Source organism: Hypanus sabinus, chromosome 8 (assembly GCF_030144855.1).
Source record: "Hypanus sabinus isolate sHypSab1 chromosome 8, sHypSab1.hap1, whole genome shotgun sequence".
Classification (NCBI taxonomy): Eukaryota; Metazoa; Chordata; class Chondrichthyes; order Myliobatiformes; family Dasyatidae; genus Hypanus; species Hypanus sabinus.
This window is the reverse complement of record NC_082713.1, coordinates 167,027,546-167,149,441: the sequence shown is the minus strand read 5'-3', so window position 1 is coordinate 167,149,441 and position 121,896 is coordinate 167,027,546. Positions and strand designations below refer to the sequence as shown.

The following is a 121,896-nucleotide window of genomic DNA, read 5'->3' as shown; positions in this document are numbered from 1 at the left end:
AAACAGAGTGGACAAAGGAGAGGCAGTGGATGTCACTTACTTGGAATTTCAGAAGGCATTTGATAAGGTGCCACACATGAGGCTGCTTAACAAGATAAAATCCTATGGCATTACTGGAAAAGTACTGGTATGGACAGAGGAATTTCTGACAGGCAGGTGGCAGTTAGTGGGAATAAAAGAGGCTGCCAGTGACTAGTGGCGTTCCTCAGGGGTCAGTACTCAGGGATCACAGGGGTCAGGGGTCAACTGCTACCTTTCACGTTGCTTGTCAATGATTTGGACTGATGGCTTTGTGGCAAAGTTTGTGGATGATACAAAGATAGGTGGAGGGGTAGGTAGTGCTGAGGAAGCGGGACTTTGACAAATTGGAAGAATGGACAAAGAAGTGGCAGATGGAATACAGTGTTGGGAAATGTATGATAATGCATTTTGGTAAAAGGAACAATAGCGTGAACTATTATCTAAATGGGGAGAAAGTCGAAACATCAAGTCAAGTCAAGGCAAGTCACTTTTATTGTCATTTCGACCATAACTGCTGGTACAGTACATAGTAAAAATGAGACAACGTTTTTCAGGACCATGGAGTTACGTGACACAGTACAAAAACTAGACTGAACCACATTAAAAAAAACACAGAGAAAGCTACACTAGACTACAGACCTACACTGGACTGCGTAAAGTGCACAAAACAGTGCAGGCATTACAATAAATAATAAACAGGACAGTAGGGCAAGGTGTCAGTCCAGGCTCTAGGTATTGAGGAATCTGATAGCTTGGGGGAAGAAACTATTACATAGTCTGGTCGTGAGAGCTCGAATGCTTTGGAGCCTCTTCCCAGACAGCAGGAGGGAGAAGAGATTGTATGAGTAGTGCATGGGGTCCTTCGTAATGCTGTTTCCTTTGCGGATGCAGTGTGTGGTGTAAATGTCCGTGATGGTGGGAAGAGAGACCCAGATGATCTTCTCAGCTGACCTCACTATCCGCTGCAGGGTCTTGCGATCCGAAATGGTGCAATTTCCAAACCAGGCAGCTGCTCAGGACGCTCTCAATACAACCTCTGTAGAATGTGATGAGGATGGGGGGATGGGAGATGGACTTTCCTCAGCCTTCGCAGAAAGTAGGAGACGCTGCTGGGCTTTCTTTGCTATGGAGCTGGTGTTGAGGGACCAGGTGAGATTCTCCACCAGGTGAACACCAAGAAATTTGGTGCAGAGGTGCAGAGGGACTTAGAAATGTAATGTTGGCATTTACTTCAAGGGGAATAGAACATAAAAGAAAAGAGATAATGCTGAGCCTTCATAAGACAGTAGTCAGGCTGCACTTGGAATATTGTCGGTAATTTTGGGCCCCAAATCTCAGAAAGGATTTATTGTCATTGAAGACAGTCCAGAGGAGGTTCACGGGGATGATTCCAGGAATGAAGAGGTTCACATATGAGGAGCATTTAGCAGTTTTGGGCCTGTACTCACTGGAATTTAGAAGAATGCTTGAGATCTCATTGAAACCTACTGAATATTGAAAGGACTAGATAGGGTGGATGTGGAGAGGATGTTTCCTATGATGAGGGTATCCAGAACTAAAGGACATAGCCTCAAAATAGAGGGGTGACCTTTTAGAACAGAGGTAAGGAGGAATTTTTTAGTCAGAGCATGCTGAATCTGTGGAATGGTCTGTCAACGACTGTGCTGAAGGCCAAGTCTGTGGGTATATTTAAGGCAGAAGTTAATCATTTCCTGATTGGTTAAGACATCAAAGGATATGGGGTTGAGTGGGATCCAGGATCAGCCATGATAGAATGGCAGAGCTGACTTGATGGGCTGAATGGCCTAATTCTGCTCCTATGTTTTATGGTCTTATGGATGTACAGTTTAGGGTTGGCAGTTATGGACATGCTATGTTGGTGCCAGAATCACAGCAACTCTTGCAGGCTACCTCCAGCACAATTCTAGATATAAAACCACATATTTCACTGCACGTTTTGATGCACCTGTGACAAATAAAGCTAATCTTTTAATAAAAACATGCAAATCATAGAAATTTCAGAAGGGAAGTGAAAAAGGAAATAAGAGGGGCAAAGAGAAGTCATAACAGAAGATCAATAACAAATAGAAGAATTCAAACATTGTCTATAAATATGTAAACAGAAGATGGAAAATTATAGAAGAGGTGGAGCCAATTATAAAGAGACCAGCTCATAAAGAGTATAGTCAAAATACTAGATAAGCAATTAACATTACTTATCAAGGAGTTCAGCAGCAAAGGAATTAGTAAATAATGCAGAAACAAACAGTAAGAGTATGCAGTTAAAATGCAAGACAATAGCAAGGGCAAACACAAGGAAATCTGCAGATGCTGGAAATTCAAGCAACACACACAAAATGCTGGTGGAACACAGCGGGCCAGGCAGCATCTATAGGAAGAAGCACTGTCGACGTTTCGGGCCAAGACCCTTCGTCAGGACTAACTGAAAGAAAAGATAGGAAGCGATTTGAAAGTGGGGGGGGGGGGGGGAATGCAAAATGATAGAAGACCGGAGGGGGCAGGCTGAAGCTAAGAGCTGGAAAGGTGATTGGCAAAAGGGATACAGGGCTAGAGAAGGGAAAGGATCATGGGACGGGAGGCCTCAGGAGAAAGAAAGGGGGAGGGGAGCATCAGAGGGAGATGGAGAACAGGCAGAGTGAAGGGCAGAGAGAGAACAAAGGGGGGGGAATAAATACCTTTGTAAATCAGGGATGGGGTAAGAAGGGGAGGAGGGGCATTAACAGAAGTTAGAGAAGTCAATGTTCATGCCATCAAGTTGGAGGCTACGCAGACAGTACATAATGTGTTGTTCCTCCAACTTGAGTGTGGCTTCATCTTGACAGTAGAGGAGGCCATGGATAGACATATCAGAATGGGAATGGGACGTGGAGTTAAAATGTGTGGTCACTGGGAGATCCTGCTTTCTCTGGCGGACAGAGCGTAGGTGTTCAGCGTAGGTGTGAAGCTAAGAGCTGGAAAGATGATTGGCAAAAGGGATACAGAGCTGGAGAAGGGAAAGGATCATGGGACGGGAGGCCTAGGGAGAAAGAAAGGGGGAGAGGAGCACCAGATGGAGATGGAGAATAGGCAGAGTGAAGGGCAGAGAGAACAAAAGGGAGAGGGGGGAAAATAAATAAATCAGGGATGGGGGTAAGAAGGGGAGGAGGAGCATTAATGGAAGTTAGAGAAGTCAACGTTCATTCTCTGGCGGACAGAGCGTAGGTGTTCAACGAAATGGTCTCCCAGTCTGCATTGGGTCTCACCAATGTATAAAAGGCTGCACCGGGAGCACCAGATGCAGTATATCACACCAGCTGACTCACAGCCGACTCCCTTGTCCATTCGTCCCCCCATCCCTTCCCACCGATCTCCCTCCTGGAACTTATTCTTGTAAGAGAAACAAGTGCTACACCTGCCCTTACACTTCCTCCCTCACCACCATTCCCAGACAGTCCTTCCAAGTGAGGCGACACTTCAACTGTGAGTCGGCTGATGTGGTCTACTGCGTCCGGTGCTCCCGATGTGGCCTTCTATATATTGGTGAGACCCAATGCAGTCTGGGAGACCATTTCGCTGAACACCTACGCTCTGTCCGCCAGAGAATGAACGTTGACTTCTCTAACTTCCGTTAATGCTCCTCCTCCCCTAATTTATTGTCTTGTGGAATAAGGCAGGATTCTATTTTAACCAACATGGCATTTAACTTTATAAGAATATATTACAACCAAAATTCCATTTGCAAACAAACATAGTTGGTCTTCTATTTATGTTAGTCTGAATGATAAATTGCTATAAGGGCAAATGTTAGCCTTTTCATCGGGGTTAGTGGAATTTGTATGAGAATGAGCAAAGTAATATGGCAGCTGAGATTAAATTATCACTTCTTTCTTTCCATTTCCTTCTTTGACTGTTTCTGTTTTGTATCTGCCCTTTTCCCTTCTTTCCAGGACATAGGAATGGGCTATATAATTCTGAGGAATGTTGAATATAGAAACCAAACGCAGAGTCTGCATTTTTTTTCCTTCCATTCCTATCACATATCTTCATACCGCTATTCCTTTCCCTCACTACTTGCCATTGCAATATATTTCATCTCTCCCTGAAACAATTCATATGAAAAAAATGCCAACCTTGATGCAACAATAGCTCTGAGTTGCCAGAAGGTCATGGGTTCAAGACCCTGCTCCAGGGAATGGACACATCCTGACATTGCATCATTTACAAAAGAATCAGAATCAGAATTAGGTTTAATATCTCCAGCAAGTGTAGTGAAATAAGTTGTCTTTGCAGCAGTAATACAATTCAATACATAATAAAAGAAAAAAGTGAATATATATATAGTAAGTAAAAACGCGTGTGTGTATATATATATATATATATATATATAGTTATTAAATTAAATAAATAGCGCAAATATAGAAATAAAAAAGCAGTGAAGTAGTGTTCATGAGATCAATGTCCATTCAGAAATTGGATGCCAGAAGGGACGAAGCTGTTCCTCAATCGTTGAGTTTGTGCCTTAAGGCTTCTGTACCTCCTTCCTGATGGTAGCAATGAGAACAAGGCATGACTTAGGTGACGGGGGTTCTTAATGAGGCATCACTTCTTGAAGATGTCTTGGGTACTAGAGGCTAGTGCCCATGAAGGAACTGACTACTTTTACAATACAACTCTCTGAAGCTCATTTTGAAGTGCTTTGCTGTCTAAACAATTGCTAAACTAAGAGTTTGTCTCTACAGTCAGCTGGTTGTTAAGGATCTCACATCACTTTTTAAAGGGGTTTAGGAAATGAAACTGATTTTCGGGTCAGTTGTCATACTACTCTGCAGTTTGCAGGACTTGGTTGCATGCATTTTGCTTCTGAATTGGTTTACATTTTCCTACACAATTTCAGTGTATCATTTGTTCATTATGTGCCATGTCGTATGACGTGGGTAATCATGGTCTTTCCGTGACCGTGATCATTCTTGGCAAATTTTTTGATAGAAATAGTTTGCCATTGCCTTCTTCTGGACAGTGTCTTTACACGACGGGTGCCCCCAGCCATTATCAATATTCTTCAGAGATTGTCTGCCTGGTGTCAGTGGTTGCATAGCCAGGACTTGTGATATGCACCAGCTGCAAATATGACTATCCATTACCTACTCCCATGGCTTCAGGTGACTCTGATTGGTGGGGGCTGAGCAGGTGCTACACCTTGCCCAAGGGTGACCTGCAGGCTAGTGGAGAGAAGGAGCACCTTAGAGAAGTATCTTCACCCACCACCTAATATTAGTGAATATACTTAAAAACACTTGAGAGTCCATTCAATCTGTAAGTCCTCCTCTTCTCCTCTATTCCATTGTTATTTAACTCAAATTCCATTCACTCATCACCTCACTCGCATCTGTTCCTCTCAGAAATCAGCTGTGGGAGGTAAAGTGCCTGAATCTATTTTGGTCATTGAAATCTGATCAGCATCCAATCTGTCAGAAGTTTGCGAGAAGGGGATTTTACCCAGGCCCACTACTGGAGTAGAGAAAGGCAGCAGTGGATTGTGGCAGCATAACTGAGCTCTGACCAGTGACCAATCCAGACATCAGGAGTTTGAGAGGAGTGCATTTCATTCAGTCCACCGCTTGAATAGAAAAAGGCAGCAGTGAATCGCAGTAATGTAATTGAGTTCTGTCCTGCGACCAATCCGCACATCAGAAGTTTGAGAGGACTGGATTTCACTCTGGTTCATTGCCCGAGCAGAAAAAGGCAGCAGCAGATCACGGCAGTGTAATTGAGGTCTGACCAGTGACCAGTCCATGATTGGGATTGATTAGCAAGAGCAAATTAAAGTAAGACAAGGGCAAGCACAGCAGTATCATTGCACTGCACAGAGTCAGAGCTGGTGATTGTCCAGCTTTAGTTCTTTAAGACTTCAGCACAGAGAGGCTTTGGTATGAGAAATCAAAGGAAAAAAAAGCACTAGGTAAAAATTTTTCCCTTCCCTTTGTGCAGGACACAGGAAACTGGGTGACAGTCAGGAAGGGGAAAGGGGTTAAGAACAACAACTTTGCATACTATTGCAGGGGGTGGGGGAGGTGCTGACCGAGCAAGGGAAATCAGGTTTCTGTGACTCAGAAGGGAAGTGGGGAGAAAAGGCATGCTGTGATGATAGGGGATTCATTAGTTAGGGGAACGGACAGGAGGTTCTATGGGCAAGGACGAAATTCCAGGTTAGTATGTTACTTCACATATGCCACGGTCTGGGACATCTCAGATTGAATCCTCAGCATTCTTAAGTGGGAGGGTGAACAGCCAGTGGTGATGGACCACGTAGTTACCAATAATCTGGACCGGACGAGTGATGATGTTTTGCATAGCAAGTTTTGAAGTGATGAGGTTTTGAAGGCAAAGCACTGGATATTGCCTGTGTGGATTTTAGTAAGGTATTTGATAAGGTCCCGCATGGGAAGCTGGTAAAGAAGGTTCAGCCCTAAGCATTCAGGATGAGGTAGTAAATTGGATTAAACATTGGCTTTGTGGGAGAAGACAGAGTGGTCATAGAGGGTTGCTTCTCTGACTGTAGGCCTGTAACTAGTGGTGTGCCGCAGAGATTGGTGCTGGATCCTTTGTTGCTTGTTATTTGTATCAAAGATATAGTTAATTGGATCACCATATTTGCGGATGACATCAAGATTGGTGGTGTAGCGGACAGTGAGGAAGGCAATCATGACTTGCAGAGGGATCAGCATCAACTGGAAAAATGGGCTGAAAATGGCAGATGGAATTTAATGCAGACAAGTGTGAGGTTTTGCACTTCACTAGGGCCATACAGGGTAAGTCTTACACAGTGAACAGTAGGGCACTGAGGTGTGCAGTAGAACAACAGGATCTGGGAACATAGGTCTATAATTCATTGAAAGTGACATCATAGGTAGATAAGGTCATAAAGAAAGCTTATGGCACATTGGCCCTCATAAGATAGTTGAGTGGACCACAGGCAAAAGGGAAGGAGGAGGGGACCCAGGGGAAGTGATGGGCAGGTAAGAAGTGAAAGGCCAGAGTGGGGTTTAAGAAGAGGGGAGGAGAGAAATCAATATTCATGCCATCAGGTTAGAGGAATATAAGGTGTTGCTCCTCCACCCTGAGGGTGACTGATTGTTCCAGTATAATTTGATAAGATGGATTCTTGACCTCACATTGCCTTACATCTTATTATCTATCAACCCTGGACTTTGTATCTGTAACACTTAATTCTACTTCCTGTTATGTCTTTCCCTTGTACTACTTTGATGTACTGATATGATGAAATGATCTGTATGGATGGCATATAAAACAAAGTTTGTCACTGTACTTCTGTACATGTGACAAAAATAAATCAATTAACAATTAATTATCCAATTCCAAATACATCAGCTCAAAACAGCAACTTGTCAAATTCTGATTCAAATTCACATGTAACAGTGCACTGTTGGATATGGTTTTGTTGACCTTTTGAACAGATTAAAGAATGGCCCAACGCTATTTCAAAAAATAGAGGGTGAATTCCATCATACATTGTGCCCAATATTTACAGTATCTTTCAATTAACTTCTCTGAAATACATTCTGATCATTATCACATGCTGCTTACAAGACCATGTTAGACAAGAATTGAATGACACACTTTCTGCATTACAGACACTGATAAGATCTTAAAAAAAAACCACATAATTGACTACAAAACATGTCAGGGCATTGTGAATATTTTTAAAGAACTATATCAGTAAGCACAAGTCTTCCTTTCATTTAGTATCCCCTTTTATTCTTGGAAAGCTAAGATCATTAGCGCCTCTCCATGGTAGCCACAGAAAATAATACTATCGGGTTAACTTTCTCTGTAACCCTGAAGTCTTTATGAATTTATAACTTTTGCAAAATGTACTGTAATAAAAAGGAACCTGTGTGATCCCAGAGTGCTTTGCTGGATTGCTGGTGTGAGAAGCTTGCAAGGATATGTGATTTATAGCAGAAAGAGTTTTCACATTACATGATTGATGTAATGTGAAAGCAGAGATTGAAAGCATAGAAGAACAGTTTACAGCTGTTGGGGGAAACACCTCAAAGACAAATGGGCTCATTAAAGACAAATGTGACTCATTCAAGACACATGCAAAATAAGACAGGAATGCAATTAAGGGATGGATTGGCCTCAAAAACATGGTTGATGAATTATTGGACTCTAAATGTCTAAAAATGATCTTAAAATTAACGTATGGAGGTAGACTTCCCTCATGAGTAATAGACACACTTATAATTTGATCCACTTTGACATAGAAAAATGCCAATTTGAGCCTTGGTTTTTTTCAAAAATGTAGTCTCTTGCTCTTTGGTAAAGGGAATATCTCTGAAGTAGTTTGTTCATTATGTGCTGTGTCATATGACATTGCGATCATGGTCTTTACATGACCATGATTGTTCTTGGCAAATTTTTCTACAGAAGTGGTTTGCCATTGCCTTCTCCTGGGCAGTGTCTTTACAAGACTGTCTCCAGAGATGGAGACCGAGAGATCAAGAAAGGGGAGAGAAGTGTCCGAGATGGACCAAGTGAATTTAAGGGCTGGGTGAAAGTTAGAGGCAAAGTTGATGAAGTTGACAAGTTCAGCATGGGTGCAGACGATCCGCTGACATCTTCTACAAACCCACTGACTCCCATCCTCCCGTCACCACAACAGGGACAGGGTTCTCCTTGTCCTCACCTACCACCCCACCAGCCTCCGGATTCAGCATATTATCCTTCACAACTTCCGCCACCTTCAACAGGACCCCACCACCAAGCACATCTTTCTCTCCCTTTCAGCTTTTCACAGGGATCGTTCCCTCCGCGACTACCTGGTCCACACGTCCCTCCCCACAGAACTCCCACCTGGCACTTGCTACACTAGTCCCCACACCTCCCCCCTTACCACCATTCCGGGCCCCAGACAGTCCTTTCAGGTGAGGCAACACATCACCTGTGAGTCTGCTGGAGTCGTCTATTGCATCCGGTGCTCCTGGTCCAGCCTCCTCTACATCGGCGAGATCTGACGCAGATTGGGGGACCACTTGGTCCTGGGTTGAACTCCATCCGCCATTTCTCAGCTCAGTTTTGCATCCTGTCGGTGTCCCACTGTAACCTCTGACAGCCCTCCACACTATCCACAACACCCCCAACCTTTGTGTCATCAGCAGATTTACTAACCCATCCCTCTCCTTCCTCATCCAGGTCATTTACGAAAATCACAAAGAGAAGAGGTCCCAGAACAGATCCCTGAGGCACTCCACTGGTCACCGACCTCCATGCAGAATATGACCCGTCTACAACCACTCTTTGCCTTCTGTGAGCAAGCAAGTTCAGGATCCGGAAAGTAAGGCCCCTTGGATCCCATGCCTCCTTATTTTTTCAATAAGCCTGGCATGGGGTACCTTATCAAATGCCTTGCAAAAATCCGTATACACTACATCTACTGCTCTGTCTTTATCAACGTTAGTCACATCCTCAAAAAATTCAATCAGGTTCATAAGGCATAACCTGCCTTTGACAAAGCCATGCTAAATATTGCTAATCATATTATGCCTCTCCAAATGTTCATAAATCCTGCCTCTCAGGATATTTACCATCAACTTACCAACCACTGAAGTAAGAATCGCTGGTCTATAATTTCCTGGGCTATCTCTACTCCCTTTCCTGAATAAGGGAACGACATCTGCAACCCTCCAATCCTCTGGAACCTCCCCCATCCTCATTGTAATGCAAAGATCATTATCAGAGGCTCAGCAATTCCTCCCTCGCCTCCCACAGTAGCCTGGGGTACATCTCCTCTGGTCCCAGTGACTTATCAAACTTGATGCTTTCCAAAAACTCCAGCACATCCTCTTTCTTAATATCTGCAGGCTCAAGCTTTTCAGTCCACTGTAAGTCATCCCTACAACCACCAAGATCCTTTTCCATAGTGAATACTGAAGCAAAGTATTCATTGAGTACCTTCCTACTAGCCTTATTATTTTCTAGATCTCTATCATTACCTAGTTTTTTGAACCTTTTGTAAGCTTTTCTTCTTTTCTTGACGAGATTTTCAACAGCCTTTCTACACCATGATTCCTGTACTCTACAATCCTTTCCCTCTCTCATTGGAATGTACCTGTACAGAATGCCATGCAAGTATCCCTTGGACACTTGTCACATTTCTTCTGTACATTTCCCTAAGAACATCTGTTCCCAATTCATGCATCCAAGTTTCTGCCCGATAGCCTCATATTTCCCCTTACTCCAATTAAATGCTTTTCTAACTTGCCTGTTCCTATCTCTCTCCAATGCTATGATAAAGGAGATAGAGTTGTAATCACTATCTGCAAAATGCTCTTCCACTAAGAGACCTGGTACCTGACCAGGATCAATACAAGATCAAGTACAGCCTCTCCTCTTGTTAGCTTATCTACATACTGTATCAGGAAACCTTCTTGAACACACCTAACAAACTCCAACCCATCTGAACCCCTTGTTCTAGGGAGATCCCAATTGATGTTTGGGTAATTAAAATCTCCCACAACAACCCTGTTATTATTACACCTTTCCAGAATCTGTCTCCCTATCCCAGGGGTCGGTAACCCGCGGCTCTTTCATCTCTGTGATGCGGCTCTCCGTGGTTTGTTAGTTTTTGAAATGTAATTCGAAATTTGAAGATTATGGTGATCTTGTACAATCTAAATAAAACGTTGTGGCGACACCATTTCCTGGCACATCCAAACCGGCTCACAATTAGCCACCGTTCCGGCTAAGGGAGATAGCCTACGGGGGTTTGTGAGTACGTGTCTTTTGGAGTATCTGCGCCCACGGGGGGGGGGGGGCGGGTTGAGGGAGGCTTTAAAGCAAGGCTGTTTAGTTCGAATAAAGTTATCTTTGACTGCAGTGTCGTTATCTTAGCGCTGCATGTAGCACACCGCCACAACGTGTTTTTTATCGCTATTAATATACATCACCACTGCCAATCCCTGACACCCGCCAGTGCGCGATTTCTTTTAATTTTTCGATCGAAGGTAGGCTAACTATGGAGTAACCTTCAACCCAACGTCTTTTTTTCGGAGTTCAAAATGTTTTTGTTGCATGCAGAAATGTAATTTTGTTTTCTCTGCAGGAGTTCATCAATTTCATAAATGTAACACATTATAGTTTGTTTATACATAGCATAAAGGCAAAAAAAAAACGTTGTATGCAGTGTTATTTCATTTTAAATGTCAAACGGGTTTTGTGGCTCCCAGTGTTTTCTTTTCTGTGGGAAATGGGTCCATATTGGCTCTTTCAGTGGTAATGGTTGCCGACCCCTGCCCTATCCGCTCCTCAATGTCCTTGTTACTATTGGAAGGTCTATAAAAACACCCAGTAGAGTTATTGACTCCTTCCTGTTTCTAACTTCCACCCACAAAGACTCTGTAGACAATTCCTTCATGACTTCCTCCTTTTCTGCAGCTGGCACGCTATCTCTGATCAGCAGTGCTATGCTCCCACTTCTTTTGCCCCCCTCCCTGTCCTTTCTGAAACACCTAAAGCCTGGCACTCTAAGTAACCATTCCTGCCCCTGAGCCATCCAAGTCTCTGTAACGCCACAACATCATAGCTCCAAGTACAGATCCATGCTCTAAGCTCATCCACTTTGTTCATGATGCTTCTTGCATTAAAATAGAAACATCTCAAACCATCAATCTGAGCGTATCCCTTCTCTAGAAGCTGCCTATCCTCCATCTCGCATTGTCTCCCAGCTTTCTCAATTTGTGAGCCAACCACCCCTTCCTCCATCTCTTCAGTTTGGTTCCCACACCCCAGCAATTCTTATTTAAACTCTCCCAAGTAGCCTTAATAAACCTCCCTGCCTGGATATTGGTCCCCCTGAGATCCAAGCGCAATCTGTCCTTTTTGTACAGGTCACACCTGCCCCAGAAAAGGTCCCAATGATCCAGAAATCTGAATCCCTGCCCCCTGCTCCAATCCTTCAGCCACACACTTATCCTCTACCTCCCTCTATTCCTATACTCACTGTCGCATGGCACAGGCGGTAATCCCGAGATTACTACCATTGAGGTCCTGCTTCTCAACTTCCTTCCTAACTCCCTGTAGTCTGTTTTCAGGACCTCCTCCCTTTTCCTACCTATGTCTTAAGTACCAATATATACCACGACCTCCGGCTGTTTACCTTCCTACTTGAGGATATCGTGAATCGTGAATGTGACCAGAAACATCCTGAACCCTGGCACCTGGGAGGCAAACTACCATCCGTGTTTCTTTCCTGCGTCCACAAAATTGCCTGTCTGACCTCCTAACTATAGAGTGCCCTATTACTGCTGCCATCCTCTTCCTTTCCCTACCCTTCTGAGGCACAGGGCCAGATTCTGTGCCAGAGGCGCAGCCACAGTTGCTTCCACCAGGTAGACTATTCCCCCTGAACAGTACTCAAACAGGGGTACTTATTGTCAAGAGGGGCAGCCACAGGGGTAATCTCTAGTATCTGACTCTTGCCCTTCCCTCTCCTAACTGTTACCCACTTATCTGTCTCCCGAGGCCTCGGTGTGACTACTTGCTTATAACTCCTATCTATCACCTCAATTTCTCTGACCAGACGAAGGTCATCGAGATGCATCTCCAGTGCCCTAACCCGGTCCCTAACGAGCTGCAGCTCGGCAAACCTGGTGCAGATATGGCTGTCCGGGAGGATGGGAGTCTCCCGGACTTCCTACATCTGACGCCCAGTGCAGAGCACCGGCCTCACAGACATACTTCCTGTTTCTATTCCTCACAGGTAACTTACCTTGCCTCAACCCATTATCGCTGAAGCCCGAATGAGCCAAAGCCCTACCACTGCCTCGGACCACTCCATCGATGACTGCTTCGCTAGGGCAGTGTCTTCCTTTTATGCCTGAACCTTCCTGCTATTTAACTCATGATTGGTGCTCTGGTTATAGCCACTGATAGGCCACGTACAATGGACTAACGTTCTCAAAGCTCCCTGCTTAAATAACCTCCGCCAACCTGCGAGAAATCCCTCTTGGTAAAGCTCTCTTGACGCCACTGACAGGCCACGTGCAAGTAGCTTGTCTTTTTTATACAGTTTTATCTATTTCCATGAAACTTCAGCTAATTGGGGTAGATGCTTAATAGGGCCATAATGTACTGGTCATGATGTGGCCCAATTAACCAGAATCCACTTACATCTTGAAGTCGGGCTAGTTTACAGGATATTCCTTTAAGAGGAGAAAAACAACATAAAAAGTATTTATATCAAGGATTGCTGGAGACATTTAAGAAATTATTAATTTAAAGAAAAGACTTTTAAAATTCCCAGAAAATGCAAAATTAGGAATGATTTAGAATTCAGTAAAAGGTAACTAATACATTGATAAAATAGATTCATTAAACTGTGAAAGAAAATTAACTAGGATCATAAAAACAGGCTGAAAATGCTTGGATATGCATGAAAAAAAAGGTTGGTGAAGAGGAGCGAAAGCCCCTTGGAGACAGAGATGGGAGAATCTATAACGGGAAATGGGACAAGAATTGAACAAATACATTCAAAATGCTGGAAGAACTCAGCAGTTAAGGCAGCATCTATGGAGGGAAACAGTTAATGCTTTGGGTCAAGACCCTCTGTATTCAAATCTGGAAGAGTATGCCATAATTGTTACTGACTTATTTAAAACCTGTGTAGATAAGTGTGTGTATACGAAAACTTGCTGTGCATTCCCAAACCAAAGGTCTTAGATGAACCAGGAGGTACGTGGTCTGCTGAGGGTTAGATCTATGGCACTTAAGTCTGGTGATCCAAGTCTGTACAAGAAAACCAGGTATGACTTGCGGAGGGCTATTTTAAGAGTGAAGAAACAATTCCTAGCAAGATTGGAGGTGATATCGAAGGCATGGCAACTATGGCAGGGTTTGCAGTACAGTTGAATTTTGGGCCAAAACTCTTTGGCAGGAGTAAGGGAAAAAAGCTGAGGAAAACACCAGGCGATAGGTGAAACTTGGAGGAGGAGGGATGAAGCAAAGAGCTAGGAAGTTGATTGGCGAAAGAGACAGAAGGCCATGGAAGAAAGTGGGGGAGAAGCACCAGGGGGAGGTGATGGGCAGGCAAGGAGATAACATGAGAGAATGACAAGGGGATGGGAAATGGTGAAGGCATTACTGGAAGTTTGAGAAATTGACGTTCATGCCTTCAGGTTGGACGGTACCGAAACGGAATATAAGGTGTTCTTCCAACCAAAGTATGGCCTTATCCTGATAGTGGAGGAGGCCATGGGTGGACATATTGGAATGGGGATGGGAAGTGGAATGAAAATGGGTGCACACTGGGAGATCCTGCCTGTTCTGGCAGATAGAGCGTAGATGCTCGGTGAAGCGGTCTCCCAATCTACATCGTGTCTCACCGATATACAGGAGGCCACACCGGGAGCACCAAGCACAGTATATGACCCCAACAGACTCATAGGTGAAGTGTTGCCTCACCTGGAAGGATGGTTTGGGGCACTGAATGGTAATGAGGGAGGAGGTGTAGAGGGGGTGAAGCACTTGTTCCGCTTGCAAGAAGTGCCAGGAGGGAATTCAGTGGGGAGGGAAGAATGGACAAGGGATTTCCATAGGGAGCGATCCCTGGAGAAAGTAGAAAGTATTTCCCCCACTGCCTTGCTATTTGCTTCATCCCTCCCCCTTCAAGTTTCACCTATCTCCCATCACCTGGTGTTTCTCTCTCCCCTCCCCCTACCTTTCAAATCTACTCCTCAGCGTTTTTTCTCCAGTCCTGCTGAAGGATTTTGGCCTGAAATGTCGACTGTACTTTTTTCCGTAGATGCTGCCTGGCCTGTTGAGTTCCTCCAGCATTTTGTGTTTGTTGCTTGGATTTCCAGCATCTGCAGATTTTCTTTTGTTTGTGTTCAACAGAGATCTGTTCTAGGATCCCTCCTCTTTGTGATTTTTATAATGACCTGGATGAGGAAGTAGAAAGGTGGGTTAGTAAGTCTGCTCATGACACAAAGGTTGGAGGTGTTGTGGATAGTCTGGAGGGTTGTCAGAGGTTACAGTGGGACATCGATAGGATGCAGAACTGGGCTGAGAAGTTGCAGATGGACTTCAACCCAGGTAAGTGTGAAGTGGTTCATTTTGGTAGGTCAAATTTGAAGACAGAATGTCGTATTAATGATAATATTTTTGGCAGTGTGGAGGATCAGCAAGATAGGATACTCAAAGCTGCTGCGCAGGTTGGCAGTGTTGTTAAGAAGGCATATGGTGTGTTGGCCTTCATCAACCATGGGATTGAGTTCAAGAGCCCTGAGGTAATGTTACAGCTATAGAAGACCTTAGTCAGATCCCACTTGGATTACTGTGATCAGTTCTGGTCACATCACTACAGGAAGGATGTGGATGCAATAGAGAGAGTGCAGAGGAGATTTATAAGGATGTTACCTGGATTGGAGACCATGCCTTATGAGAATAGGTTCAGTTAGCTATTCAGAGGATGAGAGGTGACCCGATAGAGGTGTATAAGATGGTGAGAGGCATTGATTGCGTGGATAGCCAGAGGCTTTTTCCCAGGACTGAAATGGCCAACACAAGGGGGCATAGTTTTAAGGTGCTTGGAAGTAGCTACAAGCAGTTTGTCAGAAGTAAGTTTTTCACACAGAGCGGTGGGTGTGTGGAATGCACTGCCAGCAACGATGGTGGAGGCAATAGGGTCTTTTACGAGACTCTTAGATAGATACATAGAAGTTAGAAAAATAGAGGGCGATGCATTAGGAAAATTCTAGGCAGCTTCTAGGGTAGGTTACATGGTCAGCATTTCATAGTGGGCTGAAGGGCCTGTAATGCGCTGTAGGTTTTCTATGTTCCTACTTCTCACTGCTATTGTCATAAGTTCCCACCTACTTCAAAGAGGCAACAATTATACCAGTGCCTAAGAAGAGAGGTGTGAACTACCTTAATGACTATCATCCAGTAGCACTCACATCTATGGTGATAAAATGCTTGGAGAGTTTGGTCATGGCTGGAATCAACTCCTGCTTCAGCAAGGACCTGGACCCACTGCAATTTGCCTATCGCCACAATAGGTCTATGGGAGATGCAATCTCAATGGTTCTTTATATGGTCTTAGATCACCTGGAAATACAAACACCTATATCAGGATGCTGTTCATTGACTATAGCTCAGCATTCAATCCATCTTTCCCACAGTCCTGATCAATAAGCGATAGAACCTAGGTCTCTGTCCCTCCCTCTGCAATTGGATCCTCGACTTCCTAATCCCCCAGAAGACCACAATCTGTGTGGATTGGTGATAATATCTCCTCCTTGCTGAAGATCAACACAGCCACAACCCATGACTGTGTCGCTAGACATAGCTCAAATGCCATCTATAAATTTCCTGATGATACAACCATTGTCAGTAGAATCTCAAATGGAGATGAGAGGGCATACAGGAGTGAGATATAACAGCTAGTTGAGTGGTGTCGCAGCAACTACCATGCATTCAATGTCAGTAAGACGAAAGAACTGATTGTGGACCAGGAAGGGCTAGACAAAGGAACATGAACTTATGTTCATAGAGGAATTAGAAGGGGAGAGAATGAGCATTTTCAAGTTCCTGGGTGTCAAGATCTCTGAGGACCTAACCAGGTCCCAACAGCTATACTTCATTCAGAGTTTGAAGAGAGTTGGTTTGTCACCTAAAGCTCTTGAAAACCTCTATAGATGTACCTCGGGGAGCATTCTGACAGACTGCATCACTGTCTGGTATGGGGGGGAAGGGGTGGAGCTACACACAAGACTGAAAGAAGCTACAGAAAGTTGTAAAATTAGTCAGCTCCATCTTAGGTACTGACGTCCTAAGTATCCAAGACATCTTTGAGGACCCCCATCAGCCAAGACATGCCCTTTTCTAATTGTTACTGTCAAGTACAAGGTACAGAAGCCTGAAGGCACTCTCTCAGCTTCTTCCCCTCTGCCATCAGATTCCCAAATGGACATTGAACTCATGAACACTACCTCACTTTTTTATATATGGATTCTTTCTGTTTTTGCACTATTTTTAATCTAATTATTTAATATATATGCATATACTCACTGTACTTGATTTACTTAATTATTTTTTCTTTCTTTATTGTCATGTATTGTATTGTACTGCTGCTGCTAAGTTAACCAATTTCACTACACATGCCAGTGATAATAAACCTGAATCTGATTCATCAGAACGGGAAAGGAAGGGGGCAGAAGCCAGAATAAGTAAAGGGGGGAGAAGGAGGAATATAAGTCAGCAAGTGATGGGTGAGACCAGGTGAGGGGAAGGTGGGTGGGTGGAGGAATGGGGAATGATGTGAGGAGCTGGAAGATGAAGTTGCTAAAGGTAAGAGGCTGAAGATGAAGGAATCTAATAGGAGAGAACAGTAGACCATGAGAGAAAGGGAGTCAGAAGGGAGGCAAAGGACATATTATGAAGGCGGGAAAGGTGAGAGACTAACCAGAGTGGGTAAAGGATAAAGAGAAGAGAGGGGACAGGGAGGGGGAGAAACAGAGGAAGTTAGAGAAGTCGATATTCATGGCATGAAGTTGGAAGCTACCCAGATAGAATATGAAGTGTGGTACCTCCACCCTGAGTATGGCCTCATCATGGCAGTAGAGGAGGTCATGGACAGACATGTCAGAAAGGAATGGGAAGTTAAACTGAACTGGGTGGCCACCCAGAGATACTGGCTGTTGTGGCGGACAGAGCAAAGGTACTCAATGAATTCCCCCACACCAATTTTCATCAGGTCTCACGGATGCTGAGGAGGCTGTACTGGGAGCACTGGATATATAGCAGATGATCCGACAGACTCAGAGGTGAAGCACCGCCTCACTTGGAAGGGCTGTTTAGGGCCCTGTATGGTGATGAGGGAGAAGGTGCACTTGCTTTGTGCTTACCTTCACAGAGAAAAAGATAAATTCCCTGAAATACAGAAGAACAAAGAGTCCATAACAAATTAAGAATACCAGTATGATTTATACTGCTAGGGAAGTTAATGAGTTGGAAAACCTATAAATTCTACAGAGCTAATGATCTGTATCTCAGAATTTTGATATGTCTTACCAATGAAGATGGTGGTTGCACTGGTTACCATCACCTAAAGTCATATAGGTTCAAGAACATTTACTGCAGAGTAGACAGCAGCAAATATGAGGCAAGAAAAATCATCTGCTGGAAGAATCAAGCAGCATATTTGGAACAGTCAAGTACGGGCCGAAATGTGATGGTGGGGTCCAGGCCCAGAGTGTATCACAGCAACAGGGTCTGGGCGAGGAATGACCCAATCTTTGAATGATTTAGACACTGGGACAGGTGGATTGAAAAGGCAGGGTGTCGAAACTAAAGGCGACAGTTCTGCCTGCTGTTCTGCGACTTTGACTTGACTCTGCACTGAACTGAATCTGAGGCTGTGGCCTGCTCCAGTAGCTCAGGGATTTGTGTCTGTGGACTCACATTCATTCTAAATGCTATTTGCTTACTTTTATTGTTTGCACAATTAGTTTTATTTTCCTCTGCACATTGAGTGTTTGACAGTCTATTTTTTATGAGTTCTTTTGGGTTTCTTTGTTTTGTGGCTGCCTGTAAGGAAATGAATCTCAAGGTTGTATAATGTATACATACTTTGATAATAAATATACTTTAAACTTTGAACACAGGTGGAGGTAAAGGGAAGATCTTGTGTCTCTAATGGCAGCAAATATGACTTCACTATATATGGAGGAAGAGAGAAAAACAGGGAGCAATCAGACTGAAGTGAGATAACAGACACAAAAGATTCTCCAGATGCTGGAAATCTTAAGTAACGCTCACAAAATGCTGAAGGAACTCAGCAGGTCAGGCAACAACAATGGGATGGAGGGAGCAAACATTCAACTTGTTAGTCTGATATCAGTAATTTCAAAATCAAATTTCAAAGTACATTTATTATCTAAGAACATAAACAGTATACAACCTCACCTTCTTGCAGGCCGCCACTAAAAAAAACACTATAGAATCCATTTAAGGAAAACCTCCTTACAGGACAAAAACAACAAATCCCGCAAACAGTAAAAAGCGAACAAATAACACACAAACACAATAAGTTGCAGATGCTGAAAATCCAGAAACAACAGACACATAATGCTGGAGGAACTCAGCAGGTCAAGCAGCATCTATGGAAATAAATGAACAGTTGATGTTTTGGGCTGAGACACTTCCTCCGGACTGAGAAGCAATGTTCCCTCTAATTTGTAATGACTACTGTATGCAAAAATCTTGTGCAGTGCAATTTTTTGCCCAGTGACAACAACATGTGCGCAACGAATAATTTCTTCAATAAAAACAATATAAATAAGCCAGTTCTAAAAGCTGCAGACAAATCATAGCTAACTCCACGTGGTCAACACTGTCCGCATCACAAACTGGAAAAGCAAATGTGATTGTGTACGATCATGAACTACACTTAACATGCCAATGAGGTAGAGGATGACAACCTTTTGTGCACAATTTAAATCCTTTGTGCACTAGCAGCAAAAGACGTGTGAATGCGTACAGGCGCACACCTCAGGGGGAACGTTGCTGTGAAGACAGGGGAAAACGCGAGAATAAAAAGGTGGGGGAGGGGAAGAGGGCTAGCTGGAAAGTGAAAGGTGAAGCTAGGTGGCTGGGAAAGGTCAGAGGCTAGCGAAGGAGGAATCTGATAGGAGAGGAGGGTAAACACACAAAACATTAAATATCACATCATAGAATCTCCAAAAGTGAGTTCACAGCCTCGAACAATATGAAAAAGTCAACTGAAGAACAATACCGCAGGATACAAGCTTTAGTCCAAGGAGTCCCTGTCAATGATGGTACCTATGTTTCTGTGTTCAGACATATCCATCTAAGCCACACCTCCTGCATGTGGCTATCCAAGTGCTTCTTCAATGACACCACTGTACCTGCCTCAACACTTTCTCTGGCCATTTGTTCCATATATGTATTCACTCCCCCCCCCCCCCCACCTCTGCTGTCACTCACCGCATGAAAAAGTCACCATTTGAAACCTATCTCCTCTCACTCTAAACACATGGCCCTTAGTTCTGGACTCCCCCTCTCTCGGGAAAAGACTGCTACCATCCACCTAGTCTATCATCATCATCATCATTATTATTATGTGCCATGTTGTATGACACGATCGACCATGGTCTACCTATGACCACGATTGTTCTTGGCAAATTTTTCTACAGAAGCGGTTTGCCATTGCCTTCTTCTGGCGAGTGCCTTTACAAAATGGGTGACCTCCAGCCATTATCAATATCTTTCAGAGATTGTCTGCCTGGCATCAGTGGTCGTATAACCAGGACTTGTCATCAGTGGTCGTATAACCAGGACTTGTGGTATGCTGCTCATATGGCCATCCACCACCTGCTCCATGGCTTCACGTGATCCTGATGGGGGAAGGGGGGGGGGGCTAAGCAGGTGCTACGCCTTGTCGAATGGTGACCTGCAGACTAGTGGAGGGAAAGAGTGCCTTATACCTCCTTTGGTACAGACATATCTCCACCCTGCCACCTATACCTTATCTATACCCCACATTAATTTATAAACCTCTATAAGGACATTCCTCACTCCCTTACATTCCAGGAATAACGACCTACCCTGGCTAACCTTCCCTACATATCAGACCCCCTGGTGCTGGCAATATCCTTGTATATATTTTCTGCCTCTTTCCAGTTTTACCACATCTTTCCCATAACAGGGGGATCAAAACTATACACAGTACTCTAAGAATAACTTCACCAATGACTGACACGAGTGTAACATAAACATGAGAAATTCTGCAAATGCTGGAAATCCAAGTGACACACAAATACTGGAAGAACTCAGCAGGTCAGGCCGCATCTATGGAAATGAATAAACTGCCAATGTTTTGGGCCGAGACTCTTCTTCAGGACTGATAAGGAAGGGAGAAGATGCCTGAATGGGGGGAGGGGAAGGAGGATAGCTGGAAGGTGATAGGTGAAGCCAGGTGGGTGGGAGAGGTCAAGGGCTGGAGAAGAAGGAATCTGATAGGAGAGGAGAGTGGACCACAGGAGAAAGGGAAGGAGGAGGTGACCCTGGAGGAAGTGATAGGCAGATGAGAAGAGGCCAGAGTGGAAAATAGAAGAAGGGGGGGGGGGAGGGATTTTTCTTACCTGAAGGAGAAATTGATGTTCATGCCATCAGGATGGAGGCTACCCAGAGGGAAAATAAGGTGTTGCTCCTCCACCCTGAGGGTAGCCTCATCTTGGCACAATAGGAGGCCAAGGAGAGACATGTCAGAACAGGAATGAGAATTGGAATTGCAATGTCCCTCTTTTGGCAAATGGAGCAGAGATACTTGACATAACTGTAACATAATGTCCCAACAGCTATATTCAATGCCCGGATTGAGGAAGGCCAGCATACGAAACATCTCCCTGTCTGCATGTTACTGCTTTAAACAAAATCTGCACTTGTACGACTAGGTCCTCAGTTCCATTACCCCTCCTAGTGTTCATCCATCCATAATACAAGTCCTACACTGCTTTGCCTTTCCACAATGGCACCTCACACTTATCCGTAATGAAATCCATTTGCCCCTCCTCAGTCCACTTTTGTAATACTCTTGAAATCTACAAAACCTCCTTCACTATCAACAACATCTCCTCATTTTGTCAGAACCTTTAATAAAGGATATAACATCAGACTATCAGGAACAGAGTAATAGGCTTGAGCAAAATCAGCATGTCAATAGGAAAGGGAAATCCTGTTTAACTAAACTATTTATTTGAGTATATGCTTGCACAATTTGTTGTCTTCTTTATATTGGCTATTTCTCTTTTGTTTGTGTGCAGTTCTTCATTAATCCTATTGTGTTTCTTTGTATTCATTATGAAAGCCCACAAGAAAATAAATAGCAGGGGAGGAAAATGGTGACATACTTGTTCTTTGTTAACAAATTTGACTTTGAACTTTGTAACTTTTACTTCATAACAGAAAAGAGCACAAGGTGCACAGAAAGACCATCACTTGAAGGTCCCCTGCCCTTCGTGTCATTGGGTCCAAATTCCAAATGAGGCGAGGAAGGATATTGGGAAGAACTTCACCAGAAGGACTGCAGTGGTTCAAGACAGACAACGACCATCACAATCTCAAGAGCCGTTATAGATGAACTTTAAATACTAACCTTGCCCAGATCTTGAGGATAAATTAAAAGAATGTCTCATGGGGAACAAGTGGGCACAGTGTATTTGAACTTTCAGAAGGCTTCCAACAAGGTCCAACAATAGAGATTTATGAACAAGGTTAGAGCACACAGAGTGCCTCACACAGTTTAGACTCAAAATATTGACAATTCTTCCCTCTTTCTTAACAGTGCTGCTAGGCAGAGAGATCTTGTTTTACAGGAGCACCATTGAGAGCGTCCTGACAAGTTGCATGTCCATCTGGCATGTGAGCAGCTGAGCATCAGACCAGAAGTCCCTACAAAGGACTGTGAGAACAACTGAGAGGATCATAGGGTCTCCCTACCATCCATCTGGGACATTTACCAGGAGCGCTGCATATGCAGGGCCCTTAGTATCATTAAGGATCCCACCCATCTATCCAGCGTCCTCTTTGACTTTCTACCATCAGGAGGGAGACTATGATGTAAGAATGGTCAGGATGAGAAACAGTTTCTTCCCCCACGCCATTAAGCTTCTGAACCACCCGGCCACATTGTATTTGAAGTGCCACTGGTTAATCTGTTCCATGTCTTCCAATATTTAAAATGAATGCCCTTTAATTTGTTACTTATGTATGATTCATCGGTAGATTTTATCTGTACCTTCATAAGTTATCGCTTGTTATGTGTACTACTGTGCTTTACACCCTGGTTCGAAGGAAAGTTATTTCATTTATTTAAATATTGTATGATTATATATGTTTTATATACGTATACAGTTAAGTAACAATAAACTTGACTTAGGGTCCATGTTCATAACTGGTTCACAACACTCCATTAAAGTGGTTACACAGGTCAATAGCGTAGTTAAGAAGGCTTATGGATTGTTTGCTTTTATTAGTCAAGGCATTAAAAAGTCAAGAAGTTATGTTGCACCTTTATAAAGCTCTGGTTAGGCCACATCTGGAAGTTCTGATCACCTCACTAGAGGAGGGATGTTAAGGCTTTGAAGAGGGTGCAGAAGAGGGTGCAGAAGAGTTTTGCCAGGACACTGCCTGGCTTAGAGGTCATGTGCTATCATGAGAGGCAAGACAAACTTGGGTTGTTTTCTTTGGAGCAGTAAAGTCTGAAGGGAGATCTGATACAGATTCATTGATAGAGAGGACAGAGAGTATCTGTTTCTCAGGCTTAAAATGTCTAAAACCAGAGGGCCCTCTTTGAAGCTGGGGTGGAGGGGGGGTAGGTTCAAAGGAGATGTGAGGGTGAAGTTCTTTTACTCAGTGAGTGGTGGATGGCTGGAATATGCTGCCTGGCATGATGGTAGAAGCAAATATATTTGAGGCTTTTAAGATATGTGTAAATAGGCACATTAACGTGAGGAGGATGGAGGCATCTGGACATTATTCAGGTAGGAGGGATTAATTTATAGGGGATTTTTGATTTACTTTTTAGCTGGCTCAACACAACATTGTGGGCTGACTGTTCTATGGTTCTACCTTGTCCTACAGATGCCACTCGACGCTCTGGGATTGCTGTCAGTCCTATTCAAGTTCTCGACCTGAAATGTCGACTGTCCGTTTCCCTCCAGACCTGACAGCTCAATCGTGTATTGCTCCAGCATCTTGTTTGATGCTTTATTTGGAGTAATATACCAACATAATTGACCAAGAAGCGAGACGCTGGAGTTGTTCCAGATCACAGTTTCTGCATTCTCCTGTGTCAACATAACTGAGAATTAATTAACAGACTTACTGCTGCTTTTTGTTGGAGGATGGTTGGGGGCCGGTGGCGCCAGCGGACGCTGCAGTTCCGACCATGACCGCGGGGAGGCTGGCGGCGCTGTTTCCGGAAGTGATGCAGCGACCCTTCAAACGGCCGCTCGAGCGCAGAGACGCGGTGAAATGGCCGACGGTGTGGATCACATCGACATCTACGCGGATGTCGGCGAGGAGTTTAATCAGGTAATGGTCGGCCCGCTGTTGTCGGGTTCTGAAGCAGCAGGAGATGTAGCATTCTTGAAGCCCTCTACTCTCAGACTGTCACTAGGTCGTGGGGGTTAAAATCGTCACTGGGTCGCCGAGATGGGCCTGGGTTGTCGGTGAAGAGCCGTCCCGACGTCGTGCACGCATACAGCGGCACTGCCACCGTCTTATGCCGCCCTTCGGTTAATGAATGAATCGTAGCCCCGATTTGGCCTGAGTGAATTCTCCACGGAGGATATCGTAGGCCGCTGGCTTCCCGCCCAGCAATATGGAGCCGGGGGGGGGGGGGGAGTGTGCTCGGAATTTCGGGGTAACTTGTCTTCGCAAGACGGCTGATTGAATGTTTTAATGACTGCGGCTTTTATTTTCTTGCACGGACTCGCTTGATGTGCGGGTCCCTCGTTCCCGACACGCATCTTTGAGAGAACAAAACATGAGAACATGGCGGCGGAGAGCGGGAGGCGGGCTGAGTGATTGCGTACCTTCAGCTAAACAGAATACTCGGTTAACACCTCTGCCTTAAGTGAGGGAAACATTCAAACCATGAAAAATTCGGTTTTTGTTTTGAAGCAGAATGAATAGAATAGCAAGATCAATTTCTTCTCTGTATAATGCGTTTTGATATTTTAGGCTAACTTGATGTCGTAAATCAGTTTAATTCAGGGTTACATTGCTCAGTCTGGGAAACTAGATAGAGGGGATTCAATATTTGTTTGACAAACATAACAATCTTGTATAACTCTGCTCGCCTTTGCAAATCGGTCCCTCCCTCCACTCCGCCGCCGCATGCTTTGGTAACGTGACCAGTAGCTGGACTCGTTTGTTTTCGTGTCCGCCTGGGGGGAGAAATGTCTCTCATTTTGTGAAGGCTATTTATTGCATAACTATTTTTGGGTGACCCTAGATCATACCGTTTTTTTTAGTGCATTGTCACAAGTAATGACTAATATTAATCCTTCAGTGTTCACTTTGTTGTAGAAATGTAGTTTTGCTTATAAAGTCTATATATTAAAAGGAAACTTGCAGAATTACCCTACCCCCCTTTTTTAGTTTAGGTTTTTGAAGGTTAATTTCTTATAAAAATTAAAAAATAGCAATCAAATTTGGTTATTTTGATTGTTTTGATTATACTAAAATTGGATATTGTTAAAAGGTGGTATGAATTAAAATAATAAGCATTTCAAATTCTAATTGAGAACAGGAAATTCCTGACATTCACACAATGCATTTTGTAAGCTTTCTGCTGCTTTTCAAGAGAGAAGTTCTACATTTGAAGTCATACTGTGTGCTATTTGTAAGTGCAATTTTTAAAACACTTTTTTCCAAATGTAAATAATCCTTTGTGGTGGTGAGCTTCAGGAAAATACATTAATTTAACAAATCATAAACGAGAAAGTCTGCAGATGCTGGAAATCTAAAGTAACAGAAAATGCTGGAGACACTCAGCAGGTCAGGCAGCATCTATGGAAAGGAATAAACAGTTGACATTTCAGGACAGGGGAAGACGCTGGCACTAGAATTTAAAAAAGCTTGGGGGGGGGGGGAGAAGGCTAACTCGAAGTTGAAACCAGGTTGGTGGGAAAGGTAAAGAATTGAAGGTATCTGGTAGGTTAGTGGACCATAGGAGGAGGTGAGAAGAGATAAAAGAATTACCTATCTAAACTTTGCCCTAATCTCCTGGCATTGAGACAAATTGATAAAAGACTTTATATTGCTTGGGATATTAACTTGTTTCAGGTGGGAATTTGTTAAAGCTTTCTGAATAAGTGTAATCACCTTTTGTAATTTACCAAGAACAAAGTTCAACAAAGTGTAGAGTTAAAATACAGCAGGAAAGTGAAGCTTGTTTAGAGTATACAAAATAGAGAGGGAAGGAAGAGGTCATGAAAAAGTTGTGGCAGGGAAAATTAAAGACAGTTGAAATATGTTTAAGGATATAACAAAACAAAGCCCTAAGAAAAGATTAAGGCATTAGATACTAGTATGGTAATATGTGTGGAGCAGGAGCGTCTGTGTGGTTCTTAATGTATATAATATGGCGACCTAAAAGGGGAGAGTGCAAAATACTAATGACTTAAAATTAGCAACAGATGAAGTATAAAAAGGTTTTGCCTCTTTGAAAGTGGATAAATAACTTGGTTCAGAGGGAAATTAATCTTATACTGACTGGGTGGTGGAATTAAGGTTTATTGTCACTGGCATGTAGTGAAATTTGTTAATTTAGCAGCAGTTCAATGCAATGCATAATATAGAAGAAGAAGAAGAAGAAGAAATAAAATAAGTAAATCAATTACAGTATACCTATGTTGAATAGATTAAGAATTGTGCAAAAAACAGATAATAAAAAAAGTGAGGTAGTGTCCACGGGTTCAATGTCCATTTAGGAATCGGAATGCAGAGGGGAAGAAGCTATCCCTGAATCGCTGAGTGTATACCTTCAGGCTTCTGTACCTCCTTTCTAATGGTAACAGTGAGAAAAGGGCATGCCCTTTTAAGGGCTGGAGGTCCTTAAAAATGGATGCAGACTTTGAGACACTGCTCCTTGAAGATGTCTTGGGTACTTTGTAAGTAGGTACCCAAGATGGAGCCAATTAAATTTACAACATTCTGCAGCTTCCTTCCGTCCTGTGCAGAAGCCTTTCTCCATACTAGACAGTGACAGCCTGTCAGAATGCTCTTCACGATACATCTATAGAAGTCTTTGTTTTTGTTGACATATCAAATCTCTTCAATCTCCTAATGAAGTATAGTTGCTGTTTTGCCTCTTTTATAATTGCATTGGTATGTTGGGGCCAGGTTAGGTCCTCAGAGATCTTGACACCTCGGAACTTGAAGGTGTTCACTCTGTCTTCTTCTGATCCCTGTAAGGATTGGTATGTGTTCTTTCATCTTGCCCTTCATAAAGTCCACAGTCAGCTCTTGCATCTTACTGGCAATGGGTGCAAGGTTGTGGCTGCAATACCACTCCACTAGTTGGCATATCTTGCTCCTGTATGCCCTCTCATCTCTTATCTGCGATTCTACCAACATGATTGTATCATCAGCAAATTTATAGATGGTGTTTGAGTTATGCCTAGCCACACAGTCATGGGTATAGAGAGAGTCGAGCAGTGGGCTAAGCACACACCCCTGAAGTGCGCCAGTTTGATCATTAGCAAGGAGGAGATATTATCCCCAATCCGCACAGATTATGGTCTTCTGGTTAGGAAGTTGAGAATCCAATTGCAGAGGGAGGTACAGAGGCCCAGGTTCCGTAACTTCTCAGTCAGGACTGTGAGAATGATGGTGTTTAAAATGCTGAGATATAGTTGATGAACAGCATCCGGACATGTTGTTGTATTGTCCAGATGGTCTAAGGCTGTGGGAAGAGCCACTGAGATTGCTTCTGCCGTTTACCAATTGTGGTGATAGGCAAATTGCAGTGGGTCCAGGTCCTTGCTGAGGGAAGAGTTTAGTCTAGACATGATCAACCTCTCAAAGCATTTTGTCACTAGATGTGAGTGCTATTCGACTGTGGGTGGTAGACAGTTGTGTAGTGTAACTGCGTACCCAACAGGCTGGCCACAGCCGACCACAGGCTGGTGGTGAACTGGGCACCTCTGTCGGAGGTAATGTGGGCCGGTACCTGGAAGCGTGCTACCCAGGTTGCAACCAATGCTTGGGCGCAGGAATCAGTAGATGTGTCGGTGAGCAGGACCGACTCTGGCCACCTCATGAACTGGTCTACCATAGGTAGGAGGTACCGTGCTTCTCGGGTCTCTAGTGGGGGCCCACGATATCCACATGAATGTGGTCGAACTTCCGGTGGGTTCGAATTGCTGCGGCGGGGCTTTAGTGTGCCGCTGCACCTTGGCTGTTTGGCACTGCGTGCACGTTCTGTCCTATTCACTGACCTGCTTGCCACGCCACGCCACGCGAACTTGCTGGAGACCAGCCGGATGGTTGTCCTGATAGATGGGTGCGCCATTACTGTGTATGGAGTCGAAAACTCGCCGCCTCCAGGCTGCCGGGACGATGGGGCGAGGTTGTCCAGTAGCCACGTTGCACAGGAGGGTCCTCTCACCTGGGCCTACGAGAAAGTCTTGCAGCTGCAAACCCAAGACTGAGGTCCTGTAGCTGGGCATCTCGTCGTCTGCCTGCTGCACAGTCCACCCCCAGGGACAGGGCCTGGAATGTGCATCCACCACGACGTTGTCTTTTACCGAGATATGCTGGATGACCATTGTGTACTTGGAGATGTAGAACAGATGTGGCTGCTGGCGAGCCGTCCAGGGATCGGACACCTTCGTGAACGCGAATGTCAATGGTTTGTGGTCTTTGAATGCGGTGAACGGCCTGCCTTCTGCGAAGTACCTGAAATGCCGGATTGCCAGATTCAGTGTCAACAGCTCCCGGTCGAAGGCACTGTACTTGAGTTCGGGTGGTCATAGGTGCTTGCTGAAGAACGCCAGTGGTTGCCAGCTCCCCTCGATGAGTTGCTCCAGCACCCCATCGACTGCTGTGTCGGATGCGTCCACTGTGAGGGCAGTCGGAACGTCCATTCTGGGGTGCACCAGCATCGCGGTATCTGCCAAGGCTTCCTTGGCTTTAACGAAAGTGGCCGCAGCCTCCTCCTCCCAAGAAATGTCCTTGCCTTTGCCCGACATCAGGGTGTACAAAGGGCGCATGATACGTGCTGCTGAGGGGAGGATACGGTGGTAGAAGTTCACCATACCAACGAACTCCTGCAGGCCTTTGACTGTGTTGGGCTGGGCAAAGTGGCAGATCGCATCTACCTTAGCAGGCAGAAGTGTTGCCCCGTCTTTGGTAATTCTGTGGCCCAGGAAGTCGATGGTATCGAGGCCGAACTGGCATTTGGCCAGGTTGATAGTGAGGCCGAAATCACTCAGGCGGGAGTAGAGCTGGCGGAGGTGGGACAGATGCTCCTGACAACTACTGCTGGCTATAAGGATGTTGTCCAAATAGATGAATGCAAAGTCCAGGTCGTGTCCCACCTCATCCATTAGCCGCTAGAACGTCTGTGCAGCATTCTCAGGCCGAATGGCATTCGGAGGAACTCAGAACAGGCCGAATAGGGTGATGAGTGCTGTTTTGGGGATGTCTTCAGGGCGCACCGGGATTTGATGGTATCCCCGGACCAAGTCTACTTTGGAAAAGATTCTTGCCCCGTGCAGGTTTGCTGCAAAGTCCTGTATTTGCGGCACAGGGTAGCGGTCTGGAGTTGTAGCCTCGTTCAGTCTGCGGTAGTCGCTGCAAGGTCTCCAATCCCCGGCTGCTTTGGGCACCATGTGCAGGGGGGAGGCCCATGGGCTGTCGGACCTCCGTACGATCCCCAATTCCTCCATCCTCTTGAACTCCTTCGCCAGGTGGAGCTTTTCCGGGGGGGGGGGGGGGGCCTTCGTGCGCAGGCTTGGAGGGGTGGTCCCTGGGTCAGGATGTGGTGCTGTATCCTGTGTCTGGGCATGGCTGCTGTGAACTGCGGTGCCAGAATCAATGGAAAGTTGGCCAGGATTCTGGTGAATTTGTTTTCCGACGGAGTGATGGAGTCCAGGTGTAGGGCCGGCAACTTGGCTTCACCCAGGGAGAACGTCTGGAAAGTCTCGGCATGTACCAGTCTTTTCCCTTGTAAGTCGACCAGCAGGCTGAGCTCGCAAGAAGTCTGCCCCCAGGAGTGGTTGGGCCAAGGTGGCCAGTGTGAAAGCCCACATGAACTGGCTGGCGCTGAACTGCAGCTGCACTGTGCGGGTGCCGTAGGTCCATATCGTGCTGCCATTTGCGGCCTTCGGTGGGTCCTGGCTTCCTGTTGTGGTTGTCGTACCCTATTGGGGGTAAGAAGCTGATTTCTGCTCCGGTGTCGACCAAGAAGCGGCGTCCCGACTGTTTGTCCCAGACCTACGAGAGACTGTCCTGGTGACCAGCCGCCATAGCCATTAGCGGCAGCTGGCCCTGGCCCTTGCAGGGTGGGCCACAACGGCAGGCTCCTCTGTCCCACCACTGTTCACTGTCCTCCTCACTCCTGCCTCTTTGTTGCCTGCCGGGCCTGTTCTGGTCTGCTGTTGGACGCGTGGCCTGGTAATCTGACCGACGGACGCCATGCTCTCCCTCTTGGCTTTCCACAGCACGTCTGCCGGGGCCGCCACCTTCCGGGGGTCGCTGAAATCTGTGTCGGCCAGCAGCAGATGTATGTCCTTGGGCAGTTGCTCTAGGAACGCTTGCTCGAACATGAGACAGAGCTTGTGTCCGTCAGCCAGGACCAGCATCTCGTTCATCAATGCTGACAGCAGCCTGTCTCCCAAACCATCCAGGTGAAGCAGGCGGGCACCCCGCTCACGCCGTGAGAGGCCAAAGGTCCCAATGAGCAGCGCTTTGAATGCTTCATATTTGCCTTATTCCAGGGGCGACTGTATGAAGTCCGCAACCTGGGCAGCCGTTTCCTGGCCAAGGGCGCTCACCACGTGGTAGTAATGCATGGAATCAGAGGATATCTGCTGAATCTGGAACTGGGCTTCTGCTTGGCTAAACCATACGCGTGGTCGCAGCGTCCAGAAAGTCGGCAGTTTTAGTGAAACTGCGTGAACAGATGAAAAGTCGGTCATCTTTGGTCCAAATCCCGTTTGAACCGTCGGGGTCACCAATGTAGCGATGTACTGCATTCAGAGCTAGAAATAATGACACGCAGTCAGTAAGTCGTTTCGAGACTGGTTTATTCAAACTTGGCAGCGCTGGCATTTAATCCCTAGCGCCCGCCCTCTCAGTGGAAATGAAGTCAGAGGTGCATTACCAAAGTCTCTCCCCGCGCGCTGGCTATTTGTGAGCCAGTTCGCCTGCGCAGAAAGTGGGTCGCCACAGAATGTTAATTTTGCATTCTACTGCTCACAAATTTAAAGATTTCCTTGTACAATATGCAACGTTGGATTGGGCAATAAATTTTGTCCTATCTCGTGCCTTTATACTAAAGTTTAAAAAGTGTGTGCAGTAACAAGAAAAAGTTTGTGATCCCTTTGCAATTACCTGGTTTTCTGCTCATAAAATGTGGTCTGATCTCATTCCAAGTCACAATAATAGACACGATCTGCCTATACTGATAACACACAAATAATTGTACTTTTCATGTCTGTTTTATTGAACACATTGCTCAATCGTTCACAGTCCAGGGTGGAAAAATTTATGTGAACCCTTGTATTTGATATCTGGTATAAACCTCTTTAGCAGCAATAGCCTCCACCAAATATTTCCTACTGCGAGTAGGAATTTAATACCATACCTCCATACAAAACTTTTTCAGTTCCTCAGTATTTCTGGCATAATTTGCATGAACAGCCATCTTCAGGTCGTTCTGTTATTCATTTAACTCTTGTGTTTTGGATTATTGTCTTGTTGCATGATACTACTTCTATTAAGCTTCGGGTGGCTGTGTGCATATCTGCCGAGAAGTTCAACTTTTGTTTCATCTGTCCACAGAACATTGTCCCAGAAACATTCTGGAAAGTCCAGGTGGTCTTTTGCAAACTTTTGAAACATGCAGCAGTTTTTTTTTGTTTTTGGAGAGCGGTGTTTTCCTCCATGGTGTCCTTCCAAATGAGCACCATTCTTGTTCACTGTTTTTCTTATAGTGGATCCATAAACAGAGACTTCTAACAAGTTTGAGAGATTTCTGCAGGTCTTTTGCTGTTGCCCTGAGTTCTTTTTCACCTCCTTCAGCATTCATTGATTGGAACACCTGATTCTAAATAGCTTTTGTGGAAGACATCCTAGAGGTTCATGTAATTTTTTTGAAACTAGTTTATGATTATTTAAATGGTGTACTCATTACTAACAGGAAGTATTAATTGTGCTGTTAGTTTGGACAAATTGTGTCAGTCTATGATTGTGACTTGGATGAAGATCAGACTGCATTTTATTAATTAATGCAGAAAACTAGGTAATTACAAAGGGTTTACAAACTTCCAACTGTAGCTTGTACAGTCCAGTCTATTGTTTTGATACCTTGCTTTTCACAATTATCAATGAGGGTGACTTTTATTTTCTTGGTGTGGTATTTTCAAAAACATAATAGGTGAGATGTTTTTCAAGAAGAACAAGTTATATGTATGCAGAACTTTTAATCAGGACTTGATGTCAAAGATTTTTGAATATTTGAAAATTTTAATTGTGTTCTTAGGAAACGGAATACCCTGGACATGAACAGATAGATTTATATGATGATGTCATTTCACCATCTGCCAATAATGGAGATGCACCAGAGGATCGTGATTACATGGATAGCATACCACAGTCTGTTTCAGAGGATGGTGGCAAAACTCCTAACTCATTGGGTCCAAATATTGTTTATACTTACACAGGCAAGAGAATAGCTTTGTACATTGGAAATCTGACTTGGGTAAGCATTGAGACTTGTTTATATTTTTACTGCTATTTTTATTTGTACAATGGGACCTGAGTTTGTCAACATCCTTTCTTTGGGAAGTTTGCATTTTCAGTTATTTTAAATGGACAAGTTTGTGTTTCAGTACAGTATCAGATGGGTAAATTAATCTGGGTTTAAAAAAACATCTTGCTTCTAATGCAAATAATTCCAGTTGCATTTGAAGTAAGTTTTTTTTTATCCAGACTAGTCAAAGAAGTTAATTCTATCTTTTAGCATTCCCACTGTTTTTCTGTGATGCAGATGCCTTAGGATTTTTTTTAATCAATAATAACTCTGTTATAAATGTATTTCAGCCCTGTCCTCCAATTAAATAGTTAAGATCAAGATAGGACATTTAGAAGATTAATATATTAATATTACAAGTATGTTGCCTGGCTCCAGCAGCAGTTTCTAAGCATATAGTACCTTTAACACAACTGAAACCTTGCAAGACTTCGTAGGATTTGGTTTCGAACCAATAATAATGAAAACATTTTCCATCCAGAGAGATAGGCAGCTGAACAAATACTTGGTAAATCAGTTGGTTCTAATGAGAATGCTGTGGGGAAAAATGAGGCAGAGTTTCAAGGTTCACTTGAGAGAGTGAAGGCACCAGAGAAGTGTTTTTTTTTAAAAATGAAGAAGAGGGCAGATAGCTCTGAAGGCAACAAGGTAGGAGAGGATGAGATGGGGCAGGGAAGATGTAAGCAGGGTGGGAATGTTGGAGACATTTTGTGCAGTTCTGTGTGGCTTCAAATTGATGTATCTAGTAAGAGATCAGCTAGGAGAGCAATGGAATAGTCTGGTTTACAATTGACACAGCAGTAATTCATTTGCTTGAAAAAAAAGGAAAATTGACTTGATTTTCAAGAAGGCGTGTTTATTATTTGCATGAATATGACTACCAAGTTCTTGTCAAAAATTAAGATTGCAAAGGCCATAGTTTGTGCATTTGTCAGGGCAAGAGGTAGAGCTGAAGGATAGGGAACATTTTTTATGCTGATTTATGATTTGACGGTAATTTTAGCTACTAGATAGCTGAAAACTGGCAATTTTAGTGATTTTTGGTCTGATGTTGAATTCCTGTAGATCAGAAATGTATGAAGATTTATTTAAAAGGTCATTCAAAAACAATATAATGAATTTGTAAAATTGCAGATTAGTTATGTTTTGGGTATATATTGAAAATCTTCATTCCATCTTCACAACTGAAAATGGTAATGTTTTCATTCCTCCATGTTTAGCTGCCAAGTATCATCTTCAGAAATAACTTAGTTTTTTTTTAAGGTTACTGAGCACAGTTAGAATGTGTGTGTTTTGAGGCATGTGACCTATTTGAAAATGTCTCAAGGTTTTTTCCCCTCTACATTGTCATACAGTGGACCACAGATGAGGATTTGACTGAAGCTCTGCATTCAATGGGCATTACTGATATTTTGGAGATAAAATTTTTTGAAAATCGAGCTAATGGACAGTCTAAAGGGTAAGAACATATAATGAATGTAAAGGGGGTTTCTTTTTTCTTTGTTACTGTTGGGAAAGGGTTTCTTTTTGTTAACTAGCAGGAATGCTAATTTACTGATAACAAGAATGGTATTCCTTTGTAAACCAAATGGGGATTAATGTTCTTCTGAGTCTGTAAGCTTTTGTTGATGGGCTTTTGGGCAGATCGGCACGAGGGGGTCGAGAGAGAGGACGCAATGCTCTAAGCTGGGCGAGGATCGGACCCCAAAGGGGGGTCCGAGGCCGGGAGATTCTCCGGGGGGGGGGGGGGGGATGAAGCTAGATGTGCTTGGTTGACCACTCGGAGGGTCCTGAGCTGTTTGGAGAGTCGAGGAGTTCGGAGGGGATCGAATGGTGGCCAGAAGACTTCAGTAATTGAGCTCCAACGGCTGTGCACGAAGTGGTTTGGACTTTGATAAGTTTGGCGCCTTTTCTTTAATTTTCTCTTCATATATATTGTATTGTTATTAATCACTTAGTTATAGTAACCTTTATAAATTGTGCTCATTTAATCGCGTATGGTGTACTGTCTGTTTGTGGGCGAGGCAGGGACATCACACAGCATCCACACCAGCTGATTACCCAGTTTGGCAGGGCCGAAGGCTGCTCCCCTAGACGAAACGAGCTGAGCCAGCCTGAGGCGACCCAGGGGGTTACATTGTGGGGTGCTCGTCCGGGGTTGATTTCTGTGGAAGCTGTGTGATCACCCTCTTTAAATTGTGTCTGCGGCGAAGAGCTGGTGTGCCTTTGTGGGTGTGCGATTGCTGGTTATCGCTCTGTGTGTGTTGGGTGGGGTGGCTGCTGTTGCTAGCCTGGAGGTCGTTGTTCGAGTTCCGACTAGTGCTGACGAAATGGTGGTGGGACCATGGGTTGTCCGTACTGTTTGGAGAGTGAGGAGTGACAGGTTGGGATGTTTCAGCAGTGGTGAGCTCCGCCCAGTTATTGGAATAATGTCCAGCCCTAAAGGGACGGAAGCGTGGGCGGAGCGGACCCCTCAGTTGTTGGGTGAGTGGCAGTACTTGGCTGAGGAAAAGCGACAGGGACGGGTTGAAAGTTTGAGTAGGCGGGCTGGTGACTTTGTTAGAACTGTCAGGCGCAATTACCCCGAAGTGACCGCTGCCAGTTCTGGGAAAGTGTGGGAAAATGCGTGTGGTTCGACTGGAAGTCAAATGCCGCAGCTGGGGGGCTTATCATACCCGTGGCAGGAGATTGGTGGTAAGTTTTTAGGGTATCCCTTTTTGCCTAGGGGGGCAGATAAATTGCTTGTGGTGCCAAGGGGATCTGTCAAGGGGATCAGTTGTTCCGTTGATTCGAGAGGTGTCGGGAAACTTAGAGGAGGCCCAGTGGGGGAACGGCTTGGGGTCTCTGGGGGCTCACGTTCCCAGCAATGTACCAAGGAACAGACCCTATTCCTGAAGGCTTAGAGGGGCCATGCGCACAGGTGTTGTTACGGATGGATGGAAGTCAAGTTAAAGCCATCCTCGGCACCGGGGCGCCGGTTAAGTTGCTGTACAGTTTGTTTCATAACCGTTATTGGAAGCATTTACCCTTGACGACATTGAGGACACTGGAGATTCGGGGTACCAGAGCCAGTGATTATCCAGACGACGGTTGTTGGTCAGTGAAAATGGAGTTCTTAGAGGCAAATGTGGAGGAGACTGAGGTTCATGAATCGTTAATGCTGATGTGTCCGGACCCTGTTGAGACGGGCAGCGTTTCTGTTCTAGAGAGAACCAATATCCTGCTGGTGCGCTTGGGGGCCTGCCCGGAGGAGGCGGGTGAGCGTTGTTTGGAGGCATTGTCGATGCACCCAGAGTTTGGAGCTGCTTGTGCAGACGTGTGTAGCAGCATTGGGCTGATACCGAATTCAAACGAGCCAGTGGTGGTACGGCCTGGGGGAAGTATCTGAGGGTGAGACCCTCTTAGTGGACGCTGCGAAATACCACGAGAGAGGGGAGTTGACTGCTGAAGACACCTCGGGGAGAGAGAGAGGTTGCGGCGACTGGCCCCTGAAGCCATGGAAGACGTAGGCAGCGTGTGTGTGGATTGTATTGCGTTGAAGAGGCGCACTGTCAGTGACCAGAATATGGCCCTGGGGGCTGGAGAGGCGATGGCCTGTCTGAATGGTGCGATGTGGTTTAAGGTGCTCGATCTGAGGAGTGGATGTTGCCAGATCCCGATGAGTGGGGCCGACAAGGATAAGACGGCCGTTATAAATTCCCTAGGAGTCTTCGGGTCCGAAGAGATGCCACAGGGCATATCTGGAGCCCTTGCAACCTTCCTGCGGGGCAGGTGGAAGACCATAGGGGATATGGAGGCGTTTGGAGTTTTGGTGTATGTGGATGATCTCTTGGTATTTGGTTTTGCCTCAGGAGAATATGAAGTGAGGTCGTTGCAGGAGCAACTGAGAACTACCAAGTTAAAGTGTTTTCTGGATACGTGCCAGGGCTGGCGAAGGTCGCAGCTCATGAGTGACTGTCTCTACGGAATCAAGTTTGAAATGAAGACGGAGAGACTGGAGAAAGCGATCTGGAACCAGTCGAAAGACTTACAAGTTGGAGAGAATGAAGAAAGTTGTCTGACTGAGGGTAATAGCAAACTGAGAACCCGGAGAGGGGAGTTTGCGGAGGTGAAGAAATTACAGACGAATCTCAGAAGAGAGAAGCGGAAGCTTGAAGGGAACCTGAAGATGACCATCGACAGTTCAAATGAAGTGCAAAACCTGAAAGTTGATCTGGAAGAAGTCATGAGGAAGAAAGATCTGGAGAGAAGTGCAGTGAATACTGAACAGGAGGCTGAAGAGACTGCGGGAGCAGTGCAGGCCACGTGTTTCTGTTTGGAGAAGATCAAACAGCAGCTACCGATCACAGGAATGAGGAAGAATACAGATTCGATGGATGATGTGCTGGATGTGTGGTACATGCTGCCTTTTGCTGACTTTCCCTCGATTGAGGAAGAGACCTTTGGCCCTTCTCCCATTGAGTCAGGTGTAGCGGGGAGGGTTAGCTGTGTGCAGTGTGGGGCATGAGTGAGAGGTTGAGAGAGGAGTTGGTAGTGGGCCCAAGGTATCCCCAGTTGTGTCCAAGCCTGAAGGGTTTAGGTGAGGGGGTACGGAGGCCTCAGAAGGGTTAGAGAACTCCCAGATAGTTGGCCTAAGTAGCGCCTGAGGAACAGGGCGTGAGGGTTACTGTGTGGGGAGGAGTTGTCATTGTTTGTGCTTGGGTTACGGTGTGTTGGCAGGAAAGGTGGCGAGTTATTTAGTAGTCATGAGGACATGACTTTTATTTGGTGGAGGGAGAGTGTAAAGGGGGTTTCTTCTTTTTTCTTTGTTACTGTTGGGAAAGGGTTTCTTTTTGTTAACTAGCAGGAATGCTAATTTACTGATAACGAGAATGGTATTTCTTTGTAAACCAAATGGGGATTAATGTTCTTTCTTCTGAGTCTGTAAGCTTTTGTTGACGGGCTTTTGGGGAGATCGGCGCGAGGGGGTCGAGAGAGAGGACGCAATGCTCTAAGCTGGGCGAGGATCGAACCCCAAAGGGGGGGTCCGAGGCCGGGAGATTCTCCGAGGGTGGGGGGGATGAAGCTAGATGTGCTAGGAGGGTCCTGAGCTGTTTGGAGAGTTGAGTTCGGAGGGTCCTAAGCTGCGAGTTGAGTTCGGAGGGTCCTGAGCTGCGAGTCGAGGAGTTCGGAGGGTCCTGAGCTGCGAGTCGAGGAGTTCGGAGGGTCCTGAGGGTCCTGAGCCGCGAGTCGAGGAGTTCGGAGGGTCCTGAGGGTCCTGAGCCGCGAGTCGAGGAGTTCGGAGGGTCCTGAGCCGCGAGTCGAGGAGTTCGGAGGGTCCTGAGCCGCGAGTCGAGGAGTTCGGAGGGTCCTGAGCCGCGAGTCGAGGAGTTCGGAGGGTCCTGAGCCGCGAGTCGAGGAGTTCGGAGGGTCCTGAGCCGCGAGTCGAGGAGTTCGGAGGGTCCTGAGCCGCGAGTCGAGGAGTTCGGAGGGTCCTGAGCTGCGAGTCGAGGACTTCGGAGGGTCCTGAGCTGCGAGTCGAGGAGTTCGGAGGGGATCGAATGGTGGCCAGAAGACTTCAGTAATTGAGCTCCAACGGCTGTGCACGAAGTGGTTTGGACTTTGATAAGTTTGGCGCCTTTTCTTTAATTTTCTCTTCATATATACTGTATCGTTATTAATCACTTAGTTATAGTAACCTTTATAAATTGTACTCATTTAATCGCATATGGTGTACTGTCTGTTTGTGGGCGAGGCGGGGACATCACACAGCATCCACACCAGCTGATTACCCAGTTTGGCAGGGCCGAAGGCTGCTCCCCTAGACGAAACGAGCTGAGCCAGCCTGAGGCGACCCAGGGGGTTACATGAATTTACACTGATTAGGTACTTACTGTGAAATTTCTGAATTTTATAATGGTAGTATATTTCAGTCCAAAAAAATTGGCAGTAGGTATTTAAGATGCAAGTAACTTGGAGTTTATACAGTAAATGTTCATCAGAAATCTGTGCTGTGGCGAATGGAATATCTTGCGTTAATAAACAGGAAATTTTAATTTGTAACATCTAACATTGGTTATCTCCATTGATTTGTCAAATATTCTGTGTCAAGGTTATTACCAAATGTTTGTAAAACACTAATAAATTGATTATACCAGCAAGAGCCTCAGAACTTGTTTAGTACTCCTCAACCATCAGACTCTTGAACAAAAGTGGATAACTACACTCACTTGCCCCAGCATTGAAATATTCCTGCAACCAATGATCTCACTTTAAGGACTCTTTATCTCATTATGTCATGATCTCGTTATTTATTGCTATCTATTTATATTTGTATTTGCACAGTTGTCTTCTCTCTGATCTTCATTGATCATTTTATAGTTATTATGCCCACAAAAAAATGAATCACAGGGTTGTATGTGGTGACATATATGTACTTTGATAATAAAATTGACTTTGAACTTTGATTAACATGTTTTCGTGCATTTTTTTGTGTTTAACCAGGTTTGCACTTATTTGTGTGGGATCTGAAAGTTCATCCAAAAAACTGATGGATATGCTTCCTAAACGAGATATGCACGGACAGAATCCTATTGTTACACCCTGTAATAAGCAGTCCCTGAGTCAATTTGAAATGCAGTCTCGGAAATGTAAGAATATATAAATATGTACAAAGAAATGCAATGATTATCTTGTTGCATTAGGATATTCGCTTCGTATTTTGGTTATGTTTTATACATGTTTTAAATATAACATTTTCTGTTTTGATTGTTTAATAACATGTCAAGTTGTTTGATTTTGAATTCTGGATTTAAGTACTTTTGTGGAATTACTCAGGAATCTCTTATAGGTGGACTTAATGTTTTAAAGATTAAAAATTAGCTTTATTTTTCGCATGTATATCAAAAGATAGTGAAATGTTGTTTTTGTTAATGACCAACGCAGTCCGAATATTTGCTGGGGGCACATCACAAATGCTGGCATGCTTCTAATGCAAATGGAGCAAGTCCACGGCTTGCCTTTATTAATTCATACCACCTAAGGAAAACTGAACACCCAGAGGAAAGCCATATGGTCACGGAGAGAGCATGTAAACTCCTTACAGACAGCTGCAGGAACTGAACCCCAATCTCTGGTACTGTAAAGCATTCGACTAGCCGCAACACCACCAGCATGAATTGAGATTCTCCTATGCAGTGTTCAAAAGCATGGAGTTTACCTGATGTATGGCAATAATTTTTATTTCAACCAGTTATACCATAGGTCTTTGATTCTGATGTTATCTAAGTGGGTTTATAAGATAACAGTAATGTCCAACAGAAGAATTGCTATCTCATGAACAGTTTATCTTCAAACTTAAATTACTTTAAGCTTCTAGAAAATTAGTTATATCATTTATATTAAATATGCAGTTTTATGTTTTGCCACCATGTGCCTACAAGATGCTCTCAGATTCCTAACTTTACAGAAGGTGCCTCGTGGGGTTGGCAGCTGGTACAAGGTTATTTGAGCTATATTGCTGCATATTGGGGAAAAATAACTACTGGGACTTGTTTTGAAAATTTATGTTTAAGTGTAAGTCATTGATGTTTGCTCTTGCAGCCACTCAGTCTGGTCAGATGTCTGGTGAAGGCAAGGCTGGGCCTCCAGGAGCCAACAGTCGATTAGCATTTTCCCAAAGTGGAAGGGGGCGGGGTCGCTTCCCACCATCTGGCCCCGGTGGGGACAGATTCCCAGGACCTTCTGGACCAGGAGGGCCACCTCCTTTTCCTGGTGAATATCAAAGTAAATATCAATTTTTTTGGCTTTGGGGTGGGGAGGGAAATATTTTTTTAAACTGATAAATATATTTAAAAATCAGAATCAGAAACTGCTCAGCAGGTCAGACATCTGTGGAAAGGAAAACTGGTATAACATTTCAGATCTGGAACATTTCATCTGATGAATGTTCCTAGTGTTTTGTGTTTGATTTCAGTATTGTTCATGTTGTTTAGATAGCCTCGTCATCTGCATTTCATATACAAAATAGAATATAAATATTGTGCAACACAAAATGCTGGACCAACTCAGCAGACCAGGCATCATCAATGCAGAGAAATGAACAGTCGATATTTTGGGTCAGAATCATTCATCAAGATTGGAAAGGAAGAGGGGAGAAGCCAGAATAAAAAGGGCGAGGAAGGAGCACAAGCTGGCAGGTGATAGCTAAATCCAGGTGGGTGGTGGGGTAGGGAAGGAAGTTATGGAAAGGTATAATGTGAGAAAACTAGGTGGTATGTGGAAGAGACAAAGGGCTGAAGGAGGAGGCATCTGCTAGGAGAGGACAGTAACCCATGGAATAAAGGGAAAGAGGTGGAAAATCTGAGTGAGGTGGGAGGAATAGAAAGGGTGAGGGGGGGGGCTACAGGAATGAGGGAAATTAAAGGAGTGGAGAAGGAAAATGCCTGGTTACCAGAAGTTACAGAAATTGATATTGATGTCATCTATATTGAAGCCTATCAATAGAACATGAGGTATTACTCCTAACCTGTGTCTGGCCTCATTGTGGCAGTGGAGAAGATTGCACAGATATGCTGGTGGAGAAATGGGAGGTGGTTCAAAATATGTGGCCACGGGGAAATCCTGGCTATTGTGACAGGCAGAACTAAGGTACCTGAAGAAGCAGTCCTCCAGTTTGTTGGGTTTACTGATGTAGAGAGGACTGCAGTAGGACCACCTACCTTTCATGTCCCTCTAGCCTATCACCTGCTAGCTGTGCTTCTCCCCTTACCCCTACTTTCTATTCTGGCTTCCACCCGCTTCCTTTGATTTCAAGTTCTGATGAAGGAACTTGGCCCAAGATGTTGACTGTTCATGTCTATTCATTGACACCAGACCTGAGTTTTTTTTAGCATTTTGTGTTTTGCACAAGGGTGTTGATAATGATTAGAGATTAAATTACTGGAAGCAAATTATTGAATGAATACGTGGAGATAGAAAGTTGGTTTCAGTGTGGATGGCAATTTTAAAAATATATGAAATATTTCTGAGAGATGTTATTTTCCAGGGAGTTAACAAATAATGATGAAATTGATGTTCTTTCATTCTGAGATTACATGCCATGAAGATTTTTTCCTTTGGAGAAGTGAAGATGTTCATATTTCTAATAATTTCAGTGTTAAATGTTGAATTTATTTTCTCAATTTAAACTGTCATTATAATATTGGTGTGCTGTCTTTCTTTGAATGTAACGCCGTCATTTCTTTTTCAGGACAAGGTCCACCACGGCCACCTCCAGGTCCTCCTGGTCCACCAGGCCCCCCAGGTCCGCCTCCACCTGGGCAAGGTCTTCCTCCTCCAATGGGTGGTCCACCAAATCGTGGTGATCGTCCTCCACCGCCGGTTCTGTTTCCAGGACAGCCATTTGGGCAACCACCAATGGGACCACTCCCACCTGGTCCTCCCCCACCTGTTCCAGGCTATGGTCCTCCTCCTGGTCCTCCCCCTCCTCAGCAAGGACCACCACCACCACCTGGCCCTTTTCCCCCACGTCCACCAGGTCCACTTGGCCCTCCTATTAATATTGGTCCACCCCCACACCTTCCTGGGCCCCCTCCAGGTGCACCACCTCCAGCCCCTCATGTAAATCCTGCTTTCTTTCCACCACCAGCAAATAATGTAATTCCTTCATCTGACAGTCGTGGACCTCCTCCATCAGATCCATATGGACGTCCGCCACCATATGACCGAGGAGACTATGGACCCGCTGGCAGGTAAATTTTGTGTGTCCTTCCATTTTGATACTGTAAAAGTTGAAAAACTGTATGTTAAATGTAACAAAGTTTAACTGAGATTAGCAAGGGGAAAGGATATCAGAATTTAAGTATTGAGTTTTGCTTGTTAAGCCTATTAGTTCAAATCAGGTATTTTGGGTCAATGTTGAAATGAATTCATAGTTTTGGTTCCATTTTTAGGTAAATTATTAAGATCCTTATTAATTTGTGACTATTTTGGAAGTCATCATCAGTTGCATTTTAGCAAATGTAGTTTGGGTTTTGGCCCAGCATGACCCTTTGTAATTTTTGGCTCTCACCTACGCCAATCTTGCAACGTTTAGAAATTAAAATATTTTAAATAGAAACAGAAGTACAGTTCTCTTACATAACTGAAGTTAAAGTTACTTGTCTTGAGAGTAAATGACCAGCTGGTGAAACCAATACACACTGTTTTGGTAGTGTATTGAATTTATAATCTGCGTTCTGTTGCTGGAAGTCAAAAGAAGCTTCGTACTTCATACATTTCCCTTTGGAGTTAACCCTTGTCTCCCTGAGTCCTCTTCAAGGAAATGACTCCTAGAGGCGGTTTTACACTAGATTCAGACTTGGTATAACCATGGTACAGCAGCAAGCATAACTTATGCAGAAAATGGTGGTGTTACACAAAAGGAGTTGATTTTCAGTAACTGGATAAATGAACGGCATAAATAGAAATACCATGTCTGACTTTTCTTAAAGAGATGAATCTTTAACAAGTTTACATTAATTTTCTCAAAACAGAGACATGGATTCTTCTAGGGCTCCACTCAGTGATGCAGAATTTGAGGAAATCATGAACAGAAACAGAGCAATTTCCAGCAGTGCAATATCAAGGGCCGTCTCAGATGCTAGTGCTGGTAAACAAATAGCATGATACTTCTCTCCCTCACCCCATGATCCTCAGGAAAAACAGTATCGATTATATAAGTTAGTATTCAATGTACTGATTTGGGTGAACATTCATTAGGGATCTATTGAAGCTTCTAGATGGCATGTGACAATGGAAATTAAATCTCCAACTGAAACATATCTTTAGATTGGAGATTGTTGCATATCAGCTTTGTAATTAGTGAGAACAGTTCAAGAAGCTTGATAATGAAATTGATATCCTTCTAATTAATGACTTTGTACATCTGGGTTCACTTACATTAATTGGGCCAATGACAAACCAGAAATTACTTGGTTGGGGTGGGGGGAGAAGGTATGGGTAAAGAATGGGCTGAGGTAGTAAGTAATTTCAGCTATGTGAGGATTATTAAGCTGACTACATTCATTGATCAGGTTTTCCATTAAGAGGTGAAGGGATGGCAATCGTCATTCATTTTGTAGAAATGTGGCCACAAAGCTTTGCTGAATTTTTGAGATGGTTTTACGATTCATGACTTCATTTATTGTTTACATCTTGCATATGTCTGTTGCACCTAGCAGTGGTAATGTTGCATAGAGCAACCAATCAAGATTGAATATTTCTGATTATAATTAAGAAAAGCAAACTAGCTTTTAATGCAATGACAGGTTACAGTACAGGTAATGCTTGCATATCACATACTGGACACAACACAGAATTAATCTTTTAGGGGTTCGATAAGCTAGCACTAGTGTTGGTATAATTTTAAGTTAATTGCTTTTTCATACTTTTATCAAAATAATCCAGTAAAATGTTGTATTTCACATTTACTTTTTTACATTATTTTCTGAGCCATTGTCTTTAACTCTTATTTGTTTTTCAAAAGATTGTATTTTGCTGCCTGTTTTTAATTTTAACGATACTGAATCTCATCAGTTACTGTTTTTCAAATTAATTCTGGATCTTTTAATACAGAAATCTAAACAATTACAATGGATTAATTTTTTTTGTTTCAATTATAGGTGACTATGGAAGTGCTATTGAAACTCTGGTTACTGCTATCTCTTTGATAAAGCAGTCTAAAGTATCTGCTGATGACAGATGCAAAGTTCTCATAAGTTCACTACAAGATTGTCTTCATGGAATAGAGTCAAAATCCTATGGCTCTGGGTCTAGGTAGGTTGTAATTTCCATTTTCATCTAAGTTCAGAGTAAGTTCAACTGACCCAACAGTATAGAAAATGCATGTTTATCTTGACATTAGTTAATAAGTGTAAACACTTTGTCACATAAGTGAAAGGTGATATTATTTGTCAAAGTCATTACTGTTTTGACTAAAGCTTGCCTAATACTGGATGGAATGGTTTGCCATTTTGTTTTCAAGAGTAAATTATCTGTATCCAATGAGGTTCAGTAAATAATTTCCAGTAATACAGCAGTTCCAGTCAAGAATAGTTTTGGTTTATGTGAGGAATTCATCTGAAGTTTCCATTGGAAATTTAATGTAACATATTCTCAATATTGTATAAATCAAGGTTATTATGGGTCAATTTCAGATTGCTTTTGTTGTGATTTATGTGATTGTGCATATATCACATAAAACAATCAGGACATTCAGAAATAGTGAAAATTGTTTCTCCTGCACTATTCTGATTTGTAAACTTATCGTTGTCATTCTAGTAATACTGGTAACATGTACTTATCTGCTTTTGAGAATCTGATTGAAAGCTCTTATGTAAATCGACTTTGTCCACTGAGGGTAATCTGAACAGAAGTGTCAAAAGGGCATTAAATTTCCCTTCTGGACTTCTGTTTGAAATTGTGGCAGAAATAAAATTTAATTTGAAATTGGTGTCAAGATAATTTATACAATGGGGTAGTTACTGGGAGTACTGTGTATACAGGGCCCTTAGCATTTCAGTGATCCCTCACCTTCCCCACCCTCAAAGCCATCAGGCAGGAGATGCTGTAGTTTTAGGACAAGGACTGTTAGCTTCTTTCCCCCAGACCGTGAGACTACTGAACTCCCTGCCACCACCCAGGTCTCACTGCATGAAGCACAAGTAGTGTTATGCTGTTTACTTTTTAACTTGCAGTATAAATATGCCTTATTGTTAATTTATTTGTGTTGTGTGAGAGATATATTACTATATTGTGCACCTTAGTCTGGAGGAATGTTGTTTCGTTTGGCTGTATACATCTATACAATTAAAATACCCCCAATTTGAAATTGAAGCTACTTCGAAACGGGCTGTTTTCTGCAGCAGGGGGCATATGGAACTGAGAGCTTGGTCACAGGATAAAAGGAAGGCTTGAGTACAAAGCAAGTACAAATTTCAGGATGTTGGGCAGAATTCTTTAGGAGGATATGGATGGATGTTCCTTGTATGCAAGGCAGTTATAGTTTTTTTTTGGAGTCTGGACATTAGGAGGTCTAGTGAAAGCAGACGTTCAATGGTTATGTTTTTGGCGGAGCAGATTGGTTATTTTCATTTAGCAATAACAATTTATCATCACTACTTAAAAATTGCAGTGGCTATCTGACATTCTTAAAGATCTGGAGAATCTGACACTCAGCATCAATAATTTTTGACATTTGTGCTGTAAATTTGACCAAGCAAATGGAATTTGGCAAGGTAAAGGCTTGAGGGGACTGAAATATTATCAATTTGATCTAGGAGACAGCAGGGGGATTTGTTTCATGGGAGTAGAATGAATGGAGTTGGTCTTTGGGTTAAGATGAATTGAGAAAACAGGTGATAGGAAAGAAATAAGGTAAAGGTGCTAATTTACTTGGGCAAATCTTTTAAAAAAAAACTGGTCTTGTGGCTAAAAGAGGGAAAGGAAGCAGAGATAGCTGGTTTTAATTTGTAATAGAGCAGCCTAGTGGTACAAATGCTAGTGATGGGTGCAGGAGTGAAAATGTTGCAGAAGAAACAGGTTATCTGTTACATTGTATTATGGGATAATCTGTTTAGTCAGATAAGCAGGGCACAGTGGAACTTTGTGGTTTATCTGGAGACAGCAGTGTCTCTTGTCAGATCCATTCAAGTGTGTGTTTATTATATTCTGTGAAGGATAACTGGCCAGCATTCAGTGAGAGATCATTGGTATCATTGGGAGTGAGGAAATCAAAGGTGGGGGCAGGTGAATTTATAAGGGATTCTGCCAGGAGCAAAAATTTGAAAGTTTGGGAATGGAAGTGTGACTAGAACAACAAGGGAACAATTTGGAGTGAGGTTACTCTGACTGAGGTACAATGAATGTGAAATGTATATGAAGGTAAAGATTGAGGATAAGGAAGTTGTTGCAAAGGCTGAAGGAAAAAAAACTGGAGCTAAAGAGCTGAGAACTTTCATGGAATAAAATTGTTGGTTAGAAGCCATGTTTTGACCACCAGCTATTTCCAAGATGAGGTTTTCTGCAGTGTCCACAAACCTTTACTTGTCTCAAACTTTTTAATAAGTTCATTGCTGATGACAAAACCATCTGATATGAGACAATGAAATAAATGGGCATAAATGTATATTTTGCCAAAGGTTTCATAAAGAGCCATTGTCATCTTTGTTCCCTGGATTAGCTTCCACCCTTGCAAATTGAAACACAGAAATTGGAGTTTAATTGAAGGCTGGATGCCAGTGCATCTCCAGTCTTAACAGGTTCACCAACTCAGCTTCACTCCAGCAATGGTTAACATATTTGGTAACATAACTGATAGAAAAATGCAATTGTTTCTTATTAAAATTGTCCGCTTTTTAAAAATCATGGCGACTTAAGGAATAAAAAAAGTTAAAGAACTGCTCAAAAATTTCTTTAATTATCTAATATTTTAAGGCAGTTTGAAGGGCTTTGACACAGCAGTATTTTGTCAAAAGCTCTCTGATATGGGCCTTTTATGCTTACTTTGACTGACAGAGCTTGGAGGCACCGTCACAAACCCCCACAGTCCCTGACCCTATGATCCCAATCTCTGGGCTCAACATGAGAGCATCTTTCAGGAGAGTGAATCCACAGAAGGCATCTGGCCCAGGTGGTGCACCTGGCCAAGTACTGAAAACCTGATTAATCAACAGATATCTTCAGTCTCTTGCTTTAACGGTCTGAGGTACTTAAATCATACCAGTGGTAACCCGCCTCAGTGACTATCATCCACCATGATAAAATCCTTTGAGAGGTTGGTAATGAAGTATATCAACTGAAGAGTGACCTGCATCTGTTCCAATTTACCCTATTGTCGTACCAGGTCAATAGCAGATGCCATTTCTTTGGCTCTTCACCCAGCTCTGGAATGCTTGGACATGAAGATGATACGTCAGGATGCTCTTCATTAACTACATCTAAACATTCAATGTAATCATCCCCTCACTTCATCCCTAAACTCCAAGACCTGGGCCTCAGTACCTCCCTGTGCAACTGGATCCTCTATTTCCACACTGGCAGACTCCAGTTAGTATGAATTGGCAACATCTCTACACTCATTATCAGCACAAGTGCACCAAAGGGCTGTGTGCTGAACCCTTGTTCTGCTCACTTGTGATTGTCTGGTGGCTAAGTACAGCACCAGTGTCAAGATTGTGTGCTGACAACATTGTTGGCTGAATCAGGGGGGAGAGTAAAAATTTGAGTGGGACCATTATAACAGTCTCTCCCTCAAATGTTAGCAAAACCAGATGGAAGAAGCCAGAGTTCCATGCCCCAGTTCTAATTAGGGGAATGGAGGTGGAGAGGATCATGATCAGTTGCTTTAAATTCATTGGTGTCAACATATCAGAGAATCTGTCATTGAACCAGCACATGAATGTCATTGCAAAGAAGGAACAACAGCATCTCTGCTTTCTTAGAAGTTTGTGCAGATTTGGAATGTCACCATAAATTGACAAACTTCCAGAGGTCACCTCACTACAGGAAGGATGTGGATACTATAGAGAGAATTCAGAGGAGCTTTACAAGGATGTTTCCTGGATTGGGGGGTATACCTTATGAGAATAGTTTGAGTGAACTTGGCCTTTTCCCATTGGAGCAATGGAAGATGAGAGGTGACTTGATGTGTATAAGATGTTGAGGGGCACTGGTTGTGTGGATAGTCAGAGGCTTTTTCCCAAGGTTGAAATGGCTAACGTGAGGGGGCATAGTTTTAAGATGCTTTGAAATAGGTACCGGGGGATGTCAGGGGTAAGTTTTTCAGAGTGTGGTGGGTGTGTGGAATGCACTACCAGCAGTGGTGGTGGAAACGGATACAATAGGGTCTTTTAAGATCCTCTTAGATGGGTACATGGAGCTTAGAAAAATAGAGGGCTATACAGTAGGGAAATCCTAGGCAGTTTCTAGAGTAGCTTACGTGGTTGGCACAACATTGTGGGCTGAAGAGCCTGTAATGTCCTGTAGATTTCTGTGTTCTATACACAGTGGTGCATGTATTTAACTGGTTGTATCATGGCCTGTTATGGAAACACCAATGTCAAGAACTAGAAAAAGCTACAGAGAAAGTAGTGGATACAGGCAAAGCCCTCCCCAGCATGAAGCACTGCCACATTTAAGCAGCATTCATCATCAAAGATCCCACCGTCCTTACCATGCTCTCTTCTTGCTACTACCAACAAGCAGGTGATACAGGAGCCTTGGGTCCCAATCTGGCAGTTCAGGATCATTTATTACCCTACAACTATCAGGCTCCTGAACCGGTGTAGATTGCTTTATTCACCAATATTCTGAACTGATTCTGACCTTACAGACTCACTTTCAGGGACTTCACAAATCATGTTGTCAGTGTTATTTTTGTTTTGCACAATTAGTGCTTTGCACATTAATGTTTCTCAAGTCTTTGTTTATGTATAGTTTATCATAAAGTTCATTTGTTTATTTTCCTATAAATGACTGCAAGAAAATTAATTCAAGGTAATATATGATAACATATATGCACTTTGATATTATTACTTTAACTTTCTGGAGCCTTGCCAGGATAGCTACAGCAGCAAAGCCTTTCAGGCCTTAAAGTACAAATACAATTGTGAACAAAGTACCAAGGATGAGTATAGATGCTGGAATTCAATTGAATGCTGTTTTCAGAGTTTGATTTTAAAAACTAGTTGAAAGTTTGATTGAAAAATTAGTTTCTAGCAAAAAGGTAATTGTCTTTTAGAAAACGTTCTCGAGAGAGGGATCACAGCAGATCAAGAGAGAAAAGCCGACGCCACAAAGAACGCTCACGGAGTCGTGATCGGCATGACGACTATTATCGTGAACGAAGTAGGGAACGAGAAAGGCATCGTGACCGTGAACGGGATAGAGACAGAGAGCGGGACAGAGATCGGGAGTATCGTCATCGTTAAAAAGGTGGGTTGGTTTGTTCATAACACAATTATGCAAAGTGATATCTACTTTTCTACTGTTCTGAAAACAGATTTGTGAATTCTGTGGTGTTCAAATAGAATGCTGTGTAATGTCATGCACAAGTGGTTTAGCACTATGAATTCCGGTAAGTATTTCTGAAGTCTTAATTTCTGATAATGAAATTACACCTTCACAGGTCAGCACGTTATTTCTTCAAAGATAAGTCTTTTATGCACTGATTCATACTTTCAATTCCTGCTGTTACTTAATTTAGTCTGAAGTTTGTTGTATATTGTAACCAGTTTTTTCAGAATATACAGAAAATTACATGGCTGATTGTAATGGTGGCATAATGCATTGATTCAAGTAATGTTTTGTATTTTTGCATATTTTATGCTTATCTATTTTGGCCCCAGTGCCATTTCCAACATGTAAAAAGGTGTTTTCTGCATAAACTGCTACAGATAGGGCTAATACTACCAGCATCAATGCAGCATAGCTTACTTTCACTGGCCCCAGTCCTAGTGAGCATCAATTGCAATCAGAAAATAGTATCTCCTCGGATTTCTATGTAAAAAGCTGTGCTAGATTGCTTCTCCACCAACTTCATAACTGGGGAATTAACCAATTGTTGTGGTCCTACCTTAATTGTGATATAGCTGATACAGCAATATCAGGCCTCTTCTGCTGTTAGACAGATCATATGATGCACTCCTGTTCTGAGGAGTCTGGCGTTCATATCAGTTGCAGAAAGATCTCTAATTTCCTTGTTGGCCACTGCCCACCTTCCATCCCGAAGACACTGCAGAACAAATCCATTAACTTTCTGGAGGGGTGGGTATTTGATCTTTAAATGATGCCTTTGTCCTGTCAAACTATTAATAGTTATATCTAAGAGCATTCTAGCAAATTCCATGTGGCACAAGGTCATGCATAAGAAAGGAGAAAATTTCTGATGGATTTTGGATTTTTTGAACTAAATTGTCTTGTGCTAAGAGTATTGGCTGGCTGATACACATAGCTTTAAAGTGTTTTGTGATCTTTCTGATTCACTGTTTACTGTTTAGTCAGCAGCATTCCAATTCTTATTCTCAAGTATCACGAATGGAAGGAGGTTGTAGAATGGGATAGAGTTTTATTCTACAGAAAATAAGTTGCATTTGGGAAATATGTTTTTGGGGCATAGAACTGTATTGGGAACTTAGCTTAATTATTTAAAATTTAAAGCTTAATTTTGCACCACTTAAAACTGTTTCCTAATCCCATCAGTAGAAAATATTGCATATAGTATCTTTTAAAGATGTTTTGCAAATCCAGCCAGAAGTGTTTCTTAATTAGTTTTTTAAATCTTGTTGGAACTGATAAAGAGATTATGCAATAAAATATTCTTGATATGGAGAATTCACTAAAGAAGAATTTGTCTTGCACTTTTTAACAGACAGCACTACATATAGAGGTGGTGTAACTTTATGAATGGTCTACAAGTTAGTGGGGTAGAGTTGATCAGTCTCTCCCCCACCCCCCTCCCCGTTTCAAATGCTGAGTGAGGTAGTATTAATCAAACCATAACCATTTTATATTCTGCTGTGATAACGTACCTGGCATAATCTTTAAGGTGGCATGGCACTTACTGGTGACAGATATTCCTTGTATGCATTGTTCATATGTGAATTATTGTTTACCCCCGTCCATATTTTGTAGGTGACTCGTGTTTATAGTTCTGAAGTTTCTTTATAGTATATTTAAAAATTTGTAAACCTTTTTCTCTTGTACTCTGTAGAGTGCAATTAATACTGTGAAACAAAAAAATAATTTGTTAGTTGCAATAAATAACGCAGGTAATTCATTTAAGTATTTCAGTTTACAAAATTTGTAGCATCTGGTTATTCACGTAAGTGCTGCGTGGAATATTAGCCACACTCAGTGGTACCATTTCATTTTGATGTAAGGTGTCTTTTAAAACAGTTTTGTTTAAGGGTTTTGTTGCAGGCTTTTTTGGGAGCTCGGTTCTGGATTTGATCGCTTCATCTTACTTGGCTTGGTTGCACGATATTTAAAGGTTCATTTTACGCCCACAGTGAAGGTTAAGTATAGATTATTGAATCAAAGGGAAATGAGAACAATGAAATCTGTATTTTTTTTCATACAGCCAAATTTGGCTGTAAACTTAATGCCCATTATCTCTCGATTCTGTATTCACCCTTTTCAGTCCTAACCCCTCAAGACATGTCTCCTTGACAGTAGACAAATCAGTTTATAGATAATTTTCAGATTTTCTGTAATATGCTTACAATTGTTTCAGTCAAATTGTGCACACTTGAAGCCTGGTTGACTGCCTGTTAGGGAACTATTTTCATGCGTGAACCTGCTACTCCTTCAAAGTTGCCACGCTTAAGAAAATGATACTGAACATAAATTATGCACCAAAGATGTTTTGCTGCTATAAAGTTAGAATTCCAGAAAACAAGCTTTTTACATAAGCAAGCTATCATTTCAGATTTTGTTTTTTTAATTATTGAAATCCGTGTTGTCATCTTAGCTGATCACTTGCATACTTTTCATTGTGGCATTTATCCTGTAAATTAACTGCAGAGCAAGTTGTAATGGGATTGTAGGACATGTTTAAGAATGGGATCAAAAAGTTGCTGTATTGCTTTTTGGAGATGATGAATTATGAAAGCAGCGTGAAGTATAAAATAAAATCAGTAGGAATGAAAAGCTGTATTTGCAAAAGTGGTTACATGAATACATAGGTTATTGTATGAAATTTAATATTAGTACATACAATACTGGTATTAAATCCTGTTTCAGTTTGACAAAAAAATTGCACCTTGCCAGAATTCTGGAGGACAGGATAGCTGTTGAAGTTAGAGGGTCTGTCATGTTATTTAGAAATACAAATGCTTTGAAAATCTAATTCAGAATGAATGAAATTATTCACTACTTTGCAATGTCTTTTAATATTCACTAAAGCAATTTATAGGTTTATAATGGTTGAATCTGTTGCTCTGTGCATTTTCCCCACAGTCTTCATAACTTTAATGTAAAATTTAGAAATATGGTTCCACCCTAACTTTTAACTGTTACTTGCTTCTAAGTTGAATCTTGCAAAGTTACCATTTTCTCTGTCTTACATTGCCTATCCTTCCTTTGTTTCCCTTTTTGGCCTTTCACTCAGTTACTGTTGTCCTATAATTGCTTACCCGTGTAGCTTGCAAGAATTAATTTCATCTTCATTGATCTAATTTTCAAATAAAATCTGGTTCCTTTGCTTTAGACAATCTGGTGCTTACATTCTTTTCAGCTATCTAGGGATTTAAATGTCTAAAGCTGTTTTAAGGAGACATCCTTATTTAATTTACTACTTTTTTTTTGCACCTTACACTATTCATGATGTGCTTGTATCAAATTCCATTTTTATTGAGGGAAATTTGTCTAGTTTGCTGGGAGGAGGGGTTATCAGTTTTGTAGTATGCCATTCTCACAAAGTTGCAGAAAATTTCTATTTCATCTTTAGTAACTATTTAGGGATCTCATGCTTTTAAAAAAAAATGTGATTAGATTATTAATGGTGGTTTTGAATGCAAAAAATCAAGCCAAGCACTGTGCATCAGAAACTATCCACACTGATTTGAAAACCGGAGATTTGTGCAAAATATTCCTATTGTTTAAAAAAGATGTGCATTCTGTAAACATTGTAAGATGCTGCTTTACTGTTACCTGTATAGTATCATTTAAAACTATCTTGTCAAATGGGTGTGGGGGGAAAAATTGCTTTGTAATATTTTGAATGTGGTCATTACAAGTTAAATTCATTAATTATCCCTCTTGTAATTTTAAAGTCTTAAAATTCAAATCCTTATGTTCTTGGCTTTCAGTTGGTTCCTAATTATATCTGTGAATTATGAATGTTTTGATAATCCTTGGAGTTTAGTTAATGGTTAAATTAGTTACCATTTCTGGTGGAATAGAAATTAATTGCATTGTTTTGTGATCATAGTTGGATTTTTGCTTCAAGCTTTTATTTTAATGACTTAATCAGTCGAGTTCTGTACTTGTCCCCAATCTTGTTTCACTAGAACATGGCCTAGAAAGAAGACAGTTGTTTGCCTATTGGTTGTATTATCTTCAACCAACAAATATATACTTGTTTCTTTAAAGAAAAGCTTCAAATGTTTTGCAAAAGCTTCAGAGATACTAATAGCCTAGAACACACAGTCTTAGTTGCTGACAATGATTGAATTAATGTACGTATTTGAAGATTTTTATAATTTTGGTGTGTCTTCAAAGGTGTGACATGGCAAAGAGATTGCATTGTAAAAGCTGGACAGCTGATTATTTCCATTGTTGATATCAAGAGTTTATTTTTGAGGGTTTTAAAAATTTTGATTAGCACTTATGCAATCATCATGAGTCCTTATTTCCAATTTTAAGATCCCAGGTTGTGGATTTGCCATATTTCCAAGTTTTGAATTTAATAAAAATTATTGGAAGTAGTTTGATATGTTAGCTTATTCATTTAATGGAAGTTTACTTTCAACACATTGCACCACAGCCATCTCCCACCGGTTGATTGTTCCAGCATGGATTAAAAAATGTGGTGAAAACAAATGAGAATTTATGACATTTAATGCTTGCCTTAGCACACACTAAAGCCCTTCTACCATTGCATAGAATTCCTTCAGATCTGTTGGCTATCATTAGCTATTTCTCAAGCCATTTGTGAATTAGCTGTTGATTTCATTCAAAGTTAGCATAAATAGACAAAAGTAAACCTAAAAGAGATAAGATGCTTTTAAGTATTGTACAAATTATCAGTGGATTGATTTATTTGTCTTTACCCATAAGTTTTCAGTGTTACAGTGTATGCCTACTCATTTGACTGGCTGCTTTAGGTTAGTCACTAGAGATGGGTTATACAGTTACCAGCTGGATTTTATGTATGCCTGAAACAAAGGAATGCGATTATTAGATAGCAAGAAGAAACTTGAATATTACAAAGATAGTTTTGAAAATCTAAGCCTTGTGCACCATCTCAAACATCAATCTTAAATCCCACTTTACAGTATTTGATGTCGTTGATGTTTTTAAAGCAGTTAACAACTGAAAATGCCAATTGAAACAGCAAGAGTTAAAACTTGGAGATTTAGTTGGGTGCTGCATACTAAGATTTTATAGCTTTAGAGAAAAATCTTTTTATCATGCCACTGGTATTCTGTATAACATTATCTCCAAGAAGTTGATTTTTCAAACCTTGTTGTTTTACTATTTGGTAGTCGAGGTAATTTCATAAACATCTATGGCAAAATTTGTTCCATTTCTGCTCTCATCAAATGCAGCCTTACAAAGGCAGACCAGTAGTTCTGGCACATCTTTACCAAAAATAAAATTTGCAGAAAGTCAGTTTCAAGCTAATTGTAGAAATGTTATCAAACACTTTCTATGGACTCTTGTCTTTAGTTAAAGTACAGTATAAAATCTGTGTTTCATAATCTTCAGCTTCTCCCCTCAAAAATAAGAGGTGTGGGCAGTTTATTAAATGTGACTTGAAACATTAAGCATTTGCAATCTGTGTAAATTATATTTTGCCCACTGTTATTGTAATTGTACACATTGGATGAGTTGCTTATAGAAAATGTTTCACTTAATTAAGCAAGCTGAGGATATTATTTCATGGCTGCAGAATTGATAGCTCCATTTTAAAACAGCATTTCATAATGGTCTAATCTAATGGATTTATAAACTTGCTCACTGCCAATACTTTCCTGAATCTACATTGCTTAAAAACATTGTTTTAGCCTTGGGCATCAAATCTTCAATCATTGCCTCCAGGCTATCTTTTTGTCCTTAAAATATCTCATTGTTGTCAAAGGCTTATGAGCTGCTTTAGATGTGTGATCAGAGGTACTTTAAAAGTCATGGATTTGAATGTTTTTTTTAGAAAAAAGATCAAGTACTGAAAATTCATACTAAAAAATGGAGGGGCAGAGTAAATTAAAAAGCACTAATTCAAAAGATTATAACCCAAACCCATATAGTAGTTAATGCTGATCTAAATTGATGTAAAACACATCTGTGAATCGACTAGCCAGATGCACTAGCATCTGAGTTGCTCGCTACAGTTTTGTAATGCATGAGCACAGAAGTAGGATGCAAGCTAACTTCTGTACTGTAATGAGACTATAGTTCTCTATTGGACCACTTACGAGACTAGATGTAGATACTGGAATCTGGAACAAAAACAATGCTGGAATAACTCGAGGATGAGCAGCATCTGTGGAGATAAAAGTTAAAAGCTGTTTTGAATGGTATTTGTGCATTAGGACTGCCATGAGGCAGGTTCTTTACCTGAAACAGTGACTTGTACGTTTTCTCTCTGCAGATGTTGTCCTCTTTTTTCAATAACTGAAGATTCTGTCCTATTGTTTTGGTAGAGTTTATTTACAAGTTACATGTGGTTGCATTTTTATTATGAATACATTTTCCATGTAAAGCATTCTTGTAGTTCATCTAAGTTGGGAAGCCAATCATATCAAAGTAACTTCCACAAGCCTAAATAACATAAATAAAAATGATGCTGGTTTCCCTGGCTTACTTCCATTAGATCATACACTTAAAGTTGTCATTTACATTCTTTTTAAACTTAATTTATTGCCTTGAATGTATATTTGTGAAATGTTTGCTGATATATGAACATACTGAAAATGCTGTGGATGAGCAGGCATTCAAACCTCCTAAAACCTGCTGTCAGTCAGATTTCCTAATCTACTTTATCCTCTTTTTCCCTGTCCCTTGTTTCCCCTGCTGATTTTTAAAAAATATTTCATATATATATATGTACGTACGTACACACACACACACACACACACACACTCTCACCACCCTCCACACACACACCCCCCCCCCCCCCCCCCCCCGCCTACTGCCTACCCCTAAATATTATTGAGGAATATTCCTGGGGCACGAAAAGCTCCAAGGCTTACAGAACCAAGATGTTCACCCTTTCATAAGTGTTCTTTCCCACAACAGGAAAATCCCTCTATTTAATGTTTTGGCTTAATATTACAGGATTATAATTGTCTTCGAGATTTGTATTTTATACCAGTTTTCTCTGAATGCACTGTAAGCTGGCTGGTGGCGTAGTGGCTTTCACGCTGGAGTTCAGGTCAAGAGGTCCCAAGTTCAAATCCAGCCGACTCGATACCTGTGCTCCGCAAGGTTTCAGATGCCCAAGACACATACTATATGATGAGCAATCACCAAAAAGATCAGTGTAAAAGGTTTGTCATGATGGTGCCCCGATAACTCCACCAGGAGTGAAGGACGGACACCCCACCCCCCCCCGGAAAGGCCTCAGTTTCCCATTGAAACCTAATTTGCATTGTGTTTTATCAGCTGGACATCAGTATTTCCAGTTGTAGATCAAAAATATTGAAAATCAAAAGTTATTTTTGCAATAAATATAGGAAGCTTTACCCTATATGGAATCAGTTATAGGTCAAGTTACTTGCTTTTTTTTGTCACTGGGGTTAAGAAAGTCATTGAGAGCAGGTTTATTTTTCACATGGTTGATGACATTTGAAACAAAATAAAATAGAAACCAGGATGATTAGAAAGTCCTGATGAACTTTCTCACCCAGAAATGATGACTGTTTATTTCCCTCCATTGATGCTGACTGACCTGCTGAGTTTTTGCAGCATTTTGTGTGTTGCTCTGGATTTCCAGCATCTTTATGGTTAGAGTAAAGCATACAGGAGTCTTTTTCAGGTGCTTAACAAAAAATGAATTTGTTTTGTGTTATTTAATATTTTCGGTACAAAATCAAGCAAATGAACTGACAATATTCTGTTTTGGGCAGGCCTGCTTCAATGCACCCTCAATTCAATGCATTGAGGGGACACTTTAAAAGCCCTTTCAATCCAAGTACTGACAACTTCATGTTTTAGTTTAGGATTAGCCATTTATGTTTATCTTGGATGAGATATTTATGCAGTTAATTAATATTTACACCATTCATGCTGCAATACCAAGTTTATACTCATTAATATTTTGAAGTAATTGCGATTTCATCAGTGCAAAATATTGTCAAATTCAAAGAATATAGCTTTACTTGGTTTCTCTTAAGCAGTGCTTTGATTTAAATTTACCATTATGTTAAAATTCTGCAGTATAACAATGTCTTTCAAAATTAATCCATGCTGGTGCAATTTAAACAAACATTGAGGGATGGTGGGACAGTAATTGAGGTTGAATGCAATGTGTGAGATGAAGGATTATAAAGCAGCCTAAGGGAAATAGTGTCTCATGGAGATTACCTAAGTGTTAAATTTTTATAGTGTGCCTCAAGTGAAGACTGAAAACCTACTGTTGGTGGATATGGCATTGCAGCGTTTCTTGATTCTTGCAAATCTGTTGGTTTTTTTTAAAGTAATCTTTGTATGGCCTTGAATGTTTAATATCCTGTATCAGTTTAATGTTTTAATGCTTATTTAAACTAAGACAGCTTGATATATATCATTTAAAAATGCTGCTTAAGGCTGGACAAGCTTTAAAAATAAAAAGACGTGCTCTGACATATTTGATGTAAAGTTTCTGGGCAATTTGAGTCAAAACATGGTGCATGATGAGCTATTTTTGCATAATGGGTGCTTTTAGCAGTTATTTTTCAAGTTTAGTTCTACTGTGTATCTTTATATATCCTATTGAATGAAATTCAAAGTGGAACAATTACTTTTTTTGACTAAGGATGCTGACAGTGGTTGTAAGTAGTTTTTGGGAAGACAGTGAATTATAGTCCATGGTGAAAAACGGTTGTCAAACAAATTATTTTTTAACTTTTAAGATAAATCATTTAAATGAAACTTAATTAAAATGTTAAGTTTTAGCTTGGAGTAATCAATGTCTGGCTATTATATGCAAATTTGATCCTTTATGAATTTAAGTACATTGACTTTGCCACAGACATTTATCAGTTTGTCCTGAAATTTTTCTGTTAGGAAGGTACTTTTTTTTGAAGTAAACAAGCCCACTTGTGACCTTTGACCTGAGGCAGAATTATCCTATGGTGTTTTCTCCTTGTGGCTGCTGTTGGATATCTTCTGATGTCCTTATCCACTAAGTGTCTCTTATTCTTGAAAACAAACAGTTTACCATTAAGAGAGAGGGTTATATAACCAGCAGAATATCTTAATGCATTATTTTAATCAAATCTATCTTTTGCAACAGGAAAATGTGGCTGTTGCCTCACTAACAATCTTGAAATAAATGCACTTAAAATTTGGGTAGATGCATTTGGTCTTAGTTGACAAGCAGATACTTATTTTATAGTTAATGGGTGAAAAGTCACACTCGGGCTCTGTTTTCATGTTTAAAATGTTTTTGAGTCTATAAAACTTTCTCATGTCATTTCTAATTGTGATTGAAAACTACCTCTGTTAAATTTTCTAATGTGTAATATAATATTGGTCTTGAAAATGCATATTGTCATCTTTTTGGGAACATGTGGGCAGAATCTGAAGAAGTTTCTAAGGATGCTGAAGAATTTCTTTAGTCTGCTGCATTCAAATTCTAATGAAATGAGCTGTTCGAGTTACCAATATTAATGCACATGTATGATTTACTGAGGTATATTTTGTATGATGTAAAATATGCACAGTCGTTGTCAGGGAAGAACAAAATCTACATCATGAATTTTGACACATTACAGCTGTCTGAAGAGAAACGTCTCCAGATTAAAGAAACAACAAAGCTCTTCACAGAAAAGACTGCCCTTTATCCATCTGTTGGAATTTCATGGTTGAACAGGAATTCTCAGGCTACGTGGTTAAATGGAGCAACAGTAACGAATAAAGCAAATCCACTGTAATGGTAACTGATTGCTCGATATTTTCTTTTATGTTGCTTGATTAACCATTTTATTTGGACACAACCTGTGTGACTTAAAAGTTACTAAAAGCTTTGGCAATTCTTCGTATTCTAAGCGTTAGACGTACATGACGTGTAAACAATTAAAAGTCGTTAGCTTTACTGTTTTTATAGTTCTTTCATCTTGTTTCCAAAATTGTTACAAAAATGTTAAGTGTTCAAATAATGACTGTAAGCAGCTCAGTTTCAGTTCATCAAAGTAGATGTACTATTAGTGTTGTAATAAACTGTTAAATGGAGCCTATGGTTGTGTAAATTATGCAAGTTCTCATTGTTTCTTGATGTTGAATCATTTTGGCTGTATGTTGTGATATATTGACTTGATAAATTCCAACATGTATAATTTTCCCATACATCTGGACCTTTAATTAATCTCCCATTATAGTTTTAATATAGAAACATCTTAATGTTCATAAAATCCAGATGTGGTTAATTTGGGATATTTTTAACAGGCGTTCACTTCATGTTGGACATAAAATTCTCAGCAATATAAATATGTGACAAACACTACTTTTTGAAGAAGAATTTTTTTTGTTTTGTATACCAAAACATAGTATTTTGAACTTGAAATTTTAATTTTAGTGAAAGGACTTGTCCTGTATTATGTTTTTATATGCCTCTGTTACCTCGTTTGAGGAGAGGAATGGTTGTATTTTAATGCAGACTTATTTATTTGGGACTACCAAATACTAAGATTTTTACCTAATTGAACACAGTAGTAGACAATCTGAATACAGTTAGTATATAGACCAGATTCTTTTTTTCTTGTAATTGAAATTGAAATCGCTGTACTTGTTTTCATTTTGTCTTAAGTTTGAATTTAAAAACCACCAAAATCTCTACACACTGCATTTTACATTTTTCTGTGAATGGGTTTCTCACTTTCAGTAGAAGATGCAGTAAATGTTTGGTATTTTTCTGTAGAACTAGTTTTCTGAAAATTAGCTGAAAAGGTATCCAAATGCATTTACTTGGTTTAAGGGCAGTATGTGTAGATTAACTTTTGATGGTTTTAATGTTCCTGTACATATTCAGAACAAAGTGAGGATAACAGCTTTGTCTGTATATTAGCACTATTTTTGCACTGAAAATTCATAAATGTCAAATGTGTGAAAGGCAAGTATTTGGCGAAATACAAAAATGTTTGAGCTGTTTTGAAGAAAGATTTGGGGCTGAGGTGTGATCAGTCAAAGTACTTGTCAGTTGAAAGATGGTACATCAAGAGTTTCGAAAGTGATGCAATAAAAACACAATTTAATGGGTGACAACTAGTTCCAACAGTTAATGGTATTAGACTTTCCACTTGAGGCCCCTTTTAAGTTATGGTATTCAATGAAATTTGGGACGGCTCAATTTTTTTGAGAATTTCTTCATTTCCCCGAGGGAATAATTCTTAGATTGTGTTCTTAGATTTCAGTTCAAAATGAAATATGAACTTGGATGTATTCTCTGCCTTCCTTGGGCCAATAATAGACAGTATTGATAACTTCTGTGGAAGAGCTTGTTCCCCTTGCTCAGCTCCAACAGATAAATTTACAAGGCAGAAGTAGGACCTTTAAATTTGTTTCTTCACTGTCTGACAGTGTTTGGAAGATATGTAGCTGAAGATTTATTCTCACTTTAACCCTAACTTTTCAGCATTCAATCTTTTAAAATTCTTCCCTGTAGTAAAGAGTTTTGTAAGTTAAGTACAGTTCCACAAATAAGGTTTCCTTTCCCAATGCAACACCCTAGGGTGTGTTCCTTTTCTGGTTAAGGTGACTTCATTTTGGGTAGGATGGGTGGTAAAGCATGGTATTTAATGGCGGTGCTGCAAGAGGTGTGATGAAATGGAAGTAGGAGTTGACATTCATTATTTAACAAGTGTTCATTGTCTTGTATAATTACACTGTGCAAATTTTTAATATAGAAGTCAGTGTCTACCATATTTTGTATTCAAAGAAAGATGGTAACTTTTGTTTAATTGCGATGCATTTGATCTGAACTAGAATTCAACAAAAGTATGTTAATAGTTGCAAAAGTAGATCATGTGCATCATGAAATAGCTTTATTAAGAAACGTGATATGTTTTTTTTGGTGGGATGTTGTAAAAAGTTTTTTTTGAGAGGAAGAAGTAAGGGAGCTATATGAATGTTAACCTTTCTAACACAACAAGCTGTTACCAGGAAACCAGGCTGCAAAAATAAGATTTTCAACTCTACAGGTATGACATTTACAATTAATATTTGTGATTTACCAAAAATTATCCTTAAAGCACGTGTCAAAAAGTAAGGCTCAGGTAAGTAAAATAATTTTCTAAAAAAAATTAAATATGGATATTTTACTTATCTGCTTCTAATCATTGACAAAGCACTTCTGTTAAATTTTTAATGCAGTTTTATAATAAAGGGCTTTTTATATAAAATTGTGTTTTTATTTAAATGGTGTTTGAATAATTTACAAATATGTTCAAATGTTGACATCTAATTTTAAATGAATATTTCTTTGCAATGTTTTGCACCATATAAACGCAATAGTTTTTATTTAGAGTTATCAGAAGTATATTTCTGGTGTCTAATCTAAATCTGAAATATTTCTCTTACATAATTGGGCTTTCACCAAGATAATACTCACTGGGAGTTTGGTTTTCTCAGTGTCATATCAGAGTAAATTACATGCATTTGAACTCGATGAACTGAGTGCATTAATAGTTCACCTTTCCTGAATATAGGCAAAACCTAAGTAGTTTAGCAGTGAAATTTTCTAGAGCTGTTCTTTTAATGATGGGGCTACAATAGTACAATTCTGAATAGGAAGCACTATGGCTAATGTAGGTATCATTAATTCCTCAGATATCCTTCTATTATGAACTTGTGAACTTTGAGTTTGTTGATTACCTGACCTTGAAGAATAGCAAAACAAAGGTTCTGCAGACTTCAGCTTGTCCTGGGGGCTTTTTTTTGAGTTGGATGTGTTGGTGGCTGCTACTTTTGGCAAATTAATGGATAACTCAAGTTTTACTAAAAGAAAAATACAATAAAGAAAAACTATCAAGTAGTACTTTGTTGCTTCAGTCAAACTATACCTTTTAACCATAATGAATTGTTAGGTTAAATATAATCAGTGTCAATGAGAAAAATAGCTGAATGAACCTCCTGTTATCTTTTGGGTATAGATTTTTGGTGATACATTGAAGAATTCTGCCTATTCTCATTCCAGAGAAGAGAAATCCACTATAATTTGTCATTTTAACAAGTTTTAGAATCTGGCATTTTCTGCTTTAATGCCCTTTTTTTGGGGTGGGGGAGTAACCCTATTTAAAATTCCTTGAATATAGGCAGTTTTAATTTCATACATCATTAAATCTTGCAACCCAATATTATGCAGTTGTCATACAAGGCATTTTGTATGTGTTTAACAGAGCTTAGCCTTGACCATTATTTTAATAGATCAGCTTTGAAGTTCAGCAAGGGCGTTTTTTTTTACTGTTTATTCATTTCAATAGAAATGCCTGCAGTGACAACACAAAATGCTGGAGAGACTTGGGTCAGGCAGCATTTATTGAAATGAATAAACAGTCAACCCTTCATCAGGTTTGGCAGTCATTTGCTTTTGGAGTAAAAATTGCTACTACAGATACATCTTCCAAATTCCAGATACATCTGAACTAATTATGAACACTTTAAAATGTGTTTATAATTGTAATACATCACTACAGCAACAAATCTAAAGGTAACTCAACCAATATTAATTCATGCCCAAATTCAGAAAATTATGTGGAATGTGTAACATTTATTTGGTAATTGCAAACTTGTCAGGATATTTGTTGAAGTGAGGCATGATGTAATTTTTCACAAATAGTGATGTCATGATTAGCCATCATGGCTAATTATTAATTAGTATATGGATGGCCGCAAATTTACTTAACTAGTAAGAGCTCTAGAAGATTATAAGGTGGCTAGGAAGGAGCTTAAGAATGGAAATAGGAGAGATGGGGTGCCATGAGAAGGCCTTGATGAGCAGGATTAAGGAAAACCCCCAAGGCACTTTACAAGTATGTGAAGAGCAAGAGGATGAACTGTGTGAAAATAGGACCAATCAGGTGTGATAGTGGAAACCTGTGCATGGAGTTGGAAGTGGTGGAGGTACTTAATGAATACTGAAGTATTCACCAGGGGAAAAGACCTTGGCAATTGTGGGGATGACCTGCAGTGGACTGAAACGCTTGGGTATAAAGACATTAAGAAAGAGGATATGCTGGAGCTTTTGAAAAGCAGTAAGTTAGATAATTCTCTAGGAACGAAACCCTGGGCTATTGTGGAAAGCGAGAGAGGAGATTGCTGAGCCTGTTGGGTTAGTAAGTTTGCTGATGACAAAGGTTGGGGTGTTGTGGATTGTCTGGAGGGTTGTTAGAGGTTATAGCAAGACATTGATAGGATGCAGAACTGGACTGAGATGTGGCAGATGGTCTTCAACCCAGATAAATGTGAAGTGGTTCATATTGGTAGCTCAAATTTGAAGACAATATAAAATGGATGGTAGGACTCTTGGCAGTGTGGAGGATTTGAGGGATCTTGTGGTCTGTGTCCATGGGACACTGCAGGTTGACCATGTTATTAAGAAGGCATATGGTGCGTTGGCATTCATCAACCATGGGATTGAGTTCAAGAGCTGCGAGGTAATGTTACAGCCATATAAGACCTTTGTCAGAGCCCACTTGGAGAACTGTGTTCAGTTCTGGTCACCCCACTACAAGAAGGGTGTGGATACTATAGAGAGAGTGCTGAAGAAATTTACAAGGATGTTACCTGGATTGGGGAGCATGCCTTATGAGAATAGGTTGAGTGAACTCAGCCCTTTCTCCTTGGAGCAACGGAGGATGAGGGTGACATGATAGAGGAACATTGATTGTGTGGATAGCCGGAGGCTTTTTCCCAGGGTTGAAATGGCTAACACAAGGGGGCATAGTTCTAAGGTGCTTGGAACTAGGTACAGAGATGTCAGGGGTAAGTGTTCTTTTTACACAGACAGTGGTGAGTGAATGGAATGGGCTGCCGGTGACAGTGGTGGATAATAGGGTCTTTTAAGAACTTCTTAGATAGGTACATGGAGCTTAGAAAAATAGAGGGCTATGCTGTAGGGAAATTCTAGGTGGTTTCCAGAACAGGTTATGTGGTCAGCATAACGTGCTGTAGACTTCTATGTTCTATGAGACACCTGTCAGAATTAAGATTGTGTATTTGCCTCTGCCTTGAATAACCTCTCCAGGATCTTTCAATCCATTTGATAAGTGTTTTTTCAATTGGTTGAAAGTGTACCACCTTGCGTAAAACCTTTAGAATTCATGGCCCAATGGATGTTTGTCAATGCACTTACCAGCATGAATCATGAGAAGGATATATTACGGAAAGTGTGTCTTAAGAAATCATTCTGAACCAATAACATTGGGTGCATCACTATCATAAAGTTGCAGACAATTCTGATTTTATCCATACTTGGTGAAAGTGCTCTCTACATTAGAATTATGCCAAATTTAACTTATAAACAATAGGTGCAGAAGTAGACCATTCGGCCCTTTGAGCCTGCACTGCCATTCTGAGATCATGGCTGATCATCTACTATCAATACCTGGTACCTGCCTTGTCCCCATATCCCTTGATTCCCCTATCCATAAGATACCTATCTAGCTCCTTCTTGAAAGCATCCAGAGAATTGGCCTCCACTGCTTTCCGAGGCAGTGCATTCCAGACCCCCACAACTCTCTGGGAGAAGAAGTTTTTCCTTAACTCTGTCCTAAATGACCTACCCCTTATTCTCAAACCATGTCCTCTGATACTGGACTCTCCCACTATCTGGAACATATTTCCTGCCTCTATCTTGTCCAATCCCTTAATAATCTTATATGTTGCAATCAGATCCCCTCTCAATCTCCATAATTCCGGCGTGTACAAGCCCAGTCTCTCTAACCTCTCTGCGTAAGACAGTCCGGACATCCCAGGAATTAGCCTTGTGAATCTACGCTGCACTTCCTCTACAGCCTGGATGTCCTTTCTTAACCCTGGAGACCAAAACTGTGCACAATACTTAAGGTGTGGTCTCACCAGGGCCCTGTACAAATGCAAAAGGATTTCTTTGCTCTTGTACTCAATTCCCTTTGTAATGAAGGCCAACATTCCATTAGCCTTCTTCACTACTTGCTGTACTTGCTCATTCACCTTCATTGACTGATGAAGAAGGACTCCTAGATCTCTTTGTATTTCTCCCTTACCTAACTCTACACCATTCAGATAATAATCTGCCTTCCTGTTCTTACTCCCAAAGAGGATAACCTCACACTTATTCACATTAAACGTTATCTGCCCACTCACCCAGCCTATCCAAGTCACCCTGAATTCTCCTAACATCCTCATCACATGTCACACTGCCACCCAGCTTAGTATCATCAGCAAACTTGCTGATGTTATTCTCAATGCCTTCATCTAAATCGTTGATGTTATTACATTAATACTTGAGTAATTTTGGCAACTGTTTAAGATCTATTGAAATTTTTTTTACTATCTTGCAAGAATAGTGATTATAGTAAAAATTAATTTGTACTAATAGTTTGTGAGGTTTCAATTATTTTAATCTTGTTTTGTAACTCAATTTATAGAATTCAACTATGGGTTCACTTTAAACACTGAAGAAAGTCAGTTTTTACACTAACTTTTGTGCAGTTGCAGGCAACTGGTACCATGCAGCTGTTTATGGAGAGTTACACACAATCTTCAAGAGTTGCTGCTGCTGCTGTAAGTATTGAAGTTTCAGTGGTTTTAATATAAGCTGCATTATTAAAAAGCAGAATGTGGAAAAATTAGTTTACATTTATTTAAGTTGAAGTGATACCCTGAATATAATGTTTGTCTCAACTCAATTAAAATAAAGCTTTCATGCAATGTCAAAGTTTTTTTGTATGTTTAAATTGGCACAATTCGCTATATGCACTGAAGAGTGCGCATGGAGTTGGTCATCCCAGTGAGTATAGAAGATGATAAAAATGCAATAGGAGCATGAAAATCAAAACTTCAGGTCACCCATTCACTGAGTTATGTCAACAACATTTAACGCACCAAACTATTTAAACATCAAATCACTTGGTATGCCCTTGTCCTTTGTCCCTGTGGCTGGTAATTCTTAGTCTGCAATGAACTTTGTCATTTTTTATCTGCTATTGAACCTGTTGCAGATACTTTTGTAATCATTTACTGTATGTTTTTGGTAAGAACTGGGCTAGTTCATTCTTCAAAATGTGCTTTCAAATTAATCCTTAGAGATGCTTTGCAACAATGTACACTAGTTTTTTTTAATTAAGTTTCTCTGTATCTAAAAGGAAAAAAAGCTATTTCTGAAAATCTGAAGTAAAATATTAAGTTGTTTCTCAAATCAGTGCCACTTCTCAACCCAGGTGATCCTCACTTTGAAGTTTGGATGTAAGAAAAGTACAAACAACTGCTTTCAGTTCTTATCCATAGGGGGATAAAACTTGCTTTGGGGGACTATTTATGAAAATGTTGCTGATGTAATCAGTTTTGTATACTGTAGTTACTAGATTGAATATGTTCTGTGAAAGATGCACTGAACTTTTGTGAAGACACTGTACTACAGATGTTTACTATTTGGAGTTTTGAACTTTAAAACATTCCACATTTTTAAAAGTTCAGTATTCTCGAGCAGCAGCATGGACTCCTAAATGCAGCAACTGTCAGCGTAATTATCAAGAGTAGTCAGCCTATTGGACAGAAACTCATTTAAACTTCACCTATCTGATGATAATTTTGCTCCCCAGTGCTTAACAGAATTATTAAAAATCAAGAATTATTGCTAGATGAGATTTTGTGAACTTTAAGTCTGTATATTCTATCCACATTTTCTTTTTCAGGTGCATTTACAGGAGTGTAGCTTTTTATAAAAATATATATATATAATTAAACAAAATAAACTCTTCCTTGTTGATGTTCAGTTTTTTTTTAAAGACATTTTCTATATGAAACCTCTTGGATTTAAATATTCAATAACATACGACAGGCCATTTTGTGCACCTTCACTCACGTACATTAACAATACAGTTGTAAGTGGAGCTAAAGATTATATATATTTTCTGAAATTAAAAATGGAAGGGCCTTCTCTTTCCATTTAACATGATTGTAATGAAAAAAACGAACTGTAGTGATTTTTTTTTTAGTATTTATCTGAGTATTTAGTATTTACCATTGTAGCCTAGCCTTATTTATCTCCACTTTACCTTCCCATTCCACTAAGAACAGGCTTGTTTCTGTATCTGCAGGATTTGTTAACTATCTGTGGTCTGATTTCTATCCAAACATGCACTTTATTAATTATATCTTGAGTGGAATAATGTTGAATCATGGAGGTGTTTTACATGGGTACACATGGAAGTCATATATAAAAAAAACACAAAAGGCACACCACCGCAACCTAAACAAGTTAATCAGGTTTGTATAAGGAGAAGCACTGTCAATGTTTCAGGCCGAGACGTCAGCAGTGCTTCTTATAGATGCTGTCTGGCCTGCTGTGTTCCACCAGCATTTTGTGTATTGTTTGAATTTCCAGCATCTGCAGATTTCCTCGTGTTTAATCAGGTTTGTCCTTATTTTACAGCAACTTATGGCTATGTGCCCCTGGCATTTTTTTTAAAGCTCTGGATATTTAGAAAATGTTTGGAATATTGCCTTGAAAGGCTCAAACAAAGAAGTTGTACTAAATTTTATTCACCACTTGGACTAGGTAGATGTGGTATTTTATAGTTCCAAAATTGTGTGATCTTAAGACTTTCAAACAGAAATTTTGGCCAGCTTGGTGCTAGCAATGAAATGCGAGTCTTGTTAAATGAGAAGACCTTAAATGGGGAATGTAGAGACTTAATTATGGATATTTACAGAAGGCTCAAATTAAATTTATACATAAGCTTGAAAGTATGTCACCATATACAACACGGATTCATTTTCTTTCGGGTATACTCAATAATAGAATCAATGAAAAACTGCACCCAATAGGACAGACAAACACCAAATATCCAAATATAGAAGTAATAATACTAACAGGATACATACATCGGCATGCTCTTTAGTGATTACACTCAGCATTTAATACCATCATCCTCTCAAGCAGTAGGCTCCAAGACTTGGGCCTCAATAAGCCTTTATGCAATTGGATCCTAGGTTTCCTAAATTGCAGACCCCAGTAAGTTTGGATTGGAAAAAATATATATCAATCTCTGCCATCCGGGAAATGGTACCACAGTATAAAAGCCAGGACCAGCAGGCTCTGGGACAGCTTCTTCCAATCAAACTGATTAATTCATGCTAATACAATTATATTTCTATGTTATACTGACCTGTTGTACATGCTAGTTACTACAAATTAAATTGCACATTTTGGTGGAGACGTAAAGATTTTTACTCATATGTGAAGTATGTGGGAAATAAAGTCAATTCAATTCAATCAACACGGGAATGATACTTAGCCTCCTACTGTAATCACTTTACATCTCCAACTATGGTTAAGTACAGCTCTGATTGCATATATGTTTCCTCATGACACCGCTGTTGTGAGCCATATCAAAGGGGGTGATGAGTCAGCATTGAGGAGGGAGATCAAAAATTTGGCTGCATTACAACAACAACCTCAATGTGCTTAAGACCAAGGATTTGATTGTAGACTTAAGCGGTGGGAAATCTGAGGTCCATGTGGAGAGGATCAATAACTTTAAATTCCTGGGTGTCCACTACCTTAGGACCGATCTTGGACCCATCACATAAGTAGAAATGCAAAGAAAGCACAAAAGCGCCTCTACTTCCTCAGGAATTAGATTCAGATGGTGATCAAAACTCTTGGCAAATTTCTGCAAGTCTGTGGTGGAAAGTGTATTGCAGCCTGGTATGAGAACACCAATGCCTTTAAGTAGAACATTTTTTTTATATAAAAAGTGGTGGATTTGACCCATGCATCGCTGATTAAACCCAGACACTAAGCACATCTACATGAAATGTTGCAGTATAAAAGCAGCATCAATCTTCAAAGATCACCACCACTCAAACCATGCTTTTTTCTCACTGCTGACAACAGGTAGAAAGTACAAGCGCCTCAGGCTCGTGCACCAAAGGGGATAATTGCGCTCATTCTATTTCTGGTGTCCCCACAACCAATGATCTCACTTTAAGGAGTCTCTATCTTGTTATGTATTGCTATTTATTTATTGCATTCGCACAGTTTGTTCATTGATCCTATTTACATTTACTGTTCTATGGATTTGCTAAATGTGCTTACAGGGAAAAGAACCTCAGTGTTGCATGTGGTGACATGTACATACTCTTGATAATAAATTTTACTTTTTAATAATAACTATCAAGAACATGAGATGAGTCCTTCAAAGCCAGTCCATAGGTTGTGGGAACAGTGATAAGGCTGAAAAATGGCAGATGGAATTTAATACACACAAATGAGTGGGTAACTCTTCTGTAGGACCAACTAGAGTAGGTCTTGAACAATGGGACTGAGGAAATGCTGTAGAACAATGGGATCTGAGAATGTAGATCCATAATTTATTGAAATTTGAATTGCAGGTGGACAAGAAAGCTATTGGCACATTCACCTTTATAAATCAAAGTATTAAGTACAGGAGATGAGATGTTATGTTAAAGTTAGATAAGATATTGTTGAGGCCTAATTTGGAATATTGGGTACAGATTCGGTCATCTCCTTACGACAGGTTGACAGAGTATGGAGAAAATTTATAAGGCTGTTGCAGGGCCTGAGAAGGAAGAATTGAATAGGTTAGGACTTTATTTCTTGGAACAGAAGATTGAGGGGAGATTTGATAAGAGATATACAAATTCGTGAGGTGTAGATAGAGTAAATGCAAGCAGGCTTTTTTCACCAAGGTTGGGTGGATTTACAATTAGAGGTGATAGGTGAAAAGTTTAAGGAGAACATGTGGGGGGGAACATCACTCAGTGCTGAGTGTGGAATGAGCTGCCTGTGGAAGTGGTGTATGCAAGTTCAATTTTAAGAGAAGTTTGGATAGATACAAGGATGTTAGGGGTCTGGAGGTCTATGGTCTTGGTGCAGGTCAATAGGAGTAGGCAGTTTAAATGGTTCAGCATAGCCTAGATGAGCTAAATGGCCTGTTTCTGTATGGTACTTTTCTATGACTCAAGTTATTTCACTGGTTCAAGAGCCTGATGGTTGAGGGGCAGTAACAGTTCCTGGTGGTGTGGGTTCTGAAGCTCCTTTACCATCTTCTTGAGGCCTCGTAGGTGGGGTTACTTTATGATGCATACTGGTTTCTTGCAAAAATCACTGTAGATGTGCTCCATAATGGGGAGGGTTTTACCCATGATAGATTTGGCTGTATCCACTATGAAGGATTTTCTGTTCAGGTGCATTAGTGTTAACATACCAGGCCATGGTGCAACCTGACAATATAATCACCACACACCTATAGTGTTCGTCGGCTTTAGATTTGCAAACTCCTAAGTAAAGGTGATGCTGTGCTTTCTTTGTAATTGCACTTGGGACAGGTCTGAAATGATAACACCTGAAGAATTTGAAGTTGCTGGCCCTCACCACCTGTGATCCCCTGATGAAGACTGGCTCATGGACTTCCAGTTTTCTCCTCCTGAAGTGAAAGATCAGTTTCTTAATCTTGCTGACATTGAAAACCTGCCAGAACAGCCTCTTATTCACTCTCCTTCCAACATGCTAACTTATCACCACCCTTGATTTGGCGCACCGACAGTAGTGCTGTCAGCAAACTTAAATAAAGGCATAGAAACTCTTGGCCTTAAATCATAATTATAAAGTGAGTAGAGCAAGGACCTAAGCACACAGTGTTGTGATGGACCTGTGCTAATGGAGAATGTGGAGGAAATGTTGCAAATCCAAACTGATGGGAGTCTGCTCATGAGGAGATTGAAGATCCAATTCCACGAGGAGATATTGAGCCCAATGTCTTGAAGCTTATTGATTAGTTTTGAGGGCATGGTGATATTGAATGCTGAGTTGTCAATAAAGGGTGTCCTGGTGAATGCATCTTTGCTTTCGAGATGCTCCAGGCTTGAGTGAAGAGCCAATGAAATGGCATCTGTATGGAACTGTTAACGCCAATAGTCAAATTGGAGTAGATCAAGTCGCTTCTCAGGCAGGAGCTGATGTTTCTTAGCAACCTTTCAAAGTGCTTCAATGAATGTAAGTGCTACTGGTCAATAGTCACTGAAGCAGTTGGTTATCCCGTACTGCTAAAGTGAGAGGTTAAAGATCTCAGTGAACGCTCCAGCCAGTTGAATAGCAGGGGTTTTAGTACTCAGCCAGGTATTCCATCTGGCCAGGATGTTTTCTGTGGGTTCACCTTCCTGAAGGATGCTCTCAGATTGGTCCCAGAGGCTGAAGACACAGTTATCGAGGGCTGTGAAGGTTCCTCCACATTTTAACACCAAAGCAAGCATAGATAGTAGGCCCCTGCACTGAAAAAGATCAGCTTGCCACTGTCCACTCTCTCCAGACTACATTTTTGAGGCTTCAGCCTTATCAGGAACAAGCTCACAACTTCTATAACATGTCCTTGTAATTATTCTCATTCAGTAAGATTTTATTGTAAATGAAGTATATTCCAAGTAGCCAGTTCAAGTCCCTCCCAGTCTCTTGTAAAGTGAGAACCAAATTGAACACAAGTTGCGTCAAGACCAGTCTTCATAGAAGTTCAGCACAGTTTCTCTAATGATACAATATTATGTCCCTGTTAATTAGAGTCCATAATTGTGTGTACATTGTTAACTAGTTTTCTTCCTTGTCCATTTGGAAGGGTGTACAGGAATGAAATGTGCCAACTAGTGGTGTGGTGTCGCAGCAACAACCTGGCACTTAATGTCAGTAAGACGAAAGAGCTGATTGTGAATATCCGGAAGGGTAAGACGAAGGAACATGTACCAATCCTCAAAGAGGGATCAGAAGTGGAGAGAGTGAGCAGTTTTCAAGTTCCTGGATGTCAAGATCTCTGAGGATCTAACCTGGTGTCAACATATTGATTCAGTTATAAAGAAGGCAAGACAGTGGCTATACTTCATTCGGAGTTTAAAGAGATTTGGTATGTCAAGAAATGCACTCAAAAACCTATAGATTTACCATGGAGAGCATTCTGACAGGCTGCATCACTCTGGTTTAGAAGGGGCTACTGCACAGAACCGAAAGAACCTACAGAATGTAAATTTAGTCTGCTTCATCTTGGGTATTAGCCTCCAAAGTACCCAGGACATCTTCAAGGAGCAGTGTCTTAGAAAGGCAGCATCCATTATTATGGACCTCCAGCACCCAGGGCATACACTTTTCTCACTGTTACCATCAGGTGGAAGGTACAGGAGGTACACGCATAGCAATTCAGAAACAGCTTCTTCCCCTCTGCCATCCAATTCCTAAATGGACTTCAAACCCTTGGGCACTACCTCAGTTCCTTAATAAATATTATGTTATTTCCACAATTTTTAATATATTCAATGTGCTTATACTGTATTTGATTTACTTTATTATTATTTTGTTTTTCTTCTATATTAGAAAAACATAGAAATTCTACAGTACAGTGCAGGTCCTTTGGCCCACAGTGCTGTGCCGAACATGTACTTACTTTAGAAATTACCCAGGGTTACCCATAGTGCTCTTATTTCTCTAAGCTACATGTACCAATCCAGAAGTCTCTTAAAAGACCCTATTGTATTTGCCCCCATCACCATTGCCAGCAGCCCGTTCCACTCACTCACCACTCTGTGTTTTTTAAAAAAAATAATTTACCCCTGACATCTCCTCTGTACCTACTTCCAAACTCTGAAAAACTGTGTCTTCTTGTGTTAGCTATTTCAGCCCTGGGGAAAAAGCCTCTGACTATCCACAGATGCCTCTCATCATGTTATACACCTCTATCAGGTCACCTCTCATCCTCCATCACTCCAAGGAAAATAGGCTGAGTTTGCGCAACCTATTCTCATAAGCAATGCTCCCCAATCCAGGCAACATCCTAGTAAATCTCCTCTGCACCCTTTGTATAGTTTCCACATCCTTCCTTTAGTGAGATGACCAGCACTGAGCACAATACTCCAAGTGGGGTCTGACCAGGGTCCTATATAGCTGTAACATTACCTCTTGACTCGAACTCAATCCCACAGTTGATGAAGGCCAATATACTTCATAACCACACAGTGAACCTACGCAGCAGTTTTGAGTACCCTGTGGACTTGGACCCCAAGATCCCTCTGATCCTCCACACTGCCAAGGGTTTTACCATTAATACTATATCCTGCCATCATATTTGACCTACTAAAGTAAACCACCTCACACTTAATCTGGGTTGAATTCTGTGGTAACTTCTACTTTACAAAAAGACCACTTGACAACTTGATGCCAAAAGAGCATCTTTATCTGGGACGGCAAATGATATTTACAATACAAAGGCTTCCAGGTACCTCATGCGGCATGGGTGGAGGAACTATATACAATGCATACTGGGAGTAGAAAGAGCGGAAGTAAAGACCCCGCCAACCCCGGATCGCGCCTCTTGCTACCATCAGCTTTCCAATTAGTATTAACTTACTTTTAATAATACCCACATTACAACAAATTCCATCTGCCACTTCTCAGCCAAGTTTCCTATTGATGTCCCACTGTATCCTCTGACAGCCCTCCACACTATCCACAATACCCCCACCATTTGTGTCATCAGCAAATTTACTAAACCATCCCTCCACTTCCTCATCCTGGTCATTTATAAAAATCACAAAGAGAAGGGAGACCAGAACAGATCCCTGAGGCATATCACTGGTCTCCAACTTCCATGCAGGATATCACCTGTCTACAACCACTCTTTGCCTTCTGGATCCACAAAGCAAGGTCTCCTTGGATCCCATGCCTCCTTACTTTCTCAGTAAGCCTTACATGGGATACCTTATCAAATGCCTTACTGAATTCTGTATACACTACATCTGCTGCTGTACCTTCATCAATGTGTTTAGTCACATCCTTAAAAAAACTTAATCAGGCTCGTCAGGCATGACCTGCCTTTGACAAAGCCATGCTGACTATTCCTAATCATATTACACCTCTCCAAATGTTCATAAATCCTGCCTCTCAGAATCTTTTCCTTCAACTTACCAAAGTAAGACTCACTGGTCTATAATTTCCTGAGCTATCTCTACTCCCTTTCTTGAATAAGAGAATAATATCTGCAACCCTCCAATCCTCCGGAACCTCTCTTGTCCCCATTGATGATGCAAAGATCATTGCCAGAGGCTTAACAATCTCCTCCCTCACCTCCCACAGTAGCCTGGGATATATCCCATCAGGTCCCGGTGACTTATCCAAGTTGATGCTTTCCAAAAGCTCCTGTACATCCTCTTTCTTAATGTCTGTATGTTCAAGCTTTTCAGTCCGATGTAAGTCATCAACACCAAGGTCCTTTTCAGTAGTGAATTCTGAAGCAAAGTATTCATTAAGTACCTCCGCTATCTCCTCCAGTTCCATACACACTTTTTCACTGTTACACTAGATTGGTCTTATTCTATCATGTATTATCCTCTTGCTCTTAACATACATGTAGAATGCCTTGGGGTTCTCCTTAATCCTGCTCGCCAAGGGCTTCTCATGGCCCCTTCTGGTTCCTAATTTCATTTTTAAGTGCCCTTCTGCTAGCCTTATAATTTTCTAGATCTCTATCATTACCTAGTTTTTTGAAGCTTTCATAAGCTTTTCTTCTCTTCTTGACTAGATTTTCAACAGCTTTTGTACACCACAGTTCCTGTACCTTACCATCCTTTCCCTGTCTCATTGGAACATACCCTTGCAGAACACCAAGCAAATATCCCCTGAATATTTGCCACATTTCTACTGTACATTTCCCTGAGAACATCCAAGTTCCTGCCTGATAACTTCATATTTCCCCTTACTCCAATTAAACACTTTCCTGACTTGCCTGTTCCTATCCCTCTCCAATGCTATGGTAAAGAAGATAGAATTGTAATTACCATCTACAAAATGCTCTTCCACTGAGAGACCTGGCACCTGACCAGGTTCGGTTCCCAATACCAGATCAAGTACAGCCAGATCTTGTAGGCTTATGGACATAATGTGTCAGGAAACCTTCCTGAACACACCTAACAAATCCCACCCCATCTAAACTCCTTGTTCTAGAGAGATGCCAATCAATATTGGGGAAATTAAAATCTCCCACCACAACAACCCTGTTATTATTGCACTGTTCCAGATTCTGTCTCTCTATCTGCTCCTTGATGTCCCTGTTACTATTGGATGGTTATAAAAAAAACACCCACTAGAGTTATTGACCCCTTCCTATTTCTAACTTCCACCCACAGAGACTCAGTAGTCAATTGCTCAATGACTTCCTCCTTTTCACAGCTGTGACACTATCTCTGATCAACAGTGCCATGCCCCCCACCTCTTTTTTCTCTCTCCCTGTCCTTTCTGGCACATCTAAAGCCTGGCACTGTAAGTAGCCATTCCTGCCCCTGAGCCATCCAAGTATCAGTAATGGCCACAACATCATAAGTTCAAGTACTGATCCATGCTTTAAGCTCATCCACTTTGTTCATGATACACCTTGCATTATAATAGAAACACCTCAAACCATCGGTCTGAGTACACCGCTCCTCTATCACATGCCTATCCTCCCTCTCGTACTGTCTACAAGGTTTCTCTATTTGTGAGCCAACCGCCCCTTCCTGCATCTCTTCGATTTGGTTCTCACCCACCCCCCCCCCCCACAATTCTAGTTTAAACTCTCCCCAATAGCCTTAACAAACCTCCCTGTCAGGATATTGGTCCCGCTCAAATTCAAGTGCAACCCGTCCTTTCTGTACAGGTCATGCCAGCCCCAAAAGAGGTCCCAATGATCCAGAAATCTGAATCCCTGCCCCTTGCTCCAATCCCTCAGTCACGCATTTATCCACTGCATCACTCTATTCCTATACTCACTGCTGCATGGCACAGCCGTAATCCCAAGATTACTACCTTTTGATGCCCTGCTTCTCAACTTCCTTCCTAACTCCCTGTAGTCTGTTTTCAGGACCTCTTCCCTTTGTCATTGGTACCAACATGTACCACGACCTCTGGCTGTTCACCTTCCCACTTGAGGATATCGTGGACACGATCAGAAACATCCCAGACCTTGGCACCTGGGAGGCAAATTAACATTTCTTTCCTGTGTCCACAGTATCGCCTGTCTGACCCCTTAACTATAGAGTCCCCTGTCACTGCTGCCATCCTCTTCGTTTCCCTACCCTTCTGAGCCACAGGGCCAGATCCTGTGCCAGAGGCACGGCCACTGTTGCTTCCCCCAGGTAGGCTGTCCCTCTCCCCCAACTACTCAAACAAGAGTAATTATTGTTAAAGGGACAGCCACAGGGGTACTCTCTAGTATCCGACTCTTGCCCTTCCTTCTCTTGACTGTCACCCACTTATGTCTCCCGAGGCCCCAGTGTGACTACTTGCTTATAGCTCCTCTCCCTATCACCTCACTTTCCATGACCAGACGAAGGTTATCGAGCTGCATCTCCAGTTCCCTAATGCGGTCCCTAAGGAGCTGCAGCTTGATGCACCTGGCGCAGATGTGGCTGTCCGCGAGGCTGGGAGTCTCCAGGATATTCCACATCCGATATCCAGTACAGAACACCAGTCTTGCAGACATACTTCCTATTCCTATTCTTCACAAGTAACACCTCGCCTCGACCACTTGCACCAAAGCCCTCCTACTCTGACTCCCTCTACTTGGGTGCCTGCTCCATAAAACTGTCTTTTTAAACTCTACACGCTGGTCTAAGTCACTGACATCCACTTGTCTGCTCAGTTGTGCCTCGATCGAACCGCTAAAGAAAAAATGCATTCCTTTTAAATTCTTCCCCCCAGTCTAACTCAGTGACGTCTGTGTGCCTGCGCAGTCATGCCTCTATCAAAATAATGTATTGGATTGAACTGCTGCTAAGTTAACAAATTTCATGACACATGCCGGTGATAATGAAGCTGATTCTGATTCTGAAATACTTTAAAAATAATGCTTCTTGTTCTAGAAATAGGTAATACATTTCCCCCTGTTAAATAACTAATCCAACTTTACCTAGACTAGAGTATTGTTTTGGATTCTGTTGGCCACATTATAGGAAATTACCATTTGACCAGCCTGTATCAGAATTCAGAATCAGGTTTAATATCACTGGCATATGTCTTGAAATATGTTAACTTTATGGCAGCATACAGTGAAATATGTGATAGATAAATATAGAGAAAAAACTGCATTACATTAAGTGTGTGTGTGTGGGGGGGGGGGAGAGAGAGAGAGACTGAGACTATATAGTGAGGTAGTGTTTGTGTTCAATGTCCATCTAGGAATCAGATGTTAGAGGGGAAGAAGCTGTTCCTGAATCATTCAGTGTGTGCCTTCTGTACCTCCTTCCCAATAGTAATGAGAAGAAGGCATATTCTGGGTGGCGGGAGTCCTTAATGATGGGTGCTGCCTTCTTAAGGCACTGCTCCTTGAAGATCTCTTTGATACTATGGAGGCTAGTACCCATGATGGAACTGGCTAATTTTACAAGTTTCTGCAGCTTTCTTCAATCTCCCCCCAAACCAGACAGTGATGCGCCGGTCAGAATACAATCCACTGTATATTTATGGAAGTTTTTGAGTGTTTTAGTTGACAAACCAAATCTCCTCAAACTCTGAATGAAATATAGCCACTGTTTGCTTTCTTAATAGCTGCATCAAAATATTATGTCCAAGTTAGGTCCTCAGAGATATTGACACCCAGGAACTTGAAATTGCTCACTCTCCACTTCTGATCCCTCTGAGGTTGGGTTTGTGTTCCCTCATCTTGAAGTCCACAATCAGCTCTTTGGTCTTGCTGACATTGAGTGCAAGTTTGTTGCTGTGATACCACTCAACTAGCTGGTGTATCTTGTTCTGTATGCCCCTTCATCATCATCTGAAATTCTGCCAACAATGCTTGTATCATCAGCAAATTTGTAGATAGCATTTGAATTGTAGCTAACCACACAGTCATGGGTGTAGACAGAGTACAGTAATGGGCTAAGCACACACCCCTGTGGTGCACCAGTGTTGATTGTCAGCAAGGTGGAGTTGTTATTTCCAATCCACATAGGTTGTGGTCTTCTGGTCAGGAAGTCAGGGATCCAGTTGCAGAGAGAAGTACAGAGGTTTAGGTTCTGTAGCTTTCTGATCAGGACTGTCCAAATAATGGTGTTAAATGCTGAACTATAGTCAACAAGCAGCATCTCAACATGGGTATTTGCATTGTCCAGATGATCCAAGGCCATGTGGAAAGCCATTGAGATTGCATCTGCGGTAGACCCATTGTGGTGGTAGGCCTTGTCTAAGATGGGTGTTGATTCTAACCATGACGAACTTCTCAATATGTTCATCACTTTAGATGTGAGAGCTACTGGACAATGATTATTAACCATATAACAATTACAGCATGGTAACAGGCCATCTCGGCCCTTCTAGTCCATGCTGAACGCTTACTCTCACCTAGTCCCACTGACCTGCACTCAGCCCATAACCCTCCATTCCTTTCCTGTCCATATACCTACCCAATTTTACTTTAAATGACAATATCGATAAATGACAATATCACCAGCCTCTACCACTTCTACTGGAAGCTCGTTCCAGACTGCTACCACTCTCTGAGTAAAGAAATTCCCCTTGTTTTACCCCTAAACACTTGCCCCCTAACTCTCAACTCAGGTCCTCTTGTTTAAATCTCCCCTACTCTCAATGGAAAAAGCCTATCCACGTCAACTCTATCTATCCCCCTCATAATTTTAAATACCTCTATCGTCCCCCTCAACCTTCTACGCTCCAAAGAGTAAAGACCCAAGGCAGCTCATACTGCTTTTCTTGGGCAATGGCATAAATGTTGCCCTTATGAAGCAGGTGGGAACTATTGACAGTGGCAATGAAAGATAGAAAATGTCTTTGAATACCCCCACCAGTTGGTTGGCACTCGTTTTCATAGCCTTACCAGGTACTCCATTGGAGCCTACCACTTCACCCTCTTGGGGTGAAAGCAGCCAGTGAGTGAGTGGGCCAGTAAAGGAGTGGAGATTTGAGGCTTTGACTCAAAAGACTTCGACGAGAAGAGGCAGAGGATGAGCGTCACTACAAGTGAGGTAAGGCCAGGTAAGTTCCTTTCAAAGGAGAAAGTTTCAAAAGTTGAGGCAGGTGTTGGGTAGGTCATGGCAGCTGAGATCGGCCCCGTGGTTTGTTCATCCTGCAGCATGTGGGAAACCAGGGATACTTCCAGTGTCCCTGATGACTATATGTGCGGGAAGTGTGTCCAACTGCAGCTTTTGGCAGACCGCATTGAGCATCTGGAGCTGCAATTGGATTCATACTGGAGCAACAACGATGCTGAGAAAGCTGTGAATAGCACGTTCAGTGAGTTGGCCACACCGCAGGTAAAGGCTACACAGGCAGAAAGGGAAGGGGTGGCCACTAGACAGCATAGCAGTAGGCAGGTAGTGCAGGAGTCCCCTGAGGTCATCTCCCTCCTAAACAGATATACTGTTTTGGATACTTTTGGGGGAGATGTCTCATCAGGGGAAGGCAGCAGCAGCCGAGTTCATTGCACCATGGATGGCTCTGCGGCACAGGAGGGAAGGAAAAGGAGTGGGAGAGCTATAGTGATAGGGGATTCGATTGTAAGGGGAATAGATAGGCATTTCTGTGGCTGTAAACAAGACTCCAGGATGGTATGTTGCCTCCCTGGTGCAAGACTCCAGGATGGTATGTTGCCTCCCTGGTGCAAGGATGTCTCTGAGCGGCTGCAGGACATTCTGGAATGGGAGGGTGAACAGCCAGTGGTCGTGGTGCACATAGTTACCAACAATAAAGGTAAAAAACAGGATGAGGTCATACAAGGTGAATTTAGGGAGTTAGGAGATAAACTAAAAAGTAGGACCACAAAGGTAATAATCTCTGGATTACCACCAGTGCCACATGCTAGTCAGAGTAGAAATAGGAGGATATTTCAGATGAATATGTGGCTTGATAAATGGTACAAGGGGGAGGGATTCAAATTTCTGGGGCATTGGAACCAGTTCTGGGGGAGGTGGGACCGGTATAAACAGGACGGTCTGCACCTGGGCTGGACTTGAGCCAATGTCCTAGGGGGAGCGTTTGCTACTGCTGTTCAGGAGGCTTTCAACTAATGTGGCAGGGGGATGGGAACAAGTGCAGTGAGACAGAGGGGTGTAAAATGAGGGTAGAAGCAAAAAGTAGTAAGGTGAAAGTAGTAAGTGGCAGGCAGGCAAATCCAGGGCAAAAAGCAAGAAGCACCACTTTTCAACATAATTGTATAAGGGCTAAGAGTGTTGTAAAAACAAGCCTGAAGGCTTTGTGTGTCAATGCGAGGAGCATTCGTAACAAAGTGGATGAATTGAATGTGCAGATAGTTATTAATGAATATGATATAGTTGGGATCACAGAGACATGGCTCCAGGGTGACCAAGGATGGGAGCTCAACATCCAGGGATATTCAATATTCAGGAGAGATAGTCAGGAAAGAAAAGGAGGTGGGGTAGCATTGCTGGTTAGAGAGGAGATTAACGCAATAGAAAGGAAGGACATTAGCCTGGAGGATGTGGAATCGCTATGGGAAGAGCTGCATAACACTAAGGGGCAGAAAACACTGGTGGGAGTTGTGTACAGGCCACCTAACAGTAGTAGTGAGGTTGGGGATGGCATTAAACAGGAAATTTGAAATGCGTGCAATAAAGGAACAGTAGTTATAATGGGCGACTTCAATCTACATATCAATTGGTTGAACCAAATTGGTAAGGGTGCTGAGGAAGAGGATTTCTTGGAATGTATGCGGGATTTTTGAACCAACGTCGAGGAACCAACTAGAGAGCAGGCCATTCTAGATTGGGTATTAAGCAATGAGGAAGGGTTAGTTAGCAATCTTGTCATGCGAGGCCCCTTGGGTAAGAGTGACCATAATATGGTGGAATTCTTCATTAAGATGGAGAGTGACATAGTTAATTCAGAAACAAAGGTTCTGAACTTAAAGAAGGGTAACTTTGAAGGTATGAGATGTGAATTAGCTAAGATAGACTGGCAAATGATACTTAAAGGGTTGACAGTGGATATGCAATGGCAAGCATTTAAAGATCGCATGGATGAACTACAACAATTGTTCATCCCAGTTTGGCAAAAGAATAAACCAGGGAAGGTAGTGCACCCGTGGCTGTCGAGGGAAATTAGGGGATAGTATCAAGTCCAAAGAAGAAACATAAATTAGCAAAAAAAAGTGGCACACCTGAGGACTGGGAGAAATTCAGAGACCAGCAGAGGAGGACAAAGGGCTTAGTTAGGAAAGGGAAAAAAGATAATGAGAGAAAGCTGGCAGGGAACATAAAAACTGACTGTAAAAGCTTTTATAGATATGTGAAAAGAAAAAGATTGGTCAAGACAAATGTAGGTCCTTTACAGTCAGAAACAGGTGAATTGATCATAGGGAACAAAGACATGGCAGACCAATTGAATAACTACTTTGGTTCTGTCTTCACTAAGGAGGACATAAATAATCTTCCAGAAATAGCAAGGGACCGATGGTCTAGTGAGATGGAGGAACTGAGGAAAATGTATGTTAGTAGGGATGTGGTGCTAGGTAAATTGAAGGGATTAAAGGCAGATAAATCCCCAGGGCCAGATGGTCTGCATCCCAGAGTGCTTAAGGAAGTAGCCCAAGAAATAGTGGATGCATTAGTGATAATTTTTCAAAACTCCTTAGATTCTGGATTAGTTCCTGAAGATTGGAGGGTGGCTAATGTAACCCCACTTTTTAAAAAAGGAGGGAGAGAGAAAGCGGGGAATTATAGACCGGTTAGTCTGACATCGGTGGTGGGGAAAATGCTAGAGTCGGTTATCAAAGATGTGATAACAGCACATTTGGAAGGAGGTGAAATCATCGAACAAAGCATGGATTTGTGAAAGGAAAATCATGTCTGACGAATCTTATAGAATTTTTTGAAGATGTAACTAGTAGAGCGGATAGGGGAGAGCCGGTGGATGTGGTATATTTAGATTTTCAAAAGGCTTTTCCCAAGGTCCCACACAGGAGATTAGTGTGCAAAATTAAAGCACATGGTATTGGGGGTATGGTATTGATGTGGATAGAGAATTGGTTGGCAGACAGGAAGCAAAGAGTGGGAGTAAAGAGTGGCAGTGACTAGTGGGGTACCACAAGGCTCAGTGCTGGGACCCCAGTTGTTTACAATATATATTAATGATTTAGACGAGGGAATTAAATGCAGCAGCTCTAAGTTCGCCACTCTGGGCGACGGTGTTAGCTGTGAGGAGGATGCTAAGAGGATGCAGGGTGACTTGGATAGGTTAGGTGAGTGGGCAAATTCATGGCAGATGCTATTTAATGTGAGGTTATCCACTTTGTTTGCAAGGACAGGAAAACAGATTATTATCTGAATGGTGGCCGATTAGGAAAAGGGGAGATGCAACGAGACCTGGGTGTCATTGTACACCAGTCATTGAAGGTGGGCATGCAGGTACAGCAGGCGGTGAAAAAGGAAAATGGTGTGTTGGCATTCATAGCAAAAGGGTTTGAGTACAGGAGCAGGGAGGTTCTACTGCAGTTGTACAAGGCCTTGGTGAGACTGTACCTAGAATATTGTGTGCAGTTTTGGTCCCCTAATCTGAGGAAAGACATTCTTTCCATAGAGGGAGTACAGAGAAGGTTCACCAGATTGATTCCTGGGATGGCAGGACTTTCATATGCAGAAGGACTGGATTGACTAGGCTTATACTCACTGGAATTTAGAAGATTGAGGGGGGATCTTATTGAAACGTATAAAATTCTAAAGGGATTGGACAGGCTAGATGCAGGAAGATTGTTTCCGATGTTGGGGAAGTCCAGAACGAGGGGTCACGGTTTAAGGATAAAGGGGAAGCCTTTTAGGACCAAGATGAGGAAAAACTTCTTCATGCAGAGAGTGGTGAATCTGTGGAATTCTCTGCCACAGGAAACATTTGAGGTCGGTTCATTGGCTATATTTAAGAGAAAGTTAGATATGGTCCTTGTGGCTAAAGGGATCGGGGGTATGGAGAGAAAGGAGGTACAGGGTTCTGAGTTGGATGATCAGCCATGATCATACTGAATGGTGGTGCAGGCTCGAAGGGCTGAATGGCCTACTCCTGCACCTATTTTCTATGTTTCTATGAAAGATGGCCCAACATCGGCCTCTGAGGCAGAGATCACAGGCTTGCTGGATGCTGCAGGAACCTTCATAGCTATGATTTTATTCTCCCTTTCAAAGTGAGCATAAAAGGTGTTGAGCTTGTCTAGTAGTGAGGTATTGCTGCCATTCATGACATTGGGTTTTGCTTTGTAAGGCGTATTGGCCTGCAAACCCTGCCAGAGTTAACATGTGTGCATACAGTGTACTCTCTACCTCTCAGAACTGTTTCTTGCCTCTTGAAATAGCCCTTATCAAGTTATACCTTGTTTTGTTATTCAGACATGGGTCACCAGACTTAAATGCCCCAGATCTAGCCCTCAGCAGACTATGAACCTCCTGTTTATCCACAGCTTTTGGTTTGTGAATGTACAGTGAGTTTTTGTAGGCACACACTCATCCACATTAGTTTTAATTAAGTTGGTGACAACTGTGTCATGCTCATCGAGACTCTAAGATGTCTCCCTGAATACAGCCCAGCCCACTGATTCAAAGCAGTAATGTAAGTGGTCCTGTGCCTCCTTGGTCCATTTATATATATATTGCAATATATCTCCAACCATAGTTGACCATGCTGATAAATTATGCAAACCTAGAAATTGCAGCCTGTGTTCCTAAATTTAAGTAATTAGTATAGATCAAAGAAAGCAGTGGCCCTCAACAGTCTTGGGACATGTCACGATTTGCCTTCCAGTATGAAGAGTAACAATCTACATACCAGGATCTCTTATTGACTGATCTGTAGCAACTTTGTAATCACACACAGCCTTTGCTGTATCTTTTTACCAAGTGCTTCACTGCTGGTAAGCCTGTTATATGGCACCCTATCAATAGGCTGTTAATCCTGTATCCCACATCAGCTATGTCAACCTCATCTAGAAACGTCATTTGTCGTTGATAAATTTGTGCTGACTTTCATAAGTAAACCTGAAGCAAATGAATTAACTAAATATTTCTGAAAATGTGTCTGAAAGCTTTCTACTTCAACATGTCCTTGTAACTAGTCTCATCTCAGGAAGCTTCTTTGTTGTGAGGTTATACTGAACTATTCTGAAGCAGGTGGATTATTCTCACTCTCTTTGAATAAAAGGGCATTATCGACTACTCTGCAGTCCTCTGGTACTGTACCTACATGAACGATTATTGTCATTGTTTCTGTGCTTTCCTGCCCTGCTCTCTTCAATCCCATCCAGTCCCAGTGGATAAGTTACCTAGAAAAGTTCAGCCAACTTTCCTAATGGCCTGTGTTATCAATGTTTAATATACCCATTTCTCAACAATTTTGTTCCCTACTAATATTTTGAGAGCAAACACTTTGTTTGGAAGATTGACATCTCAGTAGCGCAGCAGTTAACATGGCAATTTACAGTGCCAGTGACCCAGGTTCAATTCCCGTTGCTGTCCTGTGAGGAGTTTGTACATTCTGCTTGTGAATACGTGGGTTTCTACTGTGTTTTCTGGTTTTATTTGCAAATTTAGATGGAGACATAACGTAAAGATTTTACTCATGTATGTGAGGGATATAAGAAATAAAGTCAATTCAATTCAACTCAGTTCAATACATAAAGTTCTCATTTAGTACCTCAGCTGTGCCCTAGGCTTTCCTGTGTACCAATTCCCATTTTGTCCTGAACAACATCCATTCCTTCAAATACTGCCTTTTTACTATACTCTGTATCCAGAGAACTCTTTTGGATTCCCATTTATACTGAAAGCTAAACTTGTAATTTCACAATTTTCTAATTGGGCTTGTTCCTGCTAGCATACAAAATAAAAACATGTTGGAAGTACAAATTATTTCAGGCAGCATCCAAGAAAAGAAAAAAACAGTTTTCAATCTGGGATACTTATCAGGTGGATTTTAAAGCCCCTCCCACTGATGTTGCTTTCCTGATGAATGGTTACAGCAGCTGCAGTTCTGTTTTTTGTCATTGGTATTTGTCATAAGTGGCCTTTTCTGCAGCAACAGTCTACTGGATGAATTCAGCATCAGATGGGTGGGGTGGGGATACTGTCCAAGCCTGATTCAGGGTTTCAACCTGTAATGCCATTTACACTTTTTCCTCCCATACATACTGCTTGACCTTTGAAGTTCTTTTAGCATCCAGTTATTTTGCTCCTGATTTCAGTATTTTATGTCTCTTGTGCACCGGTGACATTAATTCATTTAGTCTCGACCAATCAGATTTGTTTCCTTTTTTTGCCCATTCACCTCCCCCCACCCACCTTCTCCGCTACTTGTTTTTCTTTCCCTACTGCCGATGGAGGATATTGGACTTGAAGTTATAACTTGAGAAAATATGCAGACTCTGGAAATCCAAGCAACATGTATAAAATGCTGGAAGAATTTGGCAGGCCAGGCAGCATTTATGGAAAAGAGTAAACTTTTGACATCTTGAGCCGAGACATTGCCTAGCCTTCTGAGTTCCTCCAACATTTTGTGTGTGTTGCCTGAACTTTTAACTGTTTTCCACAGATGCTACCTGGCCTGATTTTATTTCATGGTTTCATAAAACTTGAGGAAACTTTGTCATGTTGATGGTGGAAAAGACACAGAGGGTCTCTGACTGAAGCATTGACTATTTATTCCCCTCCATAGTTGCTAGTTGACATTATGACTTCTCCTTAATTATTTTTTTTATCCCTTCCATGACTGATAAAGTCTTTAAAGATTGGGATGAATTAGGTATTAAGTGTTTTTTGGGACCCGTTTATCTCAGGATCTCTTGCTTCATTTGACCAATTGTCAAATACATTTGCACTCCCAAAATCACATTTTTACAGATACCTTCAAATTAGAGATTTTCTACATTTCCAATTAGCTACTTTTCCTATAGGTCCTGATAAAAAATTTACTGGACGATCTTTTAAATTTAAAACCTTTTGTTAATGGTTCTATTACCGGTATCTATAACTTGTTGATTGACTCTAGACAAGACTTTTTAGATAAAATAAAAAAAGCTTGGGAGGATGACCTAAATTCTCAGATTTCTGATGATAGATGGAATAAAATTCTTATACGGGTTAATAAATCATGTTTCTGTGCTCGTCATTCTCTTCTACAATTTAAAGTGGTTCATAGAGCTTACATTTCTAAACAGAAGCTGTCCAGTTTTTATCTGAATGTTTCTCCACTTTGTAATAAATGCAACTCTGCTGATGCCTCTTTAATTCATATGTTTTGGTTTTGCCCTACAATTGAAAAGTTTTGGCGGGAAGTATTTCATACCTTCTCTCAACTTTTTAGGGTCCAATTTTGACCCAAATCCCCTTACTGCCTTGTTTGGTATTATTGCAAATGAAGATATAACTTTAAATACTCCTAACCTACAGGTTTTAATTTTTACTTCTCTTCTAGCAAGAAGAGCAATCTTGCTTAAATGGAAAGTGTCTACCCCTCCTACACATCTTCAATGGCTACGTGATATTATGTTGTATTTAAATTTAGAAAAGATCCACTGCTCAGTCTTAAATTTGAAACAATCTTTTTATGATATTTGGGGACCTCTCCTAAATTACTTTTCCAATTTATAAAGTTTAACAGTACACAGACTTTTATATATATTTTTATCTTCTCTTCTTAAGTGAATATGTTTTTTTTTCTAATTATTCATTGTCATCCATCAGCTTTTTTCTTTGGTAGTTGGTAGGGGGTTGACTTTTTTTATATATAAAAAATATCTTTTCTGATGTATGACTTATCTTTAAATTTTTGATTACAGAGTGGTATACCTTTATGTGTTATGATATAACATTTTGATCAATTTTATTACAATATATGAATGTGCACAAGTTATGTTGAGATGTATCTATGTGTTGCACTCTGTAAATCTTTTTTTTCTTCTGAATAAAAATATTGTAAAAAGAAAAGACATTATGACTGACCTATTTCAGAACTAGAATCAGAATCAGCTTTATTATCAATGGCATGTGACAGGAAATTTGTTAACTTAGCAGCAGCAGTTCATAATCTAGCAGAGAGAAAAAATAATAATAGAACATTGGTGGTATCCGTCTTTCTCAAAAGACCATGGATCTGCGCCTGGAGTTTCCAGGGCGCAGGCCTGTATGGGAGGCCGGCAGTTGCCCAAGCTGCAGGCCTTCCCCTCTCCATGCCACCAATGTTGTCCAAGGGAAGGGCACTAGGACCCATGCAGCTTGGCTGCCGGTGATGTCGCAGAGCAATGTGTTGTTAAATGCCTTGCACACAAACACGCTGCCTCAGCTAAGGCTCAAACCAGTGACCTTCAGGTTACTAGTCTGATGCCTTATCCACTAGGCCACGCGCCAACACTAATAGAACATAATATTTAAACAATTAAATCAATTACGTATATTGAATAGATTTTTTTAAATGTGCAAAAACAGAGACTGTTTTTTGAAGTAGTGTCCAAAGCTTCAATGTCCTTTTAGGAATCGGATGGCGGAGGGGTAGAAGCTGTTCCTGAATTGCTGAGTGTGTGCCTTCAGGCTTCTGTATCTCCTATCTGATGGTAACAGTCAGAAAAGGGCATGCCCTGGGTGCTGGAGGTCCTTAATAATGGACGTTGCCTCTCTGAGAAGCTGCTCCCTTAAGATATCCTGGGTACCTTGTAGGCCAAGATGAAGCTGACTAGATTTACAGTCTTCTGCAGCTTCTTTCAGTCCTTTGCAGTAGCCCCTCTATACCAGACGGTGATGCAGCCTGTCAGAATGCTCTCCACAGTACAACTGTAGAATTTTTTTGACTGTATTTGTTGACATACCAAATCTCTTCAAACTCCTAATGAAGTATAGCCACTGTCTAGCCTTCTTTATGACTACATCAATATGTTGGGACCAGGTTAGATCCTCAGAGATCTTGATACCCAGGAACTTGAAACTGCTCACTCTCTCCACTTCTGATCCCTCTATGAGCATTGCATATTTCAATATAAGTGTGATAAATGAATCTGAATATCATTTACTGAGCTCTGCCAGCATTTTGAGTGTGTTATACTAGGAGGAACACAGCAGGTCAGGCAGCATCTATGGAGGTAAACAGTCGATGTTTCGGCCCTGGACCCTTTATCAGGACCTTCATGAGTATCTGGTTTTGCTACTCCATTGTGATGTCTCTATGTGTGCATTTCCTTCCATAAATGCTATCTGATCCACTAAATTCCTCCAGATGTTGTGTATTAAATCCGCCATGTCTGCCAGTCACGTGGACTGAGGAGGTGACGGTATCCGCCATGTTGATGAGGGAGTAATGCGGAATGAGACGGCAACAGGTCCGCCATGTTGGTAGGGTGACCCCATCTTTGTGAAGGAGTGAAAATCCAGAAACCGATGAACAGCGGGCAATCGTTTTATTCCTTAGTCCTCTGTTTGCAGAGCTCGGATGGAAAAGTGAGACCCAACGGGGCACTGTACCCTGGAGCCTGCAGGGGGAACAGAAAAAGCTGTAGGAGGGCGGGTGGCCCGAGATTTAAGACTTGCGGCCTAGTGGCCCCGACACTCGTCCGTCCAGTCGGTGCCGGCGAGAAACGGCGGGCTCGGATTCGACTGCGGCAGCCGCGTCCCTCTCTTGCAATATGTTCAAGAGAATGGCGGAATTCGGGCCTGACTCAGGAGGGAGAGTGAAGGTAAAATATGTCTGTGGAGCTTCAGCTGGCAGCCCGGTGTTTAATTCAACCATTTAAACAGTAAAATTAAAGCGCAGTATTGTAAAGAATTTCCACTATTAAGCTAGAACTGGTTTTTCGGAATTTGTACCAGATATAGTATTGCGAAGTGGCTCCTCGTTAGAAATGATACAACCCTGCCACGTTTTGTAAGGGTCGTATGTGTTCAATGGGCTGAATTATATCCCTTTATTGGTCTTTTCACTTACCTAGTAACATAGGGTAAAGGAACAAAGTAGCCTGGAAAGAAGAAGACATTATCAAAAGAAAAACTATTGATTAGAGGGCTTTTGGAACGAAAACAGTGAGAACGGCTGAAGTTGTATTGAAATCACTCAGAAGCATTAGTGGGAGCAGAGTGATAATTTGATTTCAGGTTTGTGACCAATTAGAACAGCAAATAGATTTTAAACGAGAAGCAGAAACATAGTTGTGAGAAAGGTTGATGAGTTATAATGTAGAGAAGATTAAACAGCAGAAGGGGATAATGTAATCAGGCAAATAAATTAGAGTTCTTTAAAAATGGAAAGTTATTATTTGAATTTATTGAACAATGTTATTAAGTTGAAACGTTCCTCAAGCTTTTGTTGCGCTTCATTGGAAGTATAGAGGAAGCTAAGGTTAGAAAAGTAGACAAAGTTTCAGTTATGATGAAGGAAGAGTCGTTGACCTGAACTTTCAACTGTTCGTTATATACTTGTTGCCTGACTTTCAATATTTACTATATTTATTTCAGATCTAGGCATCTGTAATAATTACTTTTCATAAAACTTTGGAGTGTAAGTGAAATTCAAATTTAACAGGCGGAAATAAACGTGCTCATACTTGCAAAATGAATTGCAAGAGAAGTTATTTGGTGCTTTGTGACTCTAACTCATTGCCAAATTTGATTTGATAATTATATTGGTTATGCAAGATTGACAATAGAGGGAGAAAAACATTTTAGAAATTTGGGCATAAATCTTGATGGGGATTGTCATTGAAAAATAACATTTCATGTTTGTACCCTATATATAAATAAATAAGATGAGTGTCTGGCACTATTCCTTGTAAAATAGGTTGCCAATTTGTAGATGCCCATTCTTTTGAAACAAGGAATAAGGGTTTTTTTTAATTTGTAGTTTTTGATAGTAGGGTCACATTAAGTAAACTTGCAAGGGCAAAAATCTACTGGTTAAAACCTTGATACACATTTCAGATTAATTTGTGAACATTTTAATAAATATTCAGAAATGAGCTGCTTAGGTAGAATCTCCTGAGATAGAAACAGTTGCTGCTATGATGCATTGAGCAGTTGCAAAATTTTTAGTTTAAAATTTTCCTTTTGCTTTTACGGAACTTGCCTCGTGCTGAGTGAAGCTTCTTTGCCTGCACATTGAAGATTACTTCAGAAAGGACAGGGAGGGAGGCAAAAGAGGTAGGGGTGTGGAACTGTTGATCAGAGATAGTATCACAGCTGTAGAAAAGTTGGAAGACACGGAGGGATTGTCTTTGGAGTCTCTGTGGGTGGAAGTTAGAAACAGGAAGGGGTCAATGACTCTACTAGGTGTTTTTTATAGACCACCTAATAGTAACAGGGACATTGAGGAGCAGATAGGGAGACAGATTCTGGAAAAGTGTAATAATAGGGTTGTTGTGGTGGGAGATTTTACTTTCCCAAATATTGATTGGCATGTCCCTAGAGTGAGGACTTAGATGGGGTGGAGTTTGGTAGGTGTGTTCAGGAAGGTTTCTTGACACAATATGTAGATAAGCCTCCAAGAGGAGAGGCTGCACTTGATCTGGTATTGGGAAATGAACCTGGTCAGGTGTCAGATCTTTCAGTGGGAGAGTATTTTGGAGATAGTGATCACAACTCTATCTCCTTTATCATAGCTTTGGAGAGGAATAGGAACAGACAAGTTAGGGAAATGTTTAATTGGAGTAAGGGGATATATGAGGCTATCAGGTAGGAACCTGAAAGCATAAATTGGAAGCAGATGTTCTCAGGGAAATGTACAGAAGAAATGTGGCAAATGTTCAGTGTGTGGAGTTCTGCATAGGTACTGTCCAATGAGACAGGGAAAGGATAGTAGGGTACAGGAATCATGGTGCACAAAGGCTGTTGTAAATCTAGTCAAGAAGAAAAGAAGAGCCTACGAAAGGTTCAAAAAGCTAGGTAATGATAAAGAGCGAGAAGATTATAAGGCTGGTAGGAAAGAGCTCAAGAAAGAAATTAGGAGAACCAAAACGGGCCATGAGAAGGTCTTGGCGAACAGGATTAAGGAAAACCCCAAGCATTCTACAAGTATGTTAAGAGGATAAGACATGAGAGAATAGGACAGTGGAAGTGTGTATGGAACCAGAGGAGATAGCAGAGGTATTTAATGACTACTTTGCTTCAGTACTCACAACGGAAAAGGATCTTGGCGATTGTCGTGATGACTTATAACGGACTGAAAAGCTTGAGCATGTAAATATTAAGAAAGAGGATGTGCAGGAACTTTTGGAAAACATCATGTTGGATAAGTCACTGGGACTGGACGAGATGTACCCCAGGCTACTGTGGGAGTGAGGCAGGAGATTGCTGAGCCTCTGGCGATGATCTTTGCATCATCGGTGAGGATGGTAGAGTTTCTGGAGGATTGGAAGGTGGTAGATATTGTTCCTTATTCAAGAAAGGGAGTAGAGCTAGCCCAGGAAATTATAGACCAGTGAGTCTTACCTTAGTGGTATGTAAAATGATGGAGAAGATCCTGTGAGGCAGGATTTATGCACATTAAGAGAGGCATAATATGATTAGGAATAGTCAGCATGGCCTTGTGAAAGGCAGGTCATGTCTTAGGAGCCTGATTGAATTCTTTGAGGATGTAACTAAACACATTGATGATGGTAGAACAGTAGATATAGTGTATATGGATTTTAGCAAGGCATTTGATAAGGTACCCCATGCAAGCCTTCAAAAATGAGGAAATTCAAGCAACACACACAAAATGCTGTTGGAATGCAGCAGGCCAGGCAGCATCTATAGGAAGAAGTACGGTCGACGTTTTGGGCCAAGACCCTTCGTCAGGACTAACTGGAAGAAGAGGTAGTAAGAGATTTGAAAGTGGGGGCGGGTGGGGGAGATCTGAAATGATAGGAGAAGACAGGAGGGGGAGTGATGAAGTTAAGAGCTGGGAAGTTGATTGGCAAAAGGGATACAGGGCTGGAGAAGGGATCATGGGATGGGAGGCCTGGGGAGAAAGAAAGTGGGAGGGGAACACCAGAGGGAGATGGAGAGCAGGCAAGGAGTAATTGTGAGAGGGCAGAGAGAAAAGGGGGGGAAATAATTAATTAATTGACCAATAGATAAATAAATAAGGGATGGGGTAAGAAGGAGAGTGGGGTATTAACGGAAGTTAGAGAAATCAATGTCCATGCTATCAGGTTGGAGGCTACCTAGACAGAATATAAGGTCAAACATGAGGAAATCTGCAGATGCTGGAAATTCAAACAACACACACAAAATGCTGGTAGAACACAGCAGGCCAGGCAGCATCTATAGGGAGAAGCACTGTCGACGTTTCGGGCCGAGACCCTTCATCAGGACTAACCGAAAGGAAAGACGGTAAGAGATTTGAAAGTAGTGGGGGGAGGGGGAAATGCGAAATGATAGGAGAAGACCGGAGGGAGTGGGATGAAGCTAAGAGCTGGAAAGGTGATTGGCGAAAGTGATACAGAGCTGGAGAAGGGAAAGGATCATGGGACGGGAGGCCTCAGGAGAAAGAAAGGAGGGGGGGTAGCACCAGAGGGAGATTGAGAACAGGCAAACAACTAAATATGTCAGGGATGGGCTAAGAAGGGCAGGAGGGGCATTAACGAAAGTTAGAGAAGTCAATGTTCATGCCATCAGGTTGGAGGCTACCCAGCCAGTATATAAGGTGTAGTTCCTCCAACCTGAGTTTGGATTCATTTTGACAATAGAGGAGGCCATGGATAGACATATCAGAATGGGAATGGGATGTGGAATTAAAATGTGTGGCCACTGGGAGATCCTGCTTTTTCTGGCGGACTGAGCGTAGGTGTTCAGCGAAACGGTCTCCCAGTCTGCGTCGGGTCTCACCAATATATAAAAGGCCACACCGGGAGCACCAGACGCAGTATACCACACCAGCTGACTCACAGGTGAAGTGTCGCCTCACCAGGAAGGTCTGTCTGGGGCCCTGAATGGTGGTGAGGGAGGAAGTGTAAGGGCAGGTGTAGCACTTGTTCCGTTTACAAGGATAAGTGCCAGGAGGGAGATCGGTGGGAAGGGATGGGGGACGAGTGGACAAGGGAGTCGCGTAGGGAGCGATTCCTGCGAAAAGCAGAGAAGGAGGGGGGAGGGAAAAATGTGTTTGGTAGTGGGATCCCGTTGGAGGTGGTGGAAGTTACTGAGAATTATACGTTCGACCCGGAGGCTGGTGGCGTGGTAGGTAAGGGCAAGGGGAACCCTATCCCGAGTGGGGTGAGGGCAGATGTGCGGGAAATGGGAAAGATGCGTTTGAGAGCAGAGTTGATGGTGGACGAAGGGAAGCCCCTTTGTTTAAAAAAGGAAGACATCTCCTTCATCCTGGAATGAAAAGCCTCATCCTGAGAGCAGATGCGGCGGAGACGGAGGAGTTGTGTGACGGGGATAGCCTTTTTGCAAGAGACAGGGTGGGAAGAGGAATAGTCCAGGTAGCTGTGAGAGTCTGTAGGCTTATAGTAGATATCAGTAGATAGGCCATCTCCAGAGATGGAGACAGAAAGATCAAGAAAGGGGAGGGAGGTGTTGGAAATGGACCAGGTAAATTTGAGGGCAGGGTGAAAGTTGGAGGCAAAGTTAATGAAGTCGATGAGCTCAGCATACGTGCAAGAGGCAGCACCAATGCAGTCATCGATGTAGCGAAGGAAACGAGGGGTATGGATATCGGTATAGACTTGGAACATGGACTGTTCCACAAAGCCAACAAAAAGGCAGGCATAACTGGGACTGATATGGGTGCCCATGGCTACACCCTTGGTTTGGAGGAAGTGGGAGGAGCCAAAGGAGAAATTACTGGGAGTAAGAACTAATTCTGCTAGATGGAGGAGAGTGGTGGTAGAGGGGAATTGGTTAGGTGTGGAATCCAAAAAAAAGCGAAGAGCTTCGAGACCATCTCGGTGGGGGATGGAGGTATATCGGGATATAAGGTGTTGTTCCTCCAACCTGAGTGTGGCTTCATCTTGACAGTAGAGGAGGCCATGCAAGGCTTATTGAGAAAGTAAGGAGGCATGGGATCCATGGAGACCTTGCTTTGTGGATCCAGAAATGGCTTGCCCTCAGAAGGCTAAGGGTGGTTGTAGACAGGTCATATTCTGTATGGAGGTTGGTGACCAGATGCCTCAGAGATCTGTTCTGGGACTCCTGCTCTTTGTGATTTTTATAAATGAGCTGGATAAAGAAGTGGAGGGATGAGTTAGTAAATTTGCTGATGACACCAAAGGTTGCGGGTGTTGTGGATAGTGTGAGGGGCTGCCAAAGGTTACTGCGGGACATTGATAGGATGCAAAACTGGGCTGGGAAGAGTTGTACAAGATGATGAGAGGCATTGATCGTGTGGATAGTCAGAGGCTTTTTCCCAGGGCTGAAATGGCTAGCACGGGAGAGCATAGTTTTAAGGTGCTTGGAAGTAGGTACAGAGGAGATATCAGGGGTAAGTTTTTTACACAGAAAGTGGTGAGTGCATGGAATGTGCTGCCAGTGACAGTGGTGGAGGCAGATACAATAGGGTCTTTTAAGAGACTCCTGGACAGGTACATGGAGCTGAGAAAATTAGAGGGCTACAGGTAATTTTAGGCTATTTCTCAGTTAAGGACATTTTTGGCCCAGCTTCGTGGGCCGAAGGGCCTGTATTACGTTGTAGGTTTTCTATGTTCCTGTTACTAACTGCCCATTGTGCCTGGTGTATAGGACAGCAATGAAGGTCCTCTGCCTCTCCATGTCCTTGGTCACTCAGATATAGAATGATTTTTCATTGATTTTTCTGTAGCAGTTTTGTTTTATCTGACTTCAGCCAATATAGCTCCCCAGTTGTAGACCTTTTGGAACACAATGGAAATAGATGGTGTGCATTGCCAACACTGAGTCATATCATTGTTGCATCAAGTTCCATCAAGTTTAAGGTGGGAACTATCTAACTTTCTGTTGGGAATGTCCAACATGATCTCAATGAGTTGACTTTTACTGGGGCCAAGTCCCATAAGTACCTTTCGTGTGATTCTGTATGTCACTGCGATATAAGCTAACAGCATGTAATACGGCACAGAAACAGGCCCTTTAGTCCAATTTATCTCTATATGGTCACGCCTCTTCCTCTTGGACTCCAGGAGAAATAAAATGTCCCAGCTTATTCTTATAACTTGAGCTTTCCGGTCCCAGTAACCTTTTCTAGCTTAATGACCTCCTTACTATAACTGCACTCAGTACTCCAAGTGTCATCTATCTATTGGCATGTACAGTAGCAGCATGAAGACTCAGCAGCTGTACTCAGTGCCCTGACTATTGAAGACAAGCATACCAAGTGCCTTCACACCTTGTTTTCCTGTGTTGCCACTTTCAGGAAACTACATGTACCCCCTTGTAACACACACAAAATGCTGGAGGCACGCAGCAGGTGAGGCAGCATCTATGTATGTGTTACTCTGGTTTTCCAACATCTGTAAAATCTGTTGTATATATGTACCTTTCGGTGGTCTCTGTTGTATAACGCTGTCCAGGGCTCTACTGTTTTCTATGCTAGTCCTGGCCTGGTTTAACTGACTAAAATGTCACACCTAGCACTTGTGCCAATCAAAATGCTACATTTAAAATCTAAATATTTTCAGGAGGTTCATGAAGCATTCAGAAACATTTAAAAATTTTTCTTAACACTTCTACAGGGTGTGACAATAGTGAAGCCAATTGTCTTTGGAAATGTTGCTCGTTATTTTGGAAAGAAGCGAGAGGAGGATGGACATACTCATCAGTGGACAGTTTACGTCAAACCTTACCGAAATGAAGTGAGTACAGATTCGATTTAGTCACCTTGGAATTGTGCACCTTTGGAATCAGCATCAGGTTTCATATCACTGCTTATGTTGTGAAGTTTGTTGTTGTTTTGTGGCAGCAGTACATTGCAATTCAAAATTTTAAAAACGTAGATTACCATAAGTGTATAATTATGTGTGTGTGTGTGTAAGGCAATAAGACATAAGAATAGAATTAGGCCATTTGCCCCTGAAGTCTGCTCTACCATTTAATCGTGGCTGATCCTTTTATCCCCTCCTCAGCCCCACTTCCCGGCCTTTTCCCCATAACCTTTGATGTCATGTCCAATCAAGAACCTGTCAATACACTCAATACCAATCAAGAACCTTAAATACACTCAACAACCTGCCTATTGGTCACAAATTCCAGTTAATTGGGACATATTGGGGTCAGTGCATTTTGGCCCAATAAAGCAGCAGCCTCAGTTAGCCAAAGTTTCATGGAAATAGTAAAAAAAAATTTAAAAAAAAGACAAATTGTTATTTAACTGAGAAACAATTATATATCTAATTGAAATACAGTACACATTAGAGCACTGCCAATATTACCAATTAGTGTCCTCAGCTCTGCTGGAGATGCAGTGTTCGTTGGTCTTCTGCCGTTTTCAGGAATTTTTCTTTGCCTGACTTAATGTGTTGTTTCAGGGTGCTTTTACACTTGGTGTGGTTAGCTGTAAGTTTCTCCCAGGGCTCAGTGCTGATGTCCAATGCCTTCATGTCCTGCTTGCAGGCATCCTTGGAGCACAATTATTGATAGGCAGCAATTCTCTTGTCTGAAGCCATCTACCATAGAGGATGCCTTTTGGAGTGCGACGTATGTGGCCCAGCCAGTGCAGCCTATACTATCTGAGCAGAGTGTATACACTAGAAAGGCCAACATGAGAGAGCACCTCATTGTTGGATACTCTGTCTCTCTGAGATGTGAAAAAACACCTTAAATAGAAGCTGTTGAGTCTTTTCTCCTGGTCCAAGTCTCGCTGACGTACTGCAGTGTGCTGGTGACATAAACATTGTACACTGCCATTTTTGTTTTGACCAAGAGTTTGGGGTTCTCACACTCGTGGTGAAGCAGGCAAGCCTTGTTGCAGCCTTCCCGATGTGCTTGTTGATTTGTCCAAGGAGAAGTTGTCTCTGATGATGGACCCCAGGTATGTGATCTGAAGAACAACATCCAGTTTTTAGTTATCAATGGTAATGACTGGTGGTGCCTCCGTGTCTTGTCCCAAAACATTTGTCAAACCAAATTCCATTAAGGCCTGAGAGAAACGATCCATCTGGAGGTGCTGTGGAATGTGGTTTGCAACTGTTGCACCATCAGCAAACAGCACATCCAATCATACCCTCGTGCACTTTGGTTTTGGCTCTTGGGCAGGCGAGGTTAAAAAGCCTGCCATCTGATCTAGTGTAGAGGTAGATCTCCTCTTGCAGTGCCTCAGGAGAAGGGCAAAGGAGAAACCAAAGAGCATTGTGGCATGAACACAACCTTGCTTACATCAAAGGACTTGTCGTTGTACTGTACAGTCCCTTTTGTGTTTGTTCATGCTTTGTAGTCTTGGTGGGCTGCCTACTTTGCAGAGGATCTGAAGGAGCCCAACTCTGCTGACTAAATTGAATGCCTTGGTGAGATTAATGAACATAAGTAGAGGAGTTCCTTTTGTTCTCAGCACTTTTCCTGGAGTTGGTGGAAAGAGAAAATCATGGATAAAACATTACTCTGGCCGCTACTCCATAGTAAACATTGTCACCATCTCAGCCCTGAAAGTCATTGAGGGCCTCCTGTCCATGGAGCAACTGGATGCAGAGCCAACCCTAAATGAGCTCAGCAAGGCCATTGGCAGATTGGCCTCGGGGAAGGCACCGGGCAATGATGCGATTTCCCCTAGACCTAATCAAGCAATGCATGACAACCCTCCTGCATCTGCTGTGTGAAATCTTCTGTCTGTGCTGGCAGAAAGGAATTGTGCCACAGAATACAAGGGGCACCAAGATCATTACTGGAATGTTCTGGAGGGCTGGAAAATTGCAAATGTCATTCCACTGTTTAAGAAGGGAGGGAGGCAGAAGAAAGGAAGTTATAGGCAAGTTAGCCTTACTTCATTGGTTGGAAGGATTTTGGAGTTGATGGTTAAGGATATGATTTTGGGGTTGATAAAAGTGGCCAAAGTCAGCATGGTTTCCTTAAGGGAAATTTGTTGGAATTCTTTGAGGAAATAATAAGCAATATAGACAAAAGAGAGTCAGTGGATCTTCAGAAAGCCTTTGACAAAGTGCCACGTGAGGCTACTTAAGATGAGGGCCCATGGTATTACAAGAAAGATTGACTGACTGATAGGATGCAAAGAGTGGGTGCCATTTTTGGTTGGCTGCTGGTGACTGATGGTATTCCATAGAATTGGTGTTGGGACCACTTCTTTTCACGTTATCTTTCAATGGTTTGGGTGACCAAATTGATGGCTTTGTTGCCAAGTTTGCAGATGATACAAAGATAGATGAAGGTGCAGGGAGTCTGCAGAAGGACTAGACAGATAGGGTGAATGAGCAAAGAAATGACAGATGGAATATAGTGGAGGGAAGTGTGTGGTCATGTACTGTGGTAGAAGAAATAAAGGTGTAGACTATTTTATAAACACGGAGAAATTTCAAAAAGTTCAAAAGTGCATGCAACTGATGCTAGTTAGAAACTATTTGGCAACAGTCTCCTGTCCCAATTAAGCGACATAGTGTCCCAAATTAACATAGAGAATCCCAGCAATTTTCTTGATTTGCTTTTGTTCTTTAAGATAAGTGGCTGCCCCAATTAACTGGAATCAGCTGTCTCCCTTCCTTGCAAAATATATTTCCTTAAAGTGGAATATTAATTTTAATTCTGAATCTAAGACATGAATAACACATTTCATTTTTCAGCCAATTAGATGTGGCTGAACTGCCTGTACAAACTAAAAATATAACTAAGTATTTTTCTTTCATAAAATTCTACATAAATTGGGTTTCAGCGAGTGCTTGTGTCTAAGGTTAGTGTCTTGGTGTAACAAAAATAGTCGAGGTTGAGTGTCTGATTAACATGGCCGCCTTTTTCAATCAGTAAAGTCATTGGCTCGGGAATCTGTCTTAGCCTTGGTTTGGTGATCTCACGTGAATGTCAGTAGATTATGGATTCAATGATATAATTCTCTAATATCCATTTTCTCAATTTTATTTTTTTTTCCTCTATAAAAATTCATGGTGAAAAGTAAATAATCTGGTGTTTTATTTAAAGGATATGTCTGCATATGTAAAGAAAATTCAGTTCAAGCTACATGAAAGTTATGGTAACCCTCTACGAGGTAGGTTTGGAAAAGAAAGCATTTAAAATTGTTATTAAAATATATTTACTGAAATTGCATAAATAACATCAAAATGTTGGACCTACCTGGGGTTCATCGAAATTGGAAGTTGATTCTTTGAGTGGACATTGGAAGATGATTGAACAGCACATTGATCATTTTTCTTTGTCAAGCAGAATTAAGCTTGCTCTGACATGGGGTGTTCAGGATGCCTAGGCTTTGACCCTAGCAGCAGTGTCAACATGTTGACTTCACCAGTGAAGCAGAACTTAGACAAAAAAAATGTCATCCAGTTGTTTCTAAAAACTATGTAGAAAAATAAAGCAGATCACAATTGAAAGATCTACTTTGTATCATCAAAAGTTATTCTATACTGAACCTTAAGCAGCTTTGTAATTGCACTTGCATTTTAATAACCAGAAATAGCATATATTACAGACTTGTCATACACTTGAACTTGGCTCTCATTCAAAGTTAAGACTTAATTGATCCCTTACAATCTAAATGTAAAAGGCAGTATAAAGGAGGTTATTTCTGACATGCTGAGTGCTTTGAACATATGATGGCTGGGAGATTGAACTTCAGGTCCAGAGCTAGTGAGTGCTAGTTCCACAGTGGAAAGGAAATTGAATTCAGATTGATCATTTGTAAGGTCGTGTCATGTGGCTTACTGCAGCTCTCCAAGGAGAAGATCTAACCTACATATGAATCCAGTCCTGCTCCAAGGTTCACTTTACATGCCCTTGTGCAGTTTAAGATAAGAATTAAGTACTACCTTGCTGTTATTGGCCACACATAGGAACAAATTTTGGAAGGAGTACCATTGTAAGGATTTAATGGAATTGTAGAAATAAAGATCTGTTGAAATAGCTGTACGATGAGAATAAAATTGAGCCAGTTTATCCTTAGACATATGAGCTCTATGTACAACCTTAAATTGTATTAGGGCATGTTTAGCACAAATAGAGGACGAATTTACCAATAATAAAATTTTTTCCCATTGCTCAGTAGATATAGGACAATGCAACTCTTCTTGCCATTCCTTCTTAATTTTTTCTGATACATCTAACTGTAAATTCATGATCATCTTATAAATGATGGCTACTAAACCCTTTTGATAAGGATTAAGGGCTAAAATTCTAACTGTAATGTCCAATGGACATTCTTTCGAAAAAGACTAACTCATTATACAAAAAATTTCTAACTTACAAATATCTAAAAAAATGGGTTTTAGGTAAATTATATTTATTAGATAGCTGTTCAAAGGACCTGCGATAGATGTCATTCTGATATTGCTTCATTGACTCATATGTTCTGGTCTTGTCCTTGTTTACAAAATTATTGGAAAGATATTTTCAGTATTATTTCAAGAGTCCTAAATATTAATTTTCAACCGCATCCTCTTACTACAATTTTCGGTTTACCAATGACGGATAATAATCGTTTATCCGCTTCATCTCAACGAATGATTGCATTTGATACATTAATGGCTAGAAGATCTATTTTATTGAATTGGAAAGAAATTAATCCTCCAACTGTATTTCAGTGGTTTTCTCAAACTATTTCTTGTTTGAGTTTAGAAAAAAATTAGAAGTGTGGTTTTTGATCCTTCAGTTAAATTTGAAGAAACTTGGAGACCTTTTATTCAACATTTTCACATGAGTTGAATTGTCTTTTCCTAAACCTTACTTATACTATCCTTAATTGGATGGAGGTTCGGAGTTATTGGCACTACTGTATATGTACTTAATATTATTCAATGGCCCATGTTGGTTAGTGTGTTTTTTTTTGCTTTTTTTTTCTCTTTTTTTTGGGATTTTTCTTTTTCTTTCTCTTTTTACTTCTTTGTTCATTAATATTCTGAGTTTGAGAGGTTATATATTTTTATTATTACATATCTGAATGTCTATTTAAACTATTAATTATGTACTCTCAAACATTTTGTATTTGTGTTTCATTTATGTTTGTTTAAAACTAATAAAAAGATTTAAAAAGAAAAGAAATAGCTGTACGGTTTTACTATACATGTTGAATATTTCCATTACCATCATACTTTCTCAACAGTTGTTACCAAGCCTCCATATGAAATCACAGAAACTGGATGGGGTGAATTTGAAATTATAATCAAAATCTTCTTCATAGATCCAAATGAAAGACCGGTAAGAAACTGAAATTCCTTATATACATGTATTTGGAAAAACCCTTGGTGACAAAAATATTTATAAATTCAGTTTTGGAAATTAATTATTTTTCTCAACTTATATAGTCCTACCAGTTTTGCTGATTAATAATGACTTAGCTATGTACAGCTTCTGATTCTTGTTTCCTTATCAGTAGAAATAGACAGAGTGTGGTGTAGACATCATCTTTCAGGATTATTGCTTGTAAGACTACAGTTTCAGACAAGGCATTTTCATGTTGAATGAAAATTCAGTCTCAAATTGCAAATTGCATTGCGTCTGATTTCATAGGGTTTAATGTATTTTATCTATTTCACATTAGGACAAATTAGTTCAGTAGTTCCATTTAATATCAGAAAGTGTATACAATATACAACCTAAAATTCCTGCTTTTCTCAGACATCCACAACAACAGAAGAGTTGTCCCAAGAAAGTGAGACAGTAAAACTTCAGAGCCCCAAAGCCCCCTCTTCTCCCTCCCACGCACAAGCAGCAGCAAGCATCGACCCTCTCCTTCCCCCACTTACTAAAGCATCACCACCCACCACCCACCAAGCAAGCAATAGCAAAACCCCCAAGAGAGACCGTGATCTGCAGTACAACAAAAACTGATCATTGAACCGACAATTTGACTTGCCACAGGCTCTCTCCCTCTCTCCTTAATAAGGAGCAGAGAGGTGTCACACAATGAGAGGGGAGACTAACAAAACAATAAAAAAAAACAACTCGCTGTTTGTGATGTTAAAGTCTGGTGTGTCGATTTTTTTTATTTTTGCCTGAGTTTTCCGAATCAAGATTCAGCAGCAAATTCTCTCCTACCAATGTTAGAGAGAGAGCAATTCGCTGAGGACAGATACCTCCTCCAACAGCCGATTTGCTGTTCACAAAACCTATTTTTTTTTCCACGAAGCTTCATTTGGCAACACCAACATAGAATCAGCTCATCCACGGGGCCACAGAGCCTCAGCACCCCAAAGGTGCACTCGTTTTGTAGGATATGCCGTTGGGATATTGAAAAACAGCAGTTTGGTGAGCCCTGGGAGCAGGATTTATCACCGTAAAGAACCACAGTTTGAGTGCAGCTGCAGGTCAACACACTGACTGAACCCCATCCACCTTGAAAAGTGAAAAAAAGAGACATTAAAGGTAGAAATTAAGCCATTTCCGCAGATGAGCTCGAAGAAACCACTAGCTAGTGCCACTGTAGCTCCGTCTCCTAATTAGAGTGGACAAATCCCCAGGACATGACAAGAAGTTTCCTCGGATCTGCACCAGGGAAACTGGTGCAGAATTTGCAGGGGCCCTGGCAGAGATATTTTAAATGTCCTTCACTACAGTTGAGGTGCTGGAGGATTGGAGGATAGCTAATGTTGTTCCATCGTTTCGGAAAGGTTCTAAAAACCAGGCAGGAAATTATAGGCCAGTGAGCCTGACATCAGTAGTGGGTCGGTAATAGGACGGTATTCTAAGTGACAGGAGATACAAGTATTTGGATAAATGAGGGCTGATTAGGGATAGTCGACATGACTTTGTCGTTTCTAACTAATCTCGTTTCTAACTAATCTCATAGTTTCTTGAAGAAGTTACCAGTATAGTTGAAGTCAAGGCAATAGCTGTACTCTACATGGACTTTTGCAAGACATTTGATAAGCTCCTGCATGAGAGGTTGGTCAAGGAAGTTCAGTTGCATGGCTTTCAGGATGAGCTAGAAAATTGGAAAGGGCATTGGCTTCTCAGGAGATGCCAGAGAGTGGTTGTAGATGGTTGTCTGACTGGAGGCCTGTGACTAGAAGGTGTGTCACAGGGATTGGTACTTGTTCTGTTATTGTTTGTCATCTATATCATTGATCTGGGTCTTAATATAGTAAACTGGGTCAGCAAATTTGCAGATGACACCAAGATTGGGTGCTTAGTGGACAGTGAGGAAGGCTATCAGAGCTTGCAGTGGGATCTGTACCAGCTGGAAAAATTAGCTGAAAAATGGCAGATGGATTTTAATGCAGACAAGTGTGATGTGTTGCACTTTGGGAGGACAAACCAGTCTAGGACTTGCATGTTGAGCAGCGTTGACTGAGGAGTGTGGTAGAACAGAGGGATCTGGGAATACTGATCCATAATTCCTTGAAGGTGGAGTCACAGGTAGGTAAGGTCGTAAAGAATGCTTTTGGCACACTGGCCTTCATAAATCAATGTACTCGGTCCAGGAGTTGGCATGTTATGTTGAAATCGTATAAGACGGTGAGGCCTAATTTGGAGTATTGTGTACAGTTTTGGTCACCTACCTACAGGAAAGATATAAATAAGATTGGAAAAGTGCAAAGAAAATTTACAAGGATGTTGTCAGGACTTCAGAACCTGGGGAAAGGTTAAATCGATAAGGACTTTATTCCCTAGGGCATCAGAGAATGACAGGAGATTTGAAAGACACATACAAAATTATGAAGTGTATAGATAGGGTAAATGCAAGCAGGCTTTTTCCACTGAGGTTGGGTGAGACTACAACTAGAGATATTTTACTCTAAGTATTCAGTATTTAGACATGTTTATGTACTCAGTACTTTCATAGAACAGCCCAGAAGGCAGACATTTAATTTGTGCCAGCTCTTGGTAGAATGATTTTGTCATTAGTGTTCCCTGTTTCTTTTTTTCCCCCCAAATCCCTGCAAATCATTCTTTAATGTTCATGCCCAATTTCCCTTTGGAAAACCCTGACAAGCTCTGTTTCCTTTGCAGCAGTGAGTTGTAGATTATAACTGCACACTGTGGTTAGAGTAAATTATTCTTTGTCTTCGGGCAGCACGGTAGTGTAGCAGTTAGTGCAATTGCTTTACAGCACTAGATATCACTGATCAGGTTGGATTCTCTCTGCTGTCTGTAAGGAATTTATACACTCTCACTATGGCCATATGTGTTTCCTCCCACAGTCCTAAGACGTATGAAAGGGTTACGTTGGCACCAGATGCGTGGTGACATTTGTGGACTGCTCCCAACAAAATCCTCAGACTGTATGAGTCGTTGACATTAACCAATGCATTTCAGTGTATATTTCAATGTACAGGACAAAGTTAATATCTGCATTCCTTTGTATCTTGTGCTCAATGCTTATAATCCCTGCCCTTAATTCTTGTATCATTTAGTTTAAACGGTCTTAAATTCTTGCAACAAGAAGAATGTTTCAGAGTATTTTCCCTCCTCTCTCATAAAACAAATCATAATTCAAGTGTTCAGTAACTTTAGCTTCCTATTCTCTTCTTGTTAAACAGGTAACTCTCTACCACTTGTTAAAGCTGTTTCAGTCCGATAGTAATGTGATGTTGGGCAAAAAGACAGTGGTCTCCGAGTTTTATGATGAAATGGTAAGCACAAGGAACTTCTGTAAGAACATCTGTGACCATATAATTTCATTGAAATGGTGATAAAAGATTATAATGCATCCAAATTAAAGGCCGATTGTAATAGTTTATAGGCTGTTGTAGTGAAAGTGAGAGCCCTAAAAAATTGCACATTGATGTCTTAATCTTATCAACATGAAGAAATTGGATCACTCCAATTTGCTAGTGTAGTGGGAGAGGATTTAAAATAAATAGGCAGGTACCCGTATATAACAGTAGAAAGGAAGAATAATGTTCATAAATGAGAGTATTGGACAGAACTAAAATAAGATATAATTATGAGAATTGTTTACAGGGCATAAGGAATCTTTTGCTTTGCAGGTAGAGGTATTCAGGAACATAATTCTGATCTGTTAAAGCTCAGGTTAGGCTGTGGTGAATTTATTGCATCCATTTCAGGTCATTGCACTATAAGGAAGAATGTGAAGGTTCCAGGGAGGGTATAGTGGAAATTTACCACACCAGTTCCAGGGATGATGGATGTTAGTTTAGCTTGGAGAAAATGGGATTATTTTACTTGGAATCAAAAAAACTATAATGGGAGTATTAGAACAGGTAAAGGATGTTGTGGAAGAATAAGTGATTGATTTTAAACAGAAGAAATCAGAAGCACTTGAGGAAACTGAACTTGAGCTACAGGATTAATGGGCCTTATTGGATTGTCCTACATAGCCACAAAGGGTTGATGGGCCAAATGGCTTCCTGTGACCCTGGGAGTACTATTCTGGAAATATTTGTGGAGGTGCAGAACAAACATTTGTTTAAAGAGTGTATGTTTTATTAATATGTCTATTAATATACCTATATTTGTATGTCAGTATATTAATATATAAATATATTTTCGCTAGATCTTCCAAGATCCTACAGCAATGATGCAACAACTGTTGACAACGTCTCGACAGCTGACACTTGGAGCTTACAAGCATGAAACTGAATGTAAGATCTTGGTAATCGTTTATTAAAGATGATTGCACAAGATGACCAAATGTGCCATTGTGTCCTCCAGTATGAGATCAAACCCATTATGTCCAGTAAAGTACTTGGCTGAGATGAAACAGCTGTAGTGTCCCCTAGTATCAACTTGGTCTGAACAACACTGAATCTCTTGATCATGTCTGGATGCTTTTATGCATCGAGCTGCTGTCACATGATTGGTTCATTAGAGATTTGCATTAATGAGCAGGTGTACTAATAAAGTGGCCATTGATTGGGTACAAATGATGCCCAGAATAGCACACTATGGTCTAACCAGAACTTCTATCCCATTATATTCTAGTGGTTAGATACAAAAGGCAACGTTCAATTTGTTGCCTTTTTGATTTGTTTTTTTCACTTATCCAGAACAATTTACATGAACTTCCAAATCTCTTAGAATTTCCACTGCTTGTAACTTCTCTTCATTTATAAAATGATTTGTTCTTTTTGGATTCAAAGTAAGTGATTAATTTACCTACACTGAAATTCTTTGAACAGGTTTGCCCTTTCACTGAATCTCTAGTTTATGACTTGCACTTCAGCTAGCTTTATAGCATGAACAGTCTTGTAATTGTTTTTCTCTTTAATTATCTAAATTTTACATTGACCCTTATCTTTCAATATTAATACTCACCATCGATTCAAATTCTTTCACTGCTCTGCCTCTTTCCTAGTTCAATAAATTGGTTTGAATTCCATTAATTTAAATTTTAACAAAATGTATCAGGAGCCCCAGGACAGTCAACATAAATAGTACATATAGACCTCCAGATATTCTTCATTTTAGTCCTACAGATCGTCCCCAGATTATGACAGGGTTTCATTTCATAACCCAGACTCTTTGAAAGTTGGAAATGCAGCTGCAAACTGAGTTCCCACGCAGCCAAATGTGACTGCAACTCCGCAGCAGCTGGCAAATCTGTCACACTGTCCTTCTATATAACTATTGGTATCTGTGGGCTATACGAATGGCCATTCGGAAGCTGGGGAGGATCAGTATTGTGAAAGTTTCAAACGGGTTGGTTTTCATTGATGGCATTATCATACTTTCTGCTAATGTTCATTTTCTTTTTATTCCATTCCTACTTATCCTATTCCTATTTCTATTCCCAGATTCATAAATAAAGCACATAGCAGTTTGTTTTGCAGCTGTCAATGACACTCAGTAACAGGTCAGATGTAATGTTGGCCAGTTAGTTCCTCTGTCAGCTTGGACAACCAAGTTTAGTGATTGTGACTGTTGCCATACATGTAACTTAAAGCATTGAAAGCTGACAATATATATCAATACTTTAAAATGTTAGCGCTTTTTGGTTTGATGCCAAATGATTTTTGTGAAAGTTCAATTCCAATTAAGTTTGTTGATAAATTCATTGAAAAATTATGTTGCTGAGCTTTAAAGTGTATGTAAGTAACAATTCCATATCTTCTCAGTATTTAAAACGAGATGAACTTTACTGTAATTTTTTTCTTAGTTGCAGAACTTGAAGTGAGGACCCGGGAAAAGCTAGAAGCTGCCAAAAAGAAGACTAGCTTTGAAATTGCAGAGTTTAAAGAAAGATTGAAGGCAAGCCGAGAAGCAATCAACTATTTAAAGAGTGAAATCAAAAAGATTGAAGATGATGACCAGGGAAAGGAAAGCTGAGAAATGTTCACTAAATTAACTGGAAGTCTTCAAGGACTGATTTGCTGAGAGCAGTATAGTTGCTTATACAACAAACTTTTACATTGCCTGCTCTGTGACTGAATGGTGAATCGTTCAGTTTTAAATTATACCTTGGGTGAATGATTTTTTTTACTTTGACATGATCATATTTAAATCCAACTTGAGGACACCCAAGCAAGCATTCTAGTTTTCTAAACAGAATTGTACAAAATATAACAATGATGTGGAGGAAATGGTGTGCATATGTTTTGTATGTGGATTTTTCTGTTTTGTATTTAAGGTATTTGTTACAGTTGCATTTAAAGCTTGTATGTCAATAAATACTTTTTTTTGTTAAACCTACTGTTGTCTTTAAATGGGCCAGGGTAGACAAATTCTGTCTTTTTTTGTACGTCATGCTATTTTTTTTAACTCTGTACTCCATAGATGGGTAATTGAGACCTGACAGAGCATTTCAGCCTTTTTTATTTTTGGCTGAAAACATGATGGGGGTAGATTAGTTTTTCAATATTTCATCTATTTTTGTGTATGTTAATTTCTTTAAAAAATCTCTTCCTCTGCTTGATGGCTGATATGATTCCAAAGTCGTGGACCAAATTTCTTTCAAAAAAAAGAATGCTCCTAATATATAGTTGATTGGTAGAGAAAAAAATCTTTTTCCTCTGATTTTGTTAATTTTTGGGGGATGTGGTAATTGTCCTAATTACCATTGTGTTGGCACGTAGCCAAGTGGTTAAGGCATTGGTGTACTTATCTGAAGGTCACTAGTTTGAGCCTCAGCTGAGGCAGCATGTCGTGTCCTTGAGCGGGCACTTAACCACACATTGCTCTGCGACGACACCGGTGCCAAGCTGTATTGGCCCTGGGACAACATCGGTGCCGTGGAGAGGGGAGATGCGTAGCATGGGCTTGCCCAGGCCTGCGCCCTGGAAACTTTCCAAGGCGCAAATTCATGGTCTCTTGAGACTAATGGATGCCTATTATTATTATAATTACCATTGGAATCTGAGCTGCTTAAGGTGAATCTATTATCATTAATGCTGTTGACCAATTCATAATTGACAGTTTCTACTGACCAGCATTACAGTACATAAAATCACTTTTTGTTATCATGTGGGCGTCTGGACGACATGCAGTTAAATTTTGAAGTTGCTGCTAGAGATGTTTGTTTTTCCCCTTTCCCCCAAAAAGTGCTATATTTTGTGATCACCATCAGTAAATCAGAAATGAAGTGATTACAAAACAAAATAATTCCCACAGCAAAATGCTTGAATAAGTTAAAGTTAATTGATGTAGTATAAATGAGTTCTAAAGAGTGATCAAAGCCAAAATAATTAGAAACAGAATCAGGTTTAATATTGCCGGCATATGTTGTGAAATACGTTTTTTGGCAGCAGTGTAATCCAATACTTTTTTAAAAAAAACACACAAAATGCAGGTGGAATGCAGCAGGCTAGGCAGCACCTATAGGAAGAAGCACAGTTGACATATCTGGCCAAGACCCTTTGTCAGGACTAACCAAAAGGAGATAGTAAGAGATTTGAAAGTGGGAGGGGGAAATCTGAAATGATAGAAAACAGGAGGGGGAGGGATGAAGCTGAGAGCTGGAAACGTGATTGGCAAAAGGGATACAGAGCTAGAGAAGGGAAAGGATCACGGGACGGGAGGCCTAGGGAGAAAGAAAGGGGGAGGGAAGCACCAGAGGGAGATGGAGAAAAGGCAGAGTGATTGTGAGAGGAACAGAGAGAGAAAAAAGGGGATAATAAATAAGGGATGGGGTAAGAAGAGGAGGAGGGACATTAACTGAAGAGAAATCAATATTCATGCCATCAGGTTGGAGGCTACCCAGACAGAATATAAGTTACTACAGCCACATTTTGACCAAGACCCGTCACTACAGCCATATATCCTTGGAACGTGTCTCCACTGCCAACTTTCTCCAGTTGGCTTCAGGCCAGCTCTTTGCTTCATCCCGCACCCTCCTGTCTTCTATCATTTCGGATTTGCCCCTCCCCCTCCCACTTTCAAATCTCTTATTATCTTTTCTTTCAGTTAGTCCTGACAAAGGGTCTTGGCCTGAAACGTCAACAGTGCTTCTCCTATAGATGCTGCCTGGCCTGCTGCGTTCCACCAGCTTTTTGTGTGTGTGGCTTGAATTTCCAGCATCTGCAGATTTCCTCTTGTTTGCGGCTTTAAAAAAACTATGTTGCAAAAAAATTTGCAAAATAAACTGTAAATACACATCAGCTTAAATTGGAAGCTGAAATATAAAAAGTTGAAATATTTATCTAGGGTTCTGATTAATTTAAACATATTGTATATAAACACATTGGGACCAGTATATTTTGGCCCAATTAAGTGGCTGTCCTAAATAGCTGGTTTCATAAAAATAGTTGAAAAGGTATAAAAAAGATAAACTACTATTTAATTGAGTAACAAACTATGTATATAAACTAAATACAGGAAAAGTTAGAACAATACAGTAGGAATTCATCCAGTGTATGTAAGCTGCTGTATTTTTTGATATACTGTAAATGAACAAGATCAACACAGGCACCTTCTGTAGATAATAGACTGCCTTCGCACAATGCTATCAACAATTTTATTCAACGTATCTTCATTTTCATTGTAATATTCAAGATGACTGGTGATACTTTCAAATTCTCTGGCAGCCTGTGACTAGTGGTGTGCAGTAGGGATTGGTGCTGGGACCATGCTGTTCGTTATCTATATCAACAGTCTGGGTGACAATGAATAAACTGGATCAGGAAATTTGCAGATAACACCAAATTTGGGGACATAGTCGGATGTGGACCAGCTAGAAAAATGGCAGATGGAATTTAATGCAGGTGTGAGGTGTTGTGCTTTGGGAGGACCAACGAGGGTAGATCTTATATGGTAGGCGATAGGGCAATTAACAAAAGGGGTATGGTAGAAGAGAGAGATATGGGAATAAAAATCCATAATTTCTTGAAAGTGGCATCACAGGTAGATAGGGTTGTAAATAGAGCTTTTGGTACATTGGCCTTCATAAATCAAAGTATTGAGTATAAGAGTTGGGATGTTATGTTGAAATTATATAAGATGGTGAGCATCATTGTCCAGTTTTGGTCATGTACCTAAAGGAAAGATGTAAATATGATTGAAAGAGTGCAGAGAAAATATACAAGAATGATGCCAGGATGAGGATCTAGGGAAAGGTGGAATAGGTTAGGACTTCATTTCTTAGAGCACAGGAGAATGAGTGGAGATTTGATAAAGGTATACAGAATTATGAGGGCTATAGAACTATACAGAATTATGAGGTAAATGCAAGCAGGCTTTTTTTCATTGAGGTTGCATGAGACTAGAACCAGTCATGGGTTCAGGGTGAAAGGTGAAAATTTTAAGGGAACCATGAGGGAGAACTTTTTCACTCAGAAGTTGGTGAGAGTGTAGAATGAGCTGTCAGCATAGTAGTGAATTTCAACATTTATGGGAAATTTGGATAGGTACATGGATGGGAGGGGTTTGGAAGTCTATGTTCCAGGTGCGGTATATGAAACTAGGCAGATCAATAGAGGAACAACACCTTATATACTGGCTGGGTAGCCTCCAACCTGATGGCATGAACATTGACTTCTCTAACTTCCATTAATGCCCCTCCTCCCCTTCTTACCCCATCCCTGACATATTTAGTTGTTTGTTTTTTTTCTCTCTCTCTCTGCCCATCACCTTGCCTGTTCTCCATCTCCTTCTGGTGCTCCCTCCTCCCCCTTTCTTTCTCCTGAGGCCTCCCGTCCCATGATCCTTTCCCTTCTCCAGCTCCGTATCACTTTTGCCAATCACCTTTCCAGCTCTTAGCTTCATCCCACCCACTCCAATCTTCTCCTATCATTTCGCATTTCCCCCTCCCCCCACTACTTTCAATTCTCTTAGTATCTCTCCTTTCAGTTAGTACTGACAAAGGGTCTCGGCCTGAAATGTCAACAGCGCTTCTCCCTATAGATGCTACCTGGCCTGCTGTGTTCCACCAGCATTTTGTGTGTGTTGTTTGAATTTCCAGCATCTGCAGATTTCCTCGTGTTTGCAGATTAATAGTTCAGCATTGATTAGATGGGTGGAAGGGCCTGTTTCTGTGTTGTACTCTATGACTTTATAAGGGCCAAAATGTCTGCCCCTTTTTTATCCCTTGTGTTCTTGAAAATGTCTTATCCTTGCAAGCATTCGAAAAATGTTAGAACATAGAACATACAACAGTACATCACAGTGCAGGCCCTTCAGCCCACAATGTTGTGCTGATCTTTTAACCTACTCTAAGATCAATCCTATCCTCCCCTCCCACATAGGCCTCCATTTCTCTTACACCCAGGTGCCTATCTGAGATTAAGTTAAATTTCTCTAATATCTGCCTCTATCACCACCCTTAGTGGCACATTTCACACAGTTCCATCATGTCACTAGACTCTGCAGTATCCAAGTCATCTTCAAAGAGTGGTGCCTCAGAAAGGTGGTATCCATCATCAAGGACCCCCGTCACCCAGGACATGCCTCGTTTTCATTGTTACCATTAGGAAGGAGGTACAGAATCGTAAAGGCACACACTCTACAATTCAGGAACAGCTTCTTCCCCTCTGCTATCCGATTTCTGAATGGACATTAAACACATGAACACTACCTCACTACTTATTTTATTTCCTATTGTTTTGCACTACTTATTTAATTCAACTATTCAATGAATATATTTACTGTAATCCACAGTTTTCAATTTTCTCTCTGTTATCGTTTATTGCATTGCACAGCTGCAGTAAAGTTAAGAAATTTCATGATATATGCCGGTGATATTAATTCTGATTCTCAACCCTAACTGTTGGCAATTCCCTTTCCTCCCACAGATCTTGCTTGACCCACTGAGATCTCCACTAGGTAGTTTGATTCCAGAATCTGCAGTCACTTGTGTTTTCAATACCTTGGTTTCCAAACCCTCCATCAGCAGAGTTTGCTTCATCATACTTGAATTTACTTTTGTCTAATAGATGGATTTTCATTTTTATAATAAATTACTAAATCTTCTATCATCGCTTTTAATACAGTTTCTGGGAGGTTTGAAGGGCAGTTTGATCACAGTCTTTGTCTAGCAATTCCAAACACATTTTGTCAAAATTATTTGTGATTTGTAGCTGTGCTTTATTTTATCTTGATGCAGTCCATAAATGCCACAAGCTAATTACCCTCTACATGGAGCCTGCTCATCCAGAGATTCCTTTCTAATTTGTAATCTCAAACCTCATAAAAATAAATAATGGAAACAAAATCACAATCTTTCAAACTTGGCTGCGTTAATTGGGAAACGTGTTTTCCATCTGATAAGTTTCTGGAGTTTGTGTTTAGAAGAACTATGCATATTACTGCGTCTTTTCCATCTATGAGGGCAAATCTGCTTTCTGGGACTTTCCACGTGATCCTAACCAAGGTTCTGCATGTATTCCTTACTTTACTGCTCTCTGGCACCCTTCACTGAATGCATAGAGCTATTTTTCTCCATCTAGTTATATATTCTGCCAATATAACCAGAATCAGGTTTAATATCAGCAGCATATATCATGAAGCACAATTTGTGAGGTGGTGTTCTTGAGTTCAATGTCCATTCAGAAATTGGATGGCAGAAGGAAAGAAGCTGTTCCTGAATCACTGAGTGTGTGCTTTCAGGCTCCTGCATCTCCCACCTGAAGGTAGGAATGAGAAGAAGGTGATGGGGGTCCTTAATGATGAACTCCTTTTCCTGAAGTTTATAGTATGAACAATTACCTGAGAACATCATTCCAGAAGGAAAAATTCAGTTTAAAGGCATCAAAGAAAATTATTAAATATCTTTCATTAGATTTTCAACCAGATTAGATAATTTGCTATCAATTTTCATATTCTGGCACTGGTTGACTGTTAGACAATGGTTCTCAATATTTGTGAATAAACTTAGGGGATAAGATTGTGTACTTGCATCAACTTTGCTAATTCCATTATTGAAAAGTGTGTTGTGCAATTAATGTCATATTTATAGTATGTGTAATTAAAAAAAACAAGTTATTACTTTGTATGCTTCTGAAAATAAGACTGGAGCTCGAAAACCAGAAATAATCTGTGTGCAGATTTGAAACTATAAAGTTTAAAGATAGGTCTGCTGACATGAATAAATTATGGTTAGATGTTTTATTTCATGCATTGGATCTTCCAACAATTTTGCAAAAAAAATTAAGTTAGCAGCAATTTTACTTACTGCAGGTTAATTACAAAAATAGAAAGGACTGGAAAAACAACAGGTCTAGCAGCATCTGTTTTAATGCATTTCAATTTATTAGCATGATTTCTAATATAATTGAATTTTCATTGTTGGGAAGTTAAAAATAATCCAATGCTTAATACATCATGAAATTAACTATGAATCATATTCATCAATTTAAATGTATCAAATACTTTTGAAAATGGCCTTTGATTTACGTCATAAAATGTTAAAGAGATATTGCTACTGAGAAAGATCATGCACATAAATAATAATTTCTCTAATTGTTTTTATGTAGTCTTGTAAAAATGTCATATAATTAGTTTCAAAATACACTTTAAAATTGCAGGGGCCATAAAAACAATCACTGAGTCTTAAAAATAAAAAGGCCAATGCTGGAATTCTGAAATAAATACAGAAAATACTAAAAATACTCAACAGGTTAAAAGACATCTGTTGAATGAAATGGAATTATCCTTTCATGTCAAAATCCCTTTGCTGGATCCCTTTGAAGGCTCATATGTCATACCGAAATTAACCACCAGAGGACACTAGCCAACTAACTTTCCTCTTCAGAGTCGGCATCAGAATCAGTCAGGTTTCATACCACCGGCCCATGTCCTGAGATTTGTTAACTTAGCAGTAGCAGTACAATGCAATACGTGATAATGTAGAAAAATATAAGTAAATCAATTACAGAAGTGTATATATATATATTTTATTAAATAGTTAAATTAAAAATAATGCAAAAACAGAAATGATTAAAAAAATGAAGTCATGTTCATGGGTTCAATGTCCTTTTAAAAATCAGATGGCAGAGGGGAAGAAACTGTTCCTGAATCGTTGAGTGTATGCCTTCAGGCTTCTGTACCTCTTTCCTGTTGTTAAGAAAGAATGTCCTAGGTGATGGGGTCCGTAATAATGAACGCACCTTTCTGAGGCACTGCTCCTTGAAGATGTCTTGGATACAATGGAGGCTAGTACCCAAGATGGAGCTGACTATTTTACAACTTGCTGTAACTTATTTCTGTTCTATGTTTCTGGACACCCTCTCCCCATACCAGACAGTGATGCAGCCTGTCAGAATGATCTTCACAGAACATCTATAGAAGTTTTCAGATGTTTTGGGTGACAAACCAAATTTCCTCAAACTCCTAATGAAATATAGCCATAGTCTAGCCTTCATTATAGCTGTATCAATGTGTTGGGACCAGGTTAGATCCTCAGAGATCTTGACACCCAGGAACTTGAAATTACTCTCTCTCTCTCACCACTTCTGATATCTCTCTGAGGAATGGTCCATGTTCCCTTGCCCTACCCTTTCTGAAGTCCACAATCAGCTCTTTGGTCTTCCTGATGTTGAGTGCAAGGTTGCTGCTGCATTACCACTCAACTAGCTGGTATATTTTGCTCCTGAATGCCCTTTTGTCTCCATCCGAGGATCTACCAACAATGGTTGTATCATCAGAAAATTTATATTTGGCATTTGAGCTATGTCTAGACACACGGGCACGGGTATGGAGTGAGTAGAGCAGTGGGGTAAGTACACATCTCGAGGTGCATTGTGTTGATCGTCAGCAAGGAAGAGATATTATCACCAATCCGCACAGATTGTGGTCTTCCGGTAGGAAGTCAAGGCTCCAATTGCAAAGGGATGTATAGAGATCCAGGTTCTGTAGCTTATTGATCAGGACTGTGGGAATGATGGTGTTAAACGCTGAACTATAATCAATGAGCAACATCATGACAAAGGTGTTTGTATTGCCCAAGTGATCTAAGACCACCTTTGGTCCTTGTTTATCAATTGAATGCAGAATAAGGATCTGAATTTGTCAATAGCAGGGGTTTCCTACCTTCTAAAACTGATTTTAAAGGATCATGTTAAAAGGGGCAGAAAATTCAGAGTTTAAAGGTACAGCATGGACTAGATGGGGTGAAGACTCTGTTTCTGTGCTGTACTCTGAAATTTTCCATAACTCTTACCAAGTGACTCAGTTTTGCTTCATAATATATGGAGGATCTTTATGAGTTGAACTTATTAAACATTTTGCAGGTCCAATAGAGTTTTGAATGGAAATAGCGTAGAGCCATAGAGCACTACAGCTCAGAAACAGCCCCTCGGCCCATCTAGTCCGTGCCAAACCATTACTCTGCCTAGCCCTATTGACCTGCACCTGGATCATAGCCCTCCATACCCCTCCCATCCATGTACTTATCCAAATTTCCTTTAAATGTTGAAATCGAACCCACATCCACCACTTGTGCTGGGTGCACTCTCGCCACTCACTGCGTTAAGAAATACCCCCTCAAATTCCCCTAGTTCATCTTTCACCCTTAACCCATGACCTCTAGTTGCAGTCCCACCCAACCTCAGTGGGAAAGCCCTGCTTGTACTTACCCTATCTATACCCCTCATAATTTTTATACCTCTACCAAATGTCTTCTCAATTTTTGACGTGTAACCCTCAGACTTGCCCAGCTCGTGTTGGTCTAGGGCAGGGGTCAGCAACCTTTACCACTGAAAGAGCCACTTGGACCCGTTTCCCACAGAAAAGAAAACACTGGGAGCCGCAAAACCCGTTTGACATTTAAAATGAAATAACACTGCATACAACGTTTTGTTTTGCCTTTATGCTATGTATAAATAAACTATAATGTGTTGCATTTATGAAATTGATGAACTCCTGCAGAGAAAACGAAATTACATTTCTGCATGCAACAAAAACATTTTGAACTCCGAAAAAAAGACGTTGGGTTGAAGGTTACTTTTAAGTAAAATACTCAACGTCTATTTGAGCCCTTCTTGTATTTATGAAAAACGCCAAACTTAAATTTGCCGCCAGCAGCAAACCAAAAATAACGTCAGCCAGCTGTCAACCTGAAAAATAAAAGGACTATTTCACTGAACAATGAAAACATATGAATATACGTAAAATAATATGCAATTAAAATATTTATCATACTTCTTCAGGTTGACTCACACCTGACAATGCAGTCGTATTCAGTAGGGATGGATCGATGCTTAGGGGAGTGACTGGGAAGGATAATGTGTTTTTTACCTCTCTGAACTCACAGAAGCGTTTCCCAAACGATGTTTGCATTGCGATGATTGCAGAATGTAAATACTCCGAATTTATCATGTCGTGACATTGTTTGAACTCTCTCAAATTGGGGAAGTGAGACAATGTGCCTTTCTGTAAATCTCTGGCAAGCAACGTCAACTTGCGCTCGAATGCAAAACATCCTCCAACATGTGCAGGGCTGTACGTCCTTACCCCGTTGAAGAGCTGTGTTCAGCGTGTTCAGGTGCGCTGTCATGTCTACCATGAAGTGTAGCTTTTCCAGCCACTCTGGCTGTTCAGGAAAGTTGAGCCCTTTGCTGCCCAGGAAAGTTTTCACTTCTTCCAGACGCGCGACAAAGCGTTTCAGCACCTCCCCTCTGGACAGCCAGCGATAAAAACACGTTGTAGCGGTTGCTACACGCAGTCAGTAAACTGCAGTCAAAGATAGCTTTATTCGAACTAAACAGCCTTGCTTTTAAGCCTCCCTCAACCCGCCCCCCATGGGCGCGGATGCTGCAAAAGACACGTACTCACAAACCCCCGTAGGCTATCTCCCTTAGCCTGAACGCTGGCTAATTGTGAGCCGGTTCGGATGTGTCAGGAAATGGGTCGCCACAACGTCTTATTTAGATTGTACAAGATCACCATAATCTTCAAATTTAGATTTACATTTCAAAAACTAACAAACTAACATAAAATACATATTAATTAAATACTGACCATGTAGCGGTGTGCTACACGCAGCGCTAAAATTACGACACGGAGTCGGTAACTGCAGTCGAAGGAAAAAAACTTTATTCGAAATCTTCAGCCTCACTTTTAAGCCTCCCTCAACCTGCCCCCCCCCCCCATGGCGCAGAGGCTCCAAAGCTCTGTGCTCGCAAACCCCCGTAGGCTATCTTATTGTGAGTCGGTTCGGATGTGCCAGGAAAAGGGTCGCCACAACCAATTATTTCCCAAAGCAACAGGGAGCCGCAGCACAGACGTAAAAGAGCCACATGTGGCTCCAGAGCCGCGGGTTGCCGACCCCCGGTCTAGGGGAAACAGCCTTTGGCCCCGCCAAACTGGGAAATCACATTTGAGTGGATGCTGTGTAATGTACCGCTAAGTTATAAACCCACAACGCAAAATATCAGACAGTACACCACATGCAATTAAATGATTGAACTTTATGAATCTTAAATCTAAATATAGTGTTAGTAATGAAAATTTTAAAAAAGGGCCCAATTCAAGGAAAAGTCAAAAGTGAACGTTGGAGCTCACGCAGTTGTCTTTCTTCCACCATCGGTCTCCTCCGAGCGTCGCCAACCTTCGGACCCTCAGATCCCTGTCCACTCTGTCCAGTGGTCTACCACACATGTCTTCCCTCTTCATCTCTCCCTGACAAAGACAGCGAGAAAACCTCCTTCCAGGTTCACAAGACAGAGCAACAATCTCTGATTGGCTAACATGCATACAACAGTCCTGTTATCTCCTGTTGGACACAACCTACTGTGCACAAAGCCATATTGACTATCAGTTCTTGGCAATCCAAATACTTATATATCCAATCCTTTAGAGTACTTTCCATTAACTTGCCCACTCCTGATGTCCGGTCATCAGCCTATAATTTCCTAGTTTATTCTTATGGCCTTTCTTAAAGAACAGAACAACATTGGCTATCCTCTAATCCTTCAATACTTTACCCGTGGCTCAGGATGTTTTAAATATCTCTGCTACTCCCAAGTACCTCAATTGTTCTTACAAAGAAACTGCCTATATGTCTTTCTTTTTCTAAACCAGTGCCTCAATATCTGTCAAACACCAAGGTTTCCTAAACCTGTTGTCCTTGTCTTTTATTCTGACGGGAACATACAAGCTCTGTACTCTTAGATTTTCACATTTTGAAGGCCTCTCACTTACCAAGTACACCTTTGCCGGAAAAAAAGCCTGTCCCAATCAATACTTGCCAGAGCATTTGTGATACCATAAAAATTGGTCTTTCCTCAGTTCAGTATCTTAACTTGAGAACGGGACCCATCGTTCTCCATAATTTCATTGAAACTAATGGCATTATGATCACTGGATGCAAAGTGTTCCCCTAAACAAATTCTGTCAGCTGCCCTGTCTCATTCTCCAAGAGATCTAGTATCACACTCTCTCTAGTTGGGATTTCTATGTACTGATTAAGGAAACCTTCCTGAACACATCTGACAAACTTTCCCATATAGCCGTTTTACAGTATGAGAGTCCCAGTCAATATGTGGAAAGTTAAAATCACCTACTGTAACAACCTTATGTTTCTTGCAACAGTCTGTGATCTCTCTACAAATCTGTTTCTCTAAATCTTGCCATTTGTTGGGTTATCTGTAATCTCATTTATGTGGTCATACATTTCTTACTCCTTAGTTCTACCCATAAAGCCTCACTAGATGAACTCTCCAAATTGTCCTGACAATTATCACCACCGTGATATTTTCCCTGACTAGTAATACCATCCCTTCCCCTTTAATCCCTTTCACTCTATCACGTCTAAAACAATGGAACTCCTAAATACTGAGCTGCCAGTCCTGCCCCTCCTGCAATGGCTACAATGTTGTAATTCCACGTGCTGACCCATGCCCCAAGCTCTCCGGCCTTCCCTGCAACACACCTATACCCTCACATTGAAACGCACACAGCCCACAACATTATTCCCACCATGCTCTATCTTTAGATTCCTGACTTTGTACAGAGGCTTAACAACACCTTTCTCCACAATCGCTCCAGTATCTATTATTATTAAAAATAATAATAAATAAATAAGCAATAAACATCGAGAGCATGAGATGAATAGTCCTTGAAAGTGAGTCCATTGGTTGTTGGAACAGATTAGTAATGGGGGAGAGTGAAGTTATCCTCTCTGGTTCAAGAGCCTGATGCTTGAGGGGTATTAACTGTTCTTGAACCTGATGATGTGAACTCTGAGGCTCCTGTACCTTCTTCCTGATGACAGCAGAGTGCTGCTTTCCTGTGACAGCGCTCCATGTAGATGTGCTCAATGGTGTGGAGGGCTTTATCCATGATGGACTGGGCCGTATCCACTACCTTCTGTAGGATTTTCCATTCAAGGGCATTGCTGTTTCCATACCAGGCTATGATGCAACCAGTCAATATACTCTCCACTGCAGAAGTTTGTCAAAGTTTTAGATGACATGCTGAATCTTCTCAAACTTCTTTTAAGTAAAAGTAAATGCAACAAAAGTAGCATGATCTCCAAAACAATGTATATCACCAAGAGTGGAAACAAACATTACTCAAGGCAGTAAAGTGTGCAGTTCTAGTTGCACCATTACGGGAGAGGTGTGGAAACTTTGGAAAAGGCAAAATCAGATTTACCAGCATGCTGGCTGTATTAGAGCTCTAGATCCTACAAAAGGTAATGAATTCATCCCAGTTCATCATGGGTAAAGCCCTCCAAGCACTGAGCACGTCTACATGAAACATTGTCACAGGAAAGTGGCATCCATCATAAAGGACCCCCATCATCAAGCCAGGTCTCTTCTTGCTGCTGCCATCAGGTAGAAAATACAATAGATCATTAGGTACATTCCTGATGCCAGAAAACTGGCAAACCTTCTAATATGAATACCACATCTCCTCTGTCCAATGTCCTGATAATGATTTCACCCAAGTATGAAGTCTAGGGCATTCTTATCTGGGTTTAATTGCTTTTAAACAAGATTTACCCTTACAATGTGGGGGCCTATCAATCATAGTTCTTGACTTTAATGTCTGAAATGATTCAGCTCACTGTTTGATCCAGGTTAACTCCCTTCGAGCACTGAGCACGTGTTGCATTGGAAGATGTAATTTTGCTCCTCAAACATCTTTGTAATATCGTGGCAGCTCAGAGATAGATAATTAAAGTGTTAAATGAAGCTCTGAATCATGGATTATGGACGGAATCCTGATATTCTTCAAAAACTTCACCGACTTTTTATCACTGCCTCTCATAATTTTATACTTTTCAGCCAGGTCTCCCCTCTGTCTCTGATGCTCTACAGAAAACAATTTGAGTTCAGAGTAAACTTTATTATCAAAGTACTTACATGTCACCAGATAAAACTCTGAGATTCATCCTGGTGATGCAGATCCTGAGGTGGTTGTACCTTTCAGCTGATGGAGGTAGCAAGAAGTGAGCATGACATGGGTGGTGGAATCTCTGATGGTGGATGCTACCTTCTTACGACAGTGTTTCATGTAGACGTACTCAATGGTCAGGAGGACTTTACCCATGATGGATTGGGCCAAATCCACTACCTTTGGTAGGAGTTAGAGCTCATTCCTTCTAATACAGACGGCACCCTGGTAAACCTCTTCTTATCCTTTCTAAAGCTTCCACATCCTTCCTAAAATGGACTAACTAGAACTGTACGCTATACCCCAAGTGCGGCCCAACCAATATTTGATATAGCTGCAACTTTGAGGAAATCAGGAGAATGGAATAAATAGACTTAGCAATTATAGCTGAAGAATCATGGAGTCACAGAGCAATGCAGCACAGAGACAGGCTCTTAGGCCCAGCAAGTCCATGCCAACTATGG

The 121,896-nt window shown here is 41.2% G+C and overlaps 2 protein-coding genes across 2 annotated transcripts; both read left to right on the top strand.

Moving 5' to 3' along the window:
- The first annotated feature begins 24,002 nt into the window (after window positions 1-24,002).
- On the top strand, window positions 24,003-67,460 carry cpsf6 (cleavage and polyadenylation specific factor 6). Its single transcript, XM_059978465.1, has 10 exons — window positions 24,003-24,156; window positions 32,339-32,557; window positions 33,964-34,067; window positions 39,092-39,237; window positions 40,190-40,372; window positions 41,838-42,339; window positions 43,123-43,238; window positions 44,251-44,404; window positions 49,368-49,561; window positions 59,266-67,460. Exons 1-9 carry the CDS (start codon window positions 24,097-24,099, stop codon window positions 49,555-49,557), a joined length of 1,674 nt encoding a protein of 557 aa, XP_059834448.1. The 5' UTR covers window positions 24,003-24,096; the 3' UTR covers window positions 49,558-49,561; window positions 59,266-67,460.
- Window positions 67,461-89,031: 21,571 nt separating this feature from the next.
- On the top strand, window positions 89,032-108,329 carry yeats4 (YEATS domain containing 4). Its single transcript, XM_059978464.1, has 7 exons — window positions 89,032-89,388; window positions 96,331-96,450; window positions 99,734-99,800; window positions 101,865-101,959; window positions 105,244-105,336; window positions 106,221-106,308; window positions 107,823-108,329. Exons 1-7 carry the CDS (start codon window positions 89,338-89,340, stop codon window positions 107,990-107,992), a joined length of 684 nt encoding a protein of 227 aa, XP_059834447.1. The 5' UTR covers window positions 89,032-89,337; the 3' UTR covers window positions 107,993-108,329.
- Window positions 108,330-121,896: the final 13,567 nt, after the last annotated feature.

Coding starts and splice junctions, on each gene's coding strand:
- cpsf6 (XM_059978465.1), top strand. CDS start 24,097: ATGGCCGACGGTGTGGATCACATCGACATCTACGCGGATGTCGGCGAG. Junction 24,157..32,338: donor TCGGCGAGGAGTTTAATCAG/GTAATGGTCGGC, acceptor TTGTGTTCTTAG/GAAACGGAATACCCTGGACA. Junction 43,239..44,250: donor CGTCTCAGATGCTAGTGCTG/GTAAACAAATAG, acceptor TTTCAATTATAG/GTGACTATGGAAGTGCTATT.
- yeats4 (XM_059978464.1), top strand. CDS start 89,338: ATGTTCAAGAGAATGGCGGAATTCGGGCCTGACTCAGGAGGGAGAGTG. Junction 89,389..96,330: donor ACTCAGGAGGGAGAGTGAAG/GTAAAATATGTC, acceptor ACACTTCTACAG/GGTGTGACAATAGTGAAGCC. Junction 106,309..107,822: donor TTACAAGCATGAAACTGAAT/GTAAGATCTTGG, acceptor TTTTTTTCTTAG/TTGCAGAACTTGAAGTGAGG.